The sequence below is a fragment of the Cheilinus undulatus genome, linkage group 16 (assembly GCF_018320785.1).
Source record: "Cheilinus undulatus linkage group 16, ASM1832078v1, whole genome shotgun sequence".
Taxonomy (NCBI): domain Eukaryota; kingdom Metazoa; phylum Chordata; class Actinopteri; order Labriformes; family Labridae; genus Cheilinus; species Cheilinus undulatus.
In genome coordinates this window covers 42,141,916-42,286,094 of record NC_054880.1, presented here as the reverse complement: position 1 = coordinate 42,286,094, position 144,179 = coordinate 42,141,916, and the positions used below count along the sequence as shown (strand labels likewise).

Sequence of the window (144,179 nt, the reverse complement as noted above, 5' to 3'; positions counted from 1 at the left end):
AAATAACACATTGCGCAGTTCTTTATGCATTACAAGACTGTTGCTACACACTACAAGCAACCGCAGGGTAGTTCTGTGTCTTCAATCACTAAAAATGCACAAACAGCAAAAGGTTCTGAAATCAGGTCAGAATCACAGCTTTTAATGCTTTGTAGCGAGATGTTGTGTCGTCGTGGGAGACACTGCCACTTCCAGTGGGAAATCATTAATCGACAATGCTATTTCTCCATGTGATCTCTCTTTTTTACCTGAATATTTCACTATTTTTGGGACTCAAAAGTACCTTAATAATAATGAATGTGTTTCTTTTTGCACTTCGAAAGCTTGGCATAGTTGTAAACCACTTGAAACATGGCCTTTTTGTTAGCTTTTCTCTATGTAGAAATCACTACTTTCCTCCTGAGGGGAGCTTACTGCTGCATTTGACATCATCTGCATAGAACCTGTACGCCATTCTAATGGTATCGAGGAAATATCAAAGAAAATCCTCCAATATTTCATTCACCTTATCAGTTTTTAAAACAGCAAAGAACTTTATAAATATGCATTGATTCAACAAATTTACATTGAGTTGTGCTGAAAGGGATAAAGGATGTTGAACTGTTTATTTTTTGTGAATATAGGCCTAGATTGATAAGGCAAGGTTACAACAGATAGACAATAGAGGGAAAGGAGGGAACTAATATCATTTAATAATACTTTCTCATAATATTTAGTACCATTCCACAATCACACACATCTTCCAAACGTCCCATTGGACTAATAGTCTATGATAACTTTTACTCTTTGAAGGCCCGTCAGCATTATGGCTCCTCTGGGACCTCGCCTGTAAATTTATGGGGCCAGGTTAGTGAGTTGTAAAGGAGATGACTCTGGGAATGAGTGCAGGGCTGTTTGGGGAAAGCTTCAGTTGCCCTCCCAAAGGTCCTTTTGGTCATCACACTTGCCCCCCGGGGGACTATGACTCAGTTCAGCGCTCCCTTATTCCCGTCACACGCTCGTCATGTCACCACTGGGGAAGAGCACATACATGAACACGCACACTTCTTCCCCCCATGTGTGATTTTTCCTTGACATCTGGATCCGCTCTCATCTCTCCTGCTGCTTGTTGGTAGATGGCTCTGTGCGGTTGTGTACGCGTGTGCACATGTGAGCAGTTTCGTGTTTATGAGCCATATGTCTTACACTGTTAGTAAATGGCCCCAACAGCTCTCCAGGGCCTGGTTCTACTCTGACAGAGAAATGAGCATTCTGACCGTGAGGATAAACCGATAGTTCTGCAGATGGATGTCTGCACTCTGTGTGATGAACAGACTTCATGACCTATGTCTACACCAGCAGAGGCATGAAGGGCTGCAGAAATACTCAGCCATGAAACCACGAATACTCCTCAAACCCTTACGGCAATTTGAATAGAGACATGAGCAGACTGCAAAACTCAGATCGATGCATATTCAGAGGATGAAGTGCCTCCAAATCCATTTATTCCCTGACATGTAGTTTGCCAAATAAAAGAAAAAGGCTTTTTTATTTTGATAATTACAGCTCATTCATCAAAAATCCACTATCCCGAAATATTAGAGTACTGTGGAAAAGTCAAATTTGCAAAGATTTCCAGAGCCTCAATTCCCTCACTTTGGTTCAGTACACACAACTACAGTCATGGGGGAAACTGCTGACTTGACAAATGCCCAGAAGATCATCATTGACACCCTCCATAAGTTTTATTATTTAAGAAGTTTAATGGAGGTACTGCTTTCTTTCTCCAGCAGGACTTGGTACCTGTCCACAGTGAGGACAAAACCACCAGACACTGGTTTTCTGGCCATGTTGTTACTGTGTTTGATTGGCCAGCCAACTGGTCTGACCTTAACCCTGTAAAGGATCTGTAGGGAAATATCAAGAGGAAGACACTAGACTCAACAATACAGATAAACTGAAGGCTACTAACAGAGCAGCCTGGGCTTCATAACACCCCAGCAGTGCCACAGACTGGCTGCCGTCATGCCATACCACATAAACTTAGCACAAAAAGTAAGGAAATTAGTGTTTGGTAGATTATTTCTTAGTTGTAACAATGCTTCTTGCCAATAAATCGTATATCATTGGAAAGCCTGTTTATTTCCTTTTTAAATGATGCCACATTTGTAAGGATCATGCATTTGTGGGATGAGCAGCAGAGCTGAGTATGTGGGTTGTGCCCATGAAAAATTAGCCAAATCTTCTCTGCCAATGCCAAACAGCTGATTTTGCTGTTGCTACTGACTCTTGTTTAGAGCTTCTGGTACCCTCAGCTGCCTCTGCCTCAGGTGAAGGAGTTCAAGTATCTTGCGATCTTGTTCACGGTTGAGCGAAGGATCCAACAGTTTGACCAAAATACATAAAACTCTAAAGCAGTGATTCTCAACTGGTGGGTTGGGACCCAAAAGTGGGTCGGAAAGCTGTTTCCAGTGGGTCGGGAATCTGTACAAAAGTGCTGAGTCAGGGATGGGAAACTTTGGATCCCAAAAGAGCCAAATTATTTTCTTTTTATTCAGTGCCAGATTGGTACAAACTGTCAGATAATTTCAATTGAACAACTATGATTACTTTCAGCCTAACTTAAGGAGAAGATGAGGAGCTTAATACACCACAATGCATGATTTTAAACTCAAATACAAACACTAAACACAGAATTCAAGCCTTTCTCAGCAATGTTCATGCAATGTACATAGCTTAAATAGGCTTAAATTCACCTCCATGGCTATTTTATTCTTAAAATAATTTCATAATCAAACATGGTCGATATAACGTGGCTTCTCTGACAAAAAACTCAAAGTGAAAACAGATTTATACAAAGTAATATGTGGTGTTTATTGTCACTTTTCATGTTTTACTTTTGTGGACTTCCGGTTTCCGGCTTCCGGTGTCCGTGTTTAGTTGCCGGTAACTTGACACTGCTTTCTCCCGAGGCTGCCCCATCCCCCACGGCACTGAGGAGAGTATCACACCTGCAGCGAGTTTGCTCATCAAGACTCCCTTCAAGAGGCCGCACCAAACTCTCCTTAGTGCCAGAGTTTTGCTGACTACTCACCAGTGGTAAACCTCCAGCACTCGGCTCCTTCACACACAAGTAATTTTGTGTATTTCCAGTGCTTTCTTTTGAAAACTGTTTCTAACGTGTACCTCCTTCCTTTTCAGTGCCTCCCTCACCGCTCACCTGCAGCTCGATTATAGCACTCTCCCCCACGAAGATTCTCACTCCCTGGACCTCTGGATTTTCCCTTTCCCACCCCCTGCACAATAAAACTCTTAAAACTTCATTCGCCTCTGCATTTGGGTTCTACCTTCCACCACACATCACATAATATCAAATAAAAATAAGGTCAAAATAGAGTGATGACAGGTAATCTTCAGTCTTTTTCTCAAGATTTTAACTTGTTTTTCTCCTTTGTGTGGATAACAAAGCTAGTTTTCTTAAGATCATCTGAAAATTCCTCCAGATGTTTCCAGATCCTGATGCTATCTTGGGGAAATTGAGTACAATAAAATGTATGCATGCGTGTCCTTCTGTAAGGATGTGCTTTTAAAATGTGTTTCTTCTATCATGTCTCTGTTCAATCATGCAATTTAGGGTCCAAACCCATCTTTCTATCATTGAATACGTCTGAGTGGTTGAATTCAGGTTGCAGTGTCTCATAAGGAGAGGGTTGTGGCTCCTGATGCCGTACCAGCCGAGAGCCACGTCTCTAAAGGTCCCTTTGAATTTGAAGTTACAATATCGCTCTAACAAGAATGCTTTACATGCTTCCCTGGCTATGTGAAGAGTGCATGATGGTTTTAAAGAAAGAAATTAAGCTTGTTCAACTTGTCAAATTTGATCTTGGATTAAACTCCTAAAACTGAATATGCATAGTTCAGGTAATATCCAACCACTCCTTAAGCATTCAACAAAAACAGAGTTGTCTCGTCATGCTTCTCTCATATATTATGTCATGTATTAACATTTCTACATTACATATCCCTGACAATGCCGTGAAAACAAACAGTAAACAGTTTATTGTTGTTTACAAGCAAACAATTTTCTTCCCAATGACATTTTATTTATATTCTTTTTTGATTAAGACATACAACACTCTGAAACAGAACGCTCATTCCACCATTTTTAAAAATAAAGCTCTGGGAATTATGAAGGATTACATCAAATTCATGTGCTGAATTTTCCCCACTGCAGTCCTTCTAATTCCCTTTATTCATAGCTTTCTACATTTGCATAAGTAATATTCTCTGTCATGCAGTAGCTGTTGCTGTAATGTCATCAGCCTTGTAAATTAGCATAATAATTAACATCTTAACAATTCTATACAGGTCTGTGCTGCTTCTCTGGAAGCACCAGCAACAGAACTGTGCCTTCACTTTGCTGCAGCAGTCTTTGATGCTGATGTAAAAGGTTGTTGGGACAGCACTATGACCCATCACTAAACAGGACTTCAGATGATTAGAGCATCATTAATGAAACAAATGTGTCTGCTTTAATACAACAGCAGCAGCAGTGGAGCAGCACTTTAACAGGAGGAAAAAGAAGGAGATCCGGCATCAAGATGAAAGTCAGGGTTTGGCTGTCCAAACAACGATCAGAATATGTGCTCCTGAAATACTGAGATGCAGGACCAGTTTATTTTGTCTGCAACACTCAGGGTAGGTCCATTAAAGATTAGTGTGTCTTTCCAAGTGTTGTTTAGCTGTGCAAATGGCAAAAAAGTGTCCTACCCACAAATAACCTTGCAAAGCAGTTGGATACGCCCGTTTCCTTGTTTCTCACTGGCGAATCCATCTTGCAAAGCTCCCATCTGAACCATTTGGACCAGGTTAGAAAGTGACAGGACCAATCAGCGACGAGGAGGACCAAACAACCAAAAACACCTGGTAACTAGGGAAAAGTGAGTATTTTATGAAATGTGCAAAATAAATGAAGAAAAAATGTCAAATGATTTGACCTAAACCTCTTCACAACTCTCAAAACCTTTGAAATTTCATAATCCTATGGCCTCTCCAGACCCATTTAGATTTGCTGCAGCATGTGTCAGGACACCCACTATCCTCAGTGCTTTCACCAGGATGCTGCTACTGGAGCATCCTCCAGAAAGTGCTAGAGATGTGTAGAGGGAGACAGATGACATCACCCAGGCATGAGAAAGCCTCGTGCATTTATTTATTTGTAAAGGGACCGTGTATAATAAAAATGTTTCCATTTGATGCTTTGTACCAGAGTTAGCTTAAAGCTAATTTACATCTGCAGTCCCTTGGCAGGTCATGATTAAAACATCAGTTATAAAACATTACAAAGAAATCGAAATAAAACATTAGCTTAAAGCTGCAAAGCTGTAGATTAACCACACAGGCACGTACACTCACATACACACAACACATTTACAAGCATGAACACTTATCTAGCTGAAGTGAAGCACCCAAATGCGTTTCTGTGCCTCTCCTTAGCTGCAATGAATTGCTGAGCAATGAGTTTCCTATTTAGGTTGTCCAGTTTATCTTTGCGGAGCATAGCTCCGGAGCCAGGTTTTTAACCTCTGAAGACCACTAAAGCTTCTTTTAGCTTCAGTGGAAGAAGCAGGCACAGTAAGGAGCAATACCTTGTAGAACGGTTGCAGCTTCGCTACTTGACTGAAAGTCATACTTGGACTTGAACATCGCTAACTGCACTCTAAGAGAAGCTCTGTTCACTTCTGGGTATTACAGCAAAACATCATAGTGTCTCCTGTTAAGAGTACATTTTCAACATCCCTGATCCTAAACACCCCTTCCTTTTTAAAACGTTCTGTAAATTGTATACTCACAACATCGAGAACCTTGAAAAATTCTGTTCTGACGTAGTCAACTGAGGAGGGAGGTGCATGAGCTGCAGCCTTACCAGCCAGGTGTTTGGGAGGGTTTCGGAGACAAGGCGTTTCGATTGGAGACAGCTTGAGGGTTTCAAACATTTGTGATGCTTTGTTGTAGATGCCTTGAAATGTCTCTTGTGTTCTTTTTTCAGCTATCCTGTCTTTTACACAAGTGACAGCAGCAAGCATACCACCAACTGTCTGTGAACGACTTTGAAGAGACTTGTTGAGGCACTATAATTCCTCTGTAACCTCCAAGGCAAGCAGGAGACCGAGAACTACATTGCCCTTTTGCAATCTTTCATGCAAGCCATTTGCCCCGCTGGCTGAATCTGACTTACCAGATGCCATTTCCTGTAAGGCAAGCAATACAGGCTGATACTGGTTCAGCAGTGAAAGAATGTCTCCTGTACATACAGTCCACCTTGTGAGACATAAAGGCCTGATAGCATGGCCTGGCTCCCTCTCTGATTTAGCAGTGTCCTGGAAAATGGACTTCACGGACAACAGGAGAAGCTGAGCAGGCATGTTGTGTAATTAAGGGCCCCACAATGTACATGAGGAGCAAGAGGTTGATGCTGCTTGATGATGGCCCGTGCTCCTGAGTATATTCCTGTCATGTTCGCAGCACCATCATAGCCCTGCCCTCTCAACCCAGAGATAGACAAATTCAGACGGAGCAATACATCCAAAGTGACCTTTGCAAGGTTCTCTCCTGTGATCACAGACACTTCGTACATGCCAACAAATTCTTCATTAACTATCAGATCATGGTCAACATATCTCAGACATATTGCTTCCTGCTCTTTTGACCTAATACTGTCTGCAATTTCACCAACTATTGAGTGGCTCAATAAACTCAGGATCTCGTTTTGGACTTGGGGACATGTATAGTCATTTGCTTAGACAAGGGTCATCCTCAGACTTATGTTTTAGAAGCTGGGCAAGGTTTCCCTCACTGTCATCATGCCCTCTTAGATGAACAGCACTTATTATTTTAACAGACAGGTTCTTGCCTCCTCTTGCTGCGATGCCCGTACATTAGACAGTTGCACATCCACTGATCTTGTCTCATAGATTTGTGTTGTTATGGCTATCTTGTGACACTCTGATCCTGCATGTAATGCAAACCTGTCACGGCCCTTCTTCCAGTTTTTAAAACCAGTAGAAATAAATGTGGCTTCTGAGTTTTTTGCAAGCTGTGATGTTTTCTTTTCAAATGCTTTGCGACAGTAAAGGCACAACGCTCCATCAACACCTGGGATAAAATGGAGCCAAGGGAAGTCCTGATACCACTGTCTCTGAAATTTTAGAGTTTTATCTGCCAACTTCTGAGGCATAATAGTCTTAGGATCTGGCTGGTGTGGTTTTAAAGCAGCCACAGAAGAACTGCCCTCTGCTGTGTCTCCTTCTGAAGCATCTCCATGACAGTCCTTGCTGCTGCTTGGTCCCTGTCCTGGCACGCAACTGCCTTCTGTCCGCCCCTGACATGCAGCGCCGTAGCCTACACGCCATGGTGCGTTCATGCTAACTCGGAAGTATGAGTGCCAACTTGTTAAAATGAATTTAACGTTATCCAACTCGGAATTACAGGCCTGAAAAGTGCGGGGCACAGAAAGGGCAGGTACAGGAGGTGCGGGGGGACGTGTCCCCTGCGTCCGCTATGCCCATGCCGGTGCAATTATGGCAGAAGAGCTTAGCATGGATGCTGCTAAAGCGCCAGTTTTATCAGAACTTGATGACATTTCTCTGTTAAAAGAAGAACAAAGAACAGCAGTGAGTTGTTTTCTTTTCAAAAACGACAAAAGTCGTGTACTGACATGTCTACAGTCGCCATTGTTCACGTTATTCCTCGGTAGCTGTGCACTTACATCTTGGGTCACGGCTACGTCACGTCATGTGTTTTGTTGCTCTGATTGGGCAGTAAAGATGTGACAGACAGAACGTTCATCCAATCGCACCTTTTTTTCATTTTTTCAAATCCTCTGTCCTTTCCCAAATGCTTAGTATTGAAGGTTTCACACATCCATCTGGAATGTCAGGTTAATCCACGAAGTAAACAAAGTGAGAATCCACACCAGTACAAGTGCAAAGCCAATGATGTGCAACTTGGTCTGTGGGTAAATAAATGCTAAATGTGCTTGACAGTGGGCGTGCATCTGCAAGTCATTAATGCAATTTATATGCAAGATGCAAAAGAGGAGCTATTCACCGGTGCAAATCTCATGCTTAAGTCTGCGCAATTTGCACAGTGCAAAAAATAAAAAATAAAATAAAATGGATTTACCCTAAGGAGTGTATCAAACATGGATGCATTCTCAGTTAAGTCACCCACTGGTTTCTGAGGAGACTTTTTGAAGGTCAAAGGCGGCAGTCACCATGTTGGAGATGCTCTCCCAGCATATCCTTGATCAGCATCAGACTAGTTTAAAGGGGAAATATTTTACCCCTTAAGACAAGTTTATATTGGTCTCAGAGGTCCCCAAAACAAGCCTGTGTTGCTGAAAAAACACTCCAGTATAGGATTTTTGCATGTCTTAAAGCCCCTCTGTTTAAAGGCTGCTCAGAACAGCTGTTTTGGTGTCTGTGGCTTTAAATGTTACTGAGCTGTCTGACTCCGCCCCTCTCAGGAAATGGATTTGTATTGATGGAGGAGGGAGGAACTTTCCTCTAAACAGGGAGGTCCAACTGAACCTGGGGGGCGGGGCTAACTCCCCAAATGACATCATGAGGAGAAAATCTGATAATAGCTTGTTTTAGCACACATTTTCTGAAAGGTGGAGAAAGAAAGGGTGGAAGGGAATGGATTTTTCTGGTACTTGAGGGGATTGTGCCAGGCCAGGGGCATAAACTTTTGCTATAAAAGCCTGAAAAAGTGATTTTTGCATAATATGTCCCCTTTAAAATTAGCAAATATCTACTTCAGGCCCATCTCTCAGTCTAATCCAGCAACGGACTGGCCATCTGGGATTTGGGCAAATCCCAGTATGGCCACCAAACCATGGGACATCAGGGCCACTGAGAATTTTTCATAATTCCACTAAAAACAAGAGTTTAAATTCTGAAAATACTATTTTTCCATTATGCTTTGCCTAGAAAATCTAATTTATGAAGCCAATAACATTTGAGATCGCCCTAACTCTATGTGTCAGTGCACGAGTGTCAAACTCAAGGCCCGAAGGTCAAATCCGGCCCATAGTACAGTTATACCCGTCCTGCAGGATCATATTGTATTTTTATTATAACTGGCCCATCGGTTTGAGGTCTGCAGATTTCCTCCCCTATAAGAATGTAAATTTAACCTCAGTGATTCAAAATAACCTTGTTAAGTCATTAAAAAATGTAAAAACTAAAGAGTAAAAATTTATCGGATAAAAAGTCAGGAATGTGGGGAAAAATGTATTTGTGTTTTAATTTCATACTTTCAATATTTCATCTCAGAATCATGACTTAAACCTATAATTTTGTCTTTATATTTCATATCTTAACCTTTTCAATTCATAATTTTAACTTTTATCACACATTTTGACCTTTTTGTTTCACAATTTTAAGTCATTTTTTGACCTTTTTAACTAAATATTTCACATTTCATCACGTTTTGACCTTCCAACTCCTAACTTTCACTTTTAATCTCACATTTTTACCTGTTAGACTCAAAATTTATGATTTGAACTCATTTTGACCTTTTAAACTCATTAGTCTGACTTTCTGTCTCATATTTTACTGCTAAAAACATTATTTTGGCTTTTGATAATGTGTTTTTACTTTTTGAACTCATCCATTTATTTGATTTTTGATTTTTAATCCCTGTTTTAGTGGATTAATATCCTCCCATCATTCCTTATTGGTAGCAAGTACGAAAAGGAAGTAGTTTAAAAAGCATCTGTTCAAAGGGAAAGATGAAATATTGTTAAAGCACCACTGGGCAAGAAAGGGATTACTAAAGAAATAAAGGGAGGAAGAATGATAAGAGGAAGAAAAACAAAGAAGGATATTTTTGCTGAGGTTGAGAAACCTGCTACTATTGTGGAACCTGTTCTCTGACCTCCTGATGACCTTTGCCCAGGCTTGGACCAAGCCCATCCCCCATCTCTTCAGCTATCCAGCTGACCTCTCCTTCATGCACATGGCTGCCCCTGATGTCTGGTCCAGCCCACTGGGTCTTGAGTACCCACGCAGGGAGCTGGATCAGGCCTGGGAAAGTGTGCCTGCTACCTATAGAAGCATAGATGACGCTCCCATATCCAGCAGCCAACCCCTTTTTTCCAAACTCAAATGAAGTGTCGATCCTTAAAATCTATTCTGAAGTACAATATTCAAGTACATTTTCTTGTTACTGTCCAACACTGCAAGTTTGCAAACTTGCTTGTCTTTACATCCAGTAAAGCACAATCTATTTTGAAAATTCAAACTGATATTGAGCCTGTGCTCTTATTCTTTAAGGTCTGTTTTTCTTGATGGCTTCCAGTGTTCTTGTTCTTCCAGTGGCTTCCAAATGTTGTATTTTTACAGCAAGCAAAGTTTAGCAAAAGTTTCTGGTCAAACCAAGGAGGTTTTTTTCTTACAGATTAAAATAAAATGCTTATTGTTATGATCTCTTTGACAGGTTTTTAAGTTTAGAGATGCATGTATTTCTTCCAAATTTTAGTCATTGTAAAGGTGAATTTAATTAACCCAGACATTAGAGTAAAATAGATTATATAGATCAGTGTTACTCAACCCTGCTCAACCAAAGAGCCAAATTATTTTAAAAATTACCTTAGCAAGGGCCACAATCTAAGTGGTGAAAATGGGTTAAAGTTGCAATAAAAAATAAGTTGAAGTGGTGAAATGGTCAAAAAGCAGCAAAGAAGTGGGAAAAAAGAGTGAAAGTTGGCAAAAATAGGGAGAAAAAGTGGTAAAATTGATTAAAAAATAAGTTACGGGTGGCAAAAATGGTAATAAAGAGTAAAATGTGGCAAAAAGAAGTCAGTTAAATGGGAAAAGTGGTATTTAATGGCAAAAGGCCTCTTAAATATGCAAGAAGGGGAAAAAACTTGGGAAAAATGGGATAAATTGATAACAAAAAGCGAGTCACTGGTGGCAAAATTGGTCAAAAACTGTAAAAATTTGGCAAAAAATGGGTGAAAAGATACTAAAATGGGCAAAAGTGGCAAAATGATCAAAAACTGGCAAAGAAGTGGCAAAAAACTGGTGAATATTGGCAAAATGGGGAGAAAAATTGGCGAAATTGATTAAAAAATGAGTTACAGGTGACAAAAATGGTCAAAAACTGTCAAATTTTGGCAAAAAATGAATGAAGAGATACTAAGATGGGCAAAAGTGGCAACATGATCGAAAACTGGCAAAGATAGTGACAAATAAATGGGTGAAAATTGGCAAAAATGAAAGTGGCAAAATTAATTAAAAAATGAGTTACAGGTGGCAAAAATGGTTAAAAAAAACTGTAAAATGTGGCAAAAAGGAGTCACTAAAATGGGCAAAAGTGGGAAAAAATGGCATTCAGTGGCAAAAGGCCTCTTAAATATGCAAGAAGGGGCAAAAACTTGGGAAAAATGGGATAAATTGATAACAAAAAGCGAGTCACTGGTGGCAAAATTTGTCAAAAACTGTAAAAGTTTGGCAAAAAATGGGTGAAAAGATACTAAAATGGGCAAAAGTGGCAAAATGATCAAAAACTGGCAAAGAAGTGGCAAAAAACTGGTGAATATTGGCAAAAATGGGGAGAAAAATTAGCAAAATTGATTAAAAAATAAGTTATAGGTGACAAAAATGGTCAAAAATTGTTGAGATGTGGGAAAAAATGAATGCTAACAGACTAAAAGGGGCAAAAGTAGCAAAAACGGCAAGAAGTGGCATTCAATGGAAAAAGGCAGCTTGAATGGGTGAAAAGGGGCAAAACATGGCAAAAAATGGGGAAAAAAGCTGCAAAAATAGATTTAAAGTGCAAAAAAGGGGGGAAATTTCAAATAAAGGCATTTGAAATATACAAACAAAAAATAAAGGTTGACACTACAAGAGTGGGAAACAAACTGATTAATGTAACTTGCAGTGGATCATTTCTTAGGTTAAAGTTGACATAAAGGAGCCACAAATCATCACAAAAGAGCCACATGGGGCTAAAGAGCCATGCGTGAGTATGACTGATATAGATACTCATAAAATGAGAGCAGTGCTTCAGATCAGTTTACAAAGTCAGACGTTGACTGAGGGTCTGAACACACTCATTTCTCTTTAAAATGGATGAACAGCAAAGTGTGAAGACGGTGGGCTCATCAAATACTCTCATGCAGACTGTGTTGACAAGCCTGATTGGATTCACTGTTGATGCACATCGCAGAGTGGAAAGGCGATCCCTGACAAACACACCGTGTTTGTCCCTCGCTCCTCTGCTCGGTGTCATGGGCCCTGAGAGAACAGGCAGATATCCACCAGCCAACACCTCAGCCAGCTCAAACACACCGCAGCTTGGGAAATGGCATGTGTGACGGAAAGAGAGGGAGTCGGTGGGTGTTTGTTGACCCACTTTCCCGCAGTGAGAGAGGTAGAGCTGAAGAAGTTTTCCCCCCTCTTCCTTCCTCTGCTCTTCTTCCTCTCTCTCGCTCTTCCCTGGCATCCTGAGGATGCTTCCGTGTCCATGGCAACGCTGCAGCAGTGAGTAAAAACCAGGCTTCTTTTTTTCTTCCTTTCACATTTTTCTCTTTCCATCTTCAGTTTATTTTTTTTCTTCAGTTTACCAGCTCGAGGCGGTGTCACGGGTCTGCATCTAGATGTTGTCTCCATAATGACAAAGATTCCTATCTCCTGATTTATTCAGCGTGCTCGCATTGGGGCTTTCTCTCAGCAGCGATCGTCTCATTTAGCCTAATTTACATCATATCACTTTCCTATAAATTTTCGGTTTAGTTTGTATAGAAAAAGCCAAGGGTAATGCTTTATTTACAGGACTGTATAGAGAAGAGGACAACAGTTCTCCCTCTTCCTGGTGCCCAAAAGTGAGTACTGATGGGAATTTGGCTCTTGTTAGTGATCTGGATCATTTAGATCAGCTCTATAATAAGAGCTGGCACTTTATTTGTACAAAACCTTGAATTAAAATGAAAAAAAGTTGATACATGAATGAAAAGGAACCAAATAAGGCACCTAATGAGAGTCTCTTTAGGCTCACAGCTCATGAAAAATCTAAAATGTATTATATCAAAATAGTAGAATTTTATTGTGGAAAAGTCCGATCTGCAAAAAGTTTCCTGAGCCTTCCTTTTCTCTCTCTGGTTCAGTTCACACAACCACAAACATAAGAAGACTGCTGACTTGACAAATGTCCAAGAGACAATCATTGTCATCCACAAGGAGGGTGAGCCACAGAGTGTCACTGCTGAAAGGGCAGGCTGTTCTCAGAGGCTGTATCAAAGCAGAGTTTTGGAAAGTTGTCTGGTGTGGTAAGAAAATGAGCACAAGCAACAGGGATGAGCCTTCACAGGATTGTCAGAAATCAGACTCAAGAACTCAGGGGGCCTTCACACATTGCTGACTGAGGCTGGAGTCAGTGGATCGAGAGCCACCACACACAGAAATGAAGAGCTGTTTGAGAGCTAAGCCAAATGGCCCGATCACTTTAAAGAGCTGGAATTCCCATCATTTGTTTTCTATGGAGGAGTCTGGAATAAACCTGATAGAGGAAAAGACTGAAGATTCAGCAGTAATGTCAGTTTGGACTGTAATGGGAAGATGTGGCCAGTGGCTTTAAATGTCCTGAGCAGCCTTTTTTTGTCAAAACTGAGTAAACTGAGTGAATAACTTGCTTGCATTTAATAAAGACCAGTTTAAGTCAACAGTTTTGCTTCAATCAGAAAGGAAAAAGGAATCAGTGAAGGTAGGTATGGGTTTTGAGACAATCACCAGTAGTTTTATTTTTGAACCTGTAGCAAGTCAATGCAAGCAACCAGTGTTACAGTGTAATGAGTGACCATGTTAACTGGTGACTTTTGGCCAGCGTTAAACTGACGTTAGCTAAAAAGCATTAGAACGAGTTCTGCTTTTTTAACTTTTTCCACTCAGGAGGACACAAGAGCAGTCATTCCTTTTTTAGATGTATTTTTGGGCTTTCTGTGCCTTTATTCCATAGAGGAGGACAGTGGATAGAGTCAGAAACACGAGAGAGAGTGGGGAGAGATGTGGCAAAGTGCCACAGGCTGGATCGAACCTGGGCCACCCGGGTACATGGGTACAAAACGTTCAGTTGTTTGGTTCTCAAAATCTTCTGAAATTTTTACATTCTCAGACAAGTCACCAGTTAACTTGGTTACTAATTAAACCATCACACCACCTCCAAAGCTGCCAGATCAGGTATTGCTGATATATTTGGCTGATCAAACTGGTTTACCTCTGCTGATGTTAGCAAAGTCTGTGTTTGATGGTTAGTTAAGCAACATCAATAAATGCTCTTACCACTTGTGCATGGCACCCTAACCTTGCATTTGTGAAAAAGATGTTAAATTATCTGTCCTGATGCTTTTTTAATATAAAAAAAAAAAAAAAAAAACTCTCTGTCTGTGTGATCATTCCTGGAAGCCATGGAGTCAAGGGAACAACAGCAGAGTCTTGCTTGATGAATAAATTGGAATGACACAATTGTTTTCCTGGTTCATTTGAGACTCAGACTGAGCTCTACACATTGTTGGGCAGTGGAAACAGATCCTGTGGAATTCTTCACGAGTCTTTGACTTGAAAAGGATGTTTGTTCTGCAAAAAAGTTGCAAATACAACTGGAGAGAAATTGTTTGTTATTTGTATGGAGTGGAATTCATTTTTGTCCTTGGTGCACATTAAAATATGTGGTGGAAGTATTCAGACCCAGAAAAATAAGAAGTACACCATATAATTACATTTCTGTACTGCAACAAGTCCTACATCCAAAACCTTATGAGCTACAAGTAAGATCAGCAAAATGGTTGAAGAGTTCTGAAAAATCCAAGAATACATCAGTTAAATGCTTCAAGCCAACATTGTTTTCATGAATCATACATTTTAAATCAATTTCACTGTTGCAGTAATCTTTCTTCTTAACCCTGTTGTTGTCTCAATCCTCTGCAGGACAGTTTAATCTTCAGCAATGTGTAATATTTTATAGCAATGATATAAATATAGATGGGTGTTTTTGATACTGTGTTATAAAAACATCAATAAAAACTTTTATTGGATATGTATTATCATGTGATGTAAATGTTGCCTTATTTGTATTAGATACCTGACCTCAGAGCATCAAATCTTAATCTAAAGCTCAGAAAGCACCGTGATCTCATGACAAAGTGAACAGAAGTAAAGCGAAGTTTGGGCACAGAAGAGCAAGAGTTTCCTGATGCTGTGGATATCTCACCAGGGGTGAGTGGATTTATAAAGCTGCAGAATTCAGTACAAAAGAGTCTGTGCACAACAGTATTTACCGTATGTGTCTTATACACTGCAAAAAAGCCAACTTGTATTTTTTGGCCTAAAACAGTCATTGAAGTTGGTAAAACTTGAAAATATAAATTATCGACAATTGAGGCAATAATATTAGTTAGCTCAACAAAGCAAGCCAGTTGTGTGCTCCAAAACAATTTGGTGAGTTGGTAATATTTATATCTTTGAGTTGGGGATCAATACAAGGGACAACAGTTCTGCAAACTCTTATTTCTTTGTTGTGAAATGCGGGAAAGCCAACTTTCCGAGTTGGCACTAAAATTGGCACTTGGAGTCTTATGCTGCCTCAAGCTGGAGTCCACACAAGTAAGTAACCTTTTATTAAATTAAGTTAAAATGGTATGGGAATTTTATTCTGAGTTGTGTTGTGCAGTATTGTACGTCGTTTAATGGAGAAGGTGACCTAAACATTTTCAACATTTAAACACGAACAGCTTTTCAGTCATTAGCTAAAGCTAGCGGCCAACTGATGCTAGCGGCGCTGCGTCAGTTAGCCGCGAGCTTGTCTGGGCAAATCCCGTTCAAACAGGACAGGCATGTTATTTTCTGACTGGTTGGTATTGTGGTTATTCATGCTCGATAACGTGTTACAGCTACAAGAGTAGCCATTGGGATATCAAAGCTAACTCAAAATTGTGGTGGCACCATTAGCTGACATTTCATGTCATCTTTCAGAAGAATTGTCGGTGTTACTGCACTGTGGTAATAACACTCATGCCAATTCAGCACCGGCATTGCTCAGTCCATGCTCCAGGACCGCAGCAGGTTGGTTTGACAATAGGGACAGAGAGAGAGCGGAGCCGGAGTCGGCCACAGGCTGCGGCACGGTCCGCTGTGCAGTTAGTTTGCTGCCTGCCTCTCTACTCCGTTGTCTTTACCCTCTGCTAGTCTCGGTAAATGGCTGACTGTATGTTGAGAAAGTGGTGTTTGACAGTTAACTTCATATGAACGCCTCAGCATGGCATGTCTTCACGTATTTTCGCAGGGGCTATACCGAAGCTTTATTTAAAAAAAGAAAAGAAAAGAAAACGCTCACACACAGTCTCACAGTGCATGCTTCATTAATATAAACTTAAACCTAAAAGCTCTTTGTCCTCAGACTGTCCTGACCTGTCCCTGAACGTCAGACAGGGACAACATGGAGCTGCTTTTGTGACTGATATTGAGTTTTATTTATGTTTACATCAGGCTGAGTTCAACAAATCACTATATGCTATTGTGATTTAAAGACTAAGTCACCTGGATCTATTAAATATTGTGTTGGTCATAGTATAAAAAAGTTAGTGCTTGTGTCTGTTGATTTAAAAAAGTTTAAATATTTCCATGTCACATTAGAAGTCAACTTAAAGTCAAAGAAAAAAATGTTTAGGGTGTTTTTACTGTTCTCAAATGTAAAAATGGGTCTCATTGGACCCTCAACATTATTTAAGTGTTAAATAACGTGCTACTTAAACATTTTTCATTGTCCTCCTAAAGTAAACTAACAGATGTTAGTGTAGAGCCCTGTGTAAGCCCTGTATAAGCCTTTGATGTTATAAACCCAATACCGAGGGAAATTTAGGTTCTCGGGAAAATCGTTACTTATCAATTAATTGGTTATCGATCAACAAGGCAAACCAACTAATGATTAATGAGTTCATCGATAACTTGCATCCCTAGTCCTGGGTGTACTGAATCACGGTGTTCGAAAATGTTAAGATGCATGTAATTGACTGCTAAGTTTTATACTGACTGCTGACTTTCTTAACCTGTTGAGTAGTGTCCTTAATTAATATATGTTAATTGAAATTTATCTTTAAAGCAGCAAAATGTATTGAAAATTTTAAAAGGGACAGAATATTATACTGTCAGTCTTGTCAACCCTAGTGTCCAGTCTACAGTTTTCCTTTTTTATTAAACTGATAAAATGTTTAAAATTCTACTGACTGCTTTGCTAATCCCCAGCAAATTGTCATCTTTGTTTTTCAGATTGAAATGAATGCAGTGCAAGTTCTGCAAGTTCACCCACGCCGTTGAAGCTGTTCTGCTGAAACCGTATCGACTGCATCACAGAGGTTCAACCTGGCCTTGCATCCATGGGGACTGCTGTTGCACTTTTAGAACCATTAGTGCTTTGAAATCACATCTTTCAAGATTACACAGGACTGTCCCAAGGCAAGAGCATTCATCATTTCAGTGCTGGTTGTGTGAATACAAGGACATTTGCTGTAAAAAGAAAATATTAATTCATTTGCATCATCACCTTAGACGCAGAGAAATAGTGTGTTGCCCATTCGTGGGGTGCAGCTTTGAAACCAACCGCCTTAATAGTTTTACTGGACATACATCACGGAATCATAAAAACCATAAGCTGAGAGATTTTCTGACACCAGTCAGGGTAGTTAGTGATTTTCAGTCTAATGACACAGACCAGCCATGTAATGTTGATCATGAAGCTGGATTTTCTTTGACAAGTAGTCCTAGATTGGATTCCACAGGAAAAGGTGGACCCAATTGTCTACAGGATGTAGACTCCGAAATACTTGAGCACAGATTAGCTTCCCTTTTTCTTTGTATGCAATGTCTGCTACATGTGTCAAACCATGCAATACAGGCTATTATAGAAGAATTTAATGATATTTTGTCCCTTTCCAAGTTTCATACAACTGGAATTCTCAAAGAGGTTTTTGCAAAACATAATATTGAAGTCGAGGAAGAAGTTATTCAAGAGATAAGTAACACTGTGTTTGAAAAAAATCCAGTACTTGTTACTACATCAGAAAAAGGTACATTATCAACAGATTATAGGAGGAACAGATATTTCAGGGAGCATTTCTCCATCATTGAACCAACTGAGTTATTGTACGACCGGAGTTCAAGAAAAGCCTTTGTTTATGTTTCTGTGAATCAGGTTATTGAGCTTTTATTGAATGGAGCAGAGTTTCTGGAAAAGCTTGTTTTCAGTGAAGAATCTACTCCAGGGTTTTACAAGACTTTTCAAGATGGTTCTTACTTTAAGCAAAATGAACATTTGGGAGAACAGGAGCTGTTTATTGCATTAGGTCTCTATATAGATGATTTTGAATTGTGTAACCCATTAGGCACATCGAAGATAATTTAAAAGATTACTGCTGTTTATTGGGTTATTCTTAATTTGCCCTCAAAGTTTCGTTCCACTTTACACTCAATTCATCTTGCTCTTCTCGGAAAGACCTGTGATGTTAAGCAGTTTGGTTTTGAAAAGTTTCTCAGTCCTTTAATTAAGGATTTAAAGTCACTGGAACAAACAGGGGTCTTTGTACAAACTCTTAACAACTACTTAAAAGGTTCAGTATTTTGTGTCTGTGCAGACAACTTAGGAGCTCACGCACTTGCCGGCTTTCAGGAGAGTTTCAATGTAAAGAATTTCTGTAGATTTTGTTCAACAAATCGAGGTGAAATAGCAACTACTGCAATTTCTGATTTTCAGCTACGCTCCAGAGAACAGCACAATACATTTCTGCTACAACTTAGTCATGAAAATGTTCCACATGTAAATGGTGTTAAAAGTGAATGTGTTCTAATTAAGCATCTGTCATATTTTCACCCTGTCACTGGTTTTCCTCCAGACATATTGCATGACTTTTTTTGAAGGTGTCATTCCTGTTGAACTGTCTTTGTGTCTGAAGAAGTTGATTTCAAAAGGCTATATTACTTTGGACAGACTGAATAGCCTAATCACTTCATTTCCTTACAAACATTCAGACAGGGTGAATAAACCAAAGGCAATTTCTAAATCAAATATTGACAAAGGCAGCATAAGTGGCAATGGCCATGAAAATTGGAGTCTGTTACGGTTTCTCCCTCTTCTCATTGGAAAGAGCATATCAGAACAAGAACCTGCATGGGAAATACTGATGGACCTCAAAGAAATTGTTGTCTCACCTGTTTTTTCAGAGGAAATATTGCACTACTTGGAGATCAAGTTGTCTGATCACAGAAGGCTGCTCACAGACACTTTTCCTGATTTTAGCTTGCGTCCAAAGCACCACTTTGCTGAACATTTTCCTTACCTTCTACGCTGCTTTGGCCCATTGGTGGAATTATGGACAATGAGGTTTGAGTCAAAACATAGCTTTTTCAAGAAGACTATGCATGATGTTCAGAACTTTAAAAATGTACTTCTTACGCTGTCCTTAAAACACCAGCAGATGATGGCATGCCAGTTTGACAGCCAGAGTCTTTTCAAGCCAATGGTACATGTGGAGAAAGTAACTGACATCAAAACATCTTCTTTGGATGCTGCCCTGCGCACAGTGATTAAGAGAAAGTATCCACATCTTGAAACCGTGTCCCTTTCTAAAGACATTTATTGTTATGGGACCCGGTATGTGGAGGGTATGATTCTTTCATCTGGACACTGCAGTGGACTGCCAGATTTCTATAAAATCCTGACCATAGTAGTTAACCCTGAAAAAGTGGCCTTTGTTGGCAAAAAGCTCACATCTTGGTACCTTGAACATTTTAGGTCTTTTGAGCTTGTGGAGAGCATCTACGCAGACATTGAGATTTTTGATCCTCAGGCTCTCAACGACCATCATCCATTAGTCGCATACACAGTGGGAGGGAAAGTGCTGTTGACTCCAAAAGTGTGCCTGCTCCATTAAAGTGACACAGAATGGTAATTGAACTGTGATTACATGTTATAGACAAAACTCTATTGATCTCACTCACATTTTCACCCTTACTCCCATTCAAACAAGATGCTGTCGCATCCTGTCTGTCATTTTATTTTGAAAGATTTTCTGTATGTTTTTGTGTTAGTTTTACTTCCTGTGTTTTCCCTCATGAGTTGATTTCCTGATTTGTTTCACCTGTGTCTTGTTTCATTCACCTATATCCTGTTTGCAGTTTGCATGTGTGTATAGGTTTGGTTTTAAGTTCAGTCTTTGTTGGATCCTTGTGTATGTTGTGTTTTTTTTGGCTGCACCAGCTTGCTCTGCCTATGGAGACATCTGCTTTTCTTGTTAATATTTGATCTGCTTGTTAGAAGCACATATCTCATTTATTATAAGGATGCTTTGCAGGTAGAACTAACACAGTGTAAGACCTTGCTACATTGTTTATAAATTTAAGTTTCAAGAAATTGTCTTGAAAGTCTCTGCAACCTAACCCCTTTGTGTTCTGTCCTTGTTTCTTGTGACACAGGCTGGATTATTGCTGCTGGTGAAAATCTCCCCAAGAATGTCCCGTAAAGTGACACTTCCTGAAGTACCTGAGTCAGTTGAACAGTTGCAAAATATTCTTCAGGAAAATCTTCGACTTCAAGGCGGCTTCACACTACAATATGAGGACCCAGACTTTAATGATGCTCTCTGTAATTCGATTGACATCCATGAGTTGCCACCTGAGCGTGCTATCTTGCACATTCTTTGGGATGAGTCCACACTTGTTCAGCAAGGGTCAGACTCTGTTGATACAGGGTCTTCCCTGGACACAGCCAGTTTATCCAGCAGAGAGTTAGTCCAGAGTCCCTCAGCTTTTATCAGGAACTATCTGCGAAGTGCCTTAGAGTGGCCTTCACCTTTTCCCATCCCATCCTTCTCCTATGATGTGGAGTTGAAGTTGCGCAAAGGCAATGAGGCATATGAAAAGACCAAGAAAGGTATCAGCTTAACAAAAGACATAAAGATAGAAATTTTGGACATGATTGCTCAGGCAGTTTTTGATGTGAAAGCCTATCCTGATCAAGACCAGATTGAGTCAGTTGCTTCTGCTCTCATCGGTAGACACCCCTGTCTTCGAGAACCAGGCAGTGAAACAGGATATGATGGATGGAAAATGAGCATAAAATACAAACTTGGCAATTACAGGTCCAAGCTGCGTCAGGCTGGCTGTATCGAGGTTAGCATCAACCAGAAAAAGAGGAGCTGTGAAGATGATGGTGCAAGTCCTTCTCTGAAGAGAGCAAAGCGAGGTGAGATTAACCATGTCCCTGACCATCCAGAAAACCATAATGATGACTCACTGGAGGCTGAAAGACTGGCTCTGGTTGAGGAGTTTAAGAGGAAGAATAAGAATGCTGCACTCATCAGACAAAAGATGGAGCTGACTTTCTCCTTGAGGCGCAAGGAGATGGTGGAGCTGCAGCCTATGGTGTCAGAGGTTCTGGAACGGTGGCCTGCTCTGTTTTGTGAGGCACAGGTAAGCAGGTGAACCAAGAATTATGTTGTATTTATGATTTAGTCTTTTTTAAAAGGAAGTAGAAGAGTTATGTGAGTTGATTACAATGCATATTTTAACACCAAGATGGTGTTGAAATTGTATCGACTTTGTATTGAGGATTTAAATTTCCTGTTCACATTTTTCAACAGATAACAGAAGAGTTTTATCGCATCACAAACAAAAACCTAATGGACAACTTCAGAGCAGCCCTTCATCAGCACACTGGGAGGCTCCTGAGACTCTATCGGGCAAGGAGGACAGCTTTTTCATCTGAGATGGAGCAGCTCCTTAACAGCCTGGATCAAGAGGTGAATTCTAGATGTAGTAATTTAACAACTCTGAACATTATGGACATAAAAAGAAATTTTGCCTTTTTCATGAAGCTGTAGTAATTTTTTTTTAGCAATTGTTACAATGTTAAGTGATCCTTGGAGTGACAAACCCTCAGAATAAATGCATGGGTATCTAAGGGACTGACAATAGCACAAACAAGTGAACCAGTTAAGGTAGTGGTTGATCCAAGACATAAAATTACAGAGATACAGTGGCTCTTTCTTGTTAAACAAAGAGTATCTTAATCTTAAAAAAAAGATCTTGCTCTGTAGGAATCTTTTTCATAATGTTGTCAGACACTGATAATAATACTAGCCTGTAAGTGACACAAATGGCCCTTTTCTACTGCACAGTTACAGCTCTAGTTGGCTTGGCTCTTCTTGACTCAGTTTAGGTGCTTTTCCATTACAGCTGAGTCCTTCATAGTTCTGCTGCTTGCATGTTTACTTTACTTTCTATATGTCAGTTACATCTTAAAATGTTTCATGCAACTCTTTGTTTCAGACATCTGATATCACTGCACATCGACACACTGCAGCATTGAAGGGCCTTCCCTTGTATCTCCGCGACAGTCAAGAGAAGCTCTTCAGGAACTGACTTGTGAGTGGTTATAAATAGAAATTGTAAATATGTAATTATACTGTATTTATAGTGCTATATTTAACGGTGACTTCAACTTTTACCTCTCTGTCCTCCTTGTTCCCTTCTTCTTTCTAAATGTCCAGAGTGTTTTCAATAGTTTTACTATCCTGGCTATGACTTGATGTAGCCTAACTGATGTCAGTTGATGTGTGTATGGGGGTTCAATTTTTGGCTGTGGGGTATGGGATGGAAATATTTAATATGTCAAACTCATAATTAGTTCTATTTGGAAAAAAATGTTTATTCAATAATTTGGAATTATTTTAGCATAATAGCTTATGGCTTATTCTGATTTCACAGTATTTTAATGGCTAATGCCTTGCACTTCATGTCTTGGTCTTTTTCCTGTCTGTCAATACAAGGACGCTGACCCAGAAGAGGAGCAGACGAAGGGCTTCATTGTGGGTATCCTCACTGTGTTGGAGGATGATAACAGCACAGCTCCTCAAAATGTTGTGAGTGTTGCTGTCATTGTGGAAGAAGAGATTGTCCTTGAAGATCTCCCTGACCTGCCAACTGCTTTTGCTTACCTCTTTGGACTGATCTATGCTTTAAACCTTAAGTACCCAAAAGATCTCAGGTACACATTTGAAACTGTTCAGAAGGTTTTCATGGAACTTGGTACAGACCTCTCTGCAAGGGTCAGATCCCTCAAAAACAAACTCCTTCAGTGAATCCACAAGTTATTTTATAATGTTGGATCTGGAATTGTTGGCCTTTGAAAGTTCCCTTCTGTCCAGCCAACACCATGTTAATTTACTCTTCCTGTTACTCACACTCAACTCTGATGTGCCTCGAACTCCCACTCTCTTGCTTTTATTTTGCCCTTTATTGGGTTTTTCTTAAACATGTTACATGTTAAGATTCAGTGTTTGTAAATTGTCAGATACTGAGCAGTGTTACAAAGGCATTTGCCAATTATTTTGAGACTGGAAGTAATCGCGCTCAGTGACCTTGTTAACAGATTTATTAGATTCATAGTTGTGTATAATACTTGTTCTGTATGGTCTTGTACACATACTTATGCTTGATCTTTTATCTTGGCGTAGATTATTCAATCTCAAAGTTTACAAGTACACAATGTAGCACAAGTTGACTGCTAGGACTGGGACAATTGGGTCTCATTAGTTTGCATCTACTCGGCCCTGTTTGGGATTTGATGCTGGTACAGCTCAAATAAAACAAATGTTTTGAATGTATAATGTTGCATCTAATTATTTATACATTTGATTAGAAGTTACTGGTTCTAAATGATAAAGTTCAGTTACATTATTAACTATTGCAGTGTGCAAATTTAAATTCCTCTTAAATTATTCTACTATCCTAACTTGACCAAATTGAATTGGATTCTCTGTGTAAGAATTCAGTTATTACAATGTAAAATTATAAGTTTGTACAACTTACAGGAGAGTTAGTAAAAGTAAGGATTCAGAGTTATTACAGTGTAAAATTATAAGTTTGTACAACTTACAGGAGTTAGTAAAAGTAAGGATTCAGAGTTATTACAATGTAAAATTATAAGTTTGTACAACTTACAGGAGAGTTAGTAAAAGTAAGGATTCAGAGTTATTACAGTGTAAAATTATAAGTTTGTACAACTTACAGTTGAGTTGACAAAAATCAGAATTCAGAGTTGAGCAAACTCAAAAGCAAAACTTAAAATATTTAGTTTAACTGCCCAACTCAAAATTTTATCGAAGTTTGTTGCCTTGAAATTTTGAGTTCGCCCAACTTTTCTTTTTTTGCAGTGTAGAGTCGACGGACATTAATGGTTCTTGTTTCATGGATTCATGTCGACTGTTCTCTAATTAGTCAGGTTATCCGTTGGTTAATGTGGCAATAAATAATTGCCATTGCCATAACTTTGACCATAACACTATGAAATATACCCCAAAAAATCTGCACAGGATTAGTGTTATCCGTGCATCTCTGATGACTTTTAATAGTTGAAAGTCTGCCTCTATGGCTGAGTTTGTTGTATAAGTTTACCCATTAAGTGCACAATTTGCTGTTACGTTAATCATGTCAAACTTCTGATTGATATGATTTGCCACCGAAAGGTGACAGATGAGTGACAGACGCTGAGGAGAGAAGCCATGTGGAAGTTTGGGTACAAAGTAGCGAGCATCGACACACGCATGCATTATGCATTAATTTAACAATGTATTCTGTATTTTTAAATCATTTCAAATTGTGTATTTTATCCATTGTTATGAAAATATAAAATTAGTTGAATGTAAAATAAAAATAGTCATTTGGTGAGATATTTGCAGAAATCAAAGTAATCAAAAAGCTGTAAAAAGTAAGTTTGCACACAGATTTGTTATGAACCCTGACAAATCCAGAGAATGAGCCCTACCCAGCTGTGATTTATTAATATCAGTGCATGTGTGTTTCATCAGTAGCATTGGTGTTAGTGTCCTGAATAGCAGTCACTTCATTTTGGAGCAGAAAAGTGTGTCAAATTGTTACTGGGTTCTAATGGTGACAGTATTTATTTGGGCCACTTTTCAACCTCTTTTCCTACCCAATTTTGCCACTTCTTTTTGCCACTTTACATAATTTTTTGCATGACTTGGACCCAATTTTGCCTCTATCTACACACTTTTGCCACTTTACACCACTTTTGCCAAGTTTTAATCCATTTTCATCACTTTTTCCCACCAATTTTAATACATTTTGTCCAGTTTATAACACATGATTCATCCACCACAGTTGATTTCAAACCATTGTACCACTTTTTCATGCATGTTTTTGCCACTTCTAAACCAATTCTTGCCACTTTCTCCCTATTGCTGCTTCTGTTGATGCATTATTGCTACTATTAACCCCTTTTTACCATTTTTTATGCCCGTTTGAACCTTACTTCACTATTTGTTTCACTATTTGTTTTGCCAGTTTAACTGATTTCTGCCTATTTTTCTGCCTCACATATCCATTTTAGCCGTTAAAACCACTTTATCCCACTTTTAAACTCTATTTCACCAAATTTTCCAACCATTTAAACCCATATCTGCCACTTCTATTCCCTTTGTATCACTTTATACGCCCGATTTTCCTTTTTACCCCATTTTTGCCACTTCTAGCCCATTTCCACTACTTTTAAAATGCCATTTCACCACCTTTTCTACCAATTTTGCCATTTTTTACCATGTTTATTCTGTTTTCAGAGAAGAGATTTTTTAAGAAGGCTGTATTCTATGGCACAAATGAATTAAAAAGATATTTGTTGCTTCGATGAAAGTTGTTTTTATTCACGTAGAACAATATAATATGATTATCACAGCTTTACTTTATGATGGACCATGGCTTTGCTGACCTCCATAAGCCCCCACTTTGGCTCAGGCCCCCAGAAAGCCCTTCATGGGCAGCCTTGTGCATGGCTGTTTTTAACCACCTTCAAGTACAGTGTGGGTCCCTGATCTCTGGCACCTTAATTTTGGGGTTTGCAGGCTGAAAAGGTTGAGAACCCCTGTTCTTCTCATTGTGACTCCACACTTCTATTTAGCAGCATTGCACAATGATGCTTTATTTTCTTTAGTCCACTGGTAATGTGCGGCCTGGGCGAGCCGAGTGTGCGTGCTTGGAGGGGTCAGCGGTGATTCAAACAGGTCACGGAGAATCAGCTGTGCTCTGTGTCTGTACTAGCTGCCACACAAACAGTTTCACAGTGTCTGGAGCAATAGCAGGGCAGTTTTCACCTCAGCTGGCCCACTTCATGGCAGCCGCTGGACTGGATCTATGAGGCCTGTTAATCTTGTGAAACATTTTTTCAGAAATCTCATGGCATTTTAGTCTCGTGAGACCCGGTCACACCTCTACTGCTGGGTGAGGAAAATCAAGGATCCCTCTGATAGCTTGTTAAATCCTCTTTCCATGCTCCTCACCCATTTCAATGCAAGTAACAAAGAGGGAAACAAGAACGTTGCTGCAAGGCTGTCAGGATATACAATTGGACTTAGTGTCATCAGGCTGATCATGTCGCTGAGACGTGTGCGGCCATTTTGGCATTACTTTTTGAAGCTATTGTTCTGTCTATACCTTTTACACATTCTGAGGCACACATGAGGTAAATCCACATTTTAGGAGCGTCTGCTTGTTTGCAGTAACAGCAGCCGCTAGAGAAGGGTCCAGGGGACTTATGGATGCTGTCCCAAACATCCTGTCGATGTTCAAGGATCCTGTTGTTGTTTTGTCGACTCTCTTTTTTAAGCTTGTTCCTGATTCCTAGATAACACCTCCTCTGGTCCTGTTCTCTGCTGCACTCCCCATGTGTGTAGCCACCATCTCTCTGGCGTAGTCCCATCGCCCCTGCCCGGCAGTTTGAAGCTGAGGACTCCTGGCAAAGACAGAAGGGCTTTTGGGACCTGCAGCCGTATGAATTTTTCATTCACTTCCCTCCATCACTCGCCCTCCCGCCCTCTCTCTCACTCTCTCTCTCCCTCATTGGCATGTATTGTCTCGCTCGGTATTGCGATGGCACACCTGCTACCCCTACAAGCAGAAGGAGTCAACACAAAAACGTGCGTGGAGAAAGACAAGCACACTCCAGCTTGCTCAGACACAGCAAGTAGCCTGCAGACAGAATAAACAGCTCTTAGACGATGGTGCTTGGTTTTCTACTCTCTGCTTCTTTTTTTTTCTTTCACTTCATCCTCTGCGTCTCCTTGGTGTCCCTGAGGCTGGGCATGTGGAGAGAGGGCATAGGAATGCAGAGGAATCCTTTCTGCGGGAGACAATCCACTCAGGAATTGCACACATTCACACAGCACTGAAGGAGAGCGAATAGGAACACACAGCAGCCCTGAGTCAACAAACACATACTATCGAAGCCAATGCTCACAGAACCCTGCTGTTTGTAGAGGTCTTGTGGTTGCTTTGTGGTCACTGAGAGGAGGAGGGGATGACACATTTTTGTGACTGAGTGGCTGAGACCTCTTTCTGTTCTCAGCACTGGTTCCACTTTATTTCAACATTTGGCCATTTTGCTTTAGTATTATCAGAGCTTATGTATCATTGCTTCTTTTTTCTTTCTTTTTGCTCAAACTAATCTTCACCAGAAATTGAGTCATATCCTTTATCTAGCCTACTGTATTAGTCAGTCATTTAAACCAGCGCTGTTTTATTTGTAAGTCATAGTGAAATAAAAAATGTATTAATATCTAATCACTCTTTCTATTTAATTTCTGTTGTTTACATTCTATAGATATAAACAGCCATTTCTAAGGTCCTGTTTATCCCACCTAGTTAATGTAACTCATAATAAATCACATCAAAGAAACAGGGAAGTTTACTGCTGCTGTATTCTCCCTGAATACTGATATAAGGATAGATGATGGAGGGATGGCTGAAATAATGATGGGTGGATAGATGGATGAAAGGATGGGTAGATGGATGGAAGGATGGATGGATGGATAGATGGATGGATGGGTAGATGAGGGAAGGATGGAAGGATGGAAGGATGGATTGGTGGATGGATGGATGAGTGGATGGAAGGATGGATGGATGGATGGATGGATGGGTGGGTGGGTGGATGAATGGATGGATGGATAGATGAATGGGTGGGTGGATGGATGGATAGATGGGTGGGTGGATGGATGGAAGGATGGATGGATGGGTGGGTGGGTGGATGAATGGATGGATGGATAGATGAATGGGTGGGTGGATGGAAGAATGGATGGTTGGATAGATGGATGAAAGGATAAATGGATGGGTGGGTGAATGAATGGATGGATAGATGGATGGATGGATGGATGGGTGGATGGATGGATGGAAGGATGGATGGATGGGTGGATGGATGGATGGAAGGATGGATGGATGGGTGGGTGGGTGGATGGATGGATGGATGGATAGATGGATGAAAGGATAAATGGATGGGTGGGTGAATGAATGGATGGATAGATGGATGGATGGATGGATGGATGGATGGAAGGATGGATGGATGGGTGGATGGATGGATGGAAGGATGGATGGATGGGTGGATGGATGGATGGAAGGATGGATGGATGGGTGGATGGGTGGATGGATGGATGGATAGATGGATGGATGGATGAAAGGATAAATGGATGGGTGGGTGGATGGATGGATGGATTGGTGGATGGATGGGTGGTTGGATTGATGGGTGGGTAGATGGATGAAAGGATGGATGGATGGATGGTTGATGGATGCATGGTTCGATGGACAGATGGATGATTCGATGGATGGATGGATGAATGGATGGGTGGGTAGGTTGATGGATGGTTGAATGAGTGGATGGATGAATGGATGAGTGGATGGATGAATGGATGGATGGATAGATGGATGGGTGGGTGGATGGATGGATGGATGGATGGATGGGTGGGTGGGTGGATGGAAGGATGGATGGGTGGATGGAAGGATGGGTGGTTGATGGATAAATGGATGAAAGGATAAATATATGGATGGATGGATGGGTGGTTGGGTGGATAATTTGATGGGTAGGTGGGTGGCTGGATGGATGGATGGATAGATGGATGGATTGATGGGTGGGTGGATAAATGGATTGGTTCATGGATGGATGGATGGGTAGGTGGGTGAATGGATGGATGGATGGATGGATGGATGGATCGATTGGTGGGTGGATAAATGGATTGGTTCATGGATAGATGGATGGATGGGTAGGTGGGTGAATGGATGGATGGATGGATGGATGGATGGATGGATCATTGGAATAAAGAAATATGGACTGACGGATAGATGGATGGATTATTAGTTATTTTGTTATTTGTTTATTATTTGTTTATATCTTTTGTTCTTTTTTTTGTGATTCTTATTTATACAGATTAAAGGATTGGGTTACTATAGATTGGCAGCTTTTGTATTCAGCTGCACTTTGTCACCTCCACAGTGATATATCAGAGCTGTGTGAGTGTACTGGTGTCATTAGTGGGTAAAAAGACTTTGCTTTGAGTGATGCCTCAGCAATTTTATATCTAATTATTCTCAGTTTAGTTGGATTGCGTGTCAGTATGGTGCACCATCCCTGTGCATTACACAGTTCAGTTTTAATAGATCAGTGTAAGGAAAGAATGATGTGTGTGTGCAGATGAGGCTTTTGCCAAAATGCTGCATCTCAACACCAATCATGTCACTTCTTATTTGTTTAAAAGTGCAGACTTGGGTAAACCTGTCTATCCTCATTCTGTGCTCTGCTAGAAGCCTCTTCTCTCTTTAAGGTACAATTAAGAAACTGGAGGATCCTCCAAGATTGGAGGGGACACAAATTCCAGGTCGTATGAGGAGAGGAGATACAAGAAAGCTGATGAGTTTGCTCTTGTAGACAGGAGAGGTAAAGCTTTTCTGCCATTAAAGATTTTGTTTGATTTTTTTCCAAATAGTTTTCTCTTTGAACCTTTGTTCATTTCAGCCGAGTGGGCCATGAAGTGATTGTCCTTGAATTTAACTCACTTTTGGGAAGTTTGCTGAGTTTTCTCACCTACCATCTTTCTTGAGCCAGAATGTTCAACAAAAAATAAAAGTTCAAGCCAGCAAACACCCCAAATCCAATCTGGCTAAGCAGCTAAGATAAAGTGGACAGATTCAGAGTAAACAAAAAGCAAAGGTTTCACTTCTGTCATCTACTTTATGCATCATTTCTGCATCCGCGCACACAAAGCGGAGAAACAATGACGCTGTGAGACAACCTGACATGTCCTTTTCATGGGCTAAAAAATAAAGCTGTCAAGTGGCGGCGACACAACCGAGCCATTGAACCCAGACAGATCATAAAGCAGTTGAACCCCGCAGGCCATGGCATTTAAAATTCCAGCTCTTGAGACATTTAAGATTTCAGAAGGAGACATATTGTATATGACATGGCAGGTCTCAGAGCTTGAGGTAATGTCAGACATGCAGAGATGTTTTGGTGTTAGGATTGTGGACTTAGCTTGTTTGTTGGGTGCCTCTCTGATTGGCTCCGATCTTAGGAGAGAGTGAAAATGGTTGCCTTCACATGATGAGTACACTCTTTGAACAGACAGAAGATTCTCTTGATCAATTATTGACCAAAGCCATTACAAAGCTCTGCGAAAAAGTCACGAGTGTGTAAAGATTCCTGGTGTCTGTGTGCGTGGGAGTGTGTTTCTGTTTGTGAGTCTGAGGAAGAGAAAGGGAAAACTGAGGAGCAAACAGAGTTAAGGCCTAAATTCACCATCCAGTCTTAATAAAACCCATGAACGCTCAAGAGCATTCTCATAAGCATTTATCATAAATGGTCTCTATGTTTGTCGTGATTCTTCAACTGTTAAAGTTTTCATTTAAGACACAGCAAAATGTGAAACTATGAACACGAAGAAAGCACTAACGGCTGTTTCAGACTGGGCACAGGCTGGATGTTCATTTTGGCTTGGATGTAAACAAGTCACACTTCAGGATATAAAGTCCCGTACGAAACGCAAGTAGTCTGACCACAGAAACAAACTGATCAGGCTTTTACTTTAAAAATCCCAATGGCATTTTACTGTACCTGTCATGCCAGTCTGGATTGAATTGACAGACCAGATACAGACACAGGTGCAGAGATCTGACTGCAGTGTTTCTATCTCTTGAGTTAAGAGCAGACATTCAGTGGCTCCAGACTCATCTACGCTAGCGTGCAAGTTTTGAAAAATGGAGTCATTTAATGTGCTTATGCACAAACTGGCTCCCATTGGTTGTTGATGATGATTAGGTCACTGAAAAATACAATTTGCATACAACCAGACTGTGGAAAGACTGTCTTAACCCTTAGGTATACCAAGACACATTTTTCACATTCTGTTGTGTAATTCTTGACCCAGTTTGTTTTCTGTTGATGCAATTGGCATGAAACTGCACAGAGATGTGCATTTTTGCTCATTTTTAATTTTTCAAGTCAAGTCATTACATTTACCTGTTTGGTATTGTGCACAGGAAATATACCCACGCACGTATTTATCCCTTCGGGACAAAACTTGCCCATTAAAAACACATTATAATTGCTTATTTTGTTTGCAAATTTGCAATACGATGTATCACTGCTACCACCATTATCTCTGATGCAATTTTGAATTGGAAACCTTAGACTTTCAATTTTTTCTACTAACCACTAGATGGTCCCATTACCATTTTTGGGCCAAGCATGTATCTGTAGGGCACTTAAATGACACACTTACAATATGAATGATATAAAGGCATAAAGAAATGAAATAAAAATGTCTGTGGCTGTTGATAGGATTTGAGTTTTGCATGTTAGATATGAGAAATCTGAAGCGCCACTCCAGCGTGCTTTGTTGGGGATAGGCTGCAGGTCTATTGATCCCATTGATTCATATCTCTAAGGAAGTAAAGGAAGTAAAAAGTTTAGAGCATCAGGTATTTCAAATGATGTCATGATAAGAACTGGAAATGATTACAAGAAATAAATCAATCAATTAAAAAAATGAATATAACGATAAAAAGTCAGGGTCAAAAAGCTTCTTAGAGGTCCATCTTTTGCATAATTTCCACCAATTTCTGGACACTGCACAAAAAATGAAAATGCATAAAACTTTATGTTGGTGGTAACTGATGACTTATGACCATCTTTGATAATAATAAAAAAAAATCCACTTTGCATTTTTTAAATGGAAAATGTGTCATTCTGCTGAATTGAAAATTGAACTGGCATTTAAAGGGTTAAAAACACATAAAATTATGACACTGACCAAAGATTTGTCTTCATGATCAAGTAATGGAAGTAATAACAGAAAAACACCCAAAGAATGTTTTTAAAAAAATAATATGAATCATGAATTTATGCGTTTAAAGTAGTTGCAGAAAATGTCCCCTCTGTGTACAGCTGTTAAAAGGGATACCAAAGGGTTAAAATTGCTCAGATCAAGAGTAATGAGATTACAGGAGTGTGCTGCAATTTTAGCAACTATCAGGGTTTTTTTTTCCGACTTTGTAATTTTGTCTTTGAAATCAATCACCAAAGGTCATTAGGTGTAAGGCTGCCTTAAGACAGATGGTCCAGGATGCTTTACAGCAGCTCAGTGAGAGTGACCACAGCTTAATAAAACACACAGTTACCATAAAATCTGGATAACAGGCTGCACAGGTAAACAACCTACAGTGTGTTTTGAACACAAGAAGATCAAGCAGACAACAAGGGATTTCACTTGGCTTATATACACTGCTTTTCATTTGTTCATTAAACACAGAAAAACATGCATTTATCACACATTTATGAAAGTGGAAACAAGGCGTAACATTCAATCTTTCACTTCAGCATGTCAGTCATTTTATATAATGTCCTTTCAGCAGAGATGCATCTTGACAAACCTTGAGCATTGTTTCACAGCATTATGCAGCTTCATATCCATGGGAAATGGAATGTAAATCAATCTGTTTGCTGTACATAATAAAGTCAGAGCGTCCCTGCCTCAACGACAAGCTCCTCTTGTGTTTAATCATGACTGACAGTTGTAAACCCACTCACCTGTTTTATCTGACCACCGTAAACAAACAGCAAACAACAGTGATTACAAGTATTAGGAGTCATTAAGACTCGTAATGACAATTGGCAGCATGTATGAATAGAATAAAAGAAAACAATCAAATCCAGCATAGGTAATAGTGTCCTGTGGAAACACATCATTCTATCATCAACATATTATCTAACTCCTTTGAGTTTTGTTGAGAACTTTAACTGATGAAAACAATCTGTAGGGATAAAAAAAAAGCTCAAGTCTTTTTCAGACTTTTGCAGTTTTTCTCTGTAAAGACAAGAAAAGAAAATTACTGTTTTAACCTCTTTGCAGGAAAAAAACAAAAAAAGTCTTGCCCGGTGCATTAGTGAGGGACTGGGCTTGTTAGATTGAATTCACATCTGTCAGTGGATGTGTGTTTTGGACTCCGACTCAAGCTGAGTACTAATGGCCAATTTAAGCCAATTACGGCGGTAATTGCAGAGCTTTTGGCATTTGGGTTGATGAGGAGAGAAACCTGCTCTGATTGGCCAGTGCCAGGTAGTGAACACAGAAGGACACAGAAAGAGTCATTTGGCTTATTTCCACCTGTATTTGAGGAATTGGCTCCGTGTCAGAAGTCAGATGGTTAGACGCTTCCTGGACAAGAGTGAAAGAAACAATTTTCAGATTGAATTTTCCTTTAATTAGATAAATCCTCTATACCTGATTAAACACTTACCAACAACAATACCCTGACTGTTTCATAGGTACAATAGGTGACTTTTAGAGGAGCTCTCCTTTAGATTTGTTGCACTTTAGCATCAGTCTCAGACCTACGTTTACATGAAGTTTACCTCAACTGTCCCAATCCTCCCTCATTTCTCCCTAAATGATCCATCTAAGACTGCTCTTAGTGGTAGGGATTAAGTTTGAGAAGGAAAGGCTTAAAGTAGAAAAAACCCTCAGAAACATGTTTGAGCATTTAAACAAATGATAAAAGGCTCTGAAGAAAATGCCACACCATCAGTGTGAGCACAGAGCTGACAACAACAAACTCATCCGTCCATCCATCCAGCAACGGGGCGACAGTGGATGAGTAGATGATGTTGGTTGTCTCACAACCAAAAGGTTGTGGGTTCGGTTCCCAGCTCCTTTGGTCACATGTCGATGCGTCCTTGGGCAAGACACTTAACCCCAATTTGCTCCCACTGCTGCGTCATAGGCATGTAAATGGGTATGGAAGTGCACAAATGGGATTAGCTAAAACTACCATCAGTGAGTGAATGCTTTGAGTAGTCGGATGACTGGAGGAACAGGACATGGTAAATGGACTTGAGCTTGTACAGTGCTTTTCTAGAGAGATTCTTAGGTCCCAGGCCTATATTGTATATATTTAATCCATCCAGCAAATTCCGGTCTGCCCTCGGGTCTACTCCCAGTTGGAAATACCCCGAAACCCTCCAAAGGGAGGCGACAGGAGGCAACCTCATCAGATACCTGAAACACCTCAACTGGCTACTTATGAGGGAGGGAGCAGCAGCTTTAATTCAAGATCCCTCTGGATGTCCAAGCTCGTGGACAAGCAGCCCAACACTGTACGATGTCCAGCAATTCACTTGCAACATATTCAACACCTTGTTTGAACAAACACTCTCTTGCAAGAAACTCACTGAGTAGATCAGCAAGATAAAAACTTTAGTTCTTATATATTTGGTTACTAACCTTGCAAAGCAGATGGATTTTCCTGTTTCCATGTTTTTCACTGGCGAATCCATTCTGCAAAGCTCCCATCTGAACAGTTTGGTCCCATTTAGAAAGTGACTGGACCAATCGCCATTGAGGGGCAGTTCTTTCAGGTGCTACATAGTCGTGACGTGTGCAAGCAGCGAGACAAGACCGGTGCAACTATGGTGGAGGAAATTAGCATGGATGCTGCCAGCGCCTGCGTCAGTTTTATCAGAACTTGAACGTTCATCCAATCACCATCTGAGTTTTCTTTTTCAAAGGCTCTGCCTTTTCCCAAACACCATGGAAGGTTTTCCAGATGGATGCATGTCAGGTAATTTGGTAACGGCTTAAAAAAGAAAAACTAAAACTTTGCATATTCCACCTTTAAAGGAGCCTTTGGTATTCACTGCTGGTAACCTTGTGTCTTTCTGCAAATTTTTCTCTCACAGAAGCTCCTCTCTCTGTCAGTGTTGTGACGGCTCCAGAAAGCAGCTTCTGTTTTCAGCCCACATACAAGAGGATCCAACCACACAAACACACCTGAGAGACAAGCTGCCTCTCTCTTTAACCTGAGCACACAAACACACCCACATACAACAGTCGACACACATACACAGATACAGACAGACCCAATTAGCATTTATTTATACAATGATTTAGATATGAGATATGTTTATGCTTATTTAAGATGTTTCTTTTATTTTCAACTGTCCTTCTACATGAGTCTAAGAGATATCATGTGTTGTATGGGGATGGTGGTGTTAGACCAGCCGCAGCACAGTAAGAAGGTTACAGGGCCTTTCTGTGTGGAGCTTATGTGTTCTCTGGGTGTTTGCATGGTGGGTAACCCACCTTTCTTTCATAGTCCAAAGACATGCATGTTAGGTTAATTGGTGACTCTAAATTGCCTGTATATGTGATCCCTGTTAGGATTGGGCAGTATCCGTTTTTTAATTTAAATTCTAATGCCATTACTCTAGCCAGGTATTTTAGTGTTCCCCAAAACTTTTTTCTGGTTACAAGCCACTGTGACCAAACAACTTTGTTTTCCACGTATTATTGCTTTTCAAGCCTGCCTTGTGTGCTGTCCTGTACAGTTTGGTTGAAGTGATAGCTGGTGCTAGCTTGGATAACTTTAAGTGATGCACCAAGGGATCGGCGAAACATCGACATTCACCATGTTGGCCCTGTGAACCCTCATCAGTTCATTTTGGTCAAATGTGGAAAATCTGAAGTGGATTCTGCTTGGAGAAAAAAAGGCTGAGATCTGATAAAAGCAATGATAGACAGCGACCTGACAAGTTTTTGCTGCATGCACCTCTAGGTGAGTGTACACATCAGCTGAGTTTGCAGCGTGCAGCCTCTCTGATGTGGTGAAATTTGCTGAAAAATAGTGGGACACTTTAAACATTTTCTTCTTGTGTAGTCATACCAGCAGATGTGCAGATGAAGTGAGGATTGAGGCTGCTGACAGGATCCTCTCGGTAAGAGCCCAAAATGTCTTTTTATGCACTGAGGTAGACTCTGATCACTGTGTTAAAACTACACTAAACTACAACTACAGACTGCTTTATTAGTCTGTTTGCAAGATATGAGAAAATCGAGTCTGATCAACTTTTCTGCACTGCTGCCTTAATAGATAGTACAAGGACTGCTGTTTTATTGAGGAAGTCAAAGCACACAAGGGCAGCTTTACTAATAGACATGCCAGCCAGCACTGCTTCTCAATTCCAGGATGAGAAGAGAAACAGACTGAGATGCAACAGGCAGAGAGGCATTGTAGAGAAAAATATTTAAGATTTAACCAAGAAGTAGACTCAGAGGTACTGTGGAAGTTTATAGTTGAATTTGTCCTCTCTAAAGTGATAAAGACTAGAATTATACTGTTCAACATAAAAAGGAATTTTGGTCCCTGGTCTAGATTAAAAAAATAACAATCACTAATGTCTAAATCAGTGGTTTTCACACTTTATTTTCCCAAGGCACATCTTCAATCAAGGCAAATTCTCAAGGAGCACCATGAATGATGGTTGGATATTTGGGTATTTATATCTCACATTGGGGCATTTACTGGAGTTCTGTGACTTTATTAACAGAAAAAAGATGCTTTCTAATTTTTTTCCACTCATTATTAATGCTTTAGTAAAAGGGGGAGGGGCCTCATATTGGTCTTTGCCCTGTGCCTCCAAATGACTAAATCCAGCCTTACCTCACACCTGCAGCTCTCCAGACACATCGTTTCACCCTGCCTCATTTTGGAGCTTTGGTTTTATATTTCTGCTCTTTTGAAAGTATTTATGATCATTAGTGCATTAAAGATCCAATAAAACACCCACATTTGGACAAATTTCATTAGATATGACGTTATCTCCATGTGTGATCCGTGTGAGTTATGCTCGTTGACGATGTGCATCGGCATAATTGTCAAAAGATCTGGGTGTGAGAGAGCATCGGCAGGATGTGGCTGGAGAAAAAGTTAATACGAGGAAATGGGAAGCTTCAGTTTGAAGACAAGACAGCACACCTCAATGAATGAGCAAACTGAAGAGACGCACCACCAGCGGACTTCCTCTGCTCTCTTACACACGCTCCTCCATCAAGCGCATCCGACGGTAATAAAATACAGATTTAAAATAATAAACGTTTAAATTTGGAAGTTAAAGCCTGTCTTCTTTGTGTGGGTAACAGATTTATTGACGTGACCTACCATGAATCTTTACTGATGACAGTGTTTGCCTTAATAAAGATTTTTAGTTAGAGTTTGTGCAGCTGTCTGCACGTCAGCAGACACGCTCAGCCAATGGAGGCAGCAACACACTGCATCTGGCTACCTGGGGGCTCCATAGGAACAGAAATGAGAGAGAAAAATGATCAAATTAAAGAATAGAAAAGCTCAGAGTCGTGCTTGCCCGATCGGGCAAGTCCTTACAAGTTTTGCTTGCCCGTCGGCTTTTGGAAGTTGCCCCGGGCATTCAGGCAACAGTTACGTCGGACCCTGCATAATATATAATATTGTGCATAATTTTAAAGCATGTAGGGTGCTAAGAGGTCATCACGGGATGATGTGCTTGTCAGCCAAGATAAAGCTTGACAGAGTGTCTTTTGTCCGACCCTGTACATCCCTGGATCAACACCTGGACACCGCTGGCAGTTTTTGTGCCCTGGGACATCCACAGAACAACCGGGGCTCAGGGCAACACTGCTATCTGTCTGGACAGTACCATAGGCCATGCTAACTTGCCCTTATTAGCCCTAAAGGTGTGGACTATTTTTCCAACAGATTAATGACAACATGCAAAGATACCAAGAGCACATCTTGGGTTGTGTTACCATTTAGGAAACACTGATCAAAACAAGTAATGACAGTTACCAGTATCAGCCAAATTGTTTATTGGCATCTGTCCTGATTTTTGCAATCAGTGCATCACAAATAGTTTTGATTCCAGACTCAAACTGGTCCTAACCTGGCGCTCTCTGTTTTACAAGCCTGGTAGACGCCACTCTACCTTCATCACAAAGGCTTTCTATGTATGCTTGACCCCTTGGGCCCTCAGTGGCTGCTGGTCTGAAACAACCATGGGTCCCAACCCTGACTTTGGGAATTAGTGCCTTATGCAACCCAACTTCAAAAATACTGAAACATCCTTTTGACTATTTAATGTTGTTGAAAAAGTCAGAAAAAAAGGGCTCTGCTTGTTTCAGCCCACCCAAAATAATCAGAGGAGACCCCAGTTACTGTCTTCTGGCATTGGCACTGTATGGAGGTGTACAAATCTGTGCTTAGCTGCACTGCATACCTCTACAAATAAACAGAGCTCTAACAGAGTCCTCCTAAGTTTGCATTAGCAGTGACTGCAAACATCCCTGAGATAGATATGCAGCGCTGATTTGCCCTCAGAACAAGGCTGAAAGCGGTGCATATTTAGTATTAAGATGGTGACAGAGCAGGTAAATTATTAAACTGAAGTCTGAAAGTTTGCATTTCCTCTTTCTTGATTAATAAATTACAGCGAAGAGAGCACAGAGACTTTTCTGGGATATTTTAAGGAGAAAGTGTGATAGCAGAAATAAAACTTGAGTGCCAAATAAAGGCAGTAAATTTACTCAATCTGCCTAAAAGATATGCTTATTTCCTTTTCAAGCTGTCTTAAAACATTACTTTTCTCTAAAATGCCTTTGGCAGCTAGTGAGTCTTTGAGTGCTCAGGTTTGTGTGGATCTGTGTGAGTGCCCTTGGTTTGGCCAGCAGTAGTCGGGTGTATGTGCTGCAACAGGAATAGATGATGGGAGCATAGCAGATCAGAGTGTTTTGTATTGATGGGTCAGTTTTTGGCTCTGTTTTAGTGTTTTAAGAAAGTTCCATTCATCAGGGAAAAGCAGGTAAAACTCTAAAATGCATATTTGTAGGTTGTTTTAATTTAATATTAAATAACAGTGGTGCACATCACAGTTTGTTTCATAGTTGGTGTGCTAAACGTTCAACAAAAAAGAGTGCAACACTGCAATAAATAACATGTCCTGGTTTAAAAATAAAAAAATAGACGTGCTGCTAAATTAAGGGAAAAATAAAATAATAAAGTGCCTCTGGATGCAATGTATCTATGTATGATTTATGAAGAGTGCGGTCGGTCATGCAGTCTTAAGTGTTATGGAACGACTGACTCATGTGGATGGGGCATTGTTACAAGGCTCAGGCGCTAAATACTTAAAGCCAGAATCCTCTATTACTGCATACGTGCTCATAGCCTTAAAAATGTAAAAGCATCAGTAATGTCAGCATCCCAAACTCCACTCACAGGCTGCGCCTCACGTACATGTTAAGTGTACGAGTGTTTAGTGTTGTCCCACTGAGATATCATCAAGTGCATGAAGGCCCTGATGTGAACTTCTCAACCTGAAATTGCTCGCTTTCCATGAATCGGCATACCTGTGGGACTTACTAAGAGTTGATAGCAAACTTTGTGAGGTGAAGGTCATCATTGTTCAGCCCCTGCTAAATGCATACAAATGTTAAAATATCAAAACAATATTCAACAAACGTTTGAAAAGCATGCATTTAATCACAGCAAGCATGGAAGTGCTTTTAATAACTGTGTTATTTCTATGAACTTTCAAAGTGTACTTAACCCTTACATGTGCAAGTAGGTCAAAAATAACCCAGTGAGGTTATTTTGTAATTATGAGGTGCTGTTCAATCCCAACGATTCTTCGCTTTAATCTACACTCAGTGACCCATAAAGAGAAAGTCAAAACGGAATTATACAAATTTGCAAATTCATGAAAAATAAAAACTAAAATACCACTTTTTTATTCAGACCCTGTACTCAGAACTTAGCTGAAGACCTTCAGCAGCAGTTACAGCCTTGAGTGTTTTTTGACGGAGGCGGAATCCCAATTCTCCCCTTAATCCTCGATCTTAACCCTCAGTCTCAAAATGCGCATTGCTGTGAAATGCGAGGGCTGTCCCGATTCTCCCGAGAGTTGAGTTGAGGGGCAAGATTGAGGATTTATCTCCCTCCAGTTTTGAGATGTTCCTGGAGCTCCCTTGGTATTGAGGGTTATCACTCAAAGAAAGATGGCGGCGAATGCAGGGAAGAAACCGAGCAACAAATGTAAATTTCTTTGTTAATAGAGATCTAAAAATTACAAAAAACCACTCCAATATCTCAGTTCAATGTTATTTTATGGATTATTTGCCTTTTTGTAAGATTTAATTTTATTTTTATGATCGTGAGCCAATAACCGTGCGATGGCGGACAACCCTACGAGTTACAACTGGTGTTTGGTGTTAACTAATGGCCGTGTTATACGGTGACTTTCAGCTGAATATGTCCGTGGTTGCGGTGTTTATACATGTTCTAGTTGAATATTAACATCTTCTTCTTCTTCTTCTTCCTCTGAATCGACAGACTACGCAGTTTTGGCACATTATTGCCCTCTACAGTCTGAAATCGTAACTGCTATTAAGGTTTGTCCCATTTCTAAGTGACCAGATGGCCCTTATACTTGGTTTTGAGGGGCGAGTTAAGACTGAGGGTTGAGCTTGAGGGTAAGATTGAGGGTTAAGGGGAGAAGTGGGATATAGCCTAAGTACAACAAGCTTTGCACACCTGGATTGGGGGATTTTCTGCCATTCTTCTTTGCTTCCTCAGGTCTCTCCAGAGATGTTTGATAGGGTTTAAGTCATAGCTCTGGCTTTGCCACTTTAGGACATTGACCGAGTTGCCATTCCTGTGCAGTCTTGGCTGTGTGCTAAAGGTCACTGTCACATTGGAAGGTGAACCTTCAGCCCAATCTGAGGTCCTGAGAATTTTGGAAGAGGTTTTCATTGAGGATATCTTTGTACTTTGTTCCATTCAGCTGCCCCTCAACCCTGACCAGTCTCCCAGTTCCTGCTGCTGAAGAACACTCCCACAGCATGATCCTGCCACCACCATGCTTCACTCGTGGAACGGTATTGGGCAGGTGACAAGCAGTGCCTGGTTTCCACCTGACATAATGTTTAGAACTGAGGCCTGACAGTTCAATCTTGGTTCCATCAGACCAGATAATCTTACAGTCTGAGAGTTCTACATGTGCTTTTTGCAAACTCAAGCTTGGGTTTCATGTGTTTTGCACTGAGGAGACTTCCATCTGCCAAAAAGCCAAGATCAGTGGAGGGCTGCAGTGACGGTTCTCCCCCTGGAACTTTGACCCATCTCCTCACAGGATCTCCGGAGCTCAGTCAGAGTGACCGTTGGATTCTTGGTCACCTCTCTTACTAAAGCTCTTCTCCCCTTATAGCTCAGTTTAGCTGGGCGACCAACTCTTGGAAGAGTCCTGGTTGTGTGCTCTAACCTATAGCACAGCAGAACTTTTTAGGAGCCTTCCTCAGATCTGTGTCTTTCTTTCAACCAATCCCACTTAGATCAAAAATCAAAACTCCATACACTATCTGATCTCTCAGTACTTTCCAGTTTCATCCACCTGATCATGAATAAGCCCTTTCATATCCACTGAGCCCATATGTTCAAACATGAATAAAATGTTTGTTTCTTGGAGACAATTTGCACCAAAGCCTTTTGAGACACCCCAAGCATTCACCTCATCAAATGATGGATGAGGGAGTGATTGAAATACACCAAAAAGTGCACAATCTTTGTGATTAAGAAACTTTAAAAAGCCTGAGTAACAATGAGGGCCACTGAAAAGACTTGAAACTGATTTTTCATAACGGACTTCTCTAGCATTGAGGACAAATCTTACATATAAGGTACAAAGAATTCTTTACCAGAAAAAAATATTGTTCCATTTATGTTTAGATAAGAAATTCTGAGGTTAGAGAAATATGACATCTGTTGTGAAGGACAGGGCTGTTGTATGCCTCTTTGGAAACCTTGATTCTTACATAAAGCAACAAAATGAAACTGTTTCACCCTGCAATAGTGGTTACACAGTTTATTTAATGGTGCAAAAAGAAAAAAAAAATAGAATAGAGAACTGTGTCTTTCCTTTTCCTACAGAGCATCCCGGTCACCTGCTTTCAGCCCTGCATTACTTTGGCAGTGGCACCAGTTCACACACCAGCTCAACAGAAGCTAGATAGATAAAAGATACAGTGACAGACGAAGTAAATGAGAGAAAAGGGAGGGTGACAGAGCAAGAAGCTGGTCAAACGCAACAGTCTGACCCCCTGCAGACATTATGTGTGTTACAGATATGGCATAATGTTTGGCTGAGTCATTATGGGTGACATAGTTGTCTTCAGGGCATGTCCAACTGGAAGGAGACCCCGGGGATGGACCCAGATCTCACTGGAGGGATTATATATCTTATCTGGCCTGGGAACACCTCGGAATCTCCCAGGAGGAGCTGGAAAATGTTACTGGGGAGAGAGATGTCTGGGTTGACTTGTTTACTTTGTTGCAATCCAAACTGACCCTTAATAAGCAGAAGAAGATCTATGGATGGATGGATGGATGGATGACGCTGCTAATTCTCAGATTGTGAAGAAGTGTTTCAACATGAAGCTTGGTAAGATGGATCTACCTGATGACAGACGTGGAATTTGGCTGTTCCCTCAGCTAGAGAACAAATGCAAGTTGTATGAGGGGCAGGCACAACACCCTGTGTTTTAACTCTTGGGGTGCCGGAGTCTTTTCAAGAAAATATTCAGTTTTGATATCAAGATTTCAAAAGGCTGTTGCTTGAAAGTGGTTTGAGATAAAGGCATACTGTAAATGAGAAAAATCTCCAGTATGACCCAAAGTTTGTGATGGGAGTAAATTCACTCATCTAATTTGCATATTCTGACATCACCAGGCGTCCTCCACCGCCATTGGCTCCGCGGTGTTTTTCATTCCCTACCTCCGTCACTATTCGTGGTGTTTTGACCACCCTGATACCCCCACCACGTCCCCTCCCTCCCTGGCCTCAGTATGTGCTGCTTTTGGACTATCATGGTGCATGGTGCACTGTCGGTGCTCACAGATGCACCGTCAGTCTCACCCATGGTTTCACCGGACGACTGAACGTCATGGTAGAGGGTGAATATTCCTCTTTTCCTCCGTTAAGCTCCGACTACAGCCACCGCTTCCTCGTCTCCTTGACGGGGGTTGGGTCTTTCAAAAGTCCCTCTCTCCAAACCTTTGATTAGAAACACACCCACAAGTGCTGCTGGAATTGAATTTACTCATGTCCGCCATCTCCTGGTGTAAAGTAGTAACAACATTAGGCACCATATTTGCAGCTACAGCCTGTTTAACTCAGCAATGTTGCTTGTCGCAATTTTGTGACTTTGGCGCTTAAAGGGTTAAAGGACAGGATGTCATACTTCACTAAACTGGATTCCTACATGATATTGCTTTAACCCTGACTAACTGTTTACATTATTCTTTGCTGGTTTTGACTTATTAGCATCACAAATTTTCTGATGGCACACTAATGCTCTTTATGATTCATTATCCAGCTGGAAGCATCCATCTGAAAAGGCGTAGACTGTGGAGATAATTTGCCGTGCTTGGTCAGCCACAACATGCAACCAGCTGATTCTTTTATTTTCTCAGTTTCATGTTTATCGTAGATTTATCCTTCAGATATTCACATGATTCATCCCAACTTCAAAAGCCTTTTCTGAGAACCAATCTGCACATTGCTGCATTAAGCAAGCTTACAATTGTCTCCTGTCAGCTCTTATGAACACATCGTGCTGCTCTGCTCTGACCTCTTTCTTTTATGACGTGTTTTAGTCCTCAGAATTGTTGCTGCTGCTGTCAGGATGTTTCTTTGGTGTTTTGCTTTGTTTGTGCTGCTATCCCTGCTAAACTCTGTTTCTCTGCAAATACCCCAGTGTGACAGCAGTTTGTCAGACGCTGGCACCGGCGCGTCTGTAATGATCATAGCACATTCAAAGCGAATTAAAGCCACGCATCTCGCCCCATCCCAACATTTAAATGAATGGCAAACTGAGCCTGTTGACTCCAGCTGCCTGCTTTATGTCTTATTAACACATTACTCCATGTGGGGAGGCATGCTGTTTCTTTATTTTTTGAGAAAAAGAATTTTGAAAAGAGGGAACCAGAGGGACAGTTAGCCTGCAAGCTGATTAAAAGCAAAACTCATGTCTTTAAGGTGATGCCAGCCTAAATCAGGACACATTCTACCTCATTTTTCTGCAGACAGGTACGATTTTAACTTTCTTTACTTCACCAATTCTTACTTAAGACCATTACAAGTGCTGCAAACCCCACACATGAGCATGCATTTTCAGGCTTTTCATGTATTGATCTGAGTGTGTTTATGTGAGATTCTAATTTGTTTTCCTGAAGAAGCCCCCCCTCCTCCCTGCCGTAGCCTTCAGTTAACCATCTGCTGGGAGCCGGAGCACATGGTAGAAGATGTGTTAATGAATGCAGAGTTATATAACCCAGACCTGTGATGGTGGAGGGAAAGACAGAGAGGCAACAGCAGCAGCAACAAGATCCACATCTCTTTGACTCAGCGCTGAAGAGGTCCCTGTTCCACCACTGCCCCCAAGTGGCCAACGGCTGCATCTGCCCTCTTTTCTCCCACCACCTTTTCAAACATGACATGACAACTGCTGCTTTGCCTTTTCTCTTTCTATAAAGAAAAACTCCAGAGACATAGGAACTGATGTATCGCGTGTGGCAGCCTGATATAGGGATGGTATTGCTTTTTCGATGACCACTGTTAAATGGGGCTGCATGCTGACACAGTAAACCACAAAGCAAGGACGACCATTACAAATCAGCCCCCCTCTGCCCTCCCTCTCTTTTTTACTCCTCCTGCCAAAATGCCATACCTGGCCCTTGCCCTGGCCAGCCATCATAGCCCTTATGAATCAAAGACACTGAGGCACAAGTAGGCAGAGACAAGGACTTATGAGCACTTGGCTCTGCTTTCCAGTCCTCCTTTTACTCTCCCTCTTTCTCTCCTGCAGTCTGTACATTTTTCTTCCCCTTCTCCTGCATTTATCTGTCCGGCTTGGTTGGCTGATGAATCCTCAAGTGAGGTTTAAAGCACCAGAGATGCATGCATTTAACCCAGCCCCACATAAATACCCTACTCTTTCTTTAAGTCTGTATAAACTGAGTTTCTGTATTTATAATTTAGATTTTTTTTTTTAAACCTAGCTGCTGAAACTGCATGCAAAAAAGGCAAACACAAAATACACTGCTGAATAAATGTACCATTACTAGTCCTACCAACTCCCTTAATACATACAACCTTATACAGGTGCATAATTTAAAAAGTAGAAGACCATGAGTAAGTTTTTTTTTTCCTGTGATCTACTCCGTCATGCAAAAAGTGAAATATTTCTAAATATGTATTTCAAGAGTTCTTTGTGGGCTTTTTAGTGCCTTTATTCAACAGAAGTGGACAGTGGACAGTGTAATGCAGTGGTTCTCAACCTTGGGGTCAGGACCCCATTTGGGGTCGCGAGACACTGAGAGGGGGTCTCCAGATGCCTTAAAAAAACAAAGAATCTTTTGAAATTACACTGCTGCTACTTTACACCAAATTTTCAAAATGTTAATCCCTTTTCATCACTTTTAACACCAATTTTAGCACGTTTGCCAGTTGAAACCCATTTGTGTCCATTTTAAACCCTTTCAACCAATTTTTTCTGCCTGTTTTTGCCACTTCTAAACAAATTCTTGCCACTTTCTGCCTATTGTTGCCTCTATCAACCATTTCTTACACCCCTTTTTGCCCATTTTAACCACAGTTTTCCCATTTTTGGCAGTTTATATCTATTTTTCATCCCAGTCCACGAAAGTTTTTGCACTTTAAAGCCATTTCAGTCACTTTTTAATCCCCTTTCATCACTTTTGTGCCCATTTTTGCCAATTTATTCATTTTTTGGTTATTTTTTTGCCAATTTTAACCCATTTATGTTCTTTAAAAATCCAATTTCAACACCTTTTCCACAACTTTTTGCCATTATTAACTTATCCAAGCAAATTTTTACCCATTTTAAATGTTTTAACAAAAGTTGTTTTCATTTTAAGAAGGCTATTTACTACACAAATGAGTAGATAGAGATAATTGTTGCTTTGACAAGAGTGGTTATTATTCAGGTCAAATATAAAATATGGTTTTAACAGCTTAACTTCACAATGGACCATGGTTTTGCTGACCTCCATGGGCTCCCAGTTTGGCTGGGTCCCAAAACCCCTTCCCCTTTATCCCTCCTAATGGGTGGCCTTGTCTGCAAATGACTACTCTTGAATGTTCAGCCATCTTCAGGTAAAGTGGGGTCCCCGGTCTCTGGCACCTTTATTTTGGGGGTCGCGGGCTGAAAAGGTTGAGAACCACTGGTGTAATGGGCCTGACTTGAACCCAGGCCACACGCATACATGTGTTGCGCCTTAGACCGCTAGGCCAGTGTTTCCTTGGAGCCCCCCCCCCCACATGTACCTTAGAAAAGCAGAGCCCCCCAGGACCCAAGAGAGAAGAAAAAGTGACACACTGCCATCAAAAATCAACATAGGTTGTAATTATTTCACTGCTAAAACCCTAAAAAAGGCCTATGCATGCCTTTCTTTAAAAAGCTAAACTACTTAAAAACTGCTTTATCATGGTTTTAGTGAATATTTGCAAATCTAATTTTGGCAGCCTCAGAGTAGACAAAGCCTTGCACCCCCCTAAGATCTTTGGTGCATGGCTAAAACTGTTGAAAAAGGGCAAAAATGGGATAAACGTGGCAAAAAATGGTAAAAAGTGGCTAAAAGAAGTGGTAAAAATGGGGCAATAGCAACAGAAATGGATTATAAGTGGCAAAATGTATAAAAAGGGGCAAAAAATTGCAAATAGGGGCAATGGAAATATACAGAGAAAAAATAGTGGTTGGCAATTAAGTCTGACCATTAAAACCCACTGCAAAGGGGGAAACAAACTGATTCATGTGACTTGCAATGGATAATTTCTGAGTTTTCATTTTTAAGGTTTTCTGAGGAATAATATTTCAAATTAAGACATAAAAGAGCCACATGTGGCTCCTGAGCCACACGTTGAGTATCACTGATCCAGAGGGATAATACAGCACCTCTAGCTCTTTAATACCTCTTTCCCATTGGCCAAAAAAACCCGTTTAAACACGCTAACAATGAACTGTGAACGCAGGATGACTTTGGCGTAACGTGCCTACGTTTATATTAATACAAGTAATATGTTTATATTAATTGCCTATATAAACACATGAAGGTATCTGCTGAAAGCTATTATTTTTACGTGAACAAGTCAGGCTTCTACAGCCTTGGATTTCTCATGGTTTATCTGCGTACAAACGCAGCTGGAGAATGGGAGACTTTTCTAAAAGGTTGTTTCTATTTCCCTTTATCATATGTCTGCTCCTTGGTTTTTGCTCCTTACATTCATTTTTTTAGTTTTCACCCTTAAATCTCAGTCTAAAAACTCTGTCGTCTCCTCCATCAGCTGTTTAGCCGGATGACAGCTGATGGAGGAGACGGGAGTTTGGCAGGCTGAAGTTTCTGTTTTAAATCATTAAAAAGATCGATGTTTGCCTAATATTTCCAAGAAGCAGATAGATGTGAAAAATTGATATAGAAACATTGTTTAGAAAAGGTTCTCCTTTACTTTATTTGGCTAGTAGGAAGTGTTGCGCTTTACTGGATAATCCATGAGGAATTTAAGGCTGTAGGAGCTGAATGTGTCAGTAGAACATTAATTATGTTTTATGTATTATTAGAAAGACTGAGCTAGAAAAGCATTTTGGTGTCTACATGTGCCGTGAAATTTTGTTGCCGTGCTGCAATGGGCGTATATAGCCTTTCAAAATGAGATTTATATTTCTCTTTTCACATTTCTCTGCTTGCTGCGTTCTTAAACCAGCTCTCTACGACTTAACAGGCTGAATCGCTGATGACTCCATCAGATGGCTTCATTCGAGCTGCAACGCTCAGTTCAGACTGCTGCGACTCATTCTAAAACCGTCTTGTTGCTTCACGAATCTTTGGTCTGAACTGGGCTTTAACTGTGTTTCGGTGCGCGGATGACGATGTCTCCAACATGATGACACCAGCTTGACGTACCAGAGGAAAAAAAAAACAGCCACACAGCTCATCTGCTGGCGATCAGACCCGGGTCTGCTGGCAATGGGAAAGGAGTCACTTGCTGATTGTTAGCGGGTTTACCCACGTTTAAAAAACCTGCTTTTACGCGCTAATTTTAGTGGGAAAGCGGGATAGGTTGATGTCTGACCAAGATAAGATAAGATATTCCTTTATTAGTCCCACAAGGGGAAATTCTAATTTACAGCAGCAAAAAGTATCTTAGACATTTAGAGCAGGGCTGTCCAATTTGGGGCTGGCCCCCGAGCTTTTTTTGTCCTGCTGCCCATGTTTGAATTTTTTCTATTATTATTTTGCCACTGCCAGCAGTCTAAATATTTCTTTCTATATTTATTTATTGTTGCACTTCCTTTCCTGACCACAAATTAACATTGTGTTACATTGGGGGTAGGGTGGCGCTGTTGAGCTCCCGTCAGCTCAGATCTGGAAGCCCATGACCAGAGGGTGAGTCCGTGAGGAGATGCTGGGGTCAAGCTGGGGTCACGGCAGAGATGGAGCGTGTGAGGCAGTGGCACACAGATAACAGAAAGTTTAAAAATAGTTGGGAACATGAGTACTTTTTTACTGAAATTGATTTCAAGGCGGTATGCCCAATTTATTTGTGCCATATGGATGTTCAGTGATTTCATGCTGTGAATCACAATAAAAAATAATGATATTAATTTCCAAAATTACTTTGTATGAGTTATTATTTCTCACAATTATGCTATAGGCACATTTAATTTCATGCACTGCTACATGAATGTTTAGTTTTGGCCTGCGACCCTCCACCCCGATCATTTTTGGCCCTTCACTGAAACAAATTTGGGCACCCCTGATTTAGAGCTTTGTAAGTGAGAAGAAGGATTTTAAATACCGTTCTAGATTTTATAGGGAGCCAGTGCAGAGAAGCTAAGTCAGGAGTGATGTCTTTTTTCCTGGCTCTGGCCAGTGCTCGTGCTGCAGCGTTTTGGACCAGCGGAAGGGTCTTTGGTGACTTACTGGGACAGGAGAGTGTTACAGTAGTCTAACCTAGAGGTAACAAAAGCATGGAAGAAAAGTTCTTCTGCAGTGCTTTGAGACAAGAAGTGCCTGATTTTAGTGATGTTGCAAACCATAAATTTTATGTCCAAAAAAGCAGAATTATGCCACATCTCTGTGGGTCACATCAAACCCATCACGATCAGGACTTTGTCAGGTCAGGAGTTTAGGGCCTTGTGCTCCCTGCCTGCAGCTGCATACTACTGAAACAGGTGAGAGCAGATGGATCATGACGGTTGTGCATTTCATCAGAGTTCAGTGTAAAAAACAAAGAATTCTGTTTTGGCACTCTGACAAAGGCTGTATAAAGTGTATTGGTTTGTTTGAGTCCAAGATGTTAAGTAATAAATTGAAATCTAAACAAGATGTATTCCATTCTTATCCATAATTCTGCAGCGCTTGCTGCACATTTACAATCCTCCTGATCAAGAGATCTTACTAGAATACCAAATGAAACTGAGTAATGCCTCTTGCAATGACATGGATTAGTAATAATGGATCTGCCAAAGCAGAGCTTAAGTTTTAGATTGTGACACTGTTTACACAGTGCAAGAGAAGCTAAGAGATTTAAAAATAAAGCTGTAGTTATCTATTTAGGACATTTATTATTTGTAAAAGCAGCACAATAAACCATGAAATGACAGCGGGTCACAAACATTGATGAAACTGTACCACACATCTGAACTGACGGTCTCCGTCTGCCTCCGTGCCTACAAATAACCCGTCTAATAAACAGAGGCTGGGACGAGTAGAGGAGCAGTGAAGCTCACACTCCGGTGTGCTTCACTGGACCTGAACACAACCATTTCATCTGTTGAGCCAGCAGGCCAAATCAAGTGGTCTTTATTAAAGTCGCTTTGATGGATTCACCCCCGGCCTCCCCCGCTGTGATCTATCGCCTGTCTGGGGCTTGGAGGTCGTAATAAACTTGTTTAGCAAGGGGGTCACTGCATGCAAGCTGAGTGTGCGAGTGTGTGTGTGGGTGGGTGATCTCTGCTTGAACAGAGCGCTGTGTGGCTCAGGTATAGCTTTTAAATCAGAGCAGTTGATGATATTAGCAGTTTTATCACAGATACCTAACATATTCATTTATTTATGCACACACAGAAGTCATGGCCGTGCAGTGGCAGGGCTGTTATCCCTTTGAGTAGTTTCACTGTCATGATTGGCTCATGCATATTTCCTAATAGAGTCATAAATCAAAGGCAGTTTTCATGCTTTAGTCCTTCACACTTTCAATGAACCCAAACACAGAAAATCTATCAGATTGTTAGAATTAATGGTTTTTCTGTTTTATCTCTCCGGCTACCAGCAAGCTATGCTTTCCTTTCTCTTAAACCTACAGTAAGGATTTTTAACTGCTATGAAACAGATTTAAATTAATTCTGATGCCTCTATTTCCCCTAGAAAGGCAAAGAAGAGCACCAGGAAGGAAAAATGATCTAGGGATGCATGACATTGGATTTTTATCGATATGCTGATATTTCCAAATTTATTTTAACCCTTAGAGCTCATGTTGCATAGATCTGTGCTGCAGGTCCTCCCCTTTGTAAATTGCTTGATATCTTTTGAGTCGTTGGCACTAACTTGTCTTTTCCCCATGAAAGCTCTCAGTTTTGCATTTCTAATTATGTTCTCCATGCATTCGTAGCTCTTACAGAACATTTTCACTCTAGCCTGGAACTTGGCTGACTTTCTGGGGGTCTCTGAGGATGGCGATATTGTATACTGGAAGAAGTGACAAGTTTATGAAAATGTTGATAACTTCAGGACCATAAGTCATAGACACGTACTAATTTCTTCTGAAAGCTGACCTTTTTGACGTTCATTTTCTACCCTCGATGTCTCTGTAGCCCTAAAGGACGCCGTTCTAGCGAGCCCGGAACTTTGGTGACTTTTTGGGGTCTTTTAAGATAAAATCCACGTCATTAGATCCAATAATAACTGCTTTTTTTATCCATTTTAATCCATTTTCGGCAATTTACGTCAGCTTTCTGCCATGGCCATCACCAAATTGTTAACCATTGCATTGTGGGAGGGGCTGTCAACAAATGGCAAGCTGTTGTGTCTACTGCTTTGAGGAACAGCACAAATAAATCTAACTTCAAAAAAGCACATTCAGTTTATGTAGATATTTTGAAAACTGTTAGTAACAGGATGTTCATTTTTTCCTCATTCTGACCTCGTTCCATGGGTCGAAACAAACATCCAGGCATTTGGGAATGCCTTGCATGCTGCTGTTGAATCTGTGAATGGTGATGGCATAGATGTAGAGCAGTTCACCCACCTTGGTAGCACAATCCTTGATTCACTGTGAGGCTGACCTCAACCCCAGACTTGGACTCGTGCAGGGGGCGATGGGTTTGCTGAGTAAGACAGAGTGACGCTCCTGGTATCTGAATCGGAGTTTAGGTCTTTGGTCCTTCTGGTCTTACTATACTCTTTTGAGGCCTGGATGCTGACTGATGGCCAGAGGCTCTGACTGGACTCCTTTGTGACTTCTCTTCAGCACACCTTTGCTGGCGTGCTCAGGAGGACAGGGATGGGAAGGCTAAGCTGCCTGATACGGACAAGGCAGCTGTCACGCTTCCCTGGGCCTGATTCAGCTCATTGCATGGGTGCCCAGAACCCAGCCGGCTGGTCCAGACGCCAGGTGAAACCCTGTGCAACATGGAGGTGTAGGATACCCAGACAGATAGGGCATAGGCCTGGCCCAGGCCTGGAGGATGCCCATCAGGAGGCCAGAGCAATACAGGACCAACGCTGACTTGGCAAAGTACCAAACCGGCATGTTCCCATACCTGACCAGACCTGCTTGTTTTACACTTTGGGCTTCAATCACAGTCAGTCTATACCAGAGAGCACAGCTATACATACTAAGAAAAGCAGAGCCCCCCCCCCAGGACCCAAGAAAGAAGAAAAAGTGAAACACAGCTGCCAAAAATATACATAGATTTTAATTGTTTCACTGATAAAACCCTTAAAATGGCCTATGCATTCTTTTCTTATCAAAAGACCTTTGTATAAACTCCTAATAACTGCTTTATCATGGTTTTAGTCAGTATTTGCAAATCTAATTTTGGCAGCCTCAGAGCAGAGAAAGCCTCACAACCCCCCCAAGATCTTTGGCACCCCCTGTGGAGCCGTGGGAGGTTCACGAACCCCAGGTTGGGAACCAATGCTCTACATTACCTCCCTTAACACATGGCCATCACAGTCTGAACAGAAATGCTACCTTCAACAGACCCAGGGTCCATACATGCAAGCTCCAGGTAATGCTAATAATTCCTATCCTAGCTAGACTCATAACTGCAGCTAAAAAAAACAGCTATTCCTTGCACCAACATTACACGTATACTTGAAAAGTTCACAAGAGAAAATACAAAAGTTGGAAGAGAAAGAGGGCTACATGAGGTAACGGCCTATCCTACAAGGATATATTTGATGCTGGGGTATAAATCAGGCTTTAGAATCAGCAAAGATAAACTTTGTCCACAGGGGGCGCCAGAACCGACACTTAAGTTTCGTTACATTTAATATCATATTAAGCAGTGCACTGATGTTAAATCCGCCTGACATGAATCATGGACTTCGGATTGCATTAGGCAGCAGGGAGCCTGTTCACGTATCCTGCCCCCGTCCTTGTGTGTCCTCCTCAGCCAGCTGCTGTCCCCAGCTCAACCACAGGGACTTCCAGGGACACCCAGGTCATTGCTAGTCGAGGTGAAACCCATCTACTTTTTAATGGACACCTCAGGGACCAGTGTTGTAGGATGATTCATCAGATCAATGGTGCACACATCTCATCTGACTTCTCCGCGTCCAGCATGTTAAGCCTGTTGGACTTCATGCTTTCACAGTAACAAGCACCTGGCTCTATTTCTTGTAAGCACAAAAACACTGTTTCATTTTATTGTTTTTAACAAAGCAAAAATTGAATTTACAGCTGTTGTTAGCAGATGTGATGACAAATGTTAGCCTTTTTTTCAAAGTAAATTACATAAGCAAAAGTGCATGATGTAGTTTTATGAGCAAAATCTCTAACAAATAAAGTTTTATTAGAGGTGTGCCTGGAAAGATTTAGGGATATTTTATTCATAAAACCTTTTGGATGAAACAGCAGAGGGCAAAACCTTATATTCTTGTTGCTTTTCTTTATTGTGTCATTTTATGAACAACCTTGAAGTGACTATAGGTTATCAACATAGTGTGTATAGATTGACCCACAGCTTTAAACAAGTGCTAATGTTTAACACTCTGGTGATGCTACTGGAATAAAATTACAACCAGGGCATTAAAAAGTATGACTTAAAGCTCCTGTGAGGATTTTTTTTAGCTCATTTTAAACCAGCTGAAATAAATACTGATGTCTCTTTACGGCCTATATAAGCAAAAAGCATCAGAGAGAGAGGACTGATTATTCCTTTTTAGTTTCGTGAGATTCTCGCCAACTGTGCCCCGGGGTAGGTGTCATTCAGGGTGATGTCAGTACACTGATGAAATATTTCCACACCCAAGAGTTGTTGTGAGTTAGACTTTCAAATAAAGAAAGGTGATATTTTTGGGCCTGATTTCTTAGTTTTTGCATATTTATCACACTTAAAAGTTTCAGATCACCAAATGAAGTCTAATACTATAGTCATTAAAAAAAAAAAAAAAAAAAAACGCAGTTTTTAATGATGATTTTATTTTTACGGGCAATAGGCATCCAAACCGACCAGGCCCTATGTAAGAAAGTGATTGCCCTCCCTTGTTAAACCATGAGTTAACTGTGATTAACCACACTTTTTTTGGAAAGCTGAGTTTATTTTCACGAGCCACATGCAAGCCTGATTACTGCCAGACCTGCTGAATCAAGAAATCCCTGACCTAGGCCCAAAGATCTCAAAAAGCATCACATTATGCCAAAGGAATTCAAGAACACATGAGAAAAAAAGTCACTGACAACCGTCAGCCTGGAAAGGGTGGCATAGCCATTTCTAAGGAGACTCCAGGGAACCACACTGACTGCGTTTACATCGACTTGAGTATCCTGTTTTCTGTCGGGTTTTTTGAGTATCCCTGTTTCTCTTTGTACACGTCCTAGTATACGCCTGCAGAAACCGGGATATTACAGTATCCCAGTTTTGAGAAACCCGGTTTTTCTACCTGGAGAACTCCAAAAGAAAACAGGATACTGTGCCATGTATACACAGGATCCTGTTTTCTGGCTGCTGTAGACTAGGTGCGCAGGCGCAACTTTGATTGAACTTATTTTAACTTCAGATATTTTAAATACTGCATCTGTGTGACGGAGGAAAAGCTGATCCGCTCTGCCCGGAGAGAGAGAAACAGCTGAGCAGCTGTGTCTGCAGAGGATCAGTCTTTGATCTGACGAGAGTCAAAACGCGTTCATATTTAGATAAAATGTGAACTGAACAGTTTAAATTTCCAGCCATGAGTGAAACGTGAGTATAGTTTCATGTAGAGACAGAGAATGACCGCTCACGTCATGAGTTAGAGCTCTGTGAGCTGAAGATGGAGAGACGGCACTCTGTAAGCGACCTGCCAACCCGTCCCAGTCTTGACATTTAGAAACGATGACTTTTCCAGTGTGTTTTTCAAAATTAAAGCATAGCCTTTTTAAGACCCACTTTGAGCTGCCCCCGTTTTCACAGACTTTTATTTTGAAGTCATTTCTGGGAAAGTTATTTAGTGAAGTCAGTCAACTGCAAGATGCTTTGCTATTTCTCTGCCGTACTTTCGTAGTGTTTAATAATAATAATAATAATAATAATAATAATAATCACCTAATAGTGATAAAAGTGTGAAATATCAACTTATAATAAGCTTATTCATTTGAGATCTCCCTTTCACTCCTTACCATCCTCTCAGTCTCTTTTTTTCTGCAGATGCTTTATAAGCAAGCGTTCTTGAAATAAACGAGATTAGTTTTGTTTTCTCCCGTTGTTGGAACGAGGTGGGCACCATTTCTGCAGTGTAATGCTGGCATTTAAATGTTTTAAACTCAAATTAATAGTGATCTAATTTTTCTTAAATATCTAACTTTCTGGTGTTGTAAAATAACATCAACTATCTGCGCAGATATGATTCAGTGATCAGAAACCGGGATACTACTTTCTCTCATGTATACAGGGATATGAACAACCGAGTTTCTCTGTGCACATGTAAACACAGTATCCCGAATATGATAAAACCAGGATATGACTCATGACCGGGATACTCAAGTCCATGTAAACGCAGTCACTGAGAGCCATTAACCACAAATGGAGAAAACTTGGAAGAGTGGTGAACCTTCGCAAGAGTGGCCGGTCTACCAAAATGACTCCAAGAGTGCATCAACAATTCATTTAAGAAGTCAAAAAAGAACCTAGAATATCTAAATACCTGCAGGCCTCTCAGGTGAGGTAGAGGTTCATGATTCAACAATAAGAAGGAGACCAGTCAAAAACAGCCTAAAAGAAGACAAAGGTTCGTCTCACATCTCCCAAAAAACATCTTGATGATTCCCACAACTTTTGGTAAAATATCCTGTAGCCTGACGAGTCAAAAGGTGAACTTTTTGAAGGTTCTTGTTACATCTGACGTAAAACTAACATAGCATCTCATAAAAACAACGTCATACCAACAGTCAAACATGGTGGTGGCAGTGTGATGGTCTGGGGCTGCTTTGCTGCTTCAGGACCTGGACGACTATGAATTCTGCTATCAACTGGAAAATCCTGAAGGAGAATATCAGGCCATCCGTTCATGACCTCAAGCTCAAATACATTTGGGTTTTACAGAAGGACAATGATCCAAAATACACCAGCAAGTCCACCTCTGAACGGCTCAAAAAAATAAATAAAAATAAGGTTTTGGAATGGCCAAGTCAAAGTCCAGACTTACATCCATTTGAGATGCTGTGGCATAACCTTAAAGACCCTGTAAAAGGAAAAAAGATCTGTATTCAGGTTTGCTGTATGACAGGACACTGTTATGAACCCGGGGTCAAATTTCAGTCAAATAACACATCTCTAAGTTTAAAAATTAAGCTTCAAAATCATTAAAAATGAGGCTGTAAAACCTGCTCTGGGATGGTGTGGGCGTGTCTGTTGAATGAGCTGAAGCCACGCCCACTCAGGAGAAATGTTGACCTTAGAAGAAGAGAAAAAGTCTGTTTTCTGACTCAAATCTCAGTCAAGATACTTTCAATGATCCATAGACCACTGTGGCTGATAGATTAGTCAAATTTACCTCAGAATAAACAAAAAATCAGCACTTAACTGACTGTTAACTTACAATAAAGGCAGTGACATCAGCAAACGACGGACTGGACTGAGATGAACTGCTCTGTGATTTTATATTGTAGTGTTAGAGGGGCGGGGCCATTCCCCACTGTGGGCTTGTGACATCACGGCCCCGCCCAAATTAAACCCAGCCAGGAAAGAGGTGAAAAACGTTCTAACGGTCTCAATCCAAATTCAGAACCATGTTCCAACATATCTAGAGTGTTGAGACACAAATTTTGGATTTCACTCTACAGGGTCTTTGAACAGGCGTTCACACTCAAAAACCCTCCATTTTGACTGAACTCAAACATTTCTGCAAAAAAGAGTGGGTCAAAATTCCTCCACAGTGATGTGAGAGACACTGGCAGTTAATGCAAATGCTTGCTAGCAGTTGTTGCTGCCAAGGGTGGCACGACAGTTATTAGGTTTAGTGGGCAATCCCTTTGTCACATAGGTTTGAAATCATCATTCAAAAACTGCTTTTGTATTTACTCAGGTAATCTTTGTCTAAAATTAAAATTTGTTTGATGATCTGAAACATTTCAGTGTGACAGATATGAAAAAAAAAATCCAAAAGTGAGAGCAAATACTTTACTTTTTTCACAGTACTGTATTTACAGTATACAGGACACATTAGCAGATATTAGAGATGGAATGTCCTGCTGTGACCACAAGGGGTCTCCAAATTCAACACAACTGAAAAGTTTCTCACAGGAGCTTTAATATCAAACAATATGTCATTTTTTAAGATTCACATTAAAAAGCATTTCGTATAAAATTAGGGCTTTTTGATTTAAAATAAAAAACTATGATACATATTAAACATTTTTCACACTTTAATACAAAAACATTAAAAGTATTTTCAAAGGTTTGTCTCTTTAGTGATTGGTTAAGTAACAGGTGACATGTAACCGGATAATTTAATGTGGTTGGTTGTATTTTTTAACTATGACAGAAGCCCTAATGGGACACACATCCATTAGTTTAATCTCTGTTGACTACAGTGAAATCTGGTTGTTTTCTCATGAAATTTTATCTTAAGGCAACAATAGTTCTCACATGATGAGAAGCTCATTTCTTGGGATCTCAAAAAAAGGACTCAGATTAATGTGGTTTCATGGTTTTTTGAAGAGGAGTTGTGTGAAGGACTTGTCAACAGTAATTACATTAGCCCAAGCAGCTGCCAGCTAGCATTACATCTTTAAGGTTACTCATGGACAAAGCCAAGCTCTGTGCTCTGTGGTTAAGAGGTTTTTGCTTTTTAGTTCTATGAGGGGATTCTGATTTTTATTACCTCATTCTAATTCTGTTTATTCCAGGTTTTTCTGGTTGTTTCTTGCATTTTTGCTCTATTGCTTTGCAGTTTATTAAAGCTGAAATGATTCCTTGTATAATTTGAATAACTAAATACTAAAATTGCTGTAGGGTTGGTTTAAATCAATTATGTATGCATATGTCGATGGTTCAAACAGGGACAGCCATACAGCCGCTGCATGTTGCACACCATACTGTGTTTCACATGGATGAGGCTCATTGCGTTTACTTTCACTGGTGCTGTTATGCAAGGCAGTGGTTCTCAACCTTGGGGTTGGGACCCCCTTTGGGGTTGCGAGACACTGAGAGAGGGGGGTCACCAGATGCCTTAAAAATAAAACTAAGAATATTTTGAAATTACAATGTTGCCACTTTACACCAATTTAACCACATTTGAATCATTTTTTATTACTTTTTAACACCAATTCAGCCAATCTTAGCACATGTATGCCAACTAAAAAACAATTTTTGTCCATTTTAAACCCTATCACTTTTTTCTGCCTGTTTTTGCCACTTCTAAACCAATTCATGCCACTTTCTGCCTATTGTTGCCTCTATCAACCACTTTTTACACTCATTTTTACCCAATTCTAACCACAATTAACTCATTTTTGCCAGTTTATATCAATTTCCATACCATTACACATAATTTCCAGCAATTCTTGCTCTTGAAAGCCATTTCAGGCACTTTCTAATCCCCTTTTACCAATATTTGTGCCCATTTTTGCCACTTTTATCCAATTTTTGCCACTCATAAAGCATTTTTGTTCTGTAAAAATCCAATCTCATCACCTTTTCCACCATTTTTTGCCATTATTAAACAATTTTAGTATTTTTAAACCCATTTTAATTATGTTTTTAACGTAAGTTTTTTCATTAAAAGAAGGCTTTTTACTACACAAATAAAAAAATAAAGACATGTGTTTCTTTGATAAGAGCGGTTATTATTCAGGTCAAATATAAAACATGGTTTCACAGCTTAACTTCACAGCTGACCTCCATAGGCCCCCATGTTTGGCTGGGTTCCAGAAACCTCCCCCTTTGTCCCCCCTTATGGGCGGCCTTGTCTGCACCATAGACTGTAGAAAGAATTGGACAAACCCCGTGTGACGTCAGTCGTCTGCTTACAATAGGCGGACACAAACAGCTCTTGAAGCCAATCCGTGGAGGCTTCCATGTTGAAATCGCGGTCTCAACCGAACTTTGGATCAACCTAACAGCCCGCTCACTAAGCGTGACTTCCTGTCAGCCTGCTAGCTAGCATTCTGGTTGACAGAAATGGAGCCTCTGCCTGCCGAGCTATCTGTCAATCAAATGAGACGCACCAATCAGCTTTCATCCTAAAGATGATCCAAACGATCGTGGTAGAAAAAAAATTCACCCCCCGTACAGTGGGAGCACAATAAGACACTAGCTAATGAGACACGCTGGGTGTTTTGAACCAGGCTGTAAACCAGTTTATTTCTAGTGTCTAAACCGGCTGTTTAACATGTGTGCAGATGGGACTTCTGGTGTTCCTGCAGCCAGCCTCAAGTGGACACTCGCGGTATAGCAATTTTTTGCACTTTCACATTGGCTTCATTTTTCAGGACCGGAGGTTGCCGCTTGATCGGAACCAGTGTACAAGGTCAGAGTGCGCGACATTTTTCGGATTATGGATCCGAAAAAAATGCATCCGAAAATAACGGACCCAGTCTGTAAAGACCTAAACACTCAGGAAAGGCTCAGGCTTTGCAGAGTGCTTTGACTGACGTAAAGTAAGTATAACTACGAAACCCCTATACAGTACCAACCAAAAAACAACATTTTAAGCAAAAGATCCCATACAAACATACTAGAGCAACATGAATGAGTGCATCCAGATTGCTCTTGATTAAGGCAAAAGTGATAAATTTGAAAACATGCTGAGCATGGAATATTTCTTATAAGATTACTCAAACAGTCATCTGAATAATCACTGGAATACTCAGTTATTCAAATATTTGATGCTGAACCCCATACCTAAAATCTGAGTGTAATCTGGGTGTTTTTGTGTCTGAAACTGCTGTTTTGTGTGTTAAAGAGTGTCTACTTAACGTTGTTTATTTTTTAGAGGTTAACAACATGTTTTTTGAGAAATGGGAAAGTTTAAAGTCTTTTTTTTAATTTCTGTGTAAGAAAGTGTTTTTCCTTTATTTTGAAGGTTTCTAGTTTTTTATTTGTTTTATATCTGAATGGTCTTTGTTATCTGTAAAAACTTGCATTTAATATGTTGTTTGTAAAGGTGCTATTTTTTCAAATGAAAGGACAAAAGGTGCCACCACAAGGGGTCATGAGCTGGTTGTAATTTTGCTGGTTTTAAGGAACACTAGAGCTAAGAAGCAACATCCAGGTAAATGTACATATTGGAAAAACTTCACAGCGTTTTAATGTTTGCATAGCTTTCATGCCAGCACTCCGGTTGGTCTCACCTTGAAGGGGCCTCGCTGACCTCCATCTGCCATGACTAACAGACTTAAGGCAAGCAAATCATCCAACCCATAGAATCTCTCTAAGTCACTATCATGGGGAAACCAGCATGGTTGTGTCAAAATAACTCTGCAAATGGGAAAAAATATTTAAATAAAATGCATGACCTAATCTATAGCAAAGCTTTTATGTTCTTTCTCCTATATCAGCTTGGCCTTAACAAAAATACAGTCCAGGCATCTTAATAAAGAATATTTTTGAAGAGTATTTCACCATGGAATTCACCAAAATCATGATTATTTGCAGAGCATATGTCCTCGGTCAGAATCCAAAGCACCCTTTCAAATGTCCAGAGTCTCGAACAGCCGACAGTTCGGTCCTCCCATGTGGCATGCTTTCCTGGATATTGTTCATTATATGTGTCAGGGCTTACATTCACTTTAAAATTTCACATCCTGGATAAGCCACAGCTCTAGAAATTGGTAGGGCGGACCATCATGGTGGTCATGGTAGCCATCAGGTTGGGTCCCTTCCAGTAGTACCACTTAATGCCATTGTAACGGACCACACTGGATGAGCTGGGGTAATATATGCCATTCAGGTTGGATGGACCGCACGCTTCAAACCACCAACCTAGAGAGGAAATGTGCAGAGTTCAAGGAAAAAGTCAGAATTAATTAAATTCAAGCTCATGAAATGAAACACCCAAATATACAGCTGCGAGTCAGCAGTAACTTTATACGGGCACAGAGGGAAAATGAAATGCACTTGGGGACATTTACAAGCGGGTGGATAGAAATGTTTAACAAGAAATGTTACGAGCAGAGACAGATTGAGACCGGAGCTGGATGCGTACCTCCCGATGCGAGCTGAGCGCATTTGCAGGTGCAGCGGTCGTTGTCTCTGTCCTTGGTGCTGAACTGGGTGCCGCTGTGGGTGAGGCTGCTGGTGCGTCCAGCTGTGCCACTGAAGCCCTCGGCGTGAAGGCTGGATTTGAGAGAGCAGGGAAAAGGTTTCAGAGAAAAAGCTCAGCCGCAGGCATTTCCATTCATTATTTAGAGCTAGGTCAGGAAACTTTTGCTTGTTGGCAGCTCCAAATAGAAGTGAGTGGATGCTGCATGGAAACTTTTTGGAAACATCTAACAGCACACAAACATACCAAACTGACTGAGCTTCATATTATAGGCAACTAAAGGGTTTAGGTAGAGGCAGACGCATCAAAGTTTAAGGGTCAAATTCTCTCTGGTTGGAGCTGCTGTCATGCAGCTTGGGGTGAATTTCTAAAATTTCCTTCTGGCCATTCCTGACAACCGACCTACAGTTTTAGAAACAGCCTCGTAAGTGGAGCAAAAGTTTAAAATTGAAGACATTAACGGTCTTGTATGAAACAGACTGAAATTAATTCTGATGACTATTCATGGACATGCAGATATTTGATATGCCTGGGGCTGATGGCATCCAATGCATTATTTTCCCTTTACCTGCATTTACACTTCTTCATATTGCATTTCCACTACCTTAATTACTTAGTATTTCCATTAAAATGCATTTCTATTGCTTAGATTTTTAATTCTTAATTGCCACCTTTGGCACACACTGGCATCAACAGCAAAGTCCCAAACCAGCCACTACTGGGTGTGGTGCTTGATTCCAGATGAAAAAATAATGGCAGTATTATTTATCAAGCCGTTGAGGCCTTCCACTTCTTCTAAACCTCAAATGGAGGATGGAGCTCAATTTCTTCTTCTGAGCTCCCAAACAGAGCTGCTACTCGACAGCAGTGCTATAGATTGCCCCAACACAGTGTGTCCAGGTGTGTCTGGCTGCTGCCGGTGTGGGTTCATTGGGGAGATCGTTTGGGCGCATGTCGGCTGACACCTGTATGTTTTCAGTCTTAAGGCCACTCTCCTTAAACAAAGTAGGTTCCTTTCACTGGACACAACTTCATAAAGTGCCTCCCAGGGTTCCTTTTCACTCCCAGGATGCATTTATACTGGACACAACATGATAAATTGCCTCCCAGAGTTCCTTTCACTTGGTTAAACATAATAAAGTGACCCTATGGATTCCTTTTCACTCAGCAAAAGATGATAAAGTGCCCCGGGGGTTCCTTTTCACTGGACAAGACATAATAAAGTGCCTCCAAGGATGTATTTATACTTGACACAACATGATATATTGCCTTCAACGGTTCCTTTACGCTTGATGAAACATAATAAATTGCCCCCTAGGGTTTCTTTTCACTGGAAAAAAACATGATAAAGTGCCTCCTAGGATGCATTTTCAATGGACACAACATGATAAATTGCCTCCCAGCGTTCCTTTTCACTTGATTAAACATGATAAAGTGACCCTATGGATTATTTTTCACAAGGCAAAATATGATAAAGTGCCCCCTAGGGTTTTTTTCACTGGAAACAGGATAAATTGCCTCCCAGTGTTCCTTTTCACTGGACAAGACATAATAAAGTGCATCCCAGGATGTATTTATACTTGACACAACATGATATATTGCCTTCCTTTACACTTGATGAAACATGATAAATTGCCCCCTAGGGTTTCTTTTCACTGGAAAAAAACATGACAAAGTGCCTTCTGGGATGCATTTTCAATGGCCACAACATGATAAATTGCCCCCTAGGGTTTTTTCACTGGAAACATGATAAATTGCCTCCCAGTGTTCCTTTTCACTGGATAAGACATGATAAAGTGCCCCCATGGGTTCCATTTCACATGATTAAATGTGATAAAGTGCCCCCTAGGTTACTTTTCACCGGAAAAAACATGATAAAGTGCCCCCATGGCTTTTATTTCACTTGACTTAACATAATTAAGTGGTCCCTAGGGTTCCTTTTACTTTGCAAAACATGATAAAGTGCCCCTATGGATTATTTTTCACTCTGCAAAAGATGATAAAGTGCCTCCCAGGGTTCCTTTTCACATGATTAAACATGATAAAGTGCCCCCTAGGGTTCTTTTTCACTGATAAAAACATGATAAGGTGCCTCCCTGGGTTTCTTTTCACAGGAAAAAAAAATGATAAATTGTATATGAACTTTGCTCCAAAGGGCTTTTCACTGGACACCTTAAAAAGCGCCCCCCAGAGTGCCTTTTAAGTGGTCAATCATGATGTGCAGGCACAAACTAATACAAAAAATGTAAATGTCACTGCCTGTGCCTTGTCAGTCTTTGAACCCATCATGTCTATAATCATCTGTGCCACTGATGGATTCAGATTTCTCAGGAACTCCAGTTAAGCCTGCAGCTGGCATGAAACAGCTTCCCATCACATCTGAAACATAAAAGCAGCCATTTTTTGCTCCATAGCCTCCTTTAAGGGTATCCATTCATCGTCATCCCTGCACAATTGATGTTACACAGTGACCTCACTCTGGCTCACATCAGCCGTACAAGCTTGAACAACAAACCAGTTTTCCTTTGATTCACTCACAATCAAGGGGAATTAAATTTGCTAAAATAACATGATGAAGTAGAAAGTTTAAAATAAAACTTCAGGAGGAGAACAACTTTCATGTTTTTTTCAATGGATGTCAGATTAATCATGTCAGATGCTTTTCAGGTAGTCAGAGAATCTGAATGCTGGTTGGCTTTTGCTGCACAGCATTAAGCACCTGCTGCTTTAGTTACAAAGTTTGATCTTTAAGTGGTTGTTAGCCACACATTCATGCAGATATCTGTCAACAGCATTTGCAACATATTGGTTCTATTTTTCATAACTGACATCAACACAACAATTCACACATAAAGGTGAAATGCTCGACAAAAAACATGAATGTCATGAAACATAATCACCGCAGTGGTTGATATATGCTGACAAGGACTGAATGCAATCAAGGACAGCACCAGGGGTTAGAAGATGTTATAATGCACAAAGAGAGGCGTTCAGCACAATTACACAGGCAGAATAGTCTTTAAAAAAGCTTTTTTAGGCCAGTTTATGTCAATACAACCATTTCATCAAAACACATAAGAAAAAGCACACCACAACCACAGGGCATATTACAGAATGTCCCCAGAATGTGTCAAAGTACTTCTCAAGCCAATTTCTAAGTTTTGTTGAAAAACACCAGGCCCACTGCACAGAACAGAGAATAATTCTCAGCATGATAACTCACCCGTTTATGATCTTTGCTGAGAACGCCTTCTTAACCAGTTCCTCTGTGGAGCTACCCTGGAGGACATAATGGTGGAATGTTTTGCAAATAAATCTTTTTTTTCTGCACTTCACTCACCCTGAGCCAACAAATCTTTTTTTCCTTCTCTTTTTTCTCTGCCTCTCCCTTTGGACATTTTATACCCTGAATCATCTTCGTTTTGCTGGTTGATGTTTAAACATTCAGTTTCAGTCAGATGGGAGTACTGAGAGATTCAATGAGAATGAAGGGAAGTCAGAGCATTATAGCTCTATGTGGACCTGCATCCTGCAGTTATACGCACATTATGATGCTAACACGTTACAAAAAGTTTTTTTTACTCCTTTTAACTGATTTCCATGCATCGAGGTGATCAGTATCACACATAACTCCTACTAACTCCTACTACACAGCCAACGCTAAGGGGCTGTTTAACGACGACGTTTTCGAGTGAAAACGCAAAAGTTTTGTTGCGTTTTGGCTGTCCGTTTAGACGGCAACGGCGTTTTGGTGCTTGAAAAAGGAACTTTTTGGAAACGCACTCCAGGGTGGAGGTTTTTCAAAACGCCCCCGTCTCCGTCTCCGTGTAAAAAGGGAAAACGGCACATCCAGAAAACGTACATGAACACTGCGGCTGCAGTAAATATACATGCGCGACTAGGCTTATAGCGCATGCGTGCATCCCAGAACAAAGATGGCCGATACCAGTGTACTGTTCGCGCTCCTCACTCTTTTGAATTTAACTGTGCGTCTCCAACAAAGTGTTGATTCACCTCACCATCACTTGGATCAACAGAGACGTATTTCGTGCCTGCACCAGATTCTGACTCGACTTATACGCCGTCGAAGGGCAGCCCGTAGGCGATCGAAGGGCGTATGGGGTCGAGTCAGAACCAGGTGCAGGCACGAAAATCACACTGCCATCTACTGGCCTGGTGTGTATACTACATCGTTTTTGGTGTTTCCCGCAGTGTCGTGTGAACGGAGATTGTTTTGAAAATGTTGCAGTCTGAACGTGTAACCTTTTGGAAACAAAAACGGCAAATGAAGCAAAACGTTGTCGTATAAATGAGGTCTAACTATGCCTCTTTAACAGCTTTTCTCCCTTGTTAGGTAAGAAACATGTTTTTAATGGCATCAGTTATATCCTACTAAGTAAATATGAACATGAACAAGCCGGTTCTAGAAGCCAATATGAACAACCTGTTTCCTTTCTTCTGATACTTATTCAAAAAGCTGAAGTTGTACCAAATGAAGAGACTTTTGGGACTTTAAAGACCGGCTCTTGTTACTGAGCTGAACCAAATGATCCAGATCTCTAATAACAGACCTACCTCCCATTGAGTGAGGGTGGATGAACATCAGCTGTGGAAACACAATCAAAATCAGATTTTGCCATGTCAAACTTCACTGACCGCTAGGTAGAATCGGACCAATCACAAGTATTGTCTGACTCCACCCATCTAGACTTTAGACCATTTCTCTGTTAGCTTTTTTAAAAACAGTTTTTGCCTGTTTGTGTCACTACTTTTGGGACTTGAAAGTAGCTTAAGATTGTTTTTAAAAGATGGCACAGCTGCAAAGAGCAGAAACACTGGTCTCTTAATAAGGTCTGTCTTAGCTAAAATCATTTTTGCCACCCAAAAGGGGGCATTTTTTCCTGTAAACACCAAAGATTGTTGGGTCAATACAGCTCAGACTACAAATGTGCTACAAATGGAAACAGGAACACTCTTAATGCTGAAAATCCAGACCTCTATGTACAAATTCTAAATTTAGATTCTGTAAATAGAAATGAACGCAATATATTGTCGTAACTTCTTCTGGTTGCAGCTACCAACACCAAAACTAAGTTACAGAGTAACTAAACCTGAGACTCTCAGCTGAGGTGCAGAGACCCTGCAATTCCAACGACAAAAAAAAAAAAAAAAAATGGGATGACAGGCCCACTCCCTCCTCTCTGCTGTCCCTAATCAGCCACATCACTCATTTCACGCTGCTCTTTAGATTCGACAGCCATTCAAGGTAGATTTATCTCAAGCAAAGTGTGAAACAAATTCCAATCCCATTTTAAGATAAATATGATTATTTGCAATTTTAGCCAACACATTACACAAGCGTCAAAGCAAAGTCTCTGATTGGCTGAATGTGCCTTCCACACATGTAATCCAGCTGTACCGCAAGAAGCAAATTAGAAGTTGTGTGTTAACAAAAGGTACTGTAAACAAAGTTATGTTGAAGATATTTGTGGAAGACATAATTTGTATATTATCCACCTAAATCTGGGGAAAATAAGGTTCATTTACAGAACTACAGTACCCACAATCCTGGAGTGTCACGGCAACGTCTCCAATTGGCTGATCTCACCTTTAACAGGGGAACATCTGCGTACGATCCAGTAAATCAGAAAATAAAGATATATGGTCACATAGAAGATACAAGCAAGTATATTATCAGCCTTATTTAAAGAAAGACAGATTTAGTCATGATTCAGGCAACAGTGCTACATTCCCCACAATGGTCAGTGTATTTTCAGACAGATCCATTTTTTGGTTGAAACCAGACTAAAAAATCAGGGAAAACTCTCGTGGTTCCTTTTATCTTGTTTTTGACAGCAAATGGAGAAAACAGAAAAACAAGCAATTTTCTCTTTTTTTTTTTTTTTTTTTTTTGGCAAAAAAATGGAAAAATGAGCTTTTTTCTTATATTTTCATTTCAGTAACAAAAATGGAAAAACGAAAACAATTTTTGAAAAGGGGTACTTCTGTTTCAATTCTGTTATTTTTGTTTCATGTTTTAATGAAATACTTGAGAAAAAGGAAATCATGTGACCCATTAAGCAAGGTGAACATTTCAAAATAAAAGCCCTCATGACAAAATGTAAGCCATCCAAGCCAATATTTACCTATTAGATTGATTGTTTGTTTTGCTTTTATTATTCATTTCTTTATAATTTTTTCTTTCTTTACTCTTTTATTATGTACATACACTAATAAAAATTATTCTTATTTATTTATATATTATTTTTTCTTCTTCATAATATTAATGTAGTCCATCAAATTACCAGTACTTTTAATGTTGACATAATTTTTGATACATTGTGTTGAACAGATAGTTTTATTATTTTACTGTAAAACACAGTGGGTGGCTATATCAGCTTAAATATTGACATGAGGGCTTTTATTTTGAAATGTCAATCTTTTGCAGTGGGTCACATGATCTGCTTTTCCTCAAGTATTTTATCAAAACTAGAAAACAGAATAATGGATGGAAAAAAGTAATTCAATAAAATTGGACCCCGTTCAAAAAAATGATTTGTTTTTACATTCTGTGACCAAATCAAAAACGAGGAAAAATTATTTTCCTGTTTTGGTAAGACAACAACAACAACAACATAAACAGCTCTCTGTTTTTCAATTCCAGTCAAAAAACGAAAAAAACTGAACAATGACAGTTTATTTTTGAGTTTGGTTTCAACCAGGAAATGATCTGCCTGAATTGGTGTCAAATCAAGATCTCAGTAAAATAATTTACTTGCAGTAGATAATTTTTAACCTGTAGAAGGAAGCCATGATGCACATTTTCAACACAAAATGTAGAATTTAATAACTTTGCACTAAAATGTCAAGATTTGGACCCTAACTGATTAATAGTACAACTAAATCCCCATGTAAATGAGTTTTCATCTAAAAAAGTAGTCCTAGGGTTTTATTAGTCTTGAAGAGCTTTCCCCCATGCTATATTTTGCAAAACAACTCAAACAGTGCAAGAAATACTGGCAAAAATGTTCCAGATGCCCTCAGCCATTTTCAAAGAGCAGCAGAGTCAGTGCCATTGCTCGTGTGTTTCTGTGCCTGAGTGTGTCTCTTCTGGTTGTAAGCGAGTGGACTAAGAGGTCAACCATGCCGTCTGGCCTCTCCCCCCTGCCCTGTCATTCTGTCAAGTTAGTACCAGATTCCCCCAGAGATAAGCGACCCCCTCCGTATCCTGGAGCTTGCTGTCTGTGATGACTAAATGAAGAACTGTCCTCTTGAATTTGTAAGTTCACAGGGCAGGGCAATGCATCTGTAGGGGTGTTGGAAATGACAGAGCTGGAGAGTAATGGTGGCATGGTGGAGAGGCTGAAATAATACATGAGGGGAGTCTTTATCAGGCAGTTTGGAGGGGTTAGGAAATTTACAAACTATCACATTAGACAGCATGGGAAGAACAAGCATCATTTAGACCAGTGTTACTCACCCCTCCATAAACAAAGAGCCAAATACTTTTGCAAGAGTCACAATCAAAGTGGTGAAAAAAAGCAAAAACATCTTCAAGTGGCAATAAAAATAAGTAAAGGTGGCAAAAATGGTCAAAATGTAGCAAAAATGGGTGAAAGGGGCGAAAATGGGGAGAAAAATTGAAAAAATGGTCAGAAAGCAGCAAAAATGGGTGAGAAGTGACAAAAGAATTAAACACAGGAGGCAAAAAATGGTCCAAAAGTGGCAAAAACATGGCCCCAAAAAAAAGAGTGAAAAGTGACTTAAATGAGCAAAAAGCAGTCAAGAGTGGTGAAATGGGCAAAAAAAAAAAAAAAAAAAAGGAAACAAGTGGTATGTAATGGCAAAAGATAGCTTAAATGGGGAAAAATTTTTGAAAAAGGGCAAAAATGGGGGAAAAGTATCAAAAAGAAGTTGCAAAAATGGACCAAAAATAGAAAAAGAAGGGTATTTAATGTCAAAAGTTATCTTAAATGGGCAAAAAGTGGCCAAAAAATGGTTTAAAAGGGCAAAAATGGGATTGAAGTGGCAAAAAGGGGGAAAAAAATAATAGGAAAATAAAGGATTATTTAATGCCAAAGGTAGCTGAAATGGACAAAAATGGTTTTAAAGGGCAACAATATGATAAAAAAAAATGAGGGAAAAGTTGCAAAAAGAAGAGGCAAAAATGTAGGAAAAAGGAAACAAGTGGTATTTAATGGCAAAGGGTAGATTATTTGGATGAAAGTGACCAAAAAAATGGGTAAAGAAAAGGGCAAAAATAGGATAAAAGTGGCAAAAATGAGGAAAAGTCTCAAAAAGAAGTTGCAAAAATGGGCGAAAAATAGGAAAATAAAGGGATATTTAATGGCAAAAGGTAGCTTAAATGAGCAAAAAGTGGCAAAAACATGGTTAAAAAGGGCAAAAAAAATGGGATTAAAATGGGGTAAAGGTGGCAAAAAGAAGTTGCAAAATGGCCAAAAAATAGGAAAAATAGGGCAAAAGGTAGCTTAAATGGATGAAAAGTAGCAAAATTGTGAAAATGGCAAAAAATTTCCTCTTTTTAAGGTTTCTGGGAGAATAATATTTAAAATTAAGGCATAAAAGAACCACATGTTGCTCCACAGCCACACGTTGAGTATCACTGATTTAGAGTCTGCTTCCCTCTCTATGAAACATTTGCATTAGGCGTGACTTCCACATTTGCTTATTCTGCAGACCACAGGCTAATCCCTGTTATTCTCTCCTTTACAGACAAATACACCGTTACATTAGAATGAACGCCTACCACTTTAACAACAATGGTTTTTCTTGGCATCCTCAAAGAGGCCTGACATGCTGATGATTAATGTCTGAATAATGTTTCCGAGCACTAGGTGAAGACCCTCATGTTGCTCCAGGGAGCTCTCTGGATTCAGCTGAGGAAGGAGTCATGATTCAAACCACAGTCAGAGCCAGAGTCTCCGGCCCGCTAGTAAAGCTGCTGCATATTGAACTGGTTACACAGAACATGAGCTCAGAGGTAGCAAGCTACAGAGGCGATTATATTCGCTCAGGTGCTTCACCTCACACGCTGTAGCCCAAAGCAAAATTGTGAAACGTTCAGTTTTATCGCGCCAATTATGTGGAACAAAGTCAGGCAAACGTAATTTGCTGCACTATTAGGTGGTGCTGGAAAGCACACATCCACATGTGATGATGATTTGTCACCTCCACGAGAATAAATCTTCATAAACTTCCATAAAACGACCGCACATTCCTGTGGATTTATTTGAAATCTAACCTGGGCTATTTTTGTTTCTACTTTATTCCTGTCTGATCTGAAGGCAGCACAGCTCCAGCACACCCACACGCAATCTTGTTAGCTATTATAGCAGGGTTAGCGAGGAGCTTTTGGTTGGAGCTGTCAGCTGCTGGCAGAGGCAGGTATTGCCGAGCATTCCTGTTATATTCCAGCGGATGCAGCCAACCTTTGGGGATTTTCAGGGGCAGCTGAAAACCTCTTTGATGTGAAGAGAAAAAGTAGAGGTGGATGAAAAGTGGCCGCGGGTCCTCTGCTGAGCTCGTCATTATGAATGGCATTCTTAAAAAATGGTCCAAGTAGTTTCGTAACGTCGGTGCTCGGGGACAAGAGAGCTTAAAGGAAGAGGAAATAGGGAGGTATTTGAAATGTTGATAATGGTTTCTAATCAGTGGTGATATTAAAAAGTCGTACACCCAGAGGCAAGGCAATGATTGAAAGGCTGTTACTGCATTACAATGATGTCTTCCACAAAAGAGGGCTCTTAATAAAACACTTCGCTGGAATTAAGAACCTTCATTATAGAGCTATTCGTTTCTGCTTTCTGACAAAGTGAAAGAAGTTAATTGGAGACCTGAGTGTGAAAGTGTTTAAGTATAGCATTTTGTCATATGTTGTGCTATCACATACAAATTAATAATCACTTTATGTAATTGGAGTATAATCATTTTAACAGTGAGCAGTGAGCTGAGCACTGACAGCCGGCCGGTTCATTTAGACTGCATATGGAAACAGGGGCGCTGTACGGGGGGGCTAGGAAAGCTAGGGGGCCCTAAAATATTTACATTTTTTAAAAAATAAAAACTTAAATAAAAGACTGTATTACTGCACTGATCAGAAATACCCATTTATAACTGCATTTTTTAGTACAACCCAAATTCCAAAAAAGTTGGGGCATTGTGCAAAATGTTAAATAAAAAAACAATGCAATGATTTGTGTAAACCCATATTTATTTACAATTATAATATAAACAGTATATCAACTGTTGAAACTGAGGCGTTTTACCTCTTTATAAAAATATTAGCTCATTTCGAATTTGATAGCAGCAACACATCTCAAAAAAGTAGGGACGGGACTACAAAAGGCTGGAAAAGTCAGTCGTACCAAGGTTATACTAGTTTTGGATTTTTCATTCGTTTTTATTTTTATTTCATTTTAACTTTCCGTGTTCAATTTCAATTCAGTTATTATTAGTTTTGACTTCTGGTTTGTTAGTTTAGTTTAGTTTCTATTTTGCAAAAAAAAAAAGCTTTGTTTTAGTTTAGTTTTTATTAGTTTTAGTGTTAGTTTTAGTTTTTTACAGATAGATGTCGTGGCTGAGTGAGCATCATACATTTTAAAAAACATGTTAAAACAGACCACTCTTCACTTATCGTTTTATTTCCTTAATGATGATGTTTGAACACAACTCCAGACATAAATCTACCTCTATGTGAAGTCTAAACCAATCAGATCAGACAATTTTACACTCCCAGACTTGAGTTTAGGTGCCAGTCAGTATGGTTGTGCCAAAGACTAAAACTAAGGATATTTTGTGTCCATTTCTATCTTATTTTAGTTAGTTTTGTAAGCGTACTATACAGTTTTAGTTAGTCTTTGTTGTTTTGGTAAAGCTTTGTTTTTATTCAGTTTCAGTTAACTAAAATGATTTTTGAATTTAAGTTTTAGTTATTTAGTTAGTTTTAGTTAACTATGATAACCTTGAGTCGTACTAATTAAAAACACCTGGAGGAGCATTTCCAACTAACCAGGTTTTTTGGCAACATGTCAGTACCATGACTGGGTATAAAAGGAGCATTTTAGGTCGTGTTCACACCTGATAGTCTGGGGACTCGGCCCGTTTTGGAACAGAAATGGCAACATTGTTGCACTTTCCTTTGGTTTGGTTCGCATTCACACTGCTCTCTTTGGTCAAGCAGACCAAACCATCTGAACACCTACAACCTCTGCCCACTAGGGGCGCTGTCGCCACAAACAAATGCAACAAAGAAGAAAAGAAGGTGTAGAAGAAGACGAAACTCCTTCTGCCGGTCTTTTCTTCCACATAAACAATGAAAAAACACAGAATTTATGCTGTCTTGTGGTTTCTGCTCTTGCATTTCAGCATTATGAGCAGCCAGCAGGATGGTGAGCTGTCCAGCATGTTGTCCTGCACGAGACGAATAAATCAGCACAGACTACGACGCGTTGCCATGGACACCCAGACGCCAAGGGAGGTACCGACATGTATTTGAGCGTATTAAATCACATACAAATCCATATATCATTACGGTTTATGCCTCACCCTGCCTTTGGTTCACAAGTTGGTCTGCTTTGCGTTCACATCTCCAACAAACCGCACCAGGGTTAGTTAGGGAGCGGACCGAGACCCTTGTTTCAAGCGGTCCAGAGTCTGCTTGTTTGGTCTGCAAGTTCAGTTCGTGTGATCATTCACACCACTCGAAACAAACCGGACTATCAAGGAAAACGGACCAGAGTTTGGTTAAAGCGGACCAAACAGCTCTGGTGTGAACGCACCCTTAGAGAGGCAGGGTCTCTCAGAGGTAAAGATGGGCATAGCTTTACCAATGTGGGAAAAAAAAACTGTCTAAAATTTTGGAACAATTTGAGAAAAACTTAAAGTCGCAAAAACTTGTATGTATGTGGCTGCATGTCTAAGTCTGTCTTGCTGTTGCTGTTTTTATGCACCTGTGTGCTATTCCATCTATGTCCCCTGTGATTGTTAGTTTTTATGCCCATGTTATTCTGTCGTATCATGTGTCATTCCTTAAAAGCCTAACCAGGGACAAGAACTGCAAATTAGCCATGGCTAGAAGTTTTTTATACATTGCAACCGTTGCACTGTAATTAAATGCAACATTGCCTGTGTATTGTCCCTGACAAACTGATAGATAAATAAATAATCTCTGAATATCAAACAGTACTTAATATCATCAAAAGATTCAGAGAATCTGGAGAAATCCCTTTGAGCAGTGTACAAGGCCAAACGTCAACATTGGATGCTCATCATCTTTATGCCCTCAGGCGGCACTGCATTAAAAATAGACATGATTCTGTACTGGAAATTATTGCATGGACTCAAGAACACTTCCAGAAATCATTGTCCATCCGCAAATGCAAGTTAAAGCTAAATCATGAAACATCATCCTGATATGTTGCTGTTTTCTCCAGGCCAAAGCCCATTTTAAAAGGACTGAGGCAAAATGGAAAACTGTTCTGTGGTCAAATGAATCAAAATTTGAAATTCTTTTTGGGAGGCCACAGACGTTGTGTCCTACAGACTAAAGAGGAGAGGGGCGCTCCTCAAACTTCAGATGACCCTGCTAATGGAAGGTATAAATAGAGGTTCAGTCCTGGACGGTGTTCATACCATAACCTTTGATGACGCCTGCAGCTTCACCACTTGAGGCGCCGCCAGCTGAAACTTGTCCCTTAGATTGAGTCCTGGAGGGTCAGGGTATGACTGAGGTACTCAGTCTTAACCCAAACAATGCTAGGAGGACAATCCCAACAGCTCTGATTTTAACCCTGCCTGCTGACCATGAACCCATTGTTTGCATATTGATACCTAAAATTTTATCAGCCATTATTTTTTCAGAACAGCTTTGATTCTTGGCACATCTTTGCATCAGTCCAAGTCATTTAGATGATGACTGATGATTCAGGACAGCATCTGCTGCTACCCTCTCTCTCACTCGCTCAGCTCCCTCCATTTCTCTCTACCTCTACCGCAGCATTACATTACTTTCTGCTAAATGTAAAGAGCAGAGATACTCAGCTGATGGCTCTCTAGTAGCCTGTGGCTCTTTAGTGCCAAGTCTAAATGAAAACTTTTATTTCCTTTTAATCTGTGTATTATTATCGTCAGGTGCGCGCAACAGAGGAATGTGGGTAAGAGAGCAGAGGAAGTCCACTGGTGGTGTGTCTCTTGGTAAGCACGTTCATTGAGGTGTGATATCTTGTGTTAAAACAGAAGCTTCTTCTGCCCTTGTTTTGACAAGTTTCTTCAGTCACTTCTTGCTGATGCTCGTTCACACTCGTATTTTATGATGATCATTGCGATACGTGTCATCATCAGCGAGCCTCTCACACACACATGGATCACATGTTGAGACGTTGAGAAGTTTCACATGAAACTTGGCCAAATGTGGGTGTTTTATTTGCTCTTTAATGTACTGCTGATAATAAATACTGTCAAAAGAGCAGAAACAGGAAACCAAAGCTACAGAATGAGGCGGGGTTGGAACGACGTGTCAAAGAGAGCTGCAGGTGAAAGGCAGGGCTGGTTTTACTCATGTTGAGGCCCAGGGCAAAGACCAATATGAGGCCCCTCCCCTTTTAGCTAAAGCATCAATAATGAGTGTAAAAAACATAGAAAACATCTATTTTATGTTAATAAAGCCACAGAACTACAGTAAATGCCCCAGTGTGAGAGATAAATACCCAAATAGCCAACCATCATTCATCAGCTCTTTGAAAAGCATCTCAGAGTTTAAACTGTTTTAACACCTCATTAGACTAGGTGGAACCTGCATAATTAAAATATATATGCTCATTTTAAGTAAAATATCCTTTCTTCTGCCACTGTAGACACTTTAATGTAGACTATTGCATCCAATTTAACTACACAATAAACCAACAATTCACAGTTTAATTTATTTCAACTATGGATCAGCTGATCCTCCTTACATACCCGGTTTTCAACTGTGGCTCTCGCTCAAGTATTTTAAGACAATATGGCTCTTGGGTAGAATGAGGTTGAGGACCACTGGTATAGACTGTCTTCAGACACAGAAATATCAGTGGCAGGCAGAAATAAACTAGTTTTATTTGAAAGCATGAACAGCCTGAAACAAGAAAGAGAGGAGTTATGAAAGTATATATTTTTAGGTATTATACACCACATTTATATTTTACTAAATTCATTAAAGGGATATTTCAGGATTTTTGAAGATTGTAGATGATGATGTGCTGTTTACTGTGGATACGAGAGGATATTTGTATGAACTGGAGTACACTGAAGAAGAACTTATACAAATGGAGAGTCAGTGGACTGAAAGACAGACCAGAGAACCTTCATTTGAAAGTTTAGAGCAGGAGAGATCCCGAGTTACCTGGTGGTGAAGGTGTGGAAATTGCGAATCCATGCAAACCCACTCGGAGAGCTACTGTTGTCATGAGTGGGACTTAGTTGCGACACTTCTTCAGGACATTATTGAATCAGAGGATAGCAGCTCACAGACGCCTGCAGTCTGCATCACGCTCCATCCAGGATTCCCTGCCTTACTAAACCCCGGTGTTTTGCAGACCTTCTTCAATTTTCCGAAGATAAATTGGAAAAACAGACCCGGACTTGAAGGGCCGAATAGAAATTTGTCATCCAGGTAAGCTTATGACTGTCGCCTTTTTCCTCTATTGGCTGATACGTATGGTGTCCAGGAGTTGTGCTTTTTTAAACAGCCTTGAGAAATGCAAGCACACAGCTACACTGCGACTCACACAGCTGACCGGCGGAACCGTAAACAGTGTGCGGAGGAAACAAAATGGTGAAAGCTGCTTCGTAAATTAGTGCCTGACACAGAGGGGGTTTTTGGGAGAAATGAAATGCCGTGTATGATTTTGACATAGGCCAGCCAACATATTTTCTTGGCCCATTTTTTCATAAAACACGTTAATTTACGCAGACAGCACGTTCCCATCTACAGCCGCTATGCACCAGCTCTCTCAGAGCTTCTAATAACAACAGGATCAAATTACACAGAAATCACTAAAGGCTAATGCCACTACTATAGCCAAGCACCTCATACAACCCAACTTCAAAATCCTAAAATATCCCTTTAATGAATGTTTTCCAACATCTTTTCCATGAACTCACTCCAACGTATAGACCTTCAAATACCAACTCATAAACTCACTCAGGCTGTTATTAGAAAAAAGGAAGACCTCCTGAAGGCTCAGGAAAAGACAGTCTTCTAAGGAAAAGAGAGTGAGCTAGATTATAGGTCCTGATAAATGCTTTACAACTAATGAATTAATGAATGAAGCATTTTAAGGTGTGGACAAAAACATTTGGTGCACGCCATATGCCAAGCATTACTTGCAAACCCCCGTCTTTCAATCCTAGTGACGTCTCTGGCCCTGCTAAATGTAAAATATCCTGCATCGTCTTTAACTGTTAATACTGTAAGAAAGCTCACTGTGGCAGAAGCTTCATCTCATATGCACATTACAATAATCAATCTATCAACTGTAACTTGAAGTACTGCAGTTAAATGCCTCACTTTTTTTGCATATTTTCACTTATTCATCTTTTTTCTGCACTTATTACTTATTCAACCCATTTACCGTACTGAAATGCTGTAATTAATCTATTCACTGTAACTCAATACTGTAAGAAGGCTCTCTGTGGTAAAAAGCCTCACCCTATATGCATATTAGCTTTAACCAACTATCAAATGATCTTATCTATCTCATGTAAATCTTCTGATTATGTGTAGTCACCCTTTGGACATCCATACACTATAGGAGTAAAATAGTTAAATTTTTCTTGCTTGTTGTTCTGTGTGGGGTCTCCTGCATTTTCAACATGTGTAAGGTATTAAAAAACTGCACTGTGAGCCAGACTTTAGGTCACCTGTAGTTGTTACCCTCTCCGTCTATGTAGAAGCGGTCGTAATGTGAGAAAGCCTCGTTCCCCTCCCTGTCCTGTAGCTGGATGTGCAGACTGTATTCTTGGGAGCTGGTCAGTTTGTGGATGATATCATTTCCCAACCAGTGCTCCCCAGACGGATCTCCAAAACCCTGGATTAGCCACAAAGACAGAGAAACAACAGAGTGAAAAAAAAAAAATTCTTAAACAAAGGAGGCGATTTTACCACTGAGCTGCCAAGTGTTTTTGGAGTCAATTTGAAAATAGACCTCAATTTTTAAAAGTCACATTCATCATTCTGATGGACTAAGACAGTTGAATACATGAAAATGAAGGAATATGCCCTTCCCCCAAAACAGTAGTCGATTGAGACTTCAGTTTTCTATAATATTTTTCCATTGAACCATCTCTGTCTGAAACTTTCTGACTCATCAACTTTATGTTTAATCTGAGTCCTAAATATCTGACATTTAATGTTGTGCAACCAGAAGATGCTTGTACATAAAAAAGCAGATGCTCCCATCAGGTCAGAGTCACTAAATGCTTGGATAAGTACAAATATGAGAATGTATGGGTAGACTTTGAGCCTGGAAGTGGCATCCCAGCAGTAAGTACAGTTACACTTACATCAGAAGTCTGGTTTAGTGCTTTGAGCAGTCGTGTCTGCTTTTGAGAGAGGAAAAACCCTCAACGTTATGAATGAAGATGCTGCATTGACTTGTGGGTGCATGCGTTGATCAGGGTTGCCAAGTCTGTGTGACAAAACCAGCCAAATGGCCGATAAAAACCAGCTCAGAGCCAAGCCCAATGGTGAAATTCAATGTAAGCCAGTAAAACCTCTGCCACACCACATGTCTGTGTGTACCAGTCTAGCACAGTGGATCTTTGGTTGTGTGCCATGTCCTATGTTTTTTCTGCTTCTTTGCTGGTTAGTTCAGTTGTATTTGGGGAAATACATTACTTTATTCTGCTTTGGATATTAAGTACACATACACAAGACATAAAAAATGGGTCCCGTCAACCTGCAGACAAAAAAAAATCTACCCGTGGTAGTATGTACAGTCATGGACGAAAGTATTGGCACCCCTGGAATTTTTACAGAAAATACGCAATTTCTCTCAGAAATTGTTGCAATTACAAATGTTTTTGGTATACATGTGTTTATTGACTTCATGTGCATTAGAACAACACAAAACATCTGAAGAAAAAAGACAACATTGACATAATTTTACACAAAACTCAAAAAATGGGCCGGACAAAATTGTTGGCCCCCCTTAACTTAATGTTTGTTTGCACACCCTTGGGAAAAATAACTAAAACCAATGACTTCCTGTAACCATTGACAAGCTTCTTACACCTCTCAGCTGGAATTTTGGACCACTCTTCTTTTGCAAACTGCTCCAGGTCTCTCAGATTTGAAGGGTGCTTCTTGCAAACAGCAGTTTTAAGATCTCTCCATAGGTGTTCAACGGGATTTAGATCTGGACTCATTGCTGGCCACTTCAGAACTGTCCAGCTTTGTCTCCAACCATTTCTTGGTTCTTTTTGAGGTATGTTTGAGGTCGTTGTCCTGCTGGAACACCCATGACCTCTGATGCAGACCCAGCTTTCTGACACTAGGCCCTACATTGTGGCCCAAAATTTTTTGATAGTCTCCAGATTTCATGATTCCTTGCACACAGTCAAGGCACCCAGTGCCAGAGGCAGCAAAACAACCCCAAAACATCCTTGAACCTCCACCATGATTGACCGTAGCTACTGTGTTCTTTTCTTTGTAGGCCTCATTCTGTTTTCTGTCAACAGTAGAATGACGTGCTTTTCCAAAAAAGCTCTACCTTAGTCTCATCTGTCCACAAAATGTTCTCTCAGAAGGATTGAGGCTCACTCAAGTACATTTTTGCAAACTCCAGTCTGGCTTTTTTATGTCTCTTTGTCAGCAGTGGGGTTCTCCTCGGTCTCCTGCCATAGCGCCTGATCACCCTGAGTCTGCAGGACAGCCTGGATTTATGTAGAAGTTGACTGAGGATGTTTATCCACCATTCCAACTATCATGTGTTGCATTCTTTTGTCCATTTTTCTCCTCCATCCACGTCCAGGGAGATTAGCCACAGTGCCATGGGTTATAAAGTTCTTGATCATTCTATGCACCATGGACAAAGGAATGTCAAGATCTCTGGAGATGGTCTTGTAACCTTGAGATTGTTCGTATTTTTCTACAATTTTGCTTCTTAAGTCCTCAGACGATTCTGGGCTCTTCTTTCTCTTCTCCATGCTTGGTGTGACACACACAGGCACACAACACAAAGGCTGAGTCAACTTTTAGACGTTCTAACTGGCTTCAGGTGTGATTTCTAGATTGCCAGCACCTGTTACTGCCACAGGTGAGTTTAAATGAGCGTCACATGCTTGAAATAAAATGATTTGCCTACAGTTTAAAAGGGTGCCAATAATTTTGTCCGGCCCATTTTTTGAGTTTTGTGTAAAATTATGTCAATGTTGTCTTTTTTCTTCAGATTTTTTGTGTTGTTCCAATGCACATGAAGGAAATAAACACATGTATACCAAAAAACATTCGTAATTGCAACAATTTCTGAGAGAAATTGTGTATTTTCTGGAAAAATTCCAGGGGTGCCAATACTTTCATCCATGACTGTACAAAGTAGCCTAATCCCACAGACGTGGCAACCCTGCCAGGACTGTAAGGATAGTGTTATTTTCTATCCATATTTCTACCTTTAAGTAAACCCTTTGCGACCCATAGCATTTGCTTGCTTGCAATGTTTTGCCACATTTAGCAGCCAAAAACATTTAAGTGGCAGCTTATGCTAACTATTAAGATGTGCAATAATTACTTTCATATCAAAGTTTCATTTGAAGTATTTACCCCTTTTGATGTTTCACCCTTTTATTGATTTTAAAAATCAATTATGGTCCAGATAAATTGGACTTCTTGACAATTTAATGTCAAAGTGGGAAGAGATTTCTACAAAGTAATGTCAATTAAAGAATATGTAATGTAAAATAAGTGACTGCATAAATATTCAACCTCTTTAAGTCAGTATTTAGTAGATGCATCATTGGCTGCAATCACAGCACTGAGTCTGAGTTGATAGGTCTCAATCGGGCCTGCAGATCTGGACACTGCTATTTTACACCATTCTTCTTTGCAACACTGCTCCTGTTTTTGTCAGGTTGCGTGGGGATCAGGCATGAACAGCCTTTTTCAATCAAACCCCAAATTCTCGTTTGGATTGAAATTTGGGCTATGACTCGGTCACTCCAGAACATTCACTTTGTTGTCCTTAAACCATTTCTGTGCAGCCTTTTCTGTATGCTTTGGGTTATTATCCATCCATTTTCTATACCGTGTGGTGGGGCTGGAGCCTATTCCAGCTGTCACTGGGGGAAAGGCAGGGTACAAAGTGGGCTGGTTGCCAGTCAATTGCAGGGCTGACATATTGAGACAGACAAACAGGCACGCTCATATTTACACCTATGGCCAATTTACAGTCACCAGTTAACCTAACTTGGTGGTGGGAGGAAGCTGGAGTACCCAGAGAGAACCCATGCATGCACGGGGAGAACATGCAAACTCTGCACAGAAAGGCCCTGACCAGGAAGGGAACCAGGAACCTTCTTTGCTGTGATGCAACAGCTCTAACCCCTGCACCGCCATGCAGCCCCGGGTCAAGTTTTAGTTCTCTTACAGACTGAATAATATAGGATTATTCTATATTTTGCCACATTTATTTTACCCTCTACCTTCACAAGCCTTACAGTGCCAAGAACCGTCCCCACAGCATGATGCTGCCACCACTGTGCTCCACAGTGGGGATGTTGTGTTCATGCTGATGTGCAGTGTTTGGTATCTTCCAATCATAGTGTCTTATCTGATGGCCAAACAGCTCCATTTTGATCTCACCAGACTAAAGAACTTGACTTCTCCCACTTGACCATGGAGTCTCACAAACTTAGACAGGATTTAGTGAGTTCTCTTCAACAGTGGATTTCTCTTTCCCACTCTCCCATAAAGCTCTGACTGGTGAAGAACCCAGGCACAGTTATTGTATGCAGATTCTCTCCCTTCTCAGCTGCTGAAGCTTGTAACTCCTTCAGAGTAGTCGTGGGTGTCTTGGTGGTCCCTCTCACTAGTCTCGTTCTTGCACGATCACTCAGTTTGTGAGGATCCTGATCTCGGCAGATTTCCACGTGCCATCTTCCTTCCATTTCTTGATGAAGAATTTAACTGAATTCAGTACCTTTGACATTTGTTTGTATCCATCCCCTGAATTATACTTTTCAGTAACACTTTCTCTGAGATGTTCAGATTGTTCTTTTGTCTCCATGGTGTAATGTTAGCCAGGAGTACTGATAAACCAGTGACTGGACCTTCCAGACACAGGTGTCTTTACACTACAATCACTTGAGACCATTCCTCTTTAAAAGGAGAGAGTATTTATGCAGTCATTTATTTTAGATTTCATATTGTAATTTAATTGATGTTACTTTGTAACATTAAAGTGGGTCAAAAAGCCACATTTTTTTATCATGACTGAATTATAAAACTTATAAATGGGCAGAACATCCAGCGTATGTTCACCAAGTTCATGTTTTCGTATGTTGTTTATCTGGACTGAACTATTGAACGTGGTCCTTTGGACATATGAGATTCAATCACTCTTTCAGGGACTTCAAGAGGACAAGCACTTGAAAAGTGAAGCTGTTTTGCTTCTCGGCTCTTACATATGATTATTAAGTGAGGAAAGAAATGTGTCAGGGACATAGCTCAGCCCCTGGGGTCGATGTTAAGCGATGGAAGGCACAGTTATATAAACACTTAACAAAGGAAACAGTAGCGCCAAAGGAACACAGCTATTGTGAACCATAGCTGAGTATTGGCTTTGACAAAACCATAAAAGAAATGTCAATAACATGGAATGGTCTATTCAGAAAGATGCCTTTACAACAGGAATAAAACATGGCTCTGTCTTGTTATTGCTTGACTGACAAAGTCATAATAAGGTGTGAATTCACAATGGCACAAGGACATATGCATTAAAGAATGTATTAGTATGCTTGCAGATGTTTAACATGTGTAATAAAATTCCCAAGGCAGCACTATTGATGCTTACCCCTTAACTTTAACTCTTCCGTGACAGGCGAGGGCATTTTCTGCTTGTTTACCTCTGAATTCTTTGTCACTTTGTCTAGCTGTCACACTCTCTTATTGAACTTCAGGTTAGAGTGATTACACAGAGAGTTTGCTGGAGCATTTATAATTCAACAGCATCCCTTGGCTAAACATTTGATCAATTTGAACACACTTTGGCACTATAGTACATGTGTTAACTGCCATCTACAGGGCCTCTGTGCTCCCACGCCTCAATAGAAACCAAATATTTATCACGCACTTGCAAAAAACACTGTCCTAAAAAGCGGTTTTTCAGCCTTTTCCCTCACTCTTTCTGTTTGCAGTCACAGTACTCTGTATTTTTGTTTCCAATCCGAGCTATGGCAATTGATTTGCTGGCGTGGGTGAGAGACAAATTGCTACTCCGCTCAATCACAAACCAGCCTCGCTCATTTGTTCTGTGTGTAATTTAACACAGTCGAAAAGGTTTGCAGGCATACGTTTCTCTGTCTGTTTCTTTCCTCGCTGCACAAACAGACTTTTTTAATTTAGAAAACTTTGTAATGAGGTTGAAAACAACATTATTTAAATGCATGGCCAAGCAAAACAGAAGCCAAAGGTGTGAAAACATGCCAGATTCAGTCAGAGTGCTGGAAAATCTTCATAGTCTCGAGTGTGTGATCTTATTACATCCTGTTTGTTTTTTGAAGCTTGTGTTTTGAAAAGCCAGTGCTGCTCATTTCCCTAAAGTAAAACTACAAATATGGATCCAAACAGAGGTTCTCTTTGGGTCAATAAGGTACTGGACGTTTGTTTGTGTAGAGCGCGTGCATTTGGGTGTGTGGGAGTATCACAGGGAAAGGGAGCGAGAGCAGGTGGAATAACATGGGGGTGAGAGAGAACACGAGGGCGGCCAAGTACAACAACCGCAGGTCACCTGGGATCACAGGCGAGCCGGTATCCCACGCCTCTCTGCGCCAAACCACCCGTGGATCGTTATTGAAACCTCCCGTTCACTCCGGCAGAATTAATCCGTACCACCTATACGGCGATACATCAGTGACAGTGATGCATCCCAACCCCAACCTTTGCACAGCTCACCACTTTGTAATCCCTCCACCCACGATGGAATTCTACAGAGCCGTTCCTCCGATGCTGCAGCACCGTCCACCCGCCTCCTCTGGTCTTCATATCACAGAACACCTGTAGAAACACAAGGAGAATGCAACAGGCTTTTAATACAGGCTCACAGCAGGCTCTTTAACACTTCATGATAAATACTTTAATGCTTGGTCAATTTGTTTGACTTATTTATTAGATTTGTTATTTTAACATCAAGTAGCGGTTTTATCGTTGTTCCTCCTGGGATAAAGGGCCTCAGACACCAACAAAACTCTTCTGCAGTAGCACTAACATTGTTTGCACTATTCTGGATTCTGGATTTAGGACTAACCTGAGGCCCTAACAGGGTCACCTTTTTAACCATAAACTGTCAACCTTCTTTCACCAGTAATAAAATATGAAAAAAAAAAAAAACCTTTGCACTAATGATAAATGATTTTGACATTTAAAAAGTTAGAGTTTTAAAAGCTCACAATCTGAGAAAAGTAAATTTATTACTTCAAAAAGGTCAAAACGTGAAATAGAAAAATAATGTTTTTCAATGGCAAATATATTAAAAGGAAAGTCAAAATCATGAGTTTAAAAGGTCAAAATATGAAGTTAAATTTGTAATCATGAAATTAAAAGTCAAAATATGATTTAAAATTTTAAATTGTGAGTGTAAAAGGTCAAACTATGAGATTATGAAGTCAAAGTTTGGAGTTGAAAATATCAGGTAAAATACAAAATAACTGGTTAACCCCTGTAAAGCCTGTTGTATGATATTTGATACATACTTTTATGATACCTCTATTTAATCAATATGATCATAAATTACAAAAAAGAAAAAAAAAAACTTCTGAACACAATCTGATTAATGATAAAAATGCCCTCAAGTGGATTATCCGTTACCAAAAACACCTAATGTATCTAATGAGATACAAAAAATATATATGTTACATTTCATGGAAATTTTGATTTTTTTGGATTTCAGTAGAAAGTGAAATAAACATTTCAGTTTCAAAAAATTAGAATTTTCTCGCTATACTTTGTGTTTTCAGGCTTTAATGGGTTAAAAGGTCAAAATATCACTTAAATATAAGAATTATGAATCTTAAAGCTCAAAATATTTTATGAGAAGTTAAAATTATGAGTTGAAATGCTCAAAGTATGAAATTAAAAGTCAAAATCCTTAGTTTGAATCCTAATTGTGAGATGCTAAACTGAAAATGTAAAATTAAAACACAAATTAATATCTTTTCCAACATTTCTGACTTCTTATCTAAATATTTTTACTCCTTTTTCAGATTTTGTGACTTAACAAGGATATCTTAAATCATCAAGGATAAGTTCACATTTTTATACTTGAGGAAATCTGCAGACCTCAGACTGATGGGACAGTTACAACAGAAATAAAATATAATCTTGCGGGCCGGATTTAACTGTTCCAAGGGCCGGATTTGGCCCTCGGGCCTTGAGTTTGACACCTGTGGTCTGTGGGGTTCAGGTCCGTTGAGTTCCCTGACCAATCAAGCACAGCAATATCATGGTCATTTCACCAGCTTTTGGTACTTGTGAGTGTAGACAAATGCAAAATCCTGCTGGAAAATGAAATCAGCATCACTGTGGAAACTTTACATTGGACTTCTAGCACCTTGGATTCTGATCCTACTCCAGACTCTAGGACAGGGATGTCTAACTCAATCAAAACTAGGGCTGGAGTCTGAATTTAGGTCAACCCTGAGAGCCTAAGACATTTAACCATAAACTTTCACCCTTTTTCACCAGTACAATAATTTTTGAAAAGGTCAAAATGATAAGCTTAAACGTTCAAAATCCGAGATAAAAAGTCAAACGTATTTGTTCAAAAGGACAAAACTCAAAATTGGAAGTCAAAATAATGTTTTTAAAAGGGAAAATAAATGAGATAGAAGTCAAAATCACGACTTTAAATGTTCAAAATATGAGTTCAGATTTGAAATTGTGAGTCTAAAAGTTCAAATATGGGATTCAAAGTCAGAGGAGCTGAAAAAATGTGGGACATATTTCAAATCAGTTAATAAAAAACCCCAAGATTATCTCATGATTTTAAGGTGCAAAATTAAAAATATGAATTGAAAACACAAATTAATTTCTTTTCTCACATTCCAGACTTTTATCAAATTGTTTTACTCTTTACTTTTTCAAATCTTTATGACTTGACAAGGACATTTCATCAAGGTTAAGTTTAAGGTTAAGTGCACCTTGGTCCGGATGTGGCCTATGGGACTTGAGTTTGACACCCCTGCTCTAGGACTTTGATTTCCAAATGAAATACAACATTGACTTTCATCTTAAAAAGAGGACTCTGGACCACTGAGGCGCTGTCCAGAGTCAACGCAGTCTACCAGGAGATAATAGAGCCCTTCATGCTTCCATCTGCTGAGAAGCTTCATGGAGATCCTGAGTTCCTTTCCAGCAGGACTTGTGCACCTGCCCACAGTGAAGCCAAAACTACCAGAAACTGGTTTACTGACCATGGTGTTAGCCATGCCCCCCATAGAGCATTGTTTCTCAACTGGTGGGTTGGAACCCAAAAGTGGGTTGCAAAGCCATTTTCAGTGGGTCATGGATGCATGCCTGGAAAAATCATGAGGTAAAAAATGTATGATGTGCTTTTATTTCAATGGATATGTCTCAGTCCTTTGGTTTCTTGCATCTTTTATGCCATCTCTAATATAAGCTGCACCATTTATCATTAAAAACATCTATTTTTGATAGCAAAATGTAAGAACTTTGGGTCTTGATTTGACATTAATGATGAGCTGACAGCTGCTATCAGAGCAACCTGGGCTTCATAACACCTCAAGCCCAGTGCCACAGACTGATCGCCTCCATGACACACTACACTGATGCAGTAATCTATGCAAAAGGAGCAACAACCAATCGCTGAGTGGATGAATGAGTATAATTTTCAAGGCCAGCATTTCCGTACCATAAATCCTGACGTTGGGCTAAAGTTTTTTCGATATTCTAATACTTTGAGATAGTGGATTTTTGACGTGTGTGAGCCGGAAGCCTTGCACAGAGGCAAAAGAAGACACTTATTTTTTCAGTTGCAGTGGCTTCAAATAAAGACACAGCTTATTTTGGAAATAGACCATCACTTTCCAGTGTGCAAAAGTTTTGAAAATTGCGAAACAAAGGAGAAAAGACAGAGATGAATATTTCTTTCATTTGGACTAAATGAGAGAGAGAGAGATAATAAATAATGGCTTTGTGTTGAAATGAGTATATCAAATTGCATATATTATACCTCTCAAACAATTTCCAGTCATTTCATTTTTCCATTTAAGCCAGTTGAGACTCATGATTAATCGCTCCTTAGCACTTTGCCAATAAAGTGAGATGTCATATTTTCATTTGAGTGAAACGTGGCCTGAAATGACGTAATAGAATATAACAAATGTTGATTTTTGGTTATTTGATGGATGTCCTGGACACTTCGGGAGTATATTTCAAGGTGTCAAATATGACATGGCCCAGGTGTGGAGGGAAAACAAATACATCAGTTTGTTTTATCCCCCAGAGTGGAGGTTGAGAATGAGACATGCGTGGTTTTGGTTACACATGGATTTATTTCTTCTTGGCAGGGCGCTGTCACATATAGACATGTTTGGAAGGAATATGTGTGACGAATTGCACTCATTCTTTTTGTGGCAGGATTTGAAATTTAGACTTGCTAAGGGATTTGTTATAGATATTCAGTGTATTTAACTGGACGTATTCCAGCTTCCCGTAGGAATTAGTGATTAAATCAGTGTGCAAATTTCCATTATGGGTGGTAAAATTTGAGCATTTTGACTACAAAAATGTAGTCAGCCTGCACACCTTGAGCCTAAAATTGTGTGTTTCTTTCAGTTTTCTCATGCAACAAATTACCATGCAATGTCGTCTAAGATCCTAGAGTTTATCAGCAACATTTCAAACTCTCTAATACAGGGGCGTCAAACTCAAGGCCCGGGGGCCAAATCTGGCCTGTGGTGCAGTTGTACCCGGCCCACCCGATCATATGATATTTTTATTATAACTGGCCCACCAGTATGAGGTCTGCAGATTTCCTCCAGTATAAAAATGTAAACTTAGCCTTGATGATTTATAATATCCTTGCTGAGTCATAAAAAATTAGAAAAAGTTAACAGTAAAAATAATTTGATAAAAAATCAGGAACATAGAAGTTTTCTTTTCTTTTCAATTTTGCATCTCAAAGTTATGACTAAAAGTTATGGTTTTGACTTTTTATTTCATATTTTAACATTTTAGAGTCATAACTTTACATTGAATCCTAGTTTGACCTTTTAAAGTTATGATTTTGACTTTTATCTCATGTTTTGACCTTTAACAACTCCTAAAGTTGACTTTTATCTAATTTTTTTTTTACTTTAAAACCCATGATTTTTAACATTGTTTCATATTTTTACTTTTAAAACATGAATTTGAAATTTAATCTCATATTTTGACATTTTAAAGTCACAATTTTTATATTTATCTCACGTTTTGATTATTAAATATCATGATTTTGATTTTTTTTCAATTTTGCTGACCATTCCAGCTCCTAACTTTGACTTTTAGATAATTTTTTTTACCTTTTAAACTCGTAATTTTTGACTTTTAATTAATGTCGTGACCTTTAACAACTTCTAATTTTGACTCTTATCTCATTTTCTATCTTTAAAACCCATGATTTTCAACATTGTTTAGAATTTTTACTTTTAAAACATGGATTTGAAATTTAATGTCATATTTTGACATTTTAAAGTCCCGATTTTTATATTTATCTCACATTATGATTGTTGAATATTATGATTTTGAATTTTTTCTCAATTTTGCTGGCCATTTCAACTCCTAACTTTGACTTTTAGCTATTTTTTTTTATATTTAAACTCACGATTTTGACTTTCATATCATATTTTGACTTAAAAATCATGGTTTCAGAATTCTATCTCATGCTTTGCCTTTTAAAAACAATACTTTGACTTTAAATGTCTAGTTTTTACCTTTGAGACTTGCAAGTTTGACTTTTTATCTCAGATTTTGAGTTTTTAACTTATAATGTTGGCCTTTTAATCTCTAAATCATTTAGGTTGACGCTCAATGGTTAAATATTGACCCTGTTAGGCCCTCAGGTTAGACCCAGATTCAGAATCCGGCCCCTGCTGTGATTGAGTTTGACACCCCTGCTCTAATACTTCATTCAGCCTGCAGCTGGAGTAATGACGGATAGGCTAAAATTGATTCCTAAGGCTGGTTGCTTGAATGTTTTCTGTTAAACAACAGCCCTGAACTGTCTCCAGAGTCATGCGGTGAAGATGCCTGCATGTGCGCAGCATCCCAACAGGTCTCTCCATTTCGACATCCCGGATGGCTCTTTTTTTTTCTGCTAGAAATGAAATGAGAGTTTCGAGCACTTTCCCAGAATAGGAAAGCTAAATCAAGGTCAAAAGGCACTCAGGTCTTTTTCCACAGAAAACAAGGTCGACAGGCAATATGCTGTGATTATCCTCCGACACATTAAGTCAGGGCTCTCGCTTTAAAGCCGCACTGGATATAAAACAAGGTCTTGAAATAGAAATCTCAAATCAAGTCATTTCCCAAAAGTGGTCATTACTTTGATTTAAAACAGGTCCATATTTAATACCCATAATTCACTTATTATTAATGTTTGCAAGGAATGAGTCAGCTGGAGCCAAATCTGTCACAATAAAATGCAAAATTACAGAAAATGTATGTGTTTTTATGATCTTTAGATGGAGTTATTTCATGATTGTTATTTGTACAGTCATACCAGGGGACACAACAGTTAGCTCACAGTATAGAGAAGACATCATGTGTTTAATTTAATGTGCCCTGTAGCTCTCAAAAGTATGCACAAAACTAATGAAAAATTCAAAAAGGAGCTGATCCAAACTATGAATTATTTGGTGTGTAAACAACATCATTATTCAAAGCCTCTGTGATTAAAAGTTAGTTGGAGGGATATATCTCATTTAGTCAAATCTGCATTCCACATGTATAGCTTTTTGTCCCCGGTCCAACCCAAGGAAGCCCGCTCTCTGCTCAGAAAATAGGCCAATTTGTATCTGCCCCACTTTTCAGCAGCCACCCGGTTTGCCAGCCACCTTGGAATTTAGATGGCATAGATTGAAAGCGGGAACGATTCGGGGGAATACTAACTTGCATCAGTGCAAACGTACATTGGCCCCAGTTGGCAGGAAACACATGGCACCAGTGCCCAACACCTGGCTGACTCACCCACAGGAAATGAAGAGGAAAAGCAGAGGGAAAACAGAGGCAGCAGGAGCCGGTGCCAGCGAGCAAACTAGACTGAAAGTAATGAATAACATAAAAACTATTTTACTATGGTCTTCTTTTTCTGTCTTGAGCTCTTAAAGTCAAGAACTCGGCCAAGAATCTCAGCTCTGACTCAGAGAGAGGATAGCCTGCTGGTGGATACCACGGTTCACTTAGTAGGAGCTAGCTACTTCGGGTCACAAGAGGTACCTCCTGAGCTTTTCTGTTCCCACTCACCACCCGAGAAGCCTGCAGGCCAAAAAACTTCTGTTACTTATTATTCTAGCTCCAAATAACCCAGCACTGCATTTTCAGCCACCTTTATAATGAATAAATAACTGTTTTTATATGATATACACCATTTTTACCAATCTAACAGAGGGTTTAACCATAAAGGCTTATTATTATAGCTTCAGTAAACCAGTAATAAATTCCATTAACTTCTACATTTAAAAAAATACAGCAAATATACGGTAGGGATGCCTGTTTGGGATTTTTTTGCTGATATCTAATATGCTGATATTTCTGAATTAATTTACTTGAAACCGATTTCAATATTCAAATATGTATTACAGACCTTGAACTTCAGTCCTTTGAAACATTTTTAACATACAAGGATGAACAAAGAAAGAAGCTTGAGTACTTAAAACACACTTTGAAGCTTTAAGATTAAGAGTTACAACAAAGAGTCGTCTGCATAGATGCTGCTAAATATATCAGATCCTATCATAGCCTGAGTCTCCTCCAAACCAACACTGAGAAATCGTTGATTCTTGTGAATTTATGATTTTCTATCATGCTATCTGTATTATAGTTGTTGTTTTAAAATTGCTTGTTATCGTAGCAGTGTAGTTGTTCTTTGCTGTACTGCTTTGGTAACAACATAATGCACTTTTTCACAGTGGCGTGCACAGACTTTTCAAGGGCAGGGGCGAAAAGAAAAAAAGGGCACATACAGCGCGTTCTCGCCACTGAAGAGGGCACTAAGTTTCGCATATTTTCCAGAGCACTTTAGACATGTTTATATGTTATACAACGCACATTATATAGCCTTAAAACAGACTAACTAGACAGACCACTCAAGTTAGTTTGTAGTTAGGATCAGCATCCACAAGAACTGTGTAGATTCAACGTTGGACTGTGAAGAACACACAGAAATAAATAAATAAACCCCTAGGGGGTCTGGGGGTCTTCCCCAAGAACATTTTCAATTAAGTAGATGCCATTTCCTGTATTCTAGTGCATTTTAACACCATATTAGCACCAGATAATCCAAACTGGTTCTGGGAGATATAGTTCTGGCTAAATTAGATCAGAAAAAGGCCCAACATAAAAGTCAGTGCAACAGTAGTGTTTTGCCAACCGGGAGGGCGGTTTATAATGTTTTAACCAGCCAAGAGGGCAATTAAGTGTTTTTTTTTTTTTTTCACCAAAGAGGGCAGTTTAGTGTGTTTTGCCAATGAGGAGCGCACTTAAACACGCGTTTTTGCCAACCAAGTGGGCAGTTTATCATGTTTTAACCAGCCAAGGGGGCATTTTAGTGTGTTTTGCCAACCAGAAGGGCACTTTAGCACATGCTTGGCCCCCAAGAGGGCACTTTAGCATGTGTTTTTCAACAATTGGGCCATGGGGGGGGGGCGATTAAAAAAAAAAAAAAAACTGTCCTGGCTGATTTGGTGCAGGTCAGGTATGGGATCATAAGCCCCATACTTTGCCACATCAACCTTGGTCCTGTACTGCTCCAGCCTCCTGATGGCCATTGTCCAGGCCTTCAGCTCCATCTCTCCAGGTATCTTCCTGACAGTGGTAATTTCATCGACTGAAACTGTGACTAAAATTGTTCGACGACAGCCTTTTTTACATGAGAAAGACTAGACTAAGACCAGCCAAAAATGTGAATAAAACTGACTAAAACTGACTAAAAGTAAGCGTACCAGGGTGCCCATCGAAGCGCTACTGTCACTCCCATATCCAGCAGCTGACCCTTCCCATCCTCGCTCTCCTGAGCATGTCAGCATTGGATATGTTCTTCTTTGCAATACCCAAAATGTGATGACGGGAAGTGGTCACAGTGGTCTAGCTGGCACCTCTGACTTTACGTCCAGGCCTCACATAAGCTTGCAAAGCAGATGGATTCGGCCATTTCCTTGTTTCTCACTGGTGAATCCAACTTGTTAAGCTCCCGTCTGAACCGTTTGGTCCCGGTTAGAAAGTGACAGGACCAATCAGCGACGAGGGCCAGTACTTTCAGGCACGGCAGAGTCGTGACGTAAACAAGCAGCAGCAAGAGGGGGTACAATTATGGCGGAAGAGATTAGCGTGGATGCTGCTAAAGCGCCAGTTTTATCAGAACTTGATGACATTTCTTGACTCTGACTCTTGACTCTATAAAAATATATATTAGTACAGTCTGGCCTTATCTCTTTGTAAATTGTCAAGATTACTTTGGTTCTGTATTAGCGTTATACAAATAAATAAAGATTAAAAGATGAAGGTGATTCTATTGCTACAGAGACGCCTGTGATTGGTGGAGCTGCAAATTTTGACTGTGGCTGCTCTAAATGTAGTTTATGGTCGGGGAATAGAGGGTGACAACTGATGAGCTCTTTGGTGACGACAGATGGCATCACATGTGTCACTTGGCACCGGCTCATCCAGAAGAATTTTTTTTTTTTCTTTTTCAAATTTAGTTGCAGCAGATGGTTTCAACCTGTAGAGAGCAGTTGATACATGCATTTTACGACAAAATGTAGAGTTTTAATACTCTGTGCCAAAGTGTCAATATGTGGACCCTAACTGATCTACTGAATCCCATCTCTTGGTTTTCATCTCACAAAAGTTGTCTGAGGTTTTAGTTACTTTTCAATGTCACATGTAGTTGATATATGCAGGAAAAGGTCAATGAACTTTGAAGTGTTTCTACCTTGATGGTGTGTGTGGTGTTAGGTAGGCGTATGCTGTATACTCCACTCTCCATCACACCAGATCTCAGGATTTCAGCACAGTCTCTGAAACTCAGCGCCTCCTCTTTTGGTGTATTGGAGATTTCTGTGAAAACAAGCAGACATTAATTTACAGATGGCAACCTCATGGGCTCATCGCACCAATCCTAACCCCATATGGGATTTCTCTTGTAATGTTAAGCTGTTGCTTAAGCCTGCAGTGTCTGTGGTGCAGGCATGTATGTATGCAGTGTCTGAGATTTGAATAACAAGCTGCTTGTGGTGACTCATGAAAAATAATACTTTTCAGTCTCAGCCACAAATCCTTAGCTCATTAATTGAAAATTCTGTGGATCCTTGTTCTTCCAATATGTTGAATTTTTGGTGTTTATTGAGACTATTAATCATTTTCCCTCTGAGGGGGTTATTAATCAGAGAAATGTAATCCATCAGTGTGTGCAACAATGTGAGAAAAGAACGGATCACTCAATCAGTGTACTTTTTTCTGGTAAATCTGGTGAAGTAGTTGTTTTGACCAAAATAAACAGTTAGCCCAGTTAAACAGTTAGTTGACTTACACTATATTGCCAAAAGTATTCGCTCACCTGCCTTGACTCCCATATAAATTTAAGTGACATCCCATTCTTAATCCATAGGGTTAAATATGACGTGGGTCCACCCTTGGCAGCTATAACAGCTTCAACTCTTCTGGGAAGGCTTTCCACAAGGTTTAGGAGTGTGTTTATGGGAATTTCTGACCATTCTTCCAGAAGCACATTTGTGAGGTCACACACTGATGTTGGACCAGAAGGCCTGACTCTCAGTCTCCGCTCTAATTCATCCCAAAGGTGTTCTATCGGGTTGAGGTCAGGACTCTGTGCAGGCCAGTCAAGTTGATCCACACCAGACTCTCTCATCCATGCCGGCGAATCCATCTTGCAAAGCTCCAATCTGAACCGTTTGGGCCCGGTTAGAAAGTGACACAACCAATCAGAATTAAGAGCCAGAACTTTTAGGTGCGGCGGAGTCATGGCGTAATGAAGCAGCAACAAGAGGCTGGTGTAATAATGGCGGAAATACATTAGCGTGGATGCTGCTATAGTGCCAGTTTCATCAGAACTTTACGACATTTCTTTGTTAAAAGAAGAACAAAGAACAGCAGTGAGTTGTTTTCTTTTCAGAAACGATAAAAGTCGTGTACTGACATGTCTACAGTCGCCATGGTTCACGTAATGCAGATCTCAGTGGAGTTTCCTGCTCAGTAGCGGCGCACCTCAGTAGCAGCTACGTCACGTGTTTTGTTGGTCTGATTGGCCCGTAAAGATGTGACAGAGAGAACATTCATCCAATCACCCTCCAAGATTGTTTTTCAAAAGCTCTGCCCTTTCCCAAACACCGTCTATGGGAGGTTATAATAACATTTTATTTTAAATTATTAATAAATAATATATATAATAATAATAATTTAAAAATGTAGGAATGAGGTAAAAGTAGGTAATCTGTTTTTTAATTCTGAATATATATCTCCATTCTCTATCCATACCCTTTAGTAGTATGCCTAATTATGTATTCATTTTTATAAATAAGTCTCTTGATTTAATTAAAAACACAAAAACAAGAAAAGTCCCATCAAAGAGTGAACTCCCTACCTTTGCAGTGGTTGACCATGGCCAGCAGCTGCTGAACGGTATCTGTGAGCACGGCCTGCTGTCTCTGCAGCAGGGTGCTGTTGAGCATGGAGCTGCCCAGTTCGCCCTGCAGCTGATTAACCAGTCGACTCTGCCTCTCCAGAAGCTCTTGAAGCTGCTGCTTTTCACTCTGCAAGCCCTGCAGCTCCCTCCCGTATCGAACCTCCAGCGCCAAGAGCCTCTGTTCCAGGAAACTGGCAGGGACAAACAGGAAAGCAAAACATTGAGTCACAGTGCACCAGTAAATAGTCAGAATAAACAGCATGCAAATAAATGCACCAATGGTGGAAGACACCAGCAGTTTGTCCTGTAAGTTTAATGCACTCTATTGAAAAGATTTAAGTGATTAATAATTTAGCACAGTGTTACTCAACCCTCCACCACCAAAGAGCCAAATTGTTGAAAAAATACTTCTGCAAGAACCACAATCTAAGTGGTGAATGAGGATGAGTTACAGGTGGCAAAAAATGGTTCAAAAATGGAAAAAATGTGGCAAAAAAAATGAGTGAAAAGTGACTTAAATGGGCAAAAAGCAGTCAAGAGTGACAAAATGGGCAGAAAAATAGGAAACAAGTGGTATATAATGGCAAAAAATTCCTGAAATGGGCAAAATGTGGCAAAAATGGTGAAAAAGGGCAAAAATGGGGAAAAAAAAAGTGGCAAAAAGAAGCAAGAGTACCTTGATGCAGACAAGATGGCCGACATGCATCCAGTCCATACCGGAAGTCTCAACCGGAGGTCCGTATGTCTAAGGTTAGGCTTAGGCATTAAAACCCGAGCGGTTAGGTTCAGAGTAAGGCAGTGAGGAAGGTGATATATTTGAGATCCAGCACCAAGGGTTAGGCTTAGGCATGAAAAAGACTAACAAACACTGGCAGCTGAGTCCAACATGAAGAAGAAACTTCTGCTTGGGACTTCCGGCATGAACTGGATGTATAGCGACGCCCATGTCGGCCATCTTGACTGCAGTTGGGTCCCTCTCAAAAGAAGAGGCAAAAATTTGGGGAAAAAAGGAAACAAGTGGTATTTAATGGCAAAATGTAGCTTATTTGGAAAAAAAAAGTGTCAAAAAATGGTTTAAAAAAAGGGCAAAAATGGGATAAAAGTAACAAAAATGGGGAAAAAGTGTCAAAAAGAAGTTGCAAAAATGGGCAAAAAATAGGAAAAAAGGGTATTTAATGGCAAAAGGTAGCTTAAATGAGCAAAAACTGGCAAAAAAATGGTTAAAAGGGGCAAAAATGGGATAAAAATGGGGAAAAGGTGGCAAAAATTAGTTGCAAAATGGCAGAATTAGGAAAAAAGGGCAAAAGGTAGCTTAAATGAATGAAAAGTGGCAAAAATGGGGAAAATGGCAGGAAATAATATTTAAAATTAAGACATAAAACAGCCACAAATAATCATAAAAGACATGTGTGTGTGGTATCACTGATTTAGCAGATTATTTTCTGCAGCTTCCCATCCCAAACAACCCATTTAATAGAAAAATAGTGCAGTGAATTCAGTTTTCTGACACTCCAGCCTTCACCAGCTTACACATGACATTGAGTCATAGACATCAGCATGACAGTCTCATTGGATTAACATACATAAACACCTGTAACGGAGCGGCATTCACAGATGTGCCTGCATCCTAAGCCTCTCCATCATACGTATGAGGCAACAATCTGACAGCGTGAGTTTGTTCGTGCGCGTGTCTGCACCAGTGCCCCACCCCCGCCTCCAAATGAAGATCATAAATCCCCGCAGCCTGATCTTTATGGCTTTGACTAACGACTCTGCAGCAGTTATTTATTGAAACAATCAAGCCACCCAGATTGAACAAGCTACTTTTCAGCCCTGTGCACACGCCGCCGCTTCTGCTCCGTGATTCTTCAACCTCCTACATCAGGCAGCGGCTCAGTGGGAGGTAATGCTGGATCCCTCCAAATCACTGTAGGTTTTTTTCCGTCTCATATTTGCTTTGTGGGAAAAAAAACACTCAAGAAAAAGTGGCAAAGAGAGCTAACAAATTGCTCTCCATTATGTGTATTTTATTTTGTAGAACAGTCAAAGTGAAGAGGGCTGCGGTTGAACTGATTTAACAGTTAAGAGATTTGACAGAACAAACGCAGCAATTTGGATCACATTGCATCCTGGACAATGAAAGTGTTCTGCTTATAATCTTGCGCTATTTGTTATTATTGTAATATATATATTACTTTTTGTCTGCTCTCCCTCTCCCTGCACTTCCTGCCAGCACTATTTTACATGTAATGCCTGTGAAAACAAACACGCCTCTCTGCTCTTTTTAGTTGGCAGCCGTCCAGAAACCGGCTTCATGCCCTCGAGCATCAGCCGCTGAAACTTCCCTTCATCCACTCCAGCCCTCTTTTCCCCTTTTATTCCACAGCTGCCTGGCTGCAAATCTACTATGACCTTTCTACTATCATGCGACCCGTCACGGTGTTTACCCTTGTGAAGATGTATTCATTTATTTACATGTCAGAGCCGTGTCACCGACTTGAAGGACGAGGGTTAAAGGGCAGAGCGGGACCAAGCGGAGCCAGATGTGTAACAGGTGTTGGGGCTGAGGCACCCTGCTCTTCTAGTCACACTTGGTACAGATGAGATGAATGAGGTGATAAACAATTAAAGAGAGAAAACACCCACCCGGCGCCCTGTCTTTGACCTCTGCTGGCCCTCATTTGACCTTGTGTTCCTGGAGAGAAGAATGGGAAACCCCTCCTTAAACGCACAGCCTATTCACCGCTAAACACACACTCTGGCAAACACAATACACATTATACTGTTAGTAAGTGGCCTGTTTTTCAGTTCTGCTGGATGAAAATGACCACTTTTGTAAATGTACGGTTGATTGCATGTTCTGAAAGCCGTTATATTTCACCACCCAGTGTCAAGCAGCGTTTTCCTGTGGAAACAATGTTTGCAGCACAGGAAGAGAAGCATTTTTGGTTCCTATATGGCATCTGCATTTGTTTGTTTCAAATCAGGGGCAGAAAAAAATAGAAAAGGGCCTGGTCAACAGAAAAAAAAGGAATTCTGAGTCAAGAAAAGATATTCACTGGGAAGCTAGAAGGCAAATATACAACAGAAATGACCTTGAAGTATCCAAAATAAAGGAGGCATTAAATAGTAATAATAGGCCGACAAAAACAGAGCCAAGAGTTCATCTCCATGTCATCATTTCCCCTTCAGCACATCGTGAGCACATCAGAAATCTTGGTGTCATCATTGATCTGAATCTGAACTTCCAAAATCACGACATTCTACCACCTGAAAAACATTTCCAAACTGAGGAACTTCGTGTCTCAATCCGACTCTGAAAAGCTGGTTCATGCATTTATATCCAGCAGACTGGATTACCGTAACGCCCTCTTTGCTGGACTTCCTAAAAACTCAATCAGAAGTCTCCAGCTCTGCCAAAATGCTGCAACCAGAGTGCTTACAAGACCAAGGAAAACAGAGCATATTACACCTGTACTGAAAAATCTTCACTAGTTTCCTGTTCAGTACTGAATTGATTAGAAATTTTACTTCTTGTCTATTAATCTCTGAATACTATGGCAACCCAATGTCTTTCTGACCTTCCCACTGACTACTATCCAATCAGAGCTCTCCAATTATCAATCTCCTCACTGTATCTAAAATTAAAACTAAATCTGGCTAAGGTGCGTTAAGTCACTACGTTGCTGTCCCCTGGAACTACTTTAAAAGTTGTAAATGTACATGAACCAAATGTAGAATTTTTAAGGTTATAAAGCTGAAAACCCAGCCAATATTTCAGTCACACTGTTGTGAATTTATGATTTTAAAATTAAAATCCTTGAGTTTCTAGTGTCAACATTTCAGACTTGTTAAACTCTGAAGCTCTGATTTTCATTCTTGTGAATATACAACTTTATAATCTCACATTTTTTTTCCCTCAATAATTGTGACTTTTCTGCACAGAATGAATATATTCTGTTTTTTTATTTTTTTATTTTAGGTTTGCTTGCTCACTAACTTTCTAATCTTGGTTTGAAAAAAAAAAAAGAAAAACATGTATGTGCATGTAATTTTAACAATGTCAGAGCAGACAGAGTCCTGCGCGCCCCCTGAGATCTTTGACGCTGTCCAAGGGTTGCCCAGACCCCGTTGGGAACCAATGCAATAGAGCAGTGTTCCCCAACCATTTCTCCTTGGAGCCCCCCCTACATTAACCTAAGAGGAGCAGAGCCCCCCCCAGGACCCAAGAAAAAAGAAAATATGACACACTGCTGCCAAATTTCAACATAGATTTAAATTGTTTCACTGATAAAACCCTGGAAAAAGACATATGCATACTTTTCTTACCAAAAGACCTTTGTAAACACTCCTTAATAACTGATTAATCATGGTTTTCATCAATATGTACAAATCTTATTTTGGCATCCTCAGAGCAGACAAAGCCTTGCACCCCCCCCCCCCCCCCCCAAGATCTTTGGCGTCCCATGTGGGGGGTCATGGACCCATTGGTTGGGAACCAGTGCATTAGAGCTTACAGCACTGATCATCCCGGGGGCCATATCAGGCCCCCCAAAGCTTCCTGTCCAGCCCCCAGAAGATCATTAGATTCAGAAAAGGAAGAAAAAAAGATGTTGTGGTTTTAAGAGTATCTTTTGGCTTTAAATGTCTGCAGCTGTTAAACCCAACCCAACATCAATAAATATTCTAATCGTTTTAGAATGACTTCACATTTCATCTCGTTTTAAAAAAAATTCACTTGTCAGCCATTATTAGTAAATATTTAAATAAAAGCGTTAAAACTTGCAAAAATGGCGGGTTAAAGTGGTGAAAAGGGGTTAAAGAGTGACAAAAAAGAGTGATAGGCATCCAAATGGGTTGTGAAGTGGTGTGAAAGGACAAAAACTTGCAGGAAATGTTTGTATAAAAGGAATAAAGGGGCAAAAAGTATTTTTAAAAAAATGGGTTAAAAGTGGTGAAAAAATAAATGAAAAGTGGCAAATTATGGATAAAGCAGTGGCACAAAAGGGGTAGACAGGCAAGAAAAGTGGTTTAAAGGAGTTAAAGAATGACAAAAATTTAATTTAAGGGGGCAAAAAGTATCAAAAATGGGTTAAAAGTGGAAAAATGGTGCAAAAAAATAGCCAATGGCAAAGTAATAAAAAGGCAGGAAAGTGGGTTAAATAGGAGAAAGTGCCAAAAATGGGTCAAAGGTGGCAAAATGTTGCAGAAATAGCAGAATGAAGTAGTGAAAAATGAGTTCATATTGGCTAAATCACAATTGTTGAGGGCCCATTCTGTGGGATTTTCAGGAGCCAGGCCAATTCTGTTGGTCTATGGCATTATAGATCAGGATTGATCTCACTAGTAATGCCTAAAAATATCTTGCTTTTTTTAAAGAAAATACTAATAAAATAATATGTTAATCAGAACAATATATTGATTTAATTTTTCTTTATCTGGAAGTCTGGCCCCCAGAGACTCTGTCAAGACTAAATCTGGCCCTTGTGCAAATGTTCTTGATGACCCCTGGCTTACAGCTTAATAAAGTCTGATATGCTTGTCTTTTGGCCCTAAAGGAGAATGGTCAAAGGTCATTGCCTACCTCAACTCCATGACACTAAGGCCAACAAAGCAAGCTAGAAATCTTGGTGTAATCATGGACTCAGACCTGAATTTCAACAGCCACATTAAGACCATTACAAAATCAGCCTTTTACCACCTTAAAAATATTACAAGAATTAAAGGTTCCTGTCTAAAGAAGACGCAGAAACTTGTTCATGCTTTTATTTTAGCAGGTTAGACTACTGTAACAGTGTTTTCACAGGTCTGACTAAAAAAATCCACACAGCTGCAGCTCATCTACCGCAGAACAGCCAGAGGACTCACTGGCACTAAGACAGCTGATCACATCACACCAGTCCTCAGATTTTGAGTCAAGGGATAGATTTTAAAATCTTACTCCTTACGTATAAAGCACTAAATGGTCTCGGGCCAAAATACCTATTAGATCTCCTCACTGCTTATGAGGCATCCAGAACCCTCTGGTCCTCAGGGACGGGTCTACTCACTGTTCCCAGAACCAAGCAAGGAGAGGCAGCTTTCAGTTTCCATGCTCCTCACCTTTGGAACAAACTTCCAGAGAATCTGAGGCTTTCTACATCTGTAAACACTTTTAAAACAGGACTTAAAACATACTTATTCACTGCTGCCTTCACATTAGTCCAACAGCTTTTATACTTTTATTCAAAACATGACGTAACTTACTATTTTTAAATCCCTCAAAGTTTTCTTTTAAACCTAAATTTATTTAAATGAACTCGAATTTTAATTCTGTTCACTGTTTCATTGTAATGTCTTCTTGTAGTATTTTTAATGCTTTTTCCTTTTAATCTCAGTAAAGCACTGTGAACCGCTTTGTGTATGAAAGGTGCTATACAAGTAAACTTGCCTTGTCTTGTTTAGAGCACCTTTGGGATGTGGTGAAGTGGGAGATTTGCATGATGGGTGTGCAGCCAACAAATCTGCAGCAGCTGCATGATGCTATCATGTCAATATGGATGGAAATATCTGAGGAATGTTTGCAACATCTTCTTGAAACAATGCTAGAAAAATTAAGGCAGTATTGAAGGCAAAAGAGGGTCCAAGCCAGTGCTAGCATGGTGTACCTAATGAAATGGCCCTTGAGGTTAGATGCAATGACAGACATTAGATTGTTGTTGTAACGTTCAAATCTTGGTGATGATTTGCAAGGCATTCTGGGTGGATTTTTACAAGACTGAGTTTGGAGTGTGCCTCTGGAAAATCCCAGCTCGAAGGGTCAAGTACTCTAGCACTTCGCCCAAGCGCTACTCTCCAACAAGAATTGGGACACCTTTACCTTAGACGTGAATGTGCAAAACACCTACACACATTTCAAAACCACAATCAAACCCACATTGTACCTTTTTTAATTGTCGTGCATGAATAATGTTCTAAAAAGTGGGTGCTCACCTGTTTTTGTCGCTGAGGCGTGAAATCTCTTGTGTCTGCAGAAGAATGTGTTTCTCCAGCCTGTTTGTAAAGAGTGAGTACTCAAGCAGCTGAATCTCCAGGCGACTTGTTTGATTCAACACCTATAGATATATAAAAAAAAACAGTGAGTGAATCAGAGTATGTGGAAAGTGATAATTGGTTTTGATGTGAAGATTGAATCCATCAAAAGCTGCCTTGTGGAGAAACGGAGTCAGGCAGAACATCCAGAGCTCATAATGCCTGTTCTTTGATCTCACAATGAAAACATGAGCAGTAATTATCTCATAAGCACCTGTGACTTCTTTTTGAAGTTTCAGATGGAACACAATGATGAACAAAGCGGCGACCATATTTGTACAGGTTGCGGTTTCAATTTGGCTTTGATAAGACTAAAGGAAAGCAAGAGGACCAAAACAGCCCAATCTGTAATAACAGCTCTGTGGCATGATTGAAGACACATCTGTGTTGTGCTACTGAGAGTTATATTTTAATTGGCGTGTTGTCAGACGCAGAGCTCAACTCATTGTGTCAATCAACAGCCTGCAGAACAAAATAGCAGCTGTTTTAAAGCAACCACCGCCACCTTTGGGCACGGCCTCTCTGAGGGTAACGTCTGATTTACATTTAATTAGCAAGTTACATGTTTTGTTTTTGCATTGGTGTTCCCCCAACACTTGGACTTGTGGCAAACAAGTCAGCTCAGGTTTGTTCAGACGCTTCCTGACGGGTTTACCTGGGTCTCCACGTCTGTCAGTTTCCGGGTCTGCTCGGCTGATTGGCTGAGGAGGTTGGTTCCCATCTCCAGCATGGCGGCTGTCTGAGTGTGCACCGCTGTTCTCTTTATTTCCTCCATCCCAGAGCGCACATTCTCTTGTATGAAGTTCTCCAGCTGTAAAAAGAAAATGCAGATTTGGGAATATTATCCGGGATGTCAGAGTTGGGTTCATTTCAGTGATCACAGTGTTTTGAAGGCAGGGCTGGGAAATATGGTCTAAAATTGAGATCACAGTTTTGCAAAATAAAAAGATATGAAGCATTTAAATGCATATTCAGATGTTACAACCACCCTTAGTGCAAGGCTATGATGGCATACTCGACTCATATCTGAGCACACGATCTTAGAAAAATGTTTATATAAATCTCCTTGTGTTTTCCTGTAGTTTTAAGTGTCATTTCTCTCCTGCTGATGTTTGTACCGACACATTGCCTCATGCATTTACAATAACAGCACTCAGGCAAAACAACTTCAGACTTTAACACCACATTCCAAATTATTATGCAAATGACATTTTTCTCTGATTTTCCTAAATATTAATGCAAATGACAGTCACTATAATTTTCAAGTTGTCAACCATTAGAGTGTAATTCAAATATTATTGAACAAACCTTCCAATAACAACTTTTTTCCCAAAAAATAAAAAACTCAAAATGCACGGTTCCAAATGAATATGCACAACAGAGTTTCAAAACATTTTATAGGTTGTAAAGAACTGAAAATGGTAATGTGTTGAATTTGCAGCATTAGGAGGTCATATTTACTGAAATTAAAAGCTATTTCAATCAAAAACATCTGAACAGGCCTTAACATAGGAGCCCTTCTTTGATATCACCTTCATAATTCTTGCATCCATTGAACTTGAGTTTTTGGAGAGTTTCTGCTTGAATTTCTCTACAAGATGTCAGAATATCCTCCCAGAGCTGTTGTTTTGATGTGAACTGCCTCCCACCCTCATAGATCTTTAGCTTGAGGATGCTCCAAAGGTTCTCAACAGGGTTGAGGTCAGGGGAGGATGGGGGCCACACCATGAGTTTCTCTTCTTTTATGCCCATAGCCGTCAATGACACAGAGGTATTCTTTGCAGCATGAGATGGTGCATTGTCATGTATGAGGATAATTTTGCTACGGAAGGCACTGTTCTTCTTTTTGTACCATGGAAGAAAGTGGTCAGTCAGGAACTCCTACCAGCCTACCAGGTCTCTTCCCATGATTCCGGCCCAAAACATGACTCTGCAACCTCCTTACTAAGGTCGCCTTTAATTAGGCTCTACTGGCAAACTAATTATCACAGGTGTCTGAGATTGATTTCAGTGATCCAAAGAACTGTGAGACACAACACCATCCATGAGTTAACTAGAGACCAAAAAATCTAATGTTTAAGACACTAAAATCTAATTTGCATAATAATTTTGAACACAGTGTATTTTGAAGAAATTGTCTGAAATAGGGTCCAAAGGGGGGCATCTGGACTTTTTGAAGACATCTTGCTTCTCCTTCAAAAGGTTTCCTCGGTTCCAAAAGAGACTGGGAAAATAAAGCCTCTTTGGACCATTCATATGTTAATGACTTAGATTGTCACCTATGGGGCATCCTCCTTGGCCCTCTCAGGTTTGCTAGGGAAGGCATGATGTTAGTTTGTTATACAGTGTGAAAGCGCTGTTTGGAAGCCAAGGCTGCATTATATACAATGCATAAGAAGTGCCTTTGTCCACCATTTACATTCAAGATGTTTTTTCCAGCTCAGAGATGACTCCCACTTCTCTCAAACAAGCGGTCTTCTCTGTATAGTATCCAAACACTGCTGTCTTCAAAGTCCTGCATCCTTTAGATGTGTGTGAACATAAGTTGCCCAGCCTAGTTGACCCTGTTAGAACAAGATTTGGATAACCATGACATGGATGAATGACTTTCTGACCTTGTTTAATTCCATAGACTATTTCATTGAATTATCATAGGCTTTAAAAAGGTGGGGCTACCTCCATTTTCCCACAATACTTGTATTCCCTATGTCACTGGTTCTCAAATAGTGTGGCAAAGCACACTGGCGAGCCTTGAGCCAAGTCTTGGTGTGCTGTGGGAATATGTACAAACATACGTAATAACTATAACTATTCAATAACTTGAGTTCAGTCAGGAGCACTTTGTCAAGAAACACACATGATGTGTCATATTTATAAGACTGTTTCTGGGATCCCACTGCTGTTCCATAAGCCTACAAAGCATCAAGCAGGAACACTACATGTTCTGTCTTTTCCTGTTCATACAAGAAAATCCTGGGACAGAGAAACAGCAAAAACTAGAAGAGCGCAGACCTCCGCCATTAGCCCTATCTCCCAATAGTGAGGAATCCTTTAAAAAAATCCCGGATCCGTCCCCACGTGCCCCCCACCACGGCATTTGCCGATTACTCCCTCCCAAGTGGGATGGAAACATGGTGAGGCAAAGCATTGGCTTTGCTACGGGTGGACTGTCATGGTTGAAGCACTGCCTGCTGGTGCCAACAGATGCACTGACAGTCTCACCCATGGTCTCACCGGACGACTGGAAGTCATGGCAGAGTGTGAATATTCCTCTATTCCTCCCAGCATTGTGAGTATTCTCGCTGCAATTCGCTGTCTGTCACGCTCCGACTCAAGTAAAATATTGTTATTGCACATGACAGACCTGCACAAATGCCACTATCTAACGCTATTTTTTGAAAACAAAACACCACTCTCGCTCGCTCTCCTTTTACTCTCTTACTTCATTCTCCTTTCTCACTTGTTTTCTGCCAAAAACTGCTGTTTTCACGGTGCTGTTTGACATTACCGTAATATATATACCACACATCATACATTGCCGGAAAGCACCGATCCTCAGCTCTCTGCCATCGTTGGAATTTTTTAGATTGAGGAAACTTTCGAGGAGTTACAGTGTTGAGAATCCATGTAGCGGTCTCGCAATACTTATCGTGTTTTGCTAATGCCCATGTCATATGGTTGCAAGTACCATAATGAACCATATATGTGCACATGCCCACAATTCTCAGCTTTCCAGCACGATTGGAATTTTTCTGATCAGACAAACTTTGACAGCGTTATGGTAATAATACTCAGGACATATAAAACACAGTGCCGGTGCTGGGTCACTAGGTAAAGGGTTAAGGCAGTGACATCAGCTAACAACAGACTGTACTGAGACGAACTGCTCTGTGATTCTATATTCTTGTCGCGTTAGGGGGGTGGGGTTAGTTCCCATAGGGACCGGTGATGTCATGAGCTCCTATACTTGCCCTGGACAAATAAAACCAAGCCTGGAAAGAGATGAACCACTTTCTAATGGTCTAAATCAAAAATTCAGTCACACATTGATCTCAGTGTTTTCACATGTTTACATCAACCTTACTCCAACATATCTTATATCTTCTACTATTTGGAAATTGCAGCAGGTGCATGGACATGTCACTTTGCAATGCCAACAGTTGCATCAGCCCTGCCTCACGTGTGTACTTCAACACGTCACATGCTTAAATTGTTGGTGGTGGTAAAGCAAAATCTGTTCAGTGACACTAATCATAGCAGTTTACTGGCCACCACTATTTAAAGGTAATATGCCCAAATATCCCGGGGTGCTCTGTGCAGTTCGAAAGTAGCAACCTGAAAGAATCTGTCTTTTTCACTGTGATAGAGTCATAAACTCTAGTAACCCTAGGGCTTTTTCTGTGTCTCTCCACCCATTTATCTCTCCATCAATCTGCAGCTCTACTTCAGACAAATATCAACCCATACATTAATAAAAATATGGGCTGTATAGGAGCTCCAGTGGGACTTCCAAAGGAGCAGAAAATCCTGATATCTGTGTGCAGGACTTCAGGGATAGTGTGTCGCCCACACTCTGTAATCAATCATAAGTTCAGAGACAGAAGCTCTGGCAAAAACCCATCATATGTTGCAGCAGGAGTATAAATAGAACGGCATCCATCTCTTTCCAATAAATAGATTTTCTTATTAATGTGCTCGGTTCGAGCAAACGGCATGCCGAAGACAAATTCGGCTTTTCCCTGCCGTGAAAGATGGAATTTTATTTGACGTTTAAGAGGCAATGGCCTGTGCCTCGCAATAAAGCAGAGTGGAATATCGAACAATAATATTTATGACTGGGGAGAGATCAGACTTTGCCCGTTAAACACAAAGACTGGAAAATAAGGCCTACGCACTAAAAATGATCTGGCTAATGAGGGGCCATTCTGAAAAAATCGAAGCGACTCCACATAAGGCTGTGATTGTTTGTCTTTTTCAAGACAAATGTCAATTCGGAGAGGAATGGGATTATGATAATGCATGGCAACAGGAGAAAGCATTTCATATTTTGTACGCTGTCCAAAAAATACCAGTCTGAGAGGCTGAATAAAGATAAATTGACGATTAAAATGTTTCTCTCTTTCTCTCATGGATGGATCTATCTCCTTCAGCCCCCATGAATCCATCTCTCACATTCTGCTACTTCAAGACTTCTGAAACAGCAGAAAAAAAATCCATCCACAACGAGGGTTATGAAGAGATTACCAGGCGGATTAAAGCCTTCATGTCCAGAGGAAGAACCAAAGATCCCTGCATCCTAATCAGCCTCATGTATTGAAGCCGCTATCAGCCGTCTGTCCAAAGAGTTCCTATTACAGCCGTCCATGATACGGCTCAATCCTGACACCTTCATACACTCAATCTCCAATGCCAATAGCTTTGATGGACACTCTGCACTAAGTCACATTTGGGCTGTGGTATAATTTTGTTTTATTTTGGTCTAAGAGGAGCAGAGTAGGGATGAGTGCTGAGAAAATGACTGGAATCATTTGATATCTTAATTATCGAGCCAATGGACACACTGGCTCTGGGTTACAGTTACAGAGGAGAGGGGAATCATATCTGCAGGCTGTTCTGGCAAATGACTAGGGTGGACTGAGGCGCATCAGGATCGCTTTGATTCTGAGGGAGATGAGTTATTAGGTTCCCATGATGCACCACGTTAATCCCCCTTACACTGCAGAAAAAGGCACTCTCACATATTTAGAGCAGTGATAGTCAACTCGTGGCTCTTGAGCCACATGTGGCTCTTTTGCATGATTTGTGCCTCTCTTGTGTCCTTATCTGAAACATTATTCACCCCAAAAAACCATAAAAAAGGGAAACTTTGACTTCAGAAATGATCCATTGCAACTCACATTAATCTTTTTCCCACAATTATACAGCTGGCTTTACCAGTATTTGTCAGTATATTTCCATTGCCCTTATTTGAAAAGTTTCCCCTTTTTTCTATTTTATGCCACTTGCAATCCATTTTTACAGCTTTAAGCTCAATTTGACCCCTTGTTTTTGTCACTTTTTACCCATTTTCCCACCTTTGTTGCTGCTTTTTGCCTGTTTTAGTCTCTTTTCACTCATTTTTGCCATGTTTTTTCCTCTTTTTGATCATTTTTGCTACATTTATCTAAATTCTTTGTCACTTCCAGTGGCGGACAAATTATTCAGCTCCAGTACTTGAGTCACAGTATTTATACTCTTGGTCAAATCTTGCTCAAGTACAGGTAAAGTTGCTCGGCGAAATTTTACTCAAGTTAAAGTAATAAAGTACTTACTTTTAAAAATACTTACGTTTTCAAAAGTACATGCATTTAAAAATACCTAAGTATTCAAAAGTACAAAGTACATTTTCTGATATCAGTACATAGCTGTATTGTTTCCTCAGTGCTTTTACAGAACCTTGTAACTCTGTGAAACCACCTAAAGATGTACTGACTTACATGTAGAACCACTCTGCTACAAAAAGTCTATAAAAACACCTGTAAAAACTGCACTGTAAAAATGCAATCAAAAACAATAAGGACAACTACTGTCATTTGTTTTATTTTTTCTTGAATGCAGAAATGTAGTTTGTTCACAGTTTACACAGGAGACATTTGTAATGATATGAATCATTCCTCATTTCTGAAATCTCAAACATGGAGCTGAGATATGGCCATGGGTGCGCTGGTTTTTCAGCTTGAGTTTCTCCATTGCTGAGTTTTGTTTGAATGAATGCATTTTAGAAAAGAAAAACACCAACATCTGACTACAAAGCTATGCTGAACCTAAAAGGAATAAGCTTCCTAGAAATCTATAATGTACGATATTTGTCTTTGAAATGTAGAGGAGTGAAAGTCATAAGTTTAAAAAAAAAAAAAAAACCTACTCAAGTAAAGTAAAAATACTGAAAAAAATGAGCTTAAGTACAGTACTCAAGTCAATGTACTCCGTTACTGTCCACCAATGGTCACTTCTCACCTATTTTTGCCGCGTTTACCCATTTTGCCCTTATCCACCAGTTTTTGCCATTAAATAGGCCTACCATTTTTTCCCCATTTTTGCCACTTCTTGCACATTTTTCCCACCTTTTTTGTTGCTTTTTGACTGTTTGTCTCTTTTTTTAACTCAGCGTTGCCATGTTTTTGCCGCTTTTTGATCATTTTGTCACCTTTATCTCATTTTTTTGTCACTTCTCACCCTTTTTTGCCATGTTTACCCATTTTGCCCTTTTCCACCAGTTTTGCCACTTTTATCCTGCTTTTTGTAATTCTTCGCCATTTTTTTTTTGCATTTTTTCCTCAGTTTTCACTCATTTTTGCCATTAAATGCCGCTTTTCCCCCCATTTTTACCACTTCTTGCATATTTTTCCCACTTTTTTTGCTGCTTATTGACTGTTTTAGTCTCATTTCACTTATTTTTGCCATTTTTTGCTGCTTTTTGATCATTTATCCGCATTCAGCCCATTTTTTTCCACTTCTCACCCTTTTTTGTCACTTTTCACCCTTTATTGTCACTTTTTTGCCACTTTTGCCCACCTTTCACACCTTTAACTTATTTTAATTGCCACTTTACCTGTTTCTGCCACCTTTCACCACTAAGATTGTGGCTCTTGCAAAGGTATTTTTCAACAATTTGGCTCTTTGGTTGAGTAACACTAACTTAGAGGTTTTCTTCCTTAAATTTAAAAGAAAAAAATGTTCTTACTTGCTGTCATGCAAAATGCTGTGCAACTATTTTTATTGCAGCCTCCTACCAAATACTTGCACAAGCATTTGGAAATAACATTTAAACACCTGGCAGTTTAATCTGGGTTAAATCTTACTATGCACAGTTTTTATTGGAAATACTTCCAGTCCCAGTGGAAAGTGTCGACATCATGTTCTTTCAAATGTCAAGATGTCTCTGTGAAGAGATGTTTTTGTTGAAATGTTTGGAGTTTCCTCAGGAGATAACAACGTCACAGCTCTGGTCTAAAATCAACTATAAAAGAGTAATTAAACCCCTAGACCACTTTTTCAACTCAACACTCTGAGCTCTCAGCTGTTTTTTTAACCATTGTGTCTCATCAGGACTCTTTGTCTGAAAAAAAGCTTGTAAAACATCAACCCTGTGGTGCACAGTCAAGCTCTAAACATCCTTTCCTTCAGGACAACCTGGGCTTTAAGCATGTGTGTGCTGCCGTAATGTCAACTGAATTTAAAAAAGTGATGGGACTATAAAGACAAAAGAAGAAAAAGAAACTGAAATATATACTCAAATATGTTTATGGATTAAACTAGAAACTTCTTCCCCCATCTCTTTGAGACTAGAAAGGAAAAAACATAATGGTACTGTGACAAAAAGTCTTCAAAATATTCATAATTTTCCAAAAACAGTCCTTGCTCTTATGGGAATTTGAGTTGTTTTTTTTTTTTAAGTACTTCCTGCCTGCAGAGACAAAGAGAGACAAATCACAGCTTCCCTGTGTTTACTTCTACCAATTGTTAGTCGTTCTGGCTCTCCTCCCCAGTTTCTAAGTCTGTATGCGTGCTCTGTGCCACAAAGTATGACGTCATGATGGAAGAGCCAGCCATTGGTTGTCATAGCCCGTCGCAATGCATTCTGGTATGTAATATAGCAACGGGCCAACTCTGCTAGCTCCTGGAGCGATTGAAAATTTGATTATAAATGGATAAAAATGACGTTCAATATTGGTGTTACTTGTGTAAAGACCGTGTAAAATCATCCAAGTTCCAAGCTCGCTAGAAAACGTTCTGTTAGACCTATGAAGGTGTGAAAGGCGTCATTAACACTGCACAACTGTGCACTTTCAGAGGAAAACAACAAGTTAGTGGCTGTGATTCATGGTTCTAAAGTTATTTAACTTCTCTTCTTGTAGCATACAACAACACCATCCTCAGAGGGTTAAAACATTTTGCATATGGACAGGGCCGCCCCTGGACAAAGTAGGGCCCTAAGCCCCGCTGCATTGCATCTCCCCAATATCCATCCTTCCATCCATTTTCTATACAGCTTAACCCATTCGGGGTCACGGGGGAGCCTATCCCAACTGTCTTTGCCATTCAATTGCAGGGCTGACATAAAGAGACAGACAACCAGGCACACTCACACCTACGGCCAATTTTAGAGTCACCAATTAACCTAATGAGCATGTTTTTGGTGGTGGGAAGAATATCGGAAGCTGGCGAACCCACGCGTGAACATGCAAACTCCACACAGAAAGGCCATGACTGGGAAGCGAACCAGGGACCTTCTTGTTGTGAGGCAACAACGCGAACCCCTGTACCGTCATGCAGCCCTAATCCCAATATACTAATGTCAATTGAATTTTGAAAAAGTAGCGGGCCGTAAAGACAAAAGGAAATTGAAACTTGAGGATTTTCATGTATGAAACACACTAAACATTTATGACTAAAGGTTCTTGGTCACCCACCTCTATGGGACTAAAGAATTAAAAACAATCATTCTGTGACAAAAAAAAACTTCATCCTCATTTTGAAAAAAACGTCACTATGCTTGTTGGAATTTAAGCCCTTATTTAAAGTGCAGTAACTCTGAAGGACCAGTTACAGCCTTCTTGTGTCTATTTCTCTCTGTTATGAGTCATTCAGGCTCTCTCCTTCAGTTTATGTCTTTGCACATGTGCTGTTCAGCAAAGCATGACATGACGACTTAACAGCTTGTCACTGGTTGTCACAGCCCAGTCCCAATGCATTCTGGGATACAAACAGACATTCAACTTTGAATAACAGGTGTCTCTTCTTGTATCAAACAACAAGAGGGTCAAAACATCTGCAGGGCCGCCCCTGGACCAAGTAGGGCCTTAGGCCCCACTCATTGCATTTCTTCTGTCTAAAACTTTACAAGTGTTTCATTGGTCAAAAGTCATCAGTAGTTGGACTAAATTAATTAAGTACAAATGATCAGCAAATCAACAGGTGGATGCAATTGTGTATTTAATAACCTTGCCAGTGGATTGGCCAGGTTCTATCTCTGTCATCAAGCAGATCTATCTTCCAAAGCTTCAAGCTGATACACTCGTTTACAGTCAGAGGATAACTGGACTAACTGGCATTGTTTAAAGAGAAAGCAGCAGTAGCTTCAAGCATGGTTTAGCTGAAATGAGCCTGTAAACACTGGTGACTTGGGTGGAGATTAACATGATTGCAGCATTAGCATCAGTTTTATCAAAACTGGACTTTTTCTTGAAAGAAGAGCAAAACACTGAAAGCTTTTCTTGGTGGAAAAGATGTCTGCTCCTCTTCTAACCATCTTCGGGAGAATTTTAATTTACCAGCTGGCTCCACTGATAGTAAAGACTCATGTATTGACCTGTTTATCTGGCATGTCAGGTTAGTGACCAGGTCACTCATTTAAACTGCAGCAGTAAACAGGGGAGAATGCCACAAGGTTTGGGTTGTAAAAGGCAAATGTTGCATGTTATTCTTGTAATATTAGGGTTTAGTTTAATTAGATTCTACTCTCTAGCTCAGGGGTGTCAAACTTATCACAGCAGGGTCCGGATTCTGAATTTAGGTCTAACCTGAGGGCCTAACAGGGTCAACATTCAACCATAAACTGTAAAATCTCATTTTTACCAGTGATAAATTATGGGCCAAAAAAAAAAACCTTTTGAGATTAAGAAAGTCCAAATAAGTTTTAGAGCTCAAACTCTGAGATAAAAAAATAATAATATATGTACAGTGCTTAACAAATTTTTAGATGACCCTAACCCTAACCAAAGTAAGGTTTATGCCACAGCTGCCCTAAATTAACAGCATTGGTAATTACCAAAATCATTTTTATGTTTCTGCAATGGTTAATACACCAATATGTAGAAGCTCTTTAACCCAAATGATATTTTTAATGCTAAAATATAATTATTATTGTTATCCATGAATTGTCAAATTTACTGATTTACAAAAAACTGAAAAAATAGTAAAGCACATTAATATTTCTTAATTAATATGTCAAATTATAGTTATTTACTTGCATTCCTGAACAGAACAAAATGAGTTTTAGTGGTTGAATGTTATGCTTGATTAATTTCTGACTTCTCAGAGATGCCCAGTGAGCCGGCTCAAATTTTGGTTAATTCAGTTTGAAATTCCTCATTCCTGTTCAAAATGGTAAAACGTGGAGAGCTGACTGAAAATGAAAGAGTCCGCATTAAAGCACTTCATGATGCTGGATGGTCTCTGAGACAAATATGACAGGTGGTCTAATAAATTTGTTAAGCACTGTATGTGTTTGAAAAGGTCAAAATACATTATTGAAAGTGAAAAAAGTGTATTTAAAAAGCAAATATATGAAGTCAAAATCATGAGTTTAAAATGTCAGAATATCAGTTTAAGTCATGCATTTTGAGTCTTAAAGGTAAAAATACGAGACTGAAAGTCAAATTAGGAGTTGGAAGGTCAAAACACGAGATTGAATTTGAAAGATTTAGTTAAAAAAGGTCAAGATATGATTTAAAAATTAACATTTTGAATCCAAAAGTTTGAAATATATGATAAAAGTCAAAAATATAAATTAAAAAGGTCAAGATACGAAATAAAAAGCCAAAATCATAGGTTTAAGTCGTAATTCTGAGATGCAAAATTCCTGACTTTTTTTTTTATAATTATTACTCTTTACTTTTTCAATTTTTTATGACTTAACAAGGATATTTTACATCATCAGAGTTAAATTTACATTTCTATTGTGGATGGATTCTGCAGAACTCATACTGATGGGCTGGTTATAATAAAGATAAAAAATGATCAAGCGGGCCGGGTATAACTGTACCACGGTCTGGATTTGGCCCCCGTGCCTTGAGTTTGACAACCCTGCTCTGGCTGGACTTTTTCACTTAAGGCATTTTTAGGATGGTTAAGGGTGTATTTGACAAAGAGAAAAGACAGAAATTAGAAACCAATTGACTGTTGTGAATAATGTGTGTAACATACTTTAGTAATGCTTTAATAAAATGTTACTTGGCCAAGACTCAGGTCACTGTGGGTTGCCTAGCCACCTTGATCTCTGTGCAATATTTCTGCATTAGCATAATCCACAGAGGCTCTTAAAAGTCCTAACAAAAGCACGCTAACATCCCCTCTGCCAGCCCCTCAGGGCAGCAGAAGGCAAAAGGACCTAAATGGGGGGTTACATGAGGGGGGGCGAGAACAAAAGACAACAAACACTAGTTTCTTCTTGGAAACACTAAAGAAGGAATCTGGAACGGTCCTGTTGCTCTGGCCGTCTTGGAGATTCCTCAGCGGAACATGCTGGATTAGTGTGTGTGTGCTCCTATGTTTTCATGAGTGGGTGTGTGTTTTCTTTCAAGGGGTTTGAGTGGAAGGCTCATGTTAAGATTCATACCGTCTCAGGGGAGCTTTGAGTGAGATCGTGTAAAGTTTCACAGACACACCGTCATACACTTGCCTCCAGCTCTTCCCTGTACCAATTTCTCCCCGGACGTTTTCTTATAGGCTTGATGAGTTTCCCCGAGTGCTGAAAGGGCTCTGCCATCTGGGGTCAGCGTGCACTCTTCGATGTCTTCAAGAGTTCTCTCGGGCCGTGCTATGTTTACGTGGAAGCCCCACCTACAGTGTAATCATTTATGCATCACTAATGCCTGAGGGGGGTGACTTGCTGAAAGGTTGTGCTCATACCAGACGTTGTGTGAAGGGAAGTTTGGCAACAGAGCGAGATGTGTGTCAGTGGAGCTTTTTTCTCTATATGTAGTGGATTTATCTTCTTCATGGCTGTTACATGCTTAACAGAATACACCCAAGATATCGTCCTCTTGGAATTATAAGATTCTACCTGACATTTAAGTCGAAATTCAGGTATTCAAACGCTATTTCTTTGGCAACTAACAAACATTAAACAAAGTGGGTTTTTATTAAGTTATATGTATATTTAGATATTTCTAATATGAATTAAAACTTTCTGCCTGCAAAAGACGCAGTCTAACTTGGTTCTATGAGGTTCTATCTGAAGGCCAATCAGCAGTTGGCATGACCACAAGAGGACCAGTCAGGTGTCGCTTCTTTGTGATGTCACAGCAGAGAAGAAGGCAGGAAATGAGAGCCGTCTGTGAATGCATGCATGGTTCAGATATGAAAATGTGCATGTGCAGCAGCAGCATGGTTTACTGCCATCCACCGCTTTAAGTCAGAGCATTTGGAAGAAGAACGATTGCAGGTTTTAAAGACCCTGTAAAGTGAAATCTAAAGTTTAGTCTTAACACTCTAGATATGTTGGAATATGGTTGCTGTAAACATTTGGAAACTGCATGTGAGATCTGCATGTATCTTAATTCTGGATTTGGACTTTTAGAAAGTTTTTCACCTCTTTCCTGGCTTGATTTCATGTGGGCGGGGCCGATATGTGAGCTTATGCCATAGCCTCAGCTGGTCCAAAGAGAAGAGTAAGTCAATGTCAGTTTGGACACAGGCTGCAGACACCACACACCCCCTTCACAAACTGTTTAAACTCCTCCCCTCGTGTAGGTGTTACAGGGCACTGCACCCCAAACAGCCTGACACAGAAACTGTTTCTTTCCCCTGGCCGTCACTCTGATGAATGCTTCACAGTCACAGAGTTATGGCCTTTGCACACCTAGTCTGTTTTGTTCAGCCAAAATTTTCATGAGTCATAAAAGAAAAGCGATCTCATGTTATTCTAATCATGTTGGAAACTGATGCCAAAATTTTTGTCCTTATTTTTTGGAGCATGTACAATTTTATGCTATTTTTCACAACAGCCAAAGTCATTCCAGTGGTTGATTGATGATTCAGCATGTGCTGCTTCCTTCCACTCAGTTACTTACCCCCACCCCTCCCATCTTTTGCCCCTCTATCGCACCGAAACTTCACTTTCAACACTGTGATTTGCCAGTGTATTATATGAATATCAACCATAAAAATATGAAATACTTAAGGTGTTCTCACAGCAAAATAACAAGGACTGAATAATAAGTTATTCTCCACCTCTCTAACATTGCACCGCTGTGACTCTGACCACCACTCAGCAGTCACAGAGTCACTCTGACGACCACTCAACAATCAAAGAGTTACTCTGAGGACCACTCAACAGTCACAGAGTCACTCTGACGACCATTCAACAGTCACAGAGTCACTCTGATGACCTCTCAACAGTCAAAGAGTAACTCTGATGACCACTCAACAGTCACAGAGTCACTCTGATGACCTCTCAGCAATGAAAGAGTCACTCTGATACCCACTCAACAGTCACAGAGTCACTCTGACGACCTCTCAACAATGAAAGAGTCACTCTGATACCCACTCAACAGTCACAGAGTCACTCTGACGACCTCTCAACAATCAAAGAGTCACTCTGATACCCACTCAACAGTCACAGAGTCACTCTGACGACCACTCAACAGTCACAGAGTCACTCTGACGACCACTCAACAGTCACAGAGTCACTCTGACGACCTCTCAACAATCAAAGAGTCACTCTGATGACCTCTCAACAAAGAGTCACTCTGATACCCACTCAACAGTCAGAGTAACTCTGACGACCACTCAACAGTCACAGAGTCACTCTGATACCCACTCAGCAGTCACAGAGTCACTCTGATACCCACTCAGCAGTCACAGAGTCACTCTGATACCCACTCAGCAGTCACAGAGTCACTCTGACAACCACTCAACAGTCACAGAGTCACTCTGACGACCACTCAACAGGCACAGAGACACTCTGACGACCACTCAACAGTCACAGAGTCACTCTGACGACCACTCAACAGTCACAGAGTCACTCTGACGGCCACTCAGCAGTCACAGAGTCACTCTGATACCCACTCAGCAGTCACAGAGTCACTCTGACGACCACTCAACAGGCACAGAGTCACTCTGACGACCACTCAACAGTCACAGAGTCACTCTGATGACCACTCAACAGTCACAGAGTCACTCTCATGACCACTCAACAGTCACAGAGTCCTTCTCATGACCACTTAACAGTCACAGAGTCATTCTGATGCCAGTTTTCTCTATTTTTCATTTAATGGTAAATTTTTTTACATTGAGAGCATGGCTTACCAGAGAAAATTCCATGTTGCATAGGCATATTTGGCATATAAAGCTGATTCTGATTTAAATGTTGGCTTAATATACAAGTGTACCTATCAGATGCAGTTTCTTCAGTTGGTCCTCCCAAGAATATTGATATTTTCACATTTGAGGTGTAGTAGATTATGACTTATTTTGATCACTTAATTACTTCAATAACCAGGATTAGCATTCTCTTCATGCAAAATCCAGATGTGGCAGATAGTAGATGGTAAAGTATCATGGAGGCTAAGAATAAGGTGGCTATTAAGACACTTTCTATTAGACCATGTTTTACATATTTTTTAAGCTGACTACCCTGTTCCAAAAAAAATCAAGCATTTGTAAACATGATAGATTTTCAATACTTCCCATATAGAATTGGTTCAACTTTATGTATGAAAGAGTCTGGACCACGTACCAGTTTTTCTCTTTTATAAACCAAAACTTTAAAGCTTAATCCCTCCAAACTGCTCAGAATACAGACAGAGCCTCATAATTCCAATGGGAGGATCTGTGCAATATGTGATGCTGTTGTGTTTAGCACATGCTGTGTAAAATGTATGCATGAATTATATTCTGCACACATAATGGAAACAGTGTGCGTTTCTTTCACTATTTCTTCCACGCTCTGTCTCTCATGCACACATACACATACAGTGTGGCCTCATGGGATGCTTCCCATGGAAGTGAGGTCTCCAGTTCATAGACTGAGCATCAGACAGAGTGCACACAGGGGATTTAAGTGTATATGTGTGTTTTCATATGTGTGTTTCCGAGAGAGCACGAGCAAGATAGGAAAAGAGTTTGAGATCTGATGGTCGACAAGTCAAGGTGTGAGATGAGGCACATTCATCATCCCAGGGGAGCAGAATGGTCCGGATAGAAGCGGCAGAGATAGATAGGGAGGAACAGGGTGTCAGAGGAAGAAAGGGAGAGGAAACGCAGACGGTTTTGTGGAGAGCGAGAGTGGGTAGTGACAGGAGCACGGGAAGAGCTTTGGCATTCATAATGCCCCGTTTTCAAATCCTGAAACATAATCAACATGTTTGCTCTCGGTCGTCCAATCTAAACACTCCACAGAGAGCCTCATAATCGGCCCGAGGATTAGTGTATACCATAAATATTCTCTGAGTGATGCAGACAAGAATAGAGGGACGGGTGGAGAGGGCTGGCATGTCAGTCAGTCTGTCGCATACAATGGCCCAACACTGATTCTGTGCCCTGATGACCTTAGCAAGGAAAACACTATTGTGAAGCCACATTTAATCGCATCATTTCATTTTGCTCATAATCCAGGCTGAATGGAATTGCAAAGGCCATCAGCTTGGAGAAGGCACATGCTGGAATGTGTCTCCAGCAGATAAACATTTTTTTTTTCGAGATGTATTTGTATGTCTGCTAAGTTTGGTCCAGAGTGTGTTTTAAAGGGGCTTAAACATGAGTCAAGAGGGAAGTTTCGGCACATCGCAGCCTGTGGGGGTGAAAGTATTAATTTAGCAGGTTTAACTGAGTGAGACATATTTGGCACTGCCTGATATTAGCAAACCTATTTCATCTTGTCTTCCTGCACTTGCATGCAAGCGGGACTTTCTGGCATCCCAGCGGTCTTAAATACAGGCACATACAGTCATACAACAAGCGTAGTCATGGAGCTACATACGCATACAACAAGTATCCAGGAAATCCCAGTTTAGCACTGAACTTATCAATAATGACAGCCTGTAAACACATGAAACCAGACCCCCACTCTGTGGATATCCCATGCTGACTTGAGCCAGGGTTGTAGCTTTTTGTTTACAAAGGCCTAAAGGCATATGAGGCATAAAAAGGATGAGAAGGAGACATTTCTGATTGAATTAAAAGGCCTCACCTTCTGCAGCCACTGGGTGTTATTCTCCATGGCACTCTCCAAACTCTCCAGCTTCTTCTCCTGCCAGGAAGGCCTCTCTTTCTGGCCCTTGCCCGGCTTAGACTGGCTTGTATTTTGGTCAGCTTCAGGCGGCGAGTCCCTCTGGAGAGTGTTAGTGACCTGGAAGTCCTGCAAAGGGCGGCAGTGCTCCACCTCCGGGAGGATGAAGGTGTAGCTGCAGGGGCCGTGCTGCACGTGGTGCTGCTGGCGCTCCGAGGCGATCGCAACGGCCAGCAGGTAGGCCAGGTAGGCGAGGGTCAGGGCCAGCAGGCGGCCCATGTCAGGGGGGGAGGAGGGAGGGAAAGGGGAGGGAAGGAGAGGGCTCCACCTGCGGAGCAGAGAGGTGGCTCAGGTGAGTCTCCTCTTTGGTTTTCTCTTTTCCAGCCTCTCAGTCCAACTCCTCCTGCTCCTGCTTCTTCTTCACCACTGTCTTTTCTCCCTTTTTGGCTTTCTCTCCTCTTTACAGCTGCTTCCAGAAGTCTTCTCCAGCCCAGTTCGTTCTTCCGCTGTTCAATGTGAGAAAACACTCAGGAAAAGCGGATTGCCTCCTATTGTAACACCAACACTCAGCCAGCACATGCAGCTCAGCCCAGGAAGCCAACGGCAAACTTTCCCTCCCACCATTTATCTCTCTTTTTAGGAGTTGTCCTCCTCACTGCCTTTGTTACAAGCTGCTGGACTCCATATGTTTGGTCAGAGGAGAGGGAAGAGGAGGGGTCGGAGTGGAGTGGAGTAAAGAGCGGCCCGCTTCAGGATGTCGGCTGAAGTGGCAACGCTCTTAAACTAGAGGAGAGAGAGAGAGAGAGAGAGAGAGAGAGTTGCGTACCTCTTTACACATACACTCATGCACCTCCTTAAAACAAAATCACTCAACCAGCCTTCCCTCTTTCACTTTCTCTCTCCCTCCTCTGGTCCCTGCTGTCTGCAGGGGTTAGAAGAGGAAGTTGCAAAAATACACACACTGTCATACTGCACACAAGGAACTTTCACTGACAATATTTCCTTCCCATTCTCTCTCTCTTGTCTGGCTGTCTACGTATCATGTCATTCTCTCTGTAAAATTCTAAGTATTGTGAAATTTTGTGTTGACATTTATGGTCCCCAGAGGACTAAGCTTTATGAGTCATTACCATGTGAATTGCATGGTTAAGTGGAAAGAGCATCCTAACTAGATTAAATACTGTCAACAACTACTGACATAGTGTTGTGTTGACACTCTTGGTCCCCAGAGGATGAAGCCCTTCGACTTGAATCATCCTAAATCTTTGTGTCTGGTGTCACAAAAAAGGTTTATAATCTTGTTTTCAGGGCCATATTTTGGCCTTCCCTGACTGTGTCTCAATGAAATCTGGAGCCGATATCAATGGTGACAGATATCCAATCAGGTCAACTATTTGGATGAAAGTGTTGGTTGATTATTCCCAAAAATCTTGACTCCTGCTGTGCAGACTGGTATACATCGATGGATTGTCTTAATAAACTTTTATACCAGCGGACACAAAGCTTTTCCAACGCAAGTTTCCCAGATTTTCTAACAGAGAATGCTTGATCTTCCTGCCCAAATTCACAGAGAAAACTCAAATATTTATATTTCATCTGATTTACCCACATTGACTGGATTTATATAGACTTTTATACATCAAAGTGACTAAATAAATAAGGTAAATTCATGGGAGAATATCTAGTGTTGAAGATCAACATGCTCATACAGCTCATAAAAAGCATACACCCCAAGGATTTTTTACACTTTTTTTATATATATAATTTTATTAATAAATCTTGGTCAGTATAATTTGGCTTTTTGACCATAAAAATTTACAAAAAAACCCTCTTTAATGTTGAAGTGAAAAGAGATTTCTACAAAGTAATGTAAATTAATGAAAATTATGTAGGTAAAATAGGTGACTGCATAAATATTCATCTCCTTCAAGTCAGTATTTAGTAGATAAACCTTTGGCTGCAATCACAGCACTGAGTCTGTATGGATAGGTCTCAAGGCTCAGTCTCAAGCTAGCACATCTGGACCCTCTGAACAGTCTTTTCAATGGAATTAAATTGAATTAAGGTCTGGGATTTGACTCGGCCACTCCAGAACATTCAGCTTATCGTCTTTAAAGGGGACATATTTTTAACCTGACACGCCAGATGGATTTGTTTCACACATCCATCTGGGAAAGCTTCAATAGGAAACATTTGAGAAAAGGCAGAGGGTTTGAAAAAAACTCAGAGTGTGATTGGATGAACATTCTGTCTGTCACATCTCTATGGGCCAATAAGCGCAACAAAACACGTGACGTAGCTGCTATTGAGCTGCGCATGCACAGCTGCGGGGAATAACGCAAAACATGGCAACTGTAGACATGTAAGTACTCGACTGTTGTCATTTTTGAAAAGAAAACAACTCACTGCTGTTCTTTGTTCTTCTTTTAATGAAGAAATGTTGTCAAGTTCTGATAAAACTGGTGCTTTAGCAGCATCCACGTTAAGCTCTTCTGCCATAATTGCACCGGCCTCTTGCTGCTGCTTGTTTACGTCACGACTCTGCCGTGCCTGAAAGTACTGCCCCTCATCACTGATTGGTCCTGTCACTTTCTAAACGGGCCCAAACTGTTCAGATGGGAGCTTAACAAGATGGATTCACCAGTGAAAAACAAGGAAATGGGCGTATCCATCTGCTTTGCAAGGTCAACATATTTTACCCTTTTAAGAAAGTTTCTATCGGTCTCAGAGATCCCTAAACATGCCTCTGAAGTTTGTTACTGAAAGAACACTCCAGTATTGGATTTTTGCATGTCTAAAAAACCCTCTGTTTCAGCCCTTCTCAGAACAAGCTGTTTCTGTGTCTATGGCTTTAAATGGAATTATCTCTCTGACTCCACCCCTGACCACATCCCTCTCAAGAAATGGATGTAGCACTTTTATCCCAAGTTTAGGACCTGACTGGGATTTGGACCATCAATCTCCCAGATCATAGTCAGCAGGGTAACCCACTGATCTATCCAGCATCTCGGCTGAAAGTTGAGAGGTAGATCAGGAGAGGAGGGTGGAGCTTTCTTCCAAGTGGGAGAGGGCCAACCAAACCTGGGGGCGGGTTTTTACTCCCCATGTGACATCATGAGAGTAAAATCTGAGAACGGCTTGTTTTAGCACACATTTTCTGAGAGGTGGAGAAAGAGAGAGGGGTAGGAAATGGATTTTTCTGGTATTTGAGGGGCTTGTGGACAGGCCAGGGGCACATATGTTTGTTAGAAAAGCATGAAAATGTGATTTTTGCATAATATGTCCCCTTTAAGTTCAGGGGATGTTCAATTCCTTGGATTTTTTCTTTTGTATCCATCCCTTGACCCATAACTTTTTCTGTTGCAATGCTTGGGGTGTTCTTTTGTCTTCATGGTGTAATAGTAGCCAAGAATACTGATTAACCAGTGACTGGACCTTCCAGACTCAGGTGTCTTTATACTACAATCAGATAAGACACATTCACTGCACTCAGATAGTTATACTTGGTGATGAAATATTTTAAACTCAGTCCACCTTCACCAGATTGGGCTGTTGCTCTACTTCCCTTATTTTAATTTTTTAAATTCATCAGCTGGGCTGGGATACAACAAAATTTTATGGTAATCTGTTTTGGCTCATTTTTTTGGCACAAAGGTTCAGAAAAAAATCTTCTCTACATGTTTTATTTTGGAGAAGAAGGTTATAAGTTAACCTGAGTTGATGATTGAGATTCAAAAAAACTGAGAATTACTCTCCACAAATCATCTGGCATCCCAAACAAAATACAAGATGTACTCTAAAGAAGATAAACTCTACAACATACAATAATACAACAATAATATAAGAGTAAAACATATTTTAATGCAAAAATGACATTGATAGTGTCAGTTCCTCTCAAAGTAGATACTAAATTTTACTTCATTTTGAGATTGTGGCATATTTTTGAAAATGAAGCTCTACTGTGGTACCTCTGTTTCCCTTTTGTAACCCTCTGCTACAATGTAGCATAAGTTCTCTCTTTACCTCTTGTTTTTGGCAGAGCAGACCTGCCAGGTCTCTTCATGACCGATGATGGTCAGGCTGTGGTCGTCCCATCTGTATGGAATTTATGTATTTTGTGAAAGTCGACAGGCATTTGAATTCCCCTCACTTACTCTGAAATGAAATACCACAGCTGTTATTCTAATTCATCAAACTTTCTTAGACATATGTACTTCCTGCCACATCGTATCGCTTGTCACGCTGTGTATGGCTCATCACTTAGTATTTTTTGCTTGTCACACTAAGTTACACATAATTCTAAGGCTTTAAAAACGCATTCCCATCCCTCTTACTTGGCACAAATACCGCTGGATATCATTTACATGAGCATTAAAGCTATTTACATCTGCGCACAGTTGAAAGATAAAACATTTCCAAATGAATAAATGTTTTCAATTCTACCATACGACCGTTGTGGTTAGGTTCATATAGATAACAAAAGGCAAGCAGGGTTGTGTGTAAAATCAAACACTCATTCCCTAATTCCCATTTCCTGCAAAATTTTCTGAGGAGCGGGAAATCTCATCGCTCCACTCCGCTCACATGCTCTGCAGTTTTGTATCATACAGTATTAAATTGTATTGTATCATATGATACAGTATCACAGCACAGTTTCTTCTTGTATCATATCATACACTACCTGCCATCTTGATGGCTTACAGTATTAATGGTATAGTTGCTGTATAATTGAAATGCGCAGCAAAGCCAGCTAGATGTCATTGTGAACAGTGGTAGAACTTCAGTGATATTATATTCCACTGAGCATACAAATAAATCAAAACAAGAGTATAATGTGTCTGGAAAAATTTTTTAAAAATATTTCGTGCATACAGATTGTATATCACATTGTTAATCATAATTTTCAGCTGAGTACTAACATCACTTCAAATACATCTAACAGTTCTCTAAGGCAGGGGCTCTTAACCTTTTCAGCCCGCAACCCCCAAAATAAAGGTGCCAGAGACCGGGGACCCCCACTGTACCTGAAGGTGGCTGAACACAGCCATGAACATTCAGCAATAGTCATGTGCAGACAAGGCTGCCCTTGGGGGTTCTGGGGCCAAGCCAAACTGGAGGCCAGCAAAATGATGGTCCATTGTAAAGTTAAGCTGTGGTATTTTATATTTAACCTGAATAATAGCCCTCTTTAAAATTTAAATCCTTTTGTTATAAAAAGAATTAAAATATGTTGAAAATAACTAAAATTGGTTAATAATGGCAAAAAATGGTGGGAAAGGTGGTGAAAATACATTTTAAAAGTAGCAGAAATGGGTTAGAAATGCCAAAAATTAGATAAAAGTGGCAACAATAACCAAAAATTGCAAAAATGGGTTAACGTGGCAAAATTGTGCATATTAAGTGGTTAAAGGGGATTTAAAAGTGGCTGAAATGGCGTTAATGTGGCAAAAATAGGTGGACATTTGGTGAAATGGGATGAAAATTTATATAAACTGCTGAAAAGGGGTTAGCTGAGGCAGAAAAAGTCAGACACTGGCAACAATGGGCTTTTCAAATTGTGAAATGTGGCTTACAAAAGTGGTAAAAGGGGTTAATAGTAGCAATAATGTCTTAACAGAGCCAACAATAGGCAGAGAGTTGCAAGATTTGGTTTAGAAGTGGCAAAAATAGGCAGAAAAACAGTGCTGGAAAGGGTATAAAATTGAAAATTCATTCATTCATTCATTCATTCAACCTTTATTTAAATCTCGAGGAATCATTGTCAGCATGCTCTCATTTTCAATGATGTCGAGAGTAAAAAACAAGATGAACAACACAAAAGGGTGATACAAATTTCAAGGTAAAAGACAGTTAAAACATGGGTATAAACAGTCACACTCAATAGCAGAATAATCTAAGATCATGGTTTTGAATTAACTTGTGTGAACAAATGTTTGCAGTTTGAAAGTTCGTTGTAAAGTGTTTCATGTGAACGCAGCAGAAAAGCTAAAAGCAGTTTTTCCAAATAAAGTGTTTGTCTGTGGGATATTTAGCATCAGCCAATCACTAGATCGTGTTGAGTAATGATTGTGAGATTGATCTAACAAAGATGTGAGGTATGATGGCATTTCAAGGCTTTATAGACAAATAAAAACCAATGTCAATCATGCTTTAAAGTTAGAGGCGCCCAGCCCACTTTGTCATATAAAAGGCAATGATGAGTAGAGTAACTGTCACTGGTAATAAATCTGAGGGCTGCATGAGAAATGGAATTTAGGGGGGCCAGAGTGGAGAAATGGGTTTTAAGTTGCAAAAATGTGTTAAAATTGGCAAAATTGGTGGGAAAAAGAGGTAAAAATGGGTTACAATTAGGCAAAATTGGTGTGAAGTGGCAACAGTGTAATTCAAAAATGTTCTTAGTTTTTTAAGGCATCTGTAGACCCCCTCAGTGTCTCGCGACCCAACGTTGAGAACCCCTGCTCTTAGGCAGATAATTCTCAGTTTTAGAGCTGTACCAGGATGTTTATTTTTCTAATCATGGTGGTCACCACAATACAGCTGCCCTGATAAGATACTAGATTTTTATCATTGTCAAGGAAACAGTGGCTGTTACATCAAAGACTGCTGGAAAAGGAAGCATGAACTGCTACTGGAAGCCGCCATTCACTTTCTGTAACTCAAACATGTTTTGCGCTCATTACTTGAGACGGACCACAATTATTTTCTGTCTAAGGCTGCACTTTCTATAACCTTGTGGCCCCACTAGACATTTCCAGGGAAGAATTTGCAACTCCATCAACCTCCATTGTTTATTTTTGGTTTTAAACCGAGGAAAGTCTAAATACAGTGCAATATGTGATAAGTGTTTATCATTTTTGTTTCATGGATGAATTTCACAATGAGGGAGAAAATTGTTTGTGAAAGCCTTCCAGTGTTGTTGACCATCAGCCATACACGTCTTTTCAAAATGCATTGTGGGATATGATATGTGCACTAGCTAGAGTCTGGTATTGTACACTCACAGTACACTATAGATAGAGTGGTGATGGATTTTGGACAAGGTCTTTATGGATCTGGTACTTCTTTTCCTTTCTCTCAGCATTAAAGACAACAGCAGAAAGAATTTGGGTCAGTGCCTGAGTCAGATATCGAACACTCAACTTTACTGTTCTTTTATTGTCTAAAAAAGTAGGACTTGTACTGATGTTTTTGTCCAGGCCAAACTTGTCTTCTTGTCAGTTTACATTTTATTCATCTACACAGTTTAGTTTTATTAATATCACTACCATTTTCTAATGTACCATAAATGCCATCCAGTCCTTATCTAAAACAGGGCTTTAAAAGATTCAAGCCTGACAACTTCCCTGATTGACCACTTCATCAAACTCTGAATGGACAGTGACACAGCAGGGGACCAACCTCACTTTAAAGACATCCTGCTTCTTCTCAGCCCTCTCTTCTCTCCTGACAGTGATCAAGTACCACAGACTCAGAGAAAACCAAATAAAACCCTCGGAGGAAGAAGGAGAGGAAGTTTCACACATCCGACTGAAAGGCTTTTTGTTTGCTTCCTGTGATCAATACTCCCTCAGAGAATCAAACCAATATTACCCTTTCAAATGTAACATTTCTCTTCCACTTTTCTCATTTTTTTTTATTTTGTTATTTTTCCCATGTTAACGTCGGATACAGTTTTCATGCACCGTGGAGCCTTCGCCCTTATCTCCAAAGCATGATGAGCATTCCACACTGCCACTGTTGTGGAGACGCTTAATGACCCAGCAGCTTTAAACCCCACTGTGTGGCCCCATCACTCAGCATAGCAGTGATGGGGATCTATAGACATATAGCCATAAATCCACCCTGATCAGTCATGCACCATATATGCAGCTTTGTTGACTGATCTTCATTAGGGAATTGATTTCATTTCATAAATGATGGTACCAGTTTCACAAGCAAAGCTGTCAGTATGGAATTTTCTCTTTGGGAGACAAGGAAAACAAGGAATGTTTTACTTTAGCTTGGAATTACAGGCTGGTGTTGCTTTATTGTGTGCACTGTTTCTCTTTAGACGTCGGTTAGACAGCCAATTGACTTGCATGCTACTTTAATTAAATTACTAAGAACTACTGTTCAAGGAAGACAGAATTCCCTGCAGTGCCTGCTCTTGCCACAGATAATAATCTGATGAGGGTTTATAATCAGTGCAGTCAAACAATTGCAAAAGACTTACAGTGCTGTGCAAGTTCACTCTTAATAAGAGCTAGCTCAAAGGTCAATTCACACAGATTGAGACTATTAGTTTTAACCTGCAATGAGTTTATAGAGGCCGTAAGCTTTATTCTGTTAAAAATTATTGGTTTCCATAAATGTAATTTTAGTTAAACTATCTGGTCAGGTCACAGAAGGGAGAGAAATAGTCTGTAAAATATCCTAAAACTTCTAGCCAGCATTTGATGATAATCATTTACTACCAAAATTACATTTTAAGAAATAACTAAAATAGACATTAACTTGAAAAGCAGTTTTTTTGATCTGCAATTACAGTTAAATTTAGCTTCTGTTGATAAAATGTTAAAAGCAACAACATACGCCCTATTGTACTCCAGTTGGCTAAGTGAATAGTGAGCCAAAATCTCCTCAGAGCTTTAATTGTGAAATGCTGCTTAAACCACATGGAGTTACACTATATTGCCAAAAGTGTTCACACAACCATCCAAATAATTGAAATCAGGTATTCCAATCACTTCCATGTCCACAGGTGTATAAAATCAAGCACCTAGGCATGCAGACTGTTTCTACAAACATTTGTGAAAGAATGGATCGCTCTCCAACTTTCAGCAGAGTCAATCACTACAGACCTCCAAACTTCATGTGGCCTTCAGATTAGCTCAAGAACAGTGCGTAGAGAGCTTCATGGAATGGGTTTCCATGGCCGAACAGCTGCATCCAAGCCATACATCACCAAGTGCAACGCAAAGTGTTGGATGCAATGGTAAAGGACGTCGCCACTGGACTCTAGAGCAGTGGAGAAGTGCACTCTGGAGTGACAAATCACGCTTCTCCATCTTGCAATCTGATGGACGAGTCTGGGTTTGGCAGTTGCCAGGAGAACGGTACTTGTCTGACTGCATTGTGCCAAGTGTAAAGTTTGGTGGAGGGGGGGTTACGGTGTGGGCTTGTTTTTCAGGAGCTGGGCTTGGCCCCTTAATTCCAGTGAAAGGAACTCTGAATGCTTCAGCATACCAAGAGATTTTGGACAATTCCATGCTCCCAACTTTGTGGCAACAGTTTGGGGATGGCCCCTTCCTGTTCCAACATGACTCTGCACCAGAGCACAAAGCAAGGTCCATAAAGACATGGATGAGAGAGTTTGGTGTGGATGAACTTGACTGGCCTGCACAGAGTCGTGACCTCAACCCGATAGAACACCTTTGGGATTAATTAGAGCGGAGACTGAGATTCAGGCCTTCTTGTCCAACATCAGTGTGTGACCTCACAAATGCGTTTCTTGAAAAATGGTCAAAAATTCCCGTAAACACACTGCTAAACCTTGTGAAAAGCCTTCCCAGACGAGTTGAAGCTGTTACAGCTGCAAAGGGTGGACCGACATCATCTTAAACCCTATGGATTAAGAACGGGATGTCATTTAAGTTCATATGTGAGTCAAGGCAGTTGAACTAATACTTTTGGCAATATAGTGTATTTTAACTCTAAGGACAAAAGTATTCAACCACCTGACAATTACACCAACAGGGACTGTAATGAGATTGCATTCAAATACATGTACTTTAATACTGAGCTGCAGCTGTAACGGCTTCCTCTCTTCTTGGAAGGCCTTCCATAAGATTTTGGGGACAAGAAGGCCTGGCTTGCAATCTCCATTGTAGTCCATGCCAGTCAAGTTCTTCCACACTAAACTAATCAAACCATGTCTTTATTGCCCCTGCTTTGTGCATCGTGACACAGTCATGTTGGAATAGAAAAATGCCTCAAAGTTCAAAGCATAGCATTGTCCAAAATGTCTTGGAATGCTGAAGCATTAAGATTGGCCTTCACTGCAGATAAGGAGTCTAGCCCAAACCCTGAAAACAGCCCTGTACCATAATCCCTTCTCAACCAAACTTCACAGTTGGCTCAATGCAGTCAGGCAGGTTACATTCTCCCAGCTTTGAAACAAGACTCGCTCATCTGACTGCCAAACAGAGAAACATTTTTTAACACTTCACAGTCCAGTGTTGCTATTGCATGCAGCTGCTCGGCCATGGAAACCAATTTCACAGTGCTTAATGCCAATGGAAGTTCAAAACTCTTCAGCTATGGAATCAGCAGAGCGTTGGCAGCTTTTAGCACCATGAGCAGTCATTGCTGAGTTGCTGTTGCTCCTAAGCGCTTCCATTTTCTATTAATATCACTTACAGTTGACTGTGAAATATCCAGCAGGGATGAAATTTCATGAACCGTCTTGTTGCAAATCTTGCCCCCTGGTTGTTGGACAGTCCCCAGGATTGTTCATCAGTTCCTGTTATCAGAACTATTATAGAAATTTTCTGGTTAAATTTAATTTAATTAGATGTTCTTTGGGACTTTAAACAGGATAAACTCACCTTCATTAGCTGAATGTACCTGTGGGTGCGATATTCGTTTTGCCCAATAGGTGTCAGAAGTTGCACTGCTCTGTTTTAAACTGCCTCTACTCTCCTGGCTTAGCAGGAAGTAAGCTTAGTTGTGTTTCATTAGACAGTCTGCAAAGAAGCACCAGATGCTGGTTGTCAAACAAGACTATCTTGGTGAGAGAGAAATGCAGACGCACCATAAACATTTAGACGAGGTTTATCTATATGTGGGAAGTAAATTTTTATGTTAGAACTGTTGTTTCTGTTATAAAACAAGGATGCAAACTAGCGCCAGCATCCAAAGCTAATGTTAGCATATGTATCATGCTAGATGTGTTTAGCATTTATGAACTTACATGACTTTTAAGGTTGTTAATATGAATGATGTTTGCATCATGTCACATGCATTACTGGTTAACAGAAACATATTTTTTTGTCAAGAATAAGCTGTGCATTTCATGTTTAGTATTTGCTCTTGGTTCAGTTTGGAGACAGTTAGCCAAGGTTTCCTGAGTTATATGTAACTGTAAACTTCGGTTTAGCAGGAAGTAAGTTCAGTTGTATTAGACATTCTGCAAAGAAGCACTAGACGCCGGCTCTCAGACAAGACTGTCTTTCTGTCATGTTTGCAGTCACCAAGGATGTAAATAAAGGCCACCTTTTATTATTATTCAGTGTGTGTAACACAAAGGTAGCATCCATCACAGTACCACACTTGGAGTCACTGGGCTCTTCAGAATGACCCATTTAGGGTCACAGATGTTTGCAAATGGAGACTGCATGGCTAGGTGCTTGATTCTAGACACCTGTGGTAACCAGTTAAATTAATGTTACCTTTAGCTGGTAATTAAAGGAATAAAGTGATCAAAGTTAAGATATTTCATAACAGATAAATTGTCAACAAAGTGACATTTACTGTGTTCACATAATATCTTTATGCTGATTTTTCACAATCACTGCTAGTTTCAGCTATTATCGTTTTCACGAATTGGGCAGTTAGAAAAGTTCTTTACTCAAAATATAGTCTTAAAAGGTGTGCATCAAATATGGGGTAGAAGTATACATCCATCCATCCATTTTCTATACCACGTATCCTGTTGAGGGTCATGAGGGGGGCTGGAGCCTATCCCAGCTGTCATCTGGTGAGAGGTACACCCTGAATCGGCCGCCAGTCAATCACAGGGCTGACATGTAGAAAGAGACAACCAGGCACTCTCACGTTCACACCTATGGCCAAATTAGGGTCAGATCTACTAAGATCCCAATTTGCGTGTACAAATTTGCGTGCGCAATCTAGAATGTTGCGTTTTCGGGTGAGCCGCAGTTTTTGGGTGATTAACCAAGAGTGATTGCGTAAATGACGAGGTGCAAACGTGTTGGAGACATGCCTATTTAAATGAGGGTTTCACGGTTAGCAGCATGGCGAGGTTGGAGAGCCGAACGCGCAAAATGAAATTCAACCCTAGAGAATTAAAGGTGTTGGTGGATGAAGCCAATAAACACTTAAATGAGTTACAGCAAAGAAGCCCTGTTTGGTCTCATTCAAGGAGTCCCGAGTGTGTGGAAACCTAATAAACATGGCCATCTGGTGTGACATGGCATCTAGGACTTTACACAGAACATCAGAAAAACTGGATTGGGAGATCCCAGCTGCAATAGCTACCGTACGCTAGAATGAACCAGATACAAAAAAAATGTAAACTTGCAAGGAGTTTCGTCATTGCAGGTATTGCGTAACTCCTTCTCATGGCTGGCTCCAAATCCACTCTGAGTTCCTTCAACAGCTCCAGAATGGCAAGGCTGGATAGGCGATGTTTTAATGACTGTTTCCTCATTCATTCCAAAAATGTTCACACGAGGGTGAAAAATGCGTTGTCTGCATCTTCTTTCATCATTTCGATGTCTCCCTCTTGCCTCAATAACCGCAGCATGTGTGTGCAATTACGCATACAAACCATTTGCACCTCCCTTCGAGTGGTGTTAAATATAAACACAGTTTCTATGAGCAAAATTGCTTTCAGGTTCGCTTTGCATGTGCTAAAATAATATATTTACATTTTCTCCTCCCAGCACACGCACAATTGCGTGTGAGCACCCCATATTGCATATTAGTTGCGGAAAACGTACTAACTGGATGCAGACATGCTATTTTGCACCTTTGAAAGACGCAACCCTTAGTGCGCACTGTTAGTAAATCAGTTTGTACATTCTTTTGCATGTGCAAGGAGTTTGCACACGTTTTTATACACACAAACCTTTAGTAGATCCGGCCCTTAGAGTCACCAATTAACCTAACAAGCATGTCTTTGGTGGTAGGAGGAAGCCGGAGTACCCCAGCTCTAACCCCTGTGCTACCATGCAGCCAATTTAAGTTTTCAATTCTTTACAAAGATTAGAACACATTGGAGCATAATTAAGAAAAGATTTGAGGAAGTTAAAGGACCATGGAAGTTAGATAGACATACATTTCTGTGCTGGATTCTTCGCAGAAGAATTTCACCCCACACTTCAGAGGAATAGTCAGCAGGTGTCCAAAGATGTATGAGTAAAAGTATTTGTTACTATGGATACTATGAATTTGTTACTAGGGTACTATGAATGTTGGGACAAAGACTTGTTTTGATCCATTTATCCCATGTCAAAGCATAAAACAACTTTTTGACAAGCTGTATAATATTCTAGGATAAAGTTCACATGAAATATAGGATTGCAAAAGTCGTGAGAATTTATCACCAGCTGAAAGAAGTCCAAAAATTTTATAGCCCTCTATTTACTGATAGTCAAGAGATGTCACTGAAAAACAAGAATGTTTGGGATCATTGACGTCAGATGGTGTTATTCTCTGGGCAGCAAGAGTGTAAGAAATGAAAACCTAGTACCCTTAAGTGGAAATATCCAGTCTGGACCAACATGGACCTACAGCATCAGAGCCATGCTCACATGATTAGCATGAAAGTATTTGTGAAATATGTGAGACTGTGAACATGTCTGAGAGTTTGTTCCACATATATCCCACAGTGTATGCATTCATTGTTACATATGATGTGATGTATTACATGGAGTTTCTTGGAACGGGAAACAAGCCTAGTTTATGAGCAGATATTTGTATTATGAAAGATTATTGGATGGCGCTCAAGCTCCTCTCAGCAAACAATGATCACTACTTTTCACTTTCGCTCACACCAGTTGAGTAACTGAGACTCTGTTGAATATCAAATATTTACTCTAGCGTTGTGATTTAACACGGGAAAAAGTCCAGCGTTACAGTGTATTTCTGGAAACACAACAGACCCTAGGATGTTTGATTTTTCAGCCATCTCTATAAATAATCAATCTGATACATCGCTCTCCAACGCAGGGCTGCCACTCGGTTTATTTCTGCTCGATTCCACAGTCTGCCAAAAGAATCTAATCCCATCTTCCCCTTCAGTCTGTCTTGTTTTTATGAAAAACTAGGTGCAATAAAATGTGAAAGTGCTTCTTTTTTATTCTCCTGAAAGGGGCCGCGAGGGGAGCACTGCTCGGAGTTCTCCCGCTGGATATTGCAGTGTCAGTGAGTTTGCACGAGATCATTACTTAGTCATGTTTGCAATTTTATTCCCCCTTTTACAAGTCTCAGATGTAAACATATTTTCACATGAAAACAGCAGCACACTTGTGTTTTTGTATAAATCATATCAGTGGGAAATGTGTTTTCTTTGGCTGTTTTCTGTCGCTCATGACATGCACAAATCCAAGTCTTTAGAGTTGGATTTGAGTGCGGCAATGTTCCCTAGCAGGGCAGGAAATTTCCAGCGTAGGTTACCCTGGAATTGTGCAGAAAATATCAGAGTTGCATGTGCGAAAATGGCTTATACCAACACCAGAGAACTACAGGACATGCCCGAATCTGAGGTATAAATACCCAACAGGACCTGCTCATCATTTCGAAAGAGCATCACCACTTCTCCATATTGTAGGACTCAAAAGATAAGCTCTCAGTTGAAGCTCTACCCATTCTTCTGCTTTGAATTATACTTTTTTTTATCTACTGCAAAATAATTCTACCACACAATGTTTCAGTGTGTCTATTTGGATCTACAAAAACCTCCATGATGTGAAAACATTCTAGGGGTTTATAGGGGCTTTCACTTTGCTGTTGGTGCCAGGAGTCCCCCCACCCCCAAAGAGTATTTTAGTACAACCCCTGTTCCAGAAAAGTTGGGGCGCTGTGTAAAATATAAATGACAACAGAATGCAATGATTTGCAATTCTCATAAACCCATATTTTATTCACAATAGAACATGAACAACACACCAGAAATAGAGACATTTTTTTTAATTTGATGGTATATCTAAAATAAATAGGGACAGAGCCATGTTTCACCAGTCTGGGAAGTGAGGAGACCAGTTGTTGGAGTGCTGGGAGAGGAATGTTGTGCCTGATTTAGGATTCTAGCTGCTCAACAGTCCTGGGTCTTCTTAGCATTTCATGATGCCCCGACTGTTTTCTATTGGTGAAAAGTCTGGACTGCAGACAGGCCAGTTTAGCACTCAGACTCTTCTACTGCAGCCATGCTGTTATAATTGATGCTGTCTGTGGTTTAGTATTGTCTCACCTAAATATATGTTGTTTTAGAGCATGTTGCTGTAAGAAAGAACAAAGATCACTATAAATCTGTACAACCTGTGAAAAACAACAAATGCCAAATAAAAAACATAAATGTTAACTATCTTAAAACAATTCACTAAAATGAAGTTTCTGTGCTGTATAAAAAGGCTGGAAAAAAAAAACCTTTTAGTCACCCTGACACTCATCCTTTAGTCCATCAGTGGTTTGTAACACCGTCTTCACACACGCTCAGACTCCTGCTGCTCACCATTAGAGCAGGGGTTCTCAACGTTGGGGTGGGGAGGGGGGGTCTCTAGATGCCTTAAAAAAAGGAATATTTTTGAATTACACTGTTGCCACTTAACACCAATTATGCCTAATTGTAACTCATTTGTATCATTTTCCCCACCAGTTTTGCTAATTTTAACATTTTTTGCAACTTAAAACCTATGTTTTGCAAATGTTGCAACTCTCTGACTATTGTTGGCTCTGGTGAAACATTATTGCCACTATTAACCCCCTTTTACTACTTTTTAAGCCACATTCCACAGTTAAAAAAACCCCATTTTTGCCAGTTTCTGAGTATTTCTGCCTCAGCCACTTCAGATCAATTTTCGTCCCATTTCACCAAATGTCCATCTACATTTGCTACTTTAACGCCATTTCAGCCACTTTTGAATCCCGTTTTACCATTTTAATGTGCCCATTTTGCCACTTTAACACTTTTTGGTTATTTTTACCACTTTTATCTCATTTTTGGCATTTCGAACCCATTTCTGCTACTTTTAAAATCCAATTTCACCACCTTTCCCACAATTTTTTTTGCCATTATTACCCATTTCAGCTATTTTTTTCATATTTTAATTCTATTTTTAACAAAAGGATTTACATTTTTTAGAGGGCTACTTACTACACAAATGAATTAAAACGTGTTTCTTTGATAAGAGTGGTTATTATTGAGCTTAAATATAAAATACCACAGCTTAACTTTACAATGGACCTTGATTTTGCTGACCCCTAATTTGGATGGGTCCCAGAAAGCTCCTCCATTTCCCCCCCCCTATTGGGCAGCCTTGTCTGCACATGACTATTCCTGAATATTCATGGCTGTGTTCAGCCATCTTCAGGTACAGTGGGGGTCCCCGATCACTGGCACCTTTATTTTGGGGGTCGCAGGCTGAAAAGGTTGAGAACCCCTCCATTAGAGGACAGTCAAGCCAGGACCAACACATCTGCCAGGTTTGCTTCAAATCACGCTGGTGACGTGGCCTCAGTCCATTTTAAATGAGCTTTGGCCAACAGAAGATGGTGGTGTTTCTGGATAGTGTTATGATACAGCTTAAATTTGCAGCATCTGTGATTTCCTAAAAGAGTTTCAAATTCTGATTCATCAGACCACAGAACAGTTTTCCATTTTGCCTTTGTCTATTTTAAATGAGCTTTTGACAACAGAAGATGATGGGGTTTCTGGATAGTGTGCTTTAATTTGCAGCATCTGTGATTTCCTAAAAGAATTTAAAATTCTGATTAATTTGACCACAGAACAGTTTTCCATTCCTTTTTGCCTCAGTCCTTTTTAAATGAGCTTTGGCCCAGAGAAGATGGCGACCTCTCTGGATCACGTTCACGTGTGGCTTCTCCTTTGCATGAATATCTTTAACTTGCATCTGTGGACGGCACGGTAAACTGTGTTTATATATGTGACAATAATTTCTGGAAGTGTTCCTGAGCCAATGCAGGGATTTCAGTACAGAATCATGCCTGCTGCTAATGCAGAAGATCATGAGCATCCAATACTGACCTTTGACCTTCAGCCCACACAGACATTTCTCTAGATTCCCTGAATTTTTTTATGATATTAGGCACTATAAATGGTGGAGTATTGTGAATAATATATGGGCTTATGGTATTTGCAAATCATTGCATTCTATTTTTACTTACATTTTATTACTTTTTTGGAATTGGATTGTACTTTGTGACTTTGCAGATCTTGTCCTAATGCCTCTGAAAAGCTGGCAGTCACAGTGAAATCCATGGAGGTGAATTCTTTTATCATCTTGATTATTTCTCATGGCATAGGCTCTGACTTTTGTTTAGTTTGTGACTCCATAAATGTTCAGGGCTGTTTAGTATTACAGAGTAAGATAAAACATGGAGAATAAATGGAATCCAAACTTCATTGTGATCAGCAAACTATAACATAAAGTTAACCAGACACGCTGTAATAGCTTTCAAGTGATGAATTATGTGTTTCAATAAAACCTGTGTTGATGTATTTCCACATCAATGGCTGCCCTATCTTTAGATTTATCCCAGAAATTCGAAGGAAACATCTCATATAAAAGGTTAAGTGTTTTGTTTATTGAACTGTACATTTCAAAGATAAACACATTTTCTGCCATATAAAACAAAGTGAGATGTAAAACCAAATTGCCTTGGGCTCGTAATTCATCGTGTGCTGCAGTTAAACGCTCTCTCAGGGGAACGCCGCTTGTTTAGTTTAGTGTCTCCTGTCAGGCCGAGGTATTTCCCGCGGCTCCCTGAAGGCCCTGAATCAATCTGTCTGCTGGGTCTGAAGGTGACATTCAGCCCCCACCCCTCCCTCCGGTGTGGGCAGAGCGACTGAGTTTCCTCCTCGTCTTGTCACCCAACCCTATCTCCTGAGAATGCTTGGTGAAAGTGACTGAAACAAAAGAATTACCACCGGCAGGGTGATTGCTGCTTATCAAACAGGATCAGGAAAGGGAAAAATCATGATGTCAGTGGTTCATTTTACTTTAAGAAGACAAACCAGCAGAGAATTTTCACTATCCTGAACCCATCCGCAGCCTAACGCAGCGGGACTCGTCACTCCGCACTGCAATCTAAACCTTCCTCCTCAAGCAGGGGAAAACACCACAGAGAGAGAACAGACTGCCCCAAATTCCCCTTAAAATTTCCTCTTTTAAAGGCCTGTCTGAAACATTAAGCACCCTCATCTACTCTCAGCTACTCAGGCTGTCACTCACAGATGACCATCTGTTTAGTATCTGTCTGCTCTGAATGGTAAATGAGAGAAACATGAGAAGTACCCAGCTCCGGCTAGCTGCTCACTGTTTGCAGCGGGTTAACAGTAATGATAACAAAGATGATGTTAGCATAGCTCCACTGCCTCCACTCGCTCTGTTTTTGGGAGAACAAGGCATCCAGGCAACAGACACCCAGGGGATCTGTTCTGCAGAGAAAACAAAGTTTAGCTCTGCTAATTTGAACTGGAAATAAAATGAACTTGAATGAACCGCATCTGACGAACCAAGGGGCGAGACGAGTCCTGCTGCAGTCCCTATTCATTAAAGACTCCCAGGGCCATTAAATCAAACTCCCGATGTGTTGGCTCCCTTGTGGGTCACATCACTTGGGCAAACAGACTTGAAGATGACATAATAAAAACCTGGCAGGTCCAAACTCACAGAGCTCTGTGTTCAGAGTTGTAGACTGAATCAGAACCAAAAAGCAGTGGAGAGGTATTCACCCGCAGACCCTTTTGATTGTGTACTCAATGATACGCGTTCCTTTCCATGGAGACTAAACAAATAAAACAGTCGGTGTTCTTATTTCCAGGATGGCTCTCACCTCCCCTGACCCGCCTACATAAGCAACCAAAGAGGAAATTCCTCCACTGGCAAGAAAAACCTATTATTGACTATAAAATCAAACTTTACTGCAATTTTTTAAAAAAGTGAAATGTTCTGGTGAGAAATTGACGAGGCTGAAAAATGTATTGGCGTTGACAAATGAGCACTTAACAGGTTCCAAAACCCAGACAGGTAGAAAGATGTGAAAATGCAGCGCTCAGCGTGCGTTCAGGCCTGCCAGCCTCAATACATGGACGATTTAAGAGCGCTCATAAAAGCAGGAACAATGAGCAGAGCAGATCCAGATCTATGCCTGTCTCTTATCCACTTTCCTCCTCTCCATTTGAGCCACTTCTTTTGATTATATGAACCCTGATTCGAAAAAGTTGAGGCGTTGTGTAAAAGGTTAGTAAAGCCGAAAACAGTGATTTGCGAATCCTTCTCAGGCTCAATTGAATACGGCACAAAGACAAGGTATTTCACGCTCGATCTGATAAACTTCTTTTCTGGAAATATATAGTCATAATGAATTTGATGCCTGCAACATGTTCCAAAGAAGTTGGCCAAGAAAAGTTGCAGAATACTGAAAGAAACTTTCCTAACCGCAGGTGATGCAACAGTGGCATAATCCCACGAGGAGAGTGAGCCACAGAAGGTCATTGCTGCAAGGGTGTTAAGCCAACTACTGATACACTATATAGCCAAAAGTATTCACTCACCCATCCAAATAATTGATATCAGGTGTTGCAATCACTTCCATGGCCACAGGTGTATAAAATCAAGCACCTAGGCATGCAGACTGTTTCTACAAACATTTGTGAAAGAACGGGTCGCTCTCAGGAGCTCAGTGAATTCCAGCGTGGTACTGTGATAGGATGCCACCTGTGCAACAAGTCCAGTGGTGAAATTTCCTGGCTCCTAAATATTCCACAGTCAACTGTCAGTGGTATTATAACAAAGTGGAAGTGATTGGGAACGACAGCCACTCACCCACGAAGCGGGGTCAGCGGATGCTGAGGCGCATAGTGCGCAGACATCACCAACTTTCTGCAGAGTCAATCGCTACAGACCTCCAAACTTCATGTAGCCTTCAGATTAGCTCATGAACAGTGCATAGAGAGCTTCATGGGATGGGTTTCCATGGCTGAGCAGCTGCATCCAAGCCATACATCACCAAGTGCAACGCAAAGTGTTGGATGCAGTGGTGTAAAGGACGTCGCCACTGGACTCTAGAGCAGTGAAGACGTGCATTCTGGAGTGACAAATCACGCTTCTCCATCTGGCAATCTGATGGACGAGTCCGGGTTTGGCAGTTGCCAGGAGAACAGTACTTGTCTGACTGCATTGTGCCAAGTGTAAAGTTTGGTGGAGGGGGGATTATGGTGTGGGCTTGTTTTTCAGGAGCTGGGCTTGGCCCCTTAGTTCCAGTGAAAGGAACTCTGAATGCTTCAGCATACCAAGAGATTTTGGACAACTCCATCCTCCCAACTTTGTGGGAACAGTTCTTTTTCTTCTCGTCTTCACAACCTAGAATGTGATATGGCCACTGACTGTTTTTGGTTCCAGCTGAGAACCAATTTTCAGGTTCAGAACCAATTTTTTCCCAGTTTAAATGTGCTGGCCGGTTCAAAATTAGGTCCAGGAACCGGCATGGAGCCCTGCCAGTCTGAAAGGCCTAATAGAGGCACAGAATCCAAGGTGTTTGAAGTCCAGTGTTTCAGGTTCCACAATCAGTGATGGTTTAGGGTGCCATGCTATCTGCTGCTGTTGGTCTCTTGAAAGAAAAGGATTTTCTGTCACAACAAAAGAGACTGCAAACCAGACCGCTATGTGGAAACAGACCATGCACAAGTATTGCGTGACTCTGCTCATCCAGGTTTAGGACAGAGGCTCAAAACGTGGCATTTTTGGTAGTGTTTGTCTCTGCAGAAATTCTTTCTTGTCCCACATCTGGAGTCCTCCACTGCTGTCTGACATGATCTGCAAAGAACATATTTCAGCAAGACAATGCTAAGCTACATTGTGCACAAGTTACAACGACATGGCTTCACAGTAAAAGAGTTTAGGTACTAGACTGGCCTGATGCAGTCCAGACTGTGTGCCATTGATAATATAAGCTGCATTATGATGCACTGATGATACAACATCCAGTATCTTATGGCCACAGATGCTTACAGAATGATACAATAAAAGGAGGTAAACATGCTTGTGTCTCAACTTTTTTGGAATGTACTTCAGGCTTTAAATTAAGCTCATGCACTGTATATATTTCCAAAAAACAGTAAAGTTTCTCAAATTAAAAATGAAATATCTTGTATTTGTGTTGTACTGATTTGAATATAGGTTAATCTTTGAATCTTGTCCACAGTTTTCCAACGTTTTTTGGAATCTGGGTTTGTAAGACGTCAGATGCATTCCCTTTTAAAATATTTACTCTCTACACATTTTAGCAACATGTAGAGTCTAGTGTGTGAGATCTTCCTGTTTCATAGCCCACAGACAGCATTATTCATGGCAAGCTGTCTCTTGTAAAACACCACAAGAACCCATTCAAAGCCAGGGCTTAATTAATTAAAGAAGCAAGCAGATCAGAACAGTGTGATGTGGCATGTTTTTTTCCAGTACTGGTGTTGCTCCCTGCTGAGTGCAATGTGCAGGAATTAAACAGAATTGGTTGTGATGTCTGGTGAGGCTTTGATTTGCTAATGCACATACATTAAAAACATTAAAACAGAGGCTGAACTGTAAACCAAAAGGCTTCATGCGATCTCGCTTAATGTCACCTTTGCTCCTTCGACATGTCTGTTTCCAAACACCCCCCTGGTTAGAGAGCATTTCAGTGGCTCCGTGTGTGATACAACTATAAAGAGAAGTAATGTGCTTCATGTGTGATTTTCTGACTTGGAGTATGTGAAGGAGCAAGTGGTTGCACATGGATAGGAGGCACTGCTCTTGTTTTGCAGGGAGATTAGGTAATACAAAGCACTTTATGGATGAAGCACATATTGAAAGCAGCTGCTTTTCCCCAGCTGTTTCTCCGGCTGCCTTTTGTTGTGTGTTGAGGATCAGGAAGTCCGCCCTGGTGCCCCATTACTCAACCATTGCTACTTTCCAAGCTAATGAAAAGTGTATACTTGGCTATAAGCAACTGTTTGCTTTGACTTTACTGGAAAGTAGTTATTTTGAGGTGGCTTCAGATGCCGTAAAGGCACATGTGCCAGTGCTTTGTAGCATGCTAGAGCTATTATCATCAGTGCATGTCTGAGAAAAAGCATGTCAATATTTGTTTCCTCGCTGCATGTCTGTACTTACATTAGGTCTGTTACGGAACACATGCAACACGACCTTGGCGCCCTCACGCACTCAGAAGTCGGTTTCCTTTTCCTGACACCAGCACCTGGATGCAGTTTTCTACTTTTCACCTTTTCCAGCCCAGGGGGTATCCTTTATTTGTGTCAGCTGTGGTGTAGACATGAGTAGCCTGTGTATGAGGTTTTGTGGCCATGTGCACATGCCCCGTAGGCCCCTAGCCTCCGGTTCTTTAGCTGGTCACATGGTCACTGATTGGACCTCATTATTCTATACTCCTCCAGATGGTTGACTTTCAATGATGAGGACTTGTTTGTGTGTTTAAGATTGTTTTCTGTGCTGCCTCTATCCTTTCCATTTTAATTTTAAAGTACACTTTATGGACAAAAGTATTCAGCCTCCTCACCATTACACCAACAGGGACTGTAACGACACTGTAATCAGATACATGTGTGTTAATATGGAGTTGGCCCCACTTTTGCATCCATAGCAGAGTCCACTCTACTTGGAAAGGCTTTCCACAGGATTTTGGAGTTTTCTGTGGAAATCTGTGCCCATTCATTCAACAGAACATTTATGTGGTCAGGCACTGATATCAGACGAGAAGGCCAGGACTAAAGGTGCTCGATGTGGTTGAGGTCAGGACTCTTTGAAAAATCTTTTCTGAAAAAGCGGGGCTTACAGTCATGGACGAAAGTATTGGCAGCCCTGGAATTTTTCCAGAAAATTCACCATTTCTCCCAGCAATTGTTGCAAATACAAATGTTTTTGGTATACATGTGTTGCATGCGGAACAACACAAAAAATCTGAAGAAAAAAGACAAAATTGACATAATTTTACACAAAACTCAAAAAATGGGCCAGACAAAATTGTTGGAAAAAAATCCAGGGGTGCCAATACTTTCTTCCATGACTGTATGTGACCTACAAATCTACTATCAGTAGGTTTCTACGTCACAAACTTAATATAAAAGGTAGAATGTTACCACCTCTAACCAACTTTACCATTCAGATACCACTCCCATCCTCTCCTGCACTGCCTCGGTTCTAAGAGTTTGGGTTTAAGTAGCGCTGGTGCTGAGGCAAACGGCCACCACACTACAGCCTGCTTCAGGGGACTCGGAGGACAAATCCTCCACCTCCAAAGATCGCTCTGAGGCAGCAGTACTTCTGGACTCTGTGTCACTTTCTGGAAAAGGGAAGTCATTGTCACATCTGCCTCATCTGGAAAACCCCCTCCTTTAAAAAAAAAAACAAAAACATCCTTTTCCCCTCCCTCCTCTCAGTACCAAACTGCTCACTTTCTGTGCATTTTTTGAAATCCTGAAGTGGGTGGAGTTAGCTCTTAGCTGGGGGTTCACTTCCACTTTAATACAGGTATTTGAATTTTGTTTAAGCCTTCATTTCAGAAATAGCAGCCAGTCAAATATTATGTTTTGTTCAGTGTAGGGTGATTTTGCCCGACCTAAAAGCCCCAGCAGCAGACAGAGAAAGGGAAAACCAATTTCTATAAAGTAAAGCCAATTAAATAAAAAATTTGTAAGTTAAAACGAGTGACTGCATAAATATTCACCCCCTTCAAGTCAGTTAGTAGATGCACTTTGGCTGTAATCACAGCACTGAATCTGTGTGTTTCAATCAGACTTGCACATCTGGACACTGCAATTTTACTCCATTCTTCTTTAGGAAATTACTCAAGCTCTGTCAGGTTTCACAGGTATAAGGCGTGTACAACCCTCTTCAATTCCAGCCACAAAATCTCCATTGGGTTTCAGGTCTGAGCTTTGACTCGGCCTCTCCACATTCACCTTGCTATCTTTAAACCATTTCTCTGCAGCTTTCGCTGTATACTTCTGGTCATGGTCTTACTGGAAGATGAATCTCCTCTCAAGCTGTAGTTCTCTTGCAGACTGAATAAGGTCATTCTCCAGGATTTTCTTAGCTGCTGCATTCATTTTACCCTCCACCTTTACAAGCCCTCTGGGGTCATCTGCTGAGAAGCATTCCCACAGCATGATGCTGCCACCGCCATGCTTCACAGTGGGGATAGTCTGTTTGCCAAATATAACGTTTTGTCTGATGGCCAAAAGCACCATTTTGGTCTCATCAGACTAAAGAACTTTCTTCTGCATGACCATCGAGTCTTCCATGTCTTTTGGTGAACTCTAGTTGAGATTTAACACATTTTCTTCAACAGTGGCTTTCTCTTTACCACTCTCCCATAAAGCTTTGACTGGTAAGGAACCTGACAAACTTACTATCAGTATGTTGTATGCAGAGTGTCTCCCATCTTAACTGCTGAAGCTTGTAACTTCCTCAGAGTATTCATAGGTGTCTTGGTGGCCTCTCACTAGTCTCCTTCTTGCATTGTCTCTCAGTTTGTGAGGACGGCCTGATCTCGGCAGATTTATACATGTGCCATATTTTAATAACCTTCTCTCTTAGTTGCTTTTAGTGTTCTTTTGTCTTCATGGTGTAATGGTAGCCAGGAATACTGACAAACCCGTGACTGGACCTTACAGGCACAGGTGTCTTATTACTACACTCACTTGAGACACATTCACTGCACTCAGGTGATCCCAAATTCACTAACTGTGAAACTACTAGCACCAGTTGGCTGGACCTCTATTGAATTAGGTCAGCCCCTTTAAAAGAATATGTATGCAATAAATTAGTTTACCTCACATATTTTGGTGTAGTTTACATGACTTTGCATGCAGGTTGAGAAAATGGAACTCACATTTGAAAGCACTACACTATCAGCCTGTAATGGCATAAATCTGATATTTTCTAGTGGCTTAAAAATAGAGCTGACAGGTCCAGGAGAGCAGACAGATGAGCCATTAGAGCATTTTTTTTAAGTTAAGAGAGGATCATCATTCTCAAGAGTGGGCAGGATTTTAGCACATTTAACTATATGCCTGTAGTATGCTATATTACTGCCTTTTTTCATGATTTTGCAACCTAATTTTATATATTCACATTTCATGACTGAAATTTGGCCTGGTGGTTAATAAGACACCCTTTTTTCACTCAATAAACCTAAAATACATATTTTTTATTGCTTTTATAGGAAATTTAAGGATGAATTCATCAGCATATTCATAGATAGAACCACCCAGAGTGTATCTCCCTGACATCTGCAGAGCATTGTGTTCTAGTGAAATATGTTTTTAATGCTTTATTATTTCTCCATGAGGCTATCCATCACAGCCAGGCTCACTAAGCAACAGAGCATTTCAAAGGGGAGAAAAGGTGGAGAGATGCACATGAATAAAAGAGATGGGGTTAGGGGAGAAATGCAGAGGAATTGAAATGAGGGTAAAGAAAAAGCACGCAGATAAGTGGTTGTAAACGAAGGAATTAAAAAAGCAGGAAAGCACTGGGGAAAAGGGGTTGTTGATTTGACCTGGAGGGTGATAAAATGTGTGGATAAAACAGGCGAGAAGTGGAGAGACGGGGAGAGAGAGAGAAGTCATTTAGACAGATTGATGGTGATGAGGGAGGGCTGAAGATCCCTCTAATACTGATAACTACTCACGACTGCTACAACTCACAAAATGGGCTGTGTGCCTCTCTCTCTCTCTCTGTTTGTTGTTTCTCATTTGCTCATTGCACGGTCCCTTGCTACAATGATAGCTCTGGAAAAGTGGCCTTGACATCAGGTGGGATC

The 144,179-nt window shown here is 40.3% G+C and overlaps 1 protein-coding gene across 1 annotated transcript; it reads right to left on the bottom strand.

The window, feature by feature from the left end:
* Nucleotides 1-59,335: 59,335 nt before the first annotated feature.
* Nucleotides 59,336-119,134, bottom strand: angpt2b (angiopoietin 2b). Its single transcript, XM_041808106.1, has 9 exons — nt 118,359-119,134; nt 102,060-102,215; nt 101,306-101,427; nt 94,292-94,524; nt 92,624-92,748; nt 83,371-83,472; nt 77,124-77,290; nt 61,152-61,282; nt 59,336-60,928 (listed from the first exon to the last, which is right to left on the bottom strand). The coding sequence occupies exons 1-9, from the start codon at nt 118,674-118,676 to the stop codon at nt 60,768-60,770; spliced, it is 1,515 nt and encodes a 504-aa protein (XP_041664040.1). The 5' UTR covers nt 118,677-119,134; the 3' UTR covers nt 59,336-60,767.
* Between the last annotated feature and the right edge of the window lie 25,045 nt (nt 119,135-144,179).

What these genes read in the sequence shown, in the direction of transcription:
- angpt2b (XM_041808106.1), bottom strand. Translation starts at nt 118,676, where the DNA reads ATGGGCCGCCTGCTGGCCCTGACCCTCGCCTACCTGGCCTACCTGCTG. An exon ending in ACACCCAGTGGCTGCAGAAG is followed by an intron (nt 102,216 to 118,358) that starts GTGAGGCCTTTT and finishes TTCTTTTTACAG; the next exon opens with CTGGAGAACTTCATACAAGA. An exon ending in GGTGGAGGGATTACAAAGTG is followed by an intron (nt 77,291 to 83,370) that starts GTGAGCTGTGCA and finishes TGGCTAATCCAG; the next exon opens with GGTTTTGGAGATCCGTCTGG.